The sequence below is a fragment of the Aplidium turbinatum genome, chromosome 7, assembly GCF_918807975.1.
Source record: "Aplidium turbinatum chromosome 7, kaAplTurb1.1, whole genome shotgun sequence".
NCBI classification, from domain to species: Eukaryota; Metazoa; Chordata; class Ascidiacea; order Aplousobranchia; family Polyclinidae; genus Aplidium; species Aplidium turbinatum.
This window is the reverse complement of record NC_137478.1, coordinates 14,685,190-14,829,368: the sequence shown is the minus strand read 5'-3', so window position 1 is coordinate 14,829,368 and position 144,179 is coordinate 14,685,190. Positions and strand designations below refer to the sequence as shown.

The following is a 144,179-nucleotide window of genomic DNA, read 5'->3' as shown; positions in this document are numbered from 1 at the left end:
TACCCGTAAACAAAGAAACCAATCTGGAGCGGGAGATCTAATTTAATAGTTTTCTTGAAATTTTCTACTTCAAAAAGATTATCAGAGATGGGGTTTAAGTGATGGAAAAAAGGTTCATTGATAGCTTGCGTGACAGACTCACTGTCACAATACTTGATGTTTTTATGTTTTTGTTTGTTAGTTACCGTTTTCCCATAAGCAGAGTTTCCCCACAGTTTGAAAGTATCTGCCAAAATTTTCTTGGAAGGGTCGATATCACCGGAACGGCGGGCGCTCGAGACCTGATCTGCAAATTTCTGAAAGCATTTCTTTGGTTGGTATTGAATAATTTCATAAATTTTTGTAACAATAAGGCCATGTTCCAAATACCATTTTAGCAAAGGGGTAATCAATAAGACTTTTGTACCAAAGAAGCTTGAAATCAACATTCGTCTGGGTTGAGGCAGTAGCTTGTTTTGTTCAGCAAATTGCTGCATGCACTCTCCAACATCATTACGGGACACTTCAACATTTTTAAAAACGGGGCAAAATTCAGAAAAATAACTTTTCAACTCTTCAGGTGTTTCTATGTCACACAAGACGAGCCCAAACAACTTATCATTTAAAATTGCAGAAAGCAAAGAATCCTGGGTCATGTTGTACAAGGGTTTTATCACATTCAAAGTTTTCAAGAATTCCTTTACACAATTACTCTTCTTTTTGTCTAACCATGCACATTCATAAATATGAACCACTACATAACCTAAATCGTGCAAATACTTGGTGTGCTTGTCCGTGTTTTCCCTCAATTGTTCCATGGAGATACCATTTGATGCATTTGTTTCTTTCATCAGCCCCGTTGAAGAATCGATGTTCAATTGACAGCGGTGACCATGCCAGTAGCATCCATGAAACTGATAGATTGTTTGAGTTTCTTTACAAAAACCATCTACATAGAGTTTACCAACCTTCACTTCACCTCGATTGAATGCATGTTGAATATGACAACCCTCCTGAAAAGAAAGAAACTCGAGCCATTTCATTGCAAGAAACCCGTACTTGTGAGATGTGGTAGGTTTAAACCCTTCTGACTCTTTGTAGCGAATGAACCTTCCTGTAGGGGCTGTTTGAGAAAGAGCAGATAAATACAAAGCATTAGCATCAAATCCAAGGATGGATTGACACACTTTGGCACTTGTGCCGTATTCTAACTCACGCAATTTTGTCACACCTTTTTCATGGTATCTGTGAAAAATAATCGAAGGCCCACCTACTATCTGAGATTTTAGTAAGTGGTGAAGATCTTTATTTCTCTCATCAATTAAACTAAAGTTCACATCAGTATCAAGAGTAGAAAACAAATATTTTAAAGTCAAACCAGGTACAGAGATACCATCTTTGAACATGTCAAGACATTTAGATTTATAAAATTGAAAACACTTTTCAACAGCAGTTAAAAAAGGCCCGACATCAAGATTGTTGTAATAAACTAAAAAGTCTTTCATTGTTTGAAAACCCTTATCCTCCCAGGTCTTTTGACATAAAGCATACTCCTCGGCAGTAATGTTACACCCTTTTAGCTGACTGTAAAAAGCCTCGTGGTTTGGAAGAAAGATTTGGTTTAGTTGAGACAAGTCAGTTAACCATTCATATGGAAAGAAGAATTTGGTTTGTTCCACATCATAAGCTTTAATAAATTTGTCATATGAAAAACCAGGAGCAATGTAATTCATAATATCGAGAAATTTGAGATTTTCAGTTTTAACACACATGAAATTGTTATTCCTTTTCACTACAAACTCGATATCATTTTGGATTTGTTCAAAAAATTCTCTTTTTACCAAATTTAAGTCATATCGACCACTATTGAATCCCAGAACAGGCAATTCTTTTAAGTAATCATCAAAGCGATTGATCAACTCCTTAATGGGTTTGTTTTTAGGGTTCTTTTCATCAGAGGAGCAACGACTTTCCAATTCTTCAAATACATAGTTAAATTTATCAACAAGTATGTTATAAGCAACTGTTGAAATTCGATTTAAATAATCTAACTTTTTAGCAACAAGATTTTTTACATTTCCCTCATCAACAAAACATACAGGATTTTCAAAACCTGGTACATTTGAACACACGCTGACACTAACAGGTACATGTTCGGCTTCCCACTGAATTGTATCAGATCTGCTGGGAAGTTGATCACTAGAAAACAAACATTCGTAATCATAACACGCCCTATAGGGAAAATAACGTTGAGTTTCAGGAACACAGATATTGATTTGCTCTAATTTATCAAAAACACTTTGAGGTGTGTTGTAAACACCTCCTACAAATTTATGTTTAACATTAGTATCGCACATTTTCAAATGTCTGTTGTACCTGAAACCTTGGGTCCAAATTTTTTGGCATTTTTCACATACAAAAGTGTTTGAATAAAGAGATAAGTTGAAAATGTAACTAAAATGATTTTCAAATAAATTCAAATACATGGTCTGTGGAAATCGATTAACACTTCGTTGAACTAAACGGGCAGCAACAATTTCTTGTTGCATCTCTAATTTATACACACAAATATTAATTTTAAATAATTTTTCAATTTGATTTAAATCAAACAATGAAACACCTGAAAAAGTGGTTTGTGATACACAGTATTTATGGCAATAGCGATTGAACAATTGTTTAATTGAACAATTGTTTAGCAACTGTTTCCAAGTTATGACATGAACAACCAGCTTGCAAGGCAAGACAACGGAACAAACACAGATTGTCTGTATATAGACGACCAGTGTGTTCACTTTTCACAAGAGCATTTAAACCATTCTTATTCAAAATAAAATCAGGTAATCCTACACCACAACCAATACTATGTTTTGGTAATTTGTTGACAAAAAATGTGATATTGGTAACACAGTCTACAATCCAGCTAGAATCTGGTCGTTGTGCTCTAGCGTTTTCTAAAATGTCTTGGTTAACCAAAGTTTCCAAAAAATTGTCAAAATCTTGAGCATTTGATATGAGGGGTGAGAATTGCAACACACGATCCGCTCCGTGGGAACTATGAAAGTATCGCAGCAGTCCATTTACTCGGTGGCGTAAGATAAAACCAAAACTATAGTTAATTTTGAATTGAGATTGTCGATTTTCAAATATATCACGTCGAAACTCATCTGTTCTTGATGTTAAATTGTTATTGTCTAAAGCAAAATTGTATCTGTCCTGGACTCTCTGGTTGGTTCTGTGGTTTGCCCGGATACTTGAGCTGTGTTGTTGTCTAAATGCTCTGAAATTAAATAAAAACGAACATGTGTACTCACACCTTACTTTATCAACTCAGTCAACTAAGTAAAAAAAAAAGTAAATATCTGACTGAACAAAGTTAACAAATATCATAACACAACTCTCAGCAAAAAAAAACAAACTATCATGCATAAGTTAAGCACACTCACCTAACATCCTTATTACTTTCCATTGGTTCTGCTCTAGAAAAAAAAATAAAAGTGAAAATAAGGTTAGTGTTTCCCCCAGAAAGCTGGTGAGTGGTGGTGCTATTTTAGCAAAAATATCAACAACTTATTTATTTTTTTTTACCACAGCTGTTACTGAAGTATATCTAAGTTGCAAGATGAATGAATTACACAAACTTACCCGGCACCTTCTTGATTTTGAAATGGTTGATCCCAATCAAGCTCTCTGCAAAACAACAGAACAAAAATCACTAACTACAGTTTGAGGGGTGAGTGGGTCTCTGCTGAAAAATCACTGACTGAAGTCTTATGAGGAGTGAGTGGGTCTCTGCTGAATTTCTCTGGTGATAATATAGTGTTTATCTTTTTAATCTTAAAACTTACTTCCACCACTGCGTGCTTGCAAGATCCTGCTCCATTTCATTCTCCACCCAGTCGATTTCTCTGAAAAAAAAATTAAACAAAAAAGATTCTTTAAAATTAAAAAAAAAATATTCTTTAATATTCTTTACAAGTAAAAAAAATATTCTTTACAAGTATAAAAAAAAAATTCTTTAATATTCTTTACAAGTAAAAAAAAATTTTTTAGAAGTAAAATAACTCATTTTTTTTGTAATTGGGTAAATCTTATTCTTTTTTAGTTTGATAAAACATGTTTTGTTGTTTTCAACTTTCCTAAAATGAATTTATGATTAAAAAATATCGACATACAGAACTGTCTTTTGTGTGATATAAAAACAAAACCTACTTGTGCATCCTCTTTTCATGTCGGTTTCGTGTTACTTCTTGTGCAAATGTCTTATCACACAACTGACAAGACCACCGAATGTTGTTGTGTTTCATCATGTGACGTCTTTTTCCTTGTCTTGATTGAAACAGAGCACCACAAATTTCACAACTATACATATTAACAAATTTCTAAAACAACCTGGAATAAATTACTCATTAGATGTTGAAATAATAAATAGTTTATTCCAGACTTTGGAGTGGAGGATCATAAAATTTTACTCCAAAGTAGATCTAATTATATTCTATAAATTATGAGAAGCTAATGCTTCTTTTACCCACTGGGCGTACCCAGTGGGGATTTCATTAATGATTTGGATGAGTGGTATCGCAGACCACCCATCCTTAATCAAATAATCAACGGCTCTTATGTGACCACCTAGATAGGCAGCCAGCACGGGTGATAGACCGCCATTAAAGTAGTGGCGGTGCTTGTAGTCCTGGGTGGTTCTCCACGGTCTTTCACCTGTAAAAGAAACATTAAGTTTATCCATGAAATCATAAATGATCCACCGAATTATTTTGACTCCAAATTGAATAAACAGGTTGAAATCTTAACTAACCCTTGAACACCGCTATCCAGAGCGGTGAAATTTTGATTTCGGCCAACTCCCGGTTGGAGCAGCCCCAGTCGATTTCCACATTTATCCTAAAAAAAAAAGGTATAAATAACTGAGGGCTAAAGTAAAATCATATACAATTAATTAAAAAAAAAATCTTGTTAATTACAAAACGAGGTGAGAAATACTTACATTTTTTCTTACAACTTAAATTTTGATAAAATTCAACAATCTGAAACAACAAATATACTTGCACATAAAACACACAAAATTCAACATACTGGGTAGGTTGCCATACAAAACAAAGTTAACTTACTGAATATACAATACAAATAACAAAACAGTTATGGTTGATAAGAAAACTTTTTTTCTAGATATGTGAAAATCGCTTCAAACTGAACAGAATCACAATCTTGAGTGAACACACATTTTTCATTTAGTTTTTTGATACACTGTGGCGGTTGAGAAAAGTTTTCAAAATATTTCTGAGGGTTTACAAAACGGTCTGCATTAAAAGATATTTTATAACCCTCACATCTCAGCTGTTTGATAACTTGTTCACAATGAAATTTCTGAGCAGAGAACGAATTTAGTTCATCAGAACGATCCCAGAATAAAACTAGCAAAGAATTAAACTTCTCCATTTTCAAAACAATTACAGGTTTTTTAAACAATAATTTTTGAACAACTGAGCACATTGATTGAAAATCTAAATCTTTAACGAACAAAAAACCTCTCCACAAATTACAATTATTTGGAATTGGGATTTTAGACCGCAACACATTCTTAATTTCAGAAACAGACTGCTGAACATTTTGTAACACATCTGATTCTAACTGAAAATTAAACTGGTCAAGAAAATCAAGACACTCAGAATTACTCATGATGACTGAGTTAGTTAGAAGTTGTTTCAATTGATATACCTTTCTTCAGGAAACAGAGTAACACCCACTTCCACACAAACCACACGATCTGAATTTTCAACAGTTAATGAATTGAATTTAAGTTTAAATCATTAACAAATCACCTGTTGAAAGTTTTATTTAAAGAATATAAACTACCCATTTCATAACTTTCAAGGAAGTAAGACGACTTCCACATAAACCACACGATCTGAATTTTCAACAGTTAAATTGAATTTAAGTTTAATTTCTTAACAAATCACCTGTTCAAATTTTTATTTAAAGAATATAAACTACCCACTTCATAACTTTCAAGGAAGTAAGACGACTTCCACATAAACCACACGATCTGAATTTTCAACAGTTAATGAATTGAATTTAAGTTTAAATCATTAACAAATCACCTGTTTAAATTTTTATTTAAAGAATATAAGCTACCCATTTCATAACTTTCAAGGAAGTAACATCTACTTCCACACAAACCACACGATCTGAATTTTCAAAAGCTAATGGATTGAATTTAAGTTTAAATCATTAACAAATCGCCTGTTGAAAGTTTTATTTAAAGAATATAAGCTACCCATTTCATAACTTTCAAGGAAGTAACATCTACTTCTACACAAACCACACGATCTGAATTTTCAAAAGCTAATGAATTGATTTAATTTTAATTAATTCACAAACCACCTGTTGAAAGTTTTATTTAAAGAATATAAGCTACCCATTTCATAACTTTCAAGGAAGTAACATCTACTTCCACACAAACCACACAATCTGAATTTTCAAAAGCTAATGAATTGATTTAATTTTAATTAATTCACAAACCACCTGCACATGTCCTTGCTGCAGAAAACGTATTTTAAAAACTATCATCGTTTATCGGATTTAATAAAATAAACTTTCATAGAGTGACGTCACGCGCCGAATATACCTATATAATATGTCAATACCCACAAAATGTCAATACCCGTAAGGCGACGGCACTTGTCAATACCTGTAAGGTGATAGGACTTGTCAATACCACTTCCGTCAATACCTGAGACTACCTGACAATACCACTTCCGTCAATACACGGGGGTCCTAGTAGCCATCTCCAACTACTCAGCTGGTGGGAAAATTTTGAACTATAGATTATGAAATATTTCAAAGGATGTGCTGAGAAATGCCTTATATCTCTCAATTTATAACCTTTATTCGCTCAAAATTTCAGCTCAATAGAGGTGAATAAAAATTAGAAAAAGTCAAGAAATCTCGTAATCGCAGCCTCAGTGGCTTTAGAGATACAACTGTTGATACAAAAAAAGTTGAATTGACAGCCCCCCCAACCTTCAAAGGGTTAAACCAAGTGTTGGTGATTGTCTGGTTTTTATCCCTACACCAGTCATCCAGCCTGCCACCTCTCTTGTTTTGCTCATCCAGACTCAACTGACCAACATTTTGACCTTTCATCCCACATCTAACTTTGGCATTGAAGTCTCCCATAACAATTGTAACTTCATTTGGTTTGCAAATTTTGAAGAGATCATTTAAGGACTTATAGAAGTTATTGATTTCTTTGTTCGAGTCATCTTTTGGAGCATGTACATATTATTGTACAACATGCTCACTTTTAAAGGATTTGATTTGAGTTTCACCTTCAACATTCGTTCATTGTTTGGCTACAAGAAGAGCACTGACTTTGCAAATTGCTCAGTCAGTGTTAGAGCTAGTTCATGTTGATGTTTCCTGCCGACAGAATAGAAAATCCTTTGTTTGTTCTGCGTAAATTTTCCGAATTTGTTCATTTAATTTCACATAAACCCAAGTAATCTACTTTCATTTGGTCTAGCTCTACCAATCCATTATCTAACTTCCCTTTTTGGTGGAGTGTTTTAACATGCCACGTTCCAATTCTAGATATATTTTTTCGAAAATTGCTTGCGCTGTTTAAGTTGGGATAGTGTACCACGGTTGCTGAAAGATAATCTCGCGAACCCCATAGCCAGTGCTCTGCTTGTGACACTTGTAAAGATCCTGCGTCACCGGACGCGACACCAGCACGCGTTGAGTTGAGTTGAGCCTACAGACAAATTTAACTAGGACCCAATCGGGCAGTCCATTTTGGGGCCCAATTGCCCCTCTGGTATCCAGAAGGTCTCCAGTCGTTATTGCTGGCTGGGTTGGCTTCCAAATTGATACTCTCAGAGAAGACCGAGTGACAATACTTGCATTTGTCCTCAACCATAAACCGTTGATTTGCAACTGATTCGTACACTATATGCTTTGCAGCTGATGTGTTTAGATTCACAGCAGGCTTTTTTCATAGTTTTTTATACTTTGCAGCAGACCTTGAAACCGGATAACAGAGCACATATTTAATAAATTGATGCAATTTTGAATTGCAACAATTTCTCATAAGCAAAAAGGGATTAGTCATTCACGTAAATTTGAGTCAACATATTCTGGCAACCTAACATAATTCATCAACAGAGCGAGAAGCGTTCTAGGATTGATAGACAAAATTCGCTGACATGGTAAATGATATGATCAAAAGTGAGCTCATTGAATTACTCTATAAATTGAATTGCAGATCCGCTTGATGTGGGAATGAGCATCGAAGTAGCCAGTATTGATCAGGTCTCAGAAGTCGATATGGTAAGAACGCAATCGCTAACTTGTAATAAGGTTAGCAATATAAGCTAATGGTAATCAATTTTTCCTGTGTAATTTCTTGTATTTAAGCTCTTAGTTTTTTGCACTCCTAACACGATTGATAACACTGAACAAAAAAAAATTTTTTTTTTAAAAGCACGGGATGTCAGAGTCGTTTCAGAGTATTTTAATGACTGTGATGCACTTGTTTTTTTCGAGCTAGTTCTAGTTTTTGAAATACAGTCAAATCAAGTTTTTTGCATTTGCGAGTACCCATCACCAAACATCGTGTCGTCAGTTACAGGGACATAACTAGAGGTAATTCCAGGCATATTGCTGAGTTTAAGAATGGCTATCTGGTACTAATCAAGTTGATTGCAACCAAACGGTTATGATTTACTAGCCTAGAAACACTTAAAATACAATATAAAGTAAATCTGAGGTGTTACGCTTGTAGGTAAACGTAAAGGAATTGAAAAGAGGTCTCAACACGAGTAGAGCTAGAATGAACTAAGGACAAATCATTGTGTAGCTACCAAGAAGTCCTGCTGCCGTGATTACAAACTACTCACAGCCACAGGGCGGCACGACGTAATCAAGTGCACGTGACTCGGTGCAATGCACTAGGCAATGACCATAACGCAAAATAAACGTTTCTAACTGTATCATTCCTCCCTTATAAATTAACACTTAGCAGTAGAAATAAAACATTACAGCTAAGGGAGGGTGATACTAACCAAGTATTCACGACCTAACATACACAATATATATAGTGCTTCTAACAGATCACTGCAATAATGTTCATATTACCATTAGGGTCAGAAGCACATACGACTAACAAACGTATTGACTAAGCCTGATAAAAATCAGGTTTGCGCCTGTTTCGAACTGGATAGCGTCTCTGTGGGACAGCTTTACTATGCCCAGAGTGTTCATTGTTATCGGTCGGTTCGGAATGTTTCTTTGGACTTGGTGCAACCTTAACTTTACTTGAATCAGAAAAATCACTTTTACTTTCAGTATGAACGTTGTGAAACCTGGGTTGAAGTCGATTTATGTGTCTCTTCCAAACACCTCGTTCCGTTCGTACGTTGTACAGGACACGTCCCCGTCTTTTAATTACCGTACCGTTACCGTAGCCACTTCGAACCAGATGCATAGTTTCGAGCATAAACTAATGAACCTTCTTCATAGCTTCGCATATGAGATGCAGGTTTTTGTTTTGAATTACTTTTTTCCTTTGGCGAGAACAAGGACAATAGCGTTTTGGGCTGGCGCCCATGAAGAACTTCGGCTGGAGTCTTCCAGTCGAGGCATGGGTGAGGTGTGCTTCTGCACGTTGTGGCTACTAAGAGATGAGCATCTTGCTCGCTCACTTCTCCCTTATAGTTTTTTTCCATCGCCCTTTTGAAGGTTTGGACGAAGCGTTTCGCTTTGCCATTTGAAGCAGGATGGAACACTGGCGAGGTGATGTGATGTATTCCTAACTTGATGCAAAATGTCTTGAACTCTCCGTACGTAAACTGTCCGTTGCCTGTCCGATGTTCTGCATAGAAACATAAGGATATTTTGAGTGTGCATCAACGTAAATCAGCCACATCTTTCCTAAGAAAGGTCCTGCATAGTCGAGATGAATCCGCTGCCACGGCTTTGTAGTTTTCGGTCATGCTTGGTACTCTTTGTCCGGAGCTTTTGCGACAAGCCTGCAAGACCCGCACGACTTCACCATCTCTTCGATGCTTTTGTTCAACTCCGGCCACCATACGTATCTGCGTGCCATCTGCTTCGTTCGGGTGATTCCCCAGTGACCTTCATGCAAGAGTTTTAAAACTTGTGCCTGCAAACATTGCGGAATTACTGCTCGTGGAAAACCGTCACGTTGTAATAGTATTACATCGTTTTCTACCCAAATCGAGTCTTTATACGAAGCATAGCAGCGCAGTTTGTCATTGTCAGGTAATCTTCTAGGCCAACCGTCCTGGATATACGACAAAACTAATTTTAAGACCGGATCGTGAAGCGTTTTTGTTTTAGGTAAACCGTCCATGGTTTCCTCTACAGAATGAGAAACCTCTGCATTCTCTCGCTCCTCGTTTGCGTCAAACGTTTTGTCTAACCCCATAGGCAATCTAGACAGTCCATCTGCATTACCATGTAGATTAGTTGGTTTGTATTGAATATCATATTGATATGCCATTAAAGTAATAGCCCATCGTTGAAGACGCTGAGCTGTTAGGACTGGTAGATTCGTTTTTGGTGAGAAAATCGAAACTAGTGGCTTATGATCCGTAATTAAAGTAAACTTCTTACCGTACAGGTGTTGGTGAAACTTCGTTACTCCATAGATGATAGAGAGCACTTCTCGTTCAATTTGTGAGTACCTCTTCTGCGTTTCACTCAAAGTTTTCGATGCATGGGCGAGTGGACGTTCCACACCATCGTGCTTCTGCATCAAAACTGCTCCTATTCAGTACTGGGATGCATCGGTGGCTAGAGTGGTTTGCTCTCATCGTAGTGACTTAGCGTGGTTGCATTGATCACGTCCTCCTTCAGTTGTTGAAAGGCGAGGTTGCAATGTTGTGTCCACCTGAACACTGCTCATTTCTTCAACAAAGAATTTAAAGGTTTTGCCTTGTCTGAAAGATCTGCTATAAAACGACCATAATAGTTAATTTTCCCTAAAAAAGCTTGAAGTTCTTGAAGGTTTTGCGGCTGGGGTAATTGTTTTATTGCTTCGACTGATGTGCTCGACGGTCGCTTGCCGTCTGTCGATTACATGACCAAGATATTCAACCGAATCCTTGAAAAATTCACATTTTTGTACTTTAACACAAAACCCATACTCGCTTAAACGATCCATAAGCTTATTTAAGTTATTCCAATGATCTTTTTCTGTCGGTCCCGTAACTAAGATATCATCTAGATATGCTGCTACACCAGGGATTCCCGAAATCATTTTATCCATGCAACGTTGAAATTGGGCTGGGCTTGACGCCACACCGAAACACATACGATTGTATTGGAAAAGACCAAAAGGTGTGTTTATGACACAAAGTTTTTTTGCTTCGTCATCAAGCTCTAATTGCTAGAATGCATCCGACAAGTCAATTTTAGAAAAGTGCTGACCTTTTCCCAGCGATTCCAGCCACGTGTCCAACGGATGTTGATCCACTTGTATTTGCTGGTTCAGCCTCTTCAAATCGCCGCAAATTCGTATACTTCCATTCGCTTTCGACACCGCTACGATCGGATCTGCCCAGTCGCTATAATTTATTGGCTGCAAAACGTTGCGCTCCACAAGTCTGTCCAATTCTTCTTTGATAGCTTGCTTTTTGGAAAATGGAATTGGTCTTTTTTTAGAAAAAAACGGGCTTTGCTTACGGTTTTAAGTGTATAGAAACTTTTGTCTTAACACATTTCCCAAGATCAGACCAGGGATTCATAGTATAGGGATCGCCAGCTCGGCTTGAAATCCGACAATCGGAGTGTAAATGTGTTGCCAGATATTTTTTTATATTTTTAGAAAAAAATATTATTTTGGCATTTTTAAAGCAGTCGTTGCACAAAACTTGTCCATAAATAAATATTTTAAAACTAATCAAAAGCAATTTTATTGTTTACTTATCAAACTATCATATTTTTGGCAAATTTAACCTCTCTTGTACATAAAACATATTACTTGAAAAATAATTACCAGCTTTAACACTTAACACTTTGCTCCTCAAAGGGAGGCCAGATTTGGCCCCCCCTCAAATTTCCTTTAATTATTTGAAGCACAGTAACGCCATGCACTTGGTTTTTCTTGACTTTTCCTAAAATTGCCAGGCTGATCTGATGATATTAAATTTGATGCTAAAAGTTGTGTAGTTTTCTTGTAAATTCAAGATTTAGTGAATTTTTGCTATTTCTAGCTAACTTCCAGCAAAGCGTGAAATGGATTACATTGCGATAACAAGCCATAAGCTCATAATTGCTTCGTGCATCGATATGCGCGAGCAGAGAGAAGCATCCTCTTGCTTTCCTTTGTTTGGTTTGACCTCAATAATACAAAGCGCGTTATTTCTTATGCTACAAAGAAAAGCCAGTGATCGCAAAGCTGTTAATTAGAAACAATCATGGCAAACGTTTTTTGCGTTATCAGCTCTGCAAAGAAGAATAGCAATCCACTATCAAAATAGTAGGCTATGGAGGCCACAAACTATTCAAAACAGTTGTTTCAAGCAGATAATATTCATTGACGAATAAAAAACGTTACAATAAGAAATCTTCTCTTGGGTAAAGACACGAAAACCTGGTTTTGAAATAAACGTTTTATGGAAATGCTCTCATTGTCAAAACTTGCAATTGAGGAAATGTATGACTGCAAAAGCTTTTTGGAGAAGCCGGAGAAATAGCGTTTTTGCAAACAGTAATTGTGAGATACACTCAAAATTGTGAGATAGGCTCCATTTACACGTAGCAGCTAACTCGATGGCGTCCCTTCCTTGCTATATGTCGACTACTTGTTGTTATGTCCTGTATTTTTGTTTCACAGTGCACTGTGTTTTGTTCCAAAGAGCGCAAAATAAAGATGATAATGCCTCATCTACATTACAAAATATTTTGTAATGTACAAACAAAAATGTACAATGTACATTACAAAATATTTTGTAATGTAGACGAGGCATAAAGTTAGGCGTCACATAAGACAAACAACAAATCAGCTTTCTTCTTCATTGATTCAACATCTGAATACGTTGCGCCAATGTATAAGAGGCCGGCTATTGTGAAGACCCGCCATTAATAAACGATCCGATTATACCAAAAGTGGGACAAACTAGTGGATCAAAGAATGAATAAACAATGCTGAGAAAACTAAATCTAAGTGACGAACAATACCGATGTCTTCATTTATCTTGGAAAAATGCTGCCTAAACTTATCAACAAAAAATACAGTAAATAACGGCAAGGATCCCGAAAGCAGAATTTGCTCGACTTTGGCATGAATTTAGTCACACATCTACAGTAATAATTCTACACATACAATAAAAGGCTCTCAACCGCTGTAAGATACATAATAATTAACCTGGTTCTGGACGATTTGTGTAACAGTTTAGGGAAGACACTACTTGAAATGATGCACCACACAAAAGATTTTCAATGAAGACTGAGTCTAAAAACCGATGTGGATTGTGCTGCACAATAACTTCAAGCTTAGGACAGAAGAGGCAGAAAATATCACGATAAAAATAAAGACCTTGTGGGAAATTTTCGAGAATCATAACACGATGCAAATACCATAAACGCTTAGTTTGCATGCTGTTCTAAGCTGGCCGGCAACCACAAAGGTAGACAACACAGGCAGTTTATAATTCGATAACAGCGCAATAAACATTATAAATACGTAAACCGACAATTTTCTTGTTTTACGTCTAATAGTAAATTTTCCCCCAACAATTTTTTGTGAAGCGCTTGCAAACCACGGTTTTGTAAAATAATTCATCATTATTATTTTTTACTTCTCGGATATTGTAAAACGTCATCAGCAAAATCACAAAAAATTTTTTCATTACTTCAATGTAGTAGGCCTAAGAATTTTTTATAGAATTGTAGCCACAAACAACAACAAAGAAGCCATTTTTTGGTAATATAAAGTTATAGAAAATAATTTGCAATCATGCAAATGGTTGGAAAGAATCTAGGAAGTCTTCTCACAATCTGGCACAAAGTGATTATGTTTATTGTATCTCTGCAAAATGTTTTACGACAAACTTTGAAGCTTCGTTATAATCATTTTTATCTTTGAAGTCAAAAGTTAATTTTTTTTTGGCCAGAAACATAATCACTGCCTTGCTGATGTTGTCGCCTTTACGCGTATTTTTTGTGCTTCAAACAATAAGGACCCAGTCAGCAATCCAGTCTATTTACATTGATTCAACATTTGTAAACGTTAAATTTATGTAGATTTGCTGACTGTGGGTTATTTCACATTTCCTTTGTTTACGCATGTTCCTCAATTCGCTGTTGCATTGTTTCGACGCTGGCGGACTAAAAATGTATTTTCAAATTGATTGATGCAATCTTCAATAAAAAGTGGGCTTCGAACTTAGCTTTGTTGATGTAAATGCTGTATTTTTTGTGGATGTAATTTATGAGTCATGTTTATAAACACCCGTAAGCGAAATGGCTTATGATGGAGCCTGCATGATATTTGTGATGCGACTTGACACAAATCCACAATTTCAAAAGCACCTAATTTGAACTTAGAAATTTCAGATAATTTCAACAACTTGTTCAATCGTCTTCTCTCTACTAAAAATATCCATACTACAAACTCAATTGTAGACCTAAAATACACAAACGAAGATGTAAACAGCTATTCAAGCAGGCTAAGGTGTTACTTATGAGAAATTTGGTTCCATAAAACTAGAAGGTAGCCATGAGTTTCGGAATGCATTAGTTTAGGACAAAAATGTAAGACAACAAACGCAGTTTTGTTTTTTTTTCAAATTCGTGTAACAATATTACTCTGATTGTAACTATTTTAGAATCAGTGAGTAGCTTACAATAAGATTTGCTCGCAAATCTTTATCAATGCAACGATTCGGCACACCGCACACACACTTCGTGCAGTCGATTGAGCTCTTTGTTATTCAGAAGTTTGCATGAAATCGGATTAGCATGGTAATTAAATAGCGGCAAGATAAATCAAAATTGTCATTTTTGGGTACCTTTGCAAAAATTGAAATATCAAGTTTAACATATAAAATTTTAAAATAATGACTTTTCAAACTTATAGACAAATGATTTGTTTTCACACCAGTGCAACTTCTGTTGAAATAGCACCTGCGGATAACACGTAACAGCTGATTGAATTTGATCCAAAAACGGCCCCCCCCTTGAGCAGTTAACTTCCAAAAAAACGTTGAAAAGCAAAGGGTTAAAACATGAAGCTCTTTATTCCTGAGGTGTATTTTTAAGTTTCTCAATTTTTTTTCTTCTTAACTGGTTAGTATAATTTTTTTTAAACCTGCAAGTTTATTTAAGTTTTCCACATAAATTCAGCACATTCTTATCGCAAAGTAACGCAACTACAAACTACTTTAACTCAATCTTGTGCAACTTTAAACTTCAGGTTAGTTTTAAACGGATAAGCTTTAGGCGACCACTACTCTTTAAAAATGCCAAAATAACATTTTTTCTAAAAATATAAAAAAAACATCTGGCAACACTTTTACACTCCGATTGTCGCATTTCCAGCCGAATTGGCGATCCCTATATTATGAATCCCTGGATCAGACGAAAAAACTCTGGAAAATTTGCAAGTTAAAGCTGAAACTTGCCTTTCCCTCTGGTTTAGTAAAGATTCTTCTGTCTGCTGAACTTCTTCTTCTTTCGTATGAGAGGTTGTTTTTGGACTACATTTCATTGGGGTCAAATGTCGGGGCATTCTTCGAGCAGCCACTTGATTGTAGAGTCCTCCAGCGTTGACAGGCCAACTGCCCTTGGAGGAGTAAACGTCGGGCAGTGGTATAGGATGTGATAAGCGAAGCGTAAGCGCAAGCGTAAGCGTAAGCGATAAGCGAAGCGTAAGAAGTAAGCGAAGCGCCCAACACCCGTGCGGAGGCGATTCAGCCGTACCCAGGCAGGTCGGCTAAGCTCCTTTCCTGGTGGCATGGGTCCAGCGTCAGAAACAAAGGTGTGGAGTCTGGAGGTGTTGTCTGTCCACTCCTCTTGCCAGGTATTGGCGATCCAGGATGAGGCACTGGTGTTGTGCTCCAGCAAGGATTGTGCTTGAGCGACAAAGGGGCTTCTCGATTTGAGGCGTTTCTCTATTACCGATCTGGTGATGTAGCTGTGGAGCGCGTGGTGTGGCTCCAGTGACCGGCGAGCCAGGGAGAGTGTGGCAGCTTTGCGGCGAAGCTCAGCAGGGGCGATGCCTGAAAGAACTGGTAAAAATTCAGTAGGTGTAGGTTTCAGGCATCCTGATACAATACGCAAGGCGTCGTTGATGGGTTTGTCGAGCAAGTGAGTATGAGCACTACGACACCATACAGGGGCGCAGTACTCCGCAGTGGAATGGACAAGAGCCAGGGCAGTGGTGCGCAGAGTTGTTGGTGTCGCACCCCAGCTCGTACCTGCCAGTCGACGAATAAAGGCAACGCGTGATGTTACTTTCTTGCGAAGTGATTCCAAGTGGTGCCGGTACGTGAGAGTCCTGTCCAAACTAACACCAAGATAGACTGGAGTGGGGTTGAAGGGCAGAATGTTTCCATCGATGTTGATGGTCAACTCACGCTTTGCTTCCTTATTGTTTAGATGGAAAGCAGTCGACACCGTTTTAGATTTACTGAGCTTGAGTCTCCACTTGTGGAGGTAGTCGGACATCTTAGCCATATCTTGAGTTAGGGTCCTTTTCAGTGGAGACCATTCCGAAGCGTTATGCACCATAGCCAGATCGTCAGCATAGGCATACAGCTTAGATGTTGTTGGTGGAAGGTCATGGATGTAAACATTAAAAAGGAGTGGAGCCAGGACAGATCCCTGGGGAACACCGTTCTTGAGGCGTCTTGGCCTGCTTCTTCGTCCGCGTCCGGTGGTGAGGGTGAAACTGCGGTTGTAGACAAGCTCCATAATCATTCTGACCATGTGCCGGTCGGGAAGAAGGTGAAGAAGTTTGCAGGCGAGGCCGCGGTGCCACACTGTGTCATATGCTGCAGTGAGATCAATGAATACGGCACCAGCCTTTTTCGTTTCCTCAAAACAATCCTCTATGTCTTGGCTCATGCGAGTGACCTGTTCTACAGTTGATCGGCCACGGCGAAAACCTGCTTGCTCTGGTGGTAAGAGTGGGTCGATGATTGGATCGACTCGGGTGTGGATGAGCCTTTCAAGGATTTTATAGGGGATGCATAGGAGTGAGATAGGACGGTAGCTCCTAGCGTCATCCAAGGGCTTGTTGGGCTTTGGAATGGCTATGACGTCAGCTCGTCTCCAAGTTTTGGGTATTTTTAGGTGGTGCAGGCAGGAAGAGAGGAAATCGTGCAGCCAAGATTTTAGTGCTTTGCCGGCGTGGATGATGAACTCTGGGCATATGTGGTCTGGGCCCGGTGCTTTACCTGGCTTTAGGAGGTTTAAAGCATGCTGGAATTCTTCGAGGGTGAAGTCTCGGGATATATTTTGCTCAGGTGGTGTTGGAATCTTCCACAGTTCAGACACTTTCTTAGCCACTTGGCGAGCCGTGCTTTTATCCCCTAAGGGGTATACCCCATTATTCACAAGTTGTGATGCAATAGAGTTGGCTGTAATGGGGCGTTCTTCAAGCGGTTGTCTGGACCTGCCAGTTAGCCTGTTTATCGTGGACCATGCTTTACGGCTTGAGTGGGTGAAATCAATGTTTTGGACCGTCTCTTCCCATCGTTCTCGTCTGTTGTTATCAAGCCTAACTTGTAAAGATACGAGATGTTTTTTCTTGTCTGAAACTTGATCTAACACCGAAATACCCTGACTGGTCAAGCCAAAACTGTCACTCCAATCTAGACCCATTAAGTTTGTGCCTTTGTTTTCATTTAGTACGATAAACTTCATCCTTGACTTTAGTTGACAACCTATTTTAACATTTACGAAGCAGTGACCTTTTAACATGCAAAGGCCTACCACCATAAACATGTAGTGAGGTTTCTGATAGATAGCACGTGGGAGAACCTAACTCGTGGTATCCATCTAATCCAACCATGGAACATGTTGAGCCAGTGTCCCACTGGCACGTGAACGGTTTGCCGTTAACTTCGGCACGGATCCAAATTTGCTTTCCGATGCGTTGGTAAGCTTTTGAGTTCCGCGTTTCCTTCCATGGAGGTGTCTTTCGAATTTGGTTGCAACTACTTACATGGCCTATAGCTTCTACTCGGTCTTTCTGTTGGCGTTGTAACCCGTTTGCCTGGCACACAGATTTGATGTGCCCTTTTTTCAGCACTTGTAACACACGTAACTTTTGAACGGACATTCACCCTTAGAATGTTTAGAAAAACAATCCTGACATGACTTCCACGCCTTGCGACCTTGATTTGTGGAACCAACTGAAGGTTTCTTTCTCTTCTTAATATAGGTTGCGGACATCTTATTAACGACAACTGCTTCATCTGATGTCCCTTCCCCCTCTTAGGATGTTATCGGTTTGCACAGTTCTGATATAAACTTCACCTTTGTTGAAAACATCATCAAGTGAAAAATTTAAATTTGTCAAGCATTGACGCCTGACTTCAGGGTGTGGGGTGTTTAATACAATAACACCTCTAATCTGCTCGTCGACATAGCTGAGATGATTGCACTGCTCACTTTTGCATATAAACTCACAATTTTGAGCAAGCCCTCGTAAAGTTGCTGTCCAATCTTTATAAGACTGACCCACTTGTAATTTACAGTTGTAAAAACTATGGCGCGCTGCTTGAACATGGATCATCATCATTTTCAGCCTGTGGGAGCCCACTGCAGAGCGTAAGCCTTCCCCTTTTCATGCCAATTTACATGATTATGTGCTAGTTGGTACCAATTGGTTGCATTGCATTGTTTGTCAATGTCGTCCCTCCATCTTACATTTGGTTTTCCTTTTTTTCTTTTGGTTTCTCGTGGTGTCCATGTTGTTAATTTTTTAGTCCATCTATTGTCCTGATATCTTGCTATATGACCTGCCCAGGAGCATTTTAGTTTCCTTATTGTGCTCAATATATCTCGTAATTTCGTTAGATTTCTGATCCATTTGGCAGTCTTTTTGTCTCGCCATGTTAAACCCATTATGATTCATTTATGTGTTCTCTGCATAGTTCTTAGTTTAAGTGTTAATTTCTTTGTAAGGTTCCAAGTTTCTGCACCATATGTAGCGGTTGGAAGGATGCATTGATCGTAGACTTGTTTCTTGAGAGAAAAAGGCAGTTTTGACTTAAACATCGTACTTGCTCTTCCGAAGGCTTGCCATCCAAGTGATACTCTTCTTTTGATTTCATCTTCTTTATTGAAGTTGGTTGTAATTTTTTGGCCAAGATATATATAGTGATCAACTTTTTCGATAGTCGCTCCGTCCAAAAGAATATTGCTGTCGGTGTCTGCCAGTTTGTTAAACATAACTTTCGTTTTGTTAAAGTTCATATGAAGGCCAATCTTTTTGCTTTTTGTATTGAGTTCACTTAGCATTGTTTGTAGTTGTTTAGGTTGCTCAGATATAACGATAATGTCATCAGCAAAACGTAAATGGTTTATGTATTCACCATCAATTTTGATTCCTTTTTCTGAACATGGATGGTTTCTTTAAAATGCGATGCTAACTTATCTGAAATTTGGTTGAACGATTTATCACGTACGTTTTTGTCACCAAAAAGATTCTCAATCAAGTTATACGTCTCGGGTCCAACCCAGGATAACAAACATGCCTTTTTGTTGTCATCAGTTGCAACGTTGTAAATGTCCATGTGATGCAAGAACCTTTGCATATACTGTTTCCATTTTTCCTTATCCTGGTTGAAACTTTCAAACTTAGGCGCTGATTCGTTGGTTTGCCTTCCTGCTGTTTCTCCATTGTAGCTAGCATTGCTTTGACTGTTTCTTCCACGACTAATTTGTGCAGAAACCACTGCGACAATGTAATGATCTGCTCACTTCAGAAAACTGCAACGTAGATTCTATTTTACTTCTGACGCCACTGTTACGCTTGTAGGTAAACGTAAAGGAATTGAAAAGAGGTCTCAACACGAGTAGAGCTAGAATGAACTAAGGACAAATCATTGTGTAGCTACCAAGAAGTCCTGCTGTCGTGATTACAAACTACTCACAGCCACAGGGCGGCACGACGTAATCAAGTGCACGTGACTTGGTGCAATGCACTAGGCAATGACGATAACGCAAAATAAACGTTACTAACTGTATCATGAGGATGCAAGGGTTAGGAATGCAAATATTTTGCTTGAGCTTAATGACCAGTATTTCACATGACTGAGTCCGCGGACTCAAATGAGTCTGCCAAAGCATCTGAATGAATCTGTAAGCAGGTCAACTTTAGAAGAAAAAAATTTTTTATTCTTTCTACACTTGTCGCGTAATATTTCTTTAACTCGTGTGATTTTCACAGTGTAATTTTACTAGGGTCTCGACCGAATAGTGAATTCAATGATGTTAATATTTATTTTCTCGATGCCGAAAGGTTGCACCGATGCGCGTTTGGAAAAGGAAAAAGAGTGTTTTTGTTGATTGTTTCCAGGGTTATTCGTTATGGCACGAAGTCACTTTGCATTATGAGCTCTTTCGAGATTAAAGATAATTTTACCAGAAGCAACAAGACTCTTCAGTAAGAGTTTGAAAAGAGATTGCATCTGTAGTAAATCTTTTTTCTTTCTGCAGTACACACATATATCTCGTGCGTTGTATGACGAAATGGGAGCAGAACACAGTGAGCTTATGTTCCATGCCAATATGCTTTGGCTATCGCAAAAAAATTTGCTCGAGCGACTATAGCATCGCAATGACATCAGGATCTTCCTGATACATGGTGATCATGTACTTGCTTATAGTATTTTGAGTCATGCAAACCAGCTGGCACTTTATGGAAGCAAGAAAATGTTTTTAATATGGTTCAAAGGGCATGTATGCATGCAAATGGGAAATGAAATTGTGGATACATTGAATAAAAGTTGGCTATAGCCTACGCTTTCGACATTAAACTTGTTTCTAAAAAAAGATGTAGAGGTGCACGCTGTTCATCTAATCAAGATCCCAGGTCAAGTCTTTAACTGGGATCTTGATTAGATGAACAGCGGTCAAGCATTTAATTGAGTAAGAAATCCTTTCGAGATATCACCCCTACAGGTTTGGTTTGAAATGGACTACTGGTCACAGCGGTAAACCATAATCTCTTTGTGGGAAAATTGTAACATAAGATTCCCAAATCCGTTCGTCTGTATGTAATGACCGAACAAGAAACACTCTTCAGGAAACGTCTATTCGAGAATTGTATTTCTGTAAAATTAGCCCGCGGCTACCGAAAACGAGGGGGTGCAACGCCGTACACCACTAAAAACTGTCACTACAGAACAGATTAATTGGATAAAAGACGGAACTTTTGTCCAGCTAGCAAGCACTAAGCCAACAGTTAAATGTGCGGCCAACTTTCAACAAACAATTTTAAGAATGAATCAGAAAAATTTGTGATAACTCAAAGGCACGTCAGCAGTTAGTGTGACGCAATAATGAAAGACAATTATGAAGTCATTCAAACACCTGCTCCAGAGGCTGATGCAATATTTCATGTTTAAACAGGTTTCAAACTGAAACAGGTTTAAACAGGTTTGACACAAGTCCATGAACGATGGTGCAACTTTGGCACACTTTCTAGCAACTTCCATGACGTAATATTCAGTAGACTTGAACGGTTTTTATATGACGTTTGATTATGTGAACAATTGTCTGGAACATAGCGGCCCCTAGTTATGACAGTCTGACATGGCATAACTAAAAAAGAATTGACGACAATTGTGAGCCAATGAATAAAAACACATGATACACAAATTGTTTGAATCACTCACGTTTAAGTTAATACGTAAATACAAAGGGCATGCAAAGAATGAACAACAATAAGAATAATACACGACGATACATGAAATTGGTACCATAGGTACACGCTAAAATGACGCTATATACAATGGTTGCGATAATAACCGACTGTTCTGGGCTCAGACAAGTGTCGGCCACCGCAGACAAAACCAGGCTCAAACCCTAACACTTAGGTGTTCTTTACGGGGGCGAGGCACGAAATATCCCTCAACACGTAGTCTACTTTCACTTTCCCAGTACTCTCTTCATAGTTGCAGTACTTTAGCTCTACGAACCACAGGCTTCCTTTTTCTAATTTGTGGAACTACCTCATGCACCCTCCCAAGTTGATACTTCCCACGTTTACCAATGTCCTGGAGAGAACCTACCACTACAAGTTGACCAGGCTCCAAATTCTCGGCCATTTTTAGCCATTTTTTCCGGCCCTGAAGACCTGGCAAGTAAAAATCTATCCATTTGCTCCAAAACTGCTGAGAAAGTGACAAATTGAACCGATAATCCCTTCTTAGTTGGTCACGATCATGTGGTTGCCCAACAGCACAGTATGGGTCTAAGTATGGGGTCAAAAGTGAGGCAGGGGTGATGACAGTAAAATCCCTAGGGTCGTCACTCAAAGGTACCAAAGGGCGTTCGTTTACTATCCGAACGGCACTGCCTGTGTACGTAAGCAATTCAATAAAATTGGGCTTACGTATTGAAGAGTCCAAAATGTGAAAAAATACGATTTTAAATTGTTTTACCATTGCCTCCCAGGCGCCACCTTGCGCCGGAGCATACGGAGGTATAAATTCCCAGTTTATCTCCCTCTGTCTCAGAGCGTTGTGAAATTCAGCTGATTCTATCAGCTCGGGTAACTTCTTAGATGCTGCCTGAAAGGTACTTCCATTATCGGAGTAGATAGCATTAACCTGCCCACGTAAATCTGTAAACCTTGTAAAGGCAAGTAAAAAATAAATCACTCAGCGACAATGACGTAACCAGCTCAACATGAATAGCTCGAGATGCCATACATGTGAACAAGAGTCGCCAAGCTTTTTTGTGACTTCTACCTTCAACAAAGGTTAAAGGTCCAAGATAGTCTAAGCCGCAATCAAAAAAGGGTTTCCTATGCGCAGTTGTGCGAGACAAAGGTAAATCAGACATGAGCTGCCTTATAGGCCGTGCTTTCTCAATCGCACATACACCACAATCATTAAGATACCTCTTCACGGAGGCATTACCATTAGCGATCCAAAACTTCTGTCGCGTAGACAACAAAGTGTGCTGTACTCCACAGTGCGCATTTCCATTATGATGCGACAGTACAACAAGCCTAGTGAAGGGGTGCTTCGAAGGCAAAACAATCGGATGCTTTGCTTCAAGAGAGATCTCAGGAGAATTACTTAAGCGCCCTTCAATGCGGATTACACCAGCGTCATCTACACAAAGTCTGTACTTTTTAAGTGAACGCAATTCTTTCAAGCGTTCCTTCTCCCGTTGCGAAGCGCCAACACTACCCCGCTTTATCACTTCTTCAAGGGCATCCGGCAATCGCTTGGTCATTAAATGTACCACATCACCATACACGCTTTTCTGAACAAACTTCACAGTCAAGTCCAAGGCTCTATTAAGATAAGAGGCGTCCAGTTTTGGCTTCACAAAGCTACGTTTTCTCGTTTTACAGCACAAAAATTCAACAAAAGCAACCAAATAAGCGATTCTCTTTTTCATAACATACAAAGAAGGTGCGGCCTCGACCAATCTGTGAAGGCCACCCTGTCCAACGTCAAGCGACTCCTCTTCGTCACGAAGATGTAGGCTATGGACAGGTACTGGAGTGGCGTATTCTACAGATGGAATTTCTTCACACTGATAGAGAAGACTAGAACCATTCAACCACAACTCTCGAAATTCTTTCTTTGTAATAAGATTTGGCCGTGTGCCAACATCAGCTGGATTCATATCGGTAGGGCAAAAACGCCAATCCTGGGCTACGGACAACAATAAAATATGCTCAATTCGACGCGTAATAAACTTATTCAAACGTAAATCAGGGTTTTTAACCCACTGCAACACAGTCCGAGAATCACACCAAAAATACTTACTGCAGTCGGGCATCTTCAATGCCTCGTAGGTCTGCTTCACGAGTCTTGCTGTATTCAAAGCGGCAACAAGCTCTTTCCTAGCTATCGGCCAAGAAAACTGATTTTTTACAACAATGGTAAATTTACCCAGAACGAAAGACACACTCGGAACTCCATTAACCAGTCTACGTAAGTAAACAACAAAAGAGAAAGCTTGATTCGAAGCATCACTAAACCCATGCAATTGATATGAAACAATATCATCCGGACTGCACACACCAGAGTTTGCAAAATACCATCTCGGTAACGAAAAATCCTTAAGCAGGTCCAAAGAGCGAAGCCACGACTCCCACTCTTTAACAAAGCTATCAGGGACCTCGGTGTCCCAATCAAACTTGTCTATCGCCAATTGCTGAAGTATAAGGCGTGCTTTTAGAAAAAATGGCGCTCCAAAGCCTAGCGGATCAAAATTTTGTCCAAGCTGACTGAGCATACTTCGGCGCGTGTGTTTAGCTAAGGGCTTTAAGGAACATGCGATACGCATCTCGTCAGACTCGGTTTGCCACACACAACCCAATGTCTTCGCTGATGGCAAAGTCATATTTTCAGTCTGAAAGTCAATGTCACGAATCAAAGGTGAAAGCATCTCATTATCTAAATTTGACAAGACAATCATAGCCTCCTTGTTAGCACTCCACTTAACAAGTTTAAACCCACGGCTATCAAACAAAGCAATTGATTCATGAGTGATTTGCTGAGCTTCCTCTAAGCTATCAGCCGAAAATATAAAATCATCCATGTACATATTATCTGCAATATTGCAGAGAGTTAGTTCACCAGCACTGCTGGGATTCTGCTCGATCATTTTCTTTATAGCCAAGCAAGCGATATATGGGCTACTCTTTATTCCCCAAGGGTGTACACAAAAACGAAATGGTACCATCCTACCATTTTCAAGGTCATCATCTTCAAACCACAATATACGAAACAAATCCCTTTGCGACTCAGGTAACATTATTTGAAAGAAGCATTTAGTCACATCAGCCATGAGACCAAATCTACCAATCCGAAATCTAGCCAAGACATCTACCAGAGGGTTTAACAAGTCAGGACCAGAAAACATTACATCATTAACACAAGTTCCTCGAAATTCAGACTTTCCATCGTAGACAATGCGCTTTTTTAATTGTGACGTCACAAAGTATGGTAAATACCATTCAAATCCCTTGACATTTCCTGCTTCACCAGCACGCTCAATATAGCCATTAGATTTAAGATCTTTCATGGTGTCAGTAAGGAAATCACGAAGTTCAGGTTGTTTTAAAGCTTTCTTTCTTAAAGCAGCAGCTCTATCTGACGCCAACACAAAAATGTTAGGTAGATCAATATCTTCCTTCAACGGAACAGGTATCTCAAATCGACCATCTTTCAACTCAATATTCGGTTCAACAAGTTCTCTAGCCAAAATATCATTGCGAGACAATTCACAGGTTTCATTTTGCAAAGTCAAATCCTGAATGACTTTATTCAGGTCTGCTATTTCCATATCACGAGACTCAATTTTACGCTGAAAGCCAGAGATGACATCCGACTCTGAAGACGTCTGCACTCTGCACACTTTAGCAACGCTTTCAACTAAGGGTGACTTACCACCACAAGCCAACCAACCGAGAGGAGTGAGTAAAGCATGCGGTTCACTACGATTTTCACCAACACGTTCTTCTTTTGTCCACATCAAATAAGCGTTATCGTTTCCAATCAGTACATCTACAGTACTGCAATCATTCAAATGAAACATATTCACGTCATGAAAATGACGAAAACCACTTAAATCCTGCTTATGAGGTAAAGTGTTAACATCGTCAGCCCAAGCTGGGTTAACCACCGAAGTTACATCACAAAACAGTTCATTCGTCTCTAACGACTGAATGTTGAGTTTAACAATGTTAGCACAAGTAGGTTTTTGACCAGCCAGAGTATCCATTTTAAACGACGCTTTGTCATACGGTTTAACGCCAAGCTCGCACACCAAATCAATCGAAACAAAGGTCAACTGCGAACCAGGATCATGCTGACAATACACCAACTTCGATTGGCCAGTCATTGGATTCAAAACACGAGCAGCAGTAATGCGGTTAAAGGCTGCTTTAACATTTCCAACCTTAACATTACGCACAGGAACTCTGGCACCAGCATCATCTTTACCGACCGAATCCAGAGAATCACGTGACGTCACATAAAAATCATGCAGAAGAAAATAGTGTTTCCTATCGTTGTTAGGACTACACTTACGACAGTTGTTTGCATGAACGCAATCCCTAACCATATGCTGGCGCAAACAATTCAAGCATTTGCCAGCTTTCACAATGACATCTCTCCGATCTTTAGGTGTCAAGCGCAAAAATTCTTTACAATTAGACAAAAAATGATATTCAACTTGACCACGTGACGAACAATAAAAACATGCCGGTATGTCACTACGTCTGGCCACACCACCGCGCGGTGCGCCAACAGCAGTCGAGTACTGCGAACTCCCTGAAATCACATTATCATGGGGTTTTACCGACGTCTGCCTAACCGGACATGAAGGCAATTTTCCTTTGCCAAACTTTTTAAAATGCTGCGACTCACCAGAATCGCCCATTAGCATAATGCTAAAATCAGTCGACTTGCGCGTTTCCTCCCGTACAACAAATTCAAACAAACTGTGAAAAGTAGGCTCATCAGTACCACCATACTGATCACCTAAAAAGTCAAGATAACGCTGCTTAGCGTCAAACGGGAGTCGCTTAGCCAAATCCAAAACAAAACGTCCTTCCAATTTGTCACGCTGACCATAAGCTTGCGCGTAAAGCAGACAATGCGACAATTCATCTTTAAACTCTTTCAGATCACTGAAAGAGGTCGAAGTCAATTTGCTACCATAGCGATACTTTCTAATTTCCGGTTCGGCGAAAAGACCTCCACGAACTCCAAAACGCTGGGGCAAGCGAGCTAACGACATTTCTATTCTGTCTTCCTCTGACAAGCCAGGAGTGTCGGAAACCAAGTTAGCAATCGTTTGCGCAGCTGTTCTAACACAAGCTGCTTGTAACAAAGTTAAACGAGTTCCTTTAAAAGGCGAAGCTGCCATTAAGGCCGTAACACGATTTTTAAAGAAAATAAATGGCATATTATTACCATCGTAACCAATCAAGGCCGCCTTATCGAAAAACGTTCTACTATTTTGGTATTCAAAAAAGCAATCTTGTTGTTGAGAACTCGATTTAGCGGGAGAAGACAAGCTATATCCCTTAAGGGGCTGAGAGGGCTCAGTCATATGCACAGCCCGATCACGATCCTCACAAACGTTAAAATCAGGAGACGCGATACGCCTCTCACAATCACCCAAATTACGTGTAGCTGGGCGATCAAGAACTAGCGGCGCAGAAAACTGTGAAGGGGGCAGAGCATTACTGCTAATGGTGGCCCCGTGACCTGCACGCTCTGGGGGAGGAGTTCGGCTATAATTCGCAGGCCTTGGCTCTACGGCCTTCGGAAGATCCTTAGCTGCGGCCCCGAGACCTCCTGAAACAGCTTGAAAAGATGTGGATTGTACTGGTCCACTTACGGATTGAACAGGCGTTTGGAAAAGGTTATGTAAATTAAACTGCGATTGATGTTCACTTCTGGAATGGCTAGAAGAGCCCTTCTTAGAGCTACGCCGGGAGCCCACCTGTGATCGATATTCAGCTAAAGCTACCTCTTTACGTTGTTCAGCCCTCAACTGTGCGTCTTTGAGTGCGAACTCAGCAGCTCTCGCTTCTTCTTTCGCGGCAGCCTCAGCTCGTATGGCCTCAGTTCTCGCAGCGGCCTCAGCAGCTCTCGCTTCGGCCTCAACTCGTATGGCCTCAGTTCTCGCAGCGGCCTCAGCAGCTCTCGCTTCGGCCTCAACTCGTATGGTCTCAGCTCTCGTGGCGGCCTCAGCAGCTCTCGTGGCGGCCTCAGCAGCTCTCGTTTCGGCGTCAGCTTGTATCTGGAGCTCCTCTCGTCTTAACTGCAGGTTAATTTGTGCAACTATCCGTGACAAGCTCTCAGACATCCTAGTGCTTACATTTGAGGCGCTATCCTCAGGATGTATGTCAGCATCCAACCTATCTGAGAACTCACTTACTTTTTGTTCGAAGTTATTTTTCAACGAGTTAAATTCGGGATCTACCCTATCACGAAGTTCTGCCAAGATTGCAGAGTGAAAAATTTTAGTCAAAAGAGCATGGAAATGCCGTAAATCCTCTTCCAAAGTAGAGAACTTAGATCTAAAAATTAACAGTTCCTGCTTATCACTCAAAGAACCTAGGGCTACAGAAAGTTCCCCAATTTGAGTCAAAATATCCCGTCTAAGATGCCGGGCCTCTCGAACTGACTTAGCCTCATCGTTACTGGGTCCCTCCCCAGAATGGCCTGCCCGACTGCAAAGAACATCATCAGGCTTAAACTCAGTCGAGTCGACGGCGGCCGAGTCCCTGTCGCCACCGAGTGTAGACATATTAAATGTTGGGGCTAAATTTAACAATTAAAAAGTTAAATTACACAAACACACAAATTTAAGTTATAAAAAACTTAACTGTAAAGACCGTAAAAAATACAAAAAAAAAGAATTTAAATGCACGATACCGTAGCTGTACGAGTATGAAGTCCTAAAGTCCACAAAACTTGCTTGGATTCTTCTACTTGAATCTTCAAGCACAGATGGATTGCCTTAATCTTCTTTCTTGCCAATGATTGTCAAGTTATTTTTCTTCAGTACCAAACTGAGAAGAAATGTCTTTACTTTTCTTTGCTTCTGTAAGAGTGTAGACTACAAACCAACAAATCTTCTTTTATTATTTCTTGTACTTCTAAGTAGTTCTTCTGCACTAGCTGACAACAAACACGTCTTTTATTTTTTATGGTCACAGCGGTAAACCATAATCTCTTTGTGGGAAAATTGTAACATAAGATTCCCAAATCCGTTCGTCTGTATGTAATGACCGAACAAGAAACACTTTTCAGGAAACGTCTATTCGAGAATTGTATTTCTGTAAAATTAGCCCGCGGCTACCGAAAACGAGGGGGTGCAACGCCGTACACCACTAAAAACTGTCACTACAGAACAGATTAATTGGATAAAAGACGGAACTTTTGTCCAGCTAGCAAGCACTAAGCCAACAGTTAAATGTGCGGCCAACTTTCAACAAACAATTTTAAGAATGAATCAGAAAAATTTGTGATAACTCAAAGGCACGTCAGCAGTTAGTGTGACGCAATAATGAAAGACAATTATGAAGTCATTCAAACACCTGCTCCAGAGGCTGATGCAATATTTCATGTTTAAATAGGTTTCAAACTGAAACAGGTTTAAACAGGTTTGACACAAGTCCATGAACGATGGTGCAACTTTGGCACACTTTTTAGGAATAATTCCATGATGTAATATTCAGTAGACTTGAACGGTTTTTATATGACGTTTGATTATGTGAACAATTGTCTGGAACAACTACATTACAGAACAATTTGTTGAGTTGCAAAGTCAACAAATGTGGAAACACAAATTTCAAATTCTTTTTCAGACTTACTTGTGGTCTATTGTTCAAACAATGAACCAAAACTTTTGTGATTTCAGTGATCAAACAACAAAAAGCCTTTTTTTTGCTTTTTGCCACTACGTGCTTGTAAAAGACTACATTTTCAGCTCTAGATACGATTAAAATCAAGTATCGCAACTACCTTCAACCGTACGATGATATGGTTAGCCACATTTCTTGATTTTAACAAACTTGTGAAACGACTTCAAGAGCAGGGTTCTCAATGAGGTGTAAGGAAAATAAACATAGGCCTACGGTAATGTTGACTAGACTACTTTACCATAACACGATAAAGCCTAGCAACCACAAAGCATTTTCTGTAGTATAGTGAAGTTAAAATAAATTATAAATTGCGAACGTTTTCGGCAATACACTCGTTAGCTATTATCAAGCAATGAAGTAACTGATCTATACTTTCATCAATTGAAAACACACAACTGATCTACACTCTTACGGACTGAATAGGAAAAGCACAAGAATGAAACTAGCAAGACAAAAGAGAAGAAACACATCACATGACGATAAATTACACGAGAAAAAACACATCACCTGACATTAAGTAAAGACTTTTTGTAGATTGGAGGCGCCTACTACATGTTGAGGGAAGTTGTTTTTTTACAAACAGTAAAGACTATTTTATTGTTTATAACTCATATGTACTTTACTTGAGTCGGTCTATATTTGTGCTAATGTGAAAAAAAATCGACGACTTGTCGACTTGAGAAGGTTGAGAACAGCTGTTATAGCCAAATATACTGTAGGCCTATGCAAAACACACACAACTTATTAGGTTGGAAGCCAACTGAGCGACACACGTTGAAATACGACGATCATCTGTATTATTACGAAATAGGAGGTTATGTTCTTCACTGCAGTAACTGTTTAGAATTTTATCCTTGTTGCGGTATAGAACGCAACTTTTATCTCGGAGTCAAGAATGTGAAATTGATCTAGACGAGAAGCCAATATTTCAGATACCACGTTTATGGCTAAACCTCTAAAGCTGGTTTTGAGCGAAATGCTCAACCTCACTCTAAACCAGGAGTGTCTAAACTTTTTTCCAGGCGGGCCAAATTCGATAATGCGGAAGTGTCCGCGGGCCAACAACTCTTCATAATATTGTTTTTCTCAAAGAATGTTGCAGTATATAGCAATATTGTATTGTTTAGAATAATAACATTTTCATTAAATAAAGCAATTTTATGCAGGTTTAAGATTTTTTATATAGTTACATATCACAGCATGTGATAAGTTTGGCTGTAAGTTATCAGCTTTTCTATTATAAATTGAAACATCCTGGAATTTTGCTAATACAGCTGTGTTGATGTGAAAGAAAGTGACGTGTTGACTGTTGATATCAATACCCAAGTCAAATTTTGTTCGAGGTTAGTGGTAGACAAGCACAAAACATCTAGTATGCGAGAGTCGCTCAGTTTTAATCTCGTCTGCTCCCACAAATATGCTGAGCTAAACAAGCTTAACGTTTTGTTTGCAAAACGAAATTAGCACAAGGGAAAGATGTTACTGTTGATTTCGGCACTAGACGTCGCAGTGAAGCTCGATTAGCTGCAGGTGAGCTGGAGCCTCATCAGGGTACTGTACGCAAATTTGTAAATTACAGGTGGATAGAAACGGTGGGAGAAAATTTGAGCACAGCTCCTCTATTTTTTTCTGAAAATTTTCTTTTTATGATCTCGTTTTCAGCGGCAAACTAAATCAGTTTAGCTCAAGAAAGGGTCAATATTAGAGTTGCCAGTTTCGAGTTAATTGTGTTTGGAAATTTTGAAACTATTCTAAATTTTGAGAAAATGTTGCATAAACTAACATAAATTGATGGACGTTGGTTTTAACTAGTTTCGAATAAGCAATATTAAAAAATAGAGATACTTTAACGGCAATTTTTTTCTGAAATTGCATAGCATCTGGCAACACTACTCAAAAACCACCAAAATTCAATTTTCTTCAGTTAGAAAATCAATTCCGGTAGGACTAATTTGTCTGCTATGTTGCTTCTCAGTTAAAAATTTATGAACAGATTTTAGAAAAGACATTTGGAAAACAATATCAAGTAAAGAACTGAACATGAATTAGTGTAGCCTAAATTAATAAAACAAAATTTTGATGTCGGCTAGAAAAATTAGAGAATATGTGTTTGTCCAATCGTTAGTATCATTGTAGGTAGATGATATACTACTGATTTTTGTGCATAGGCTACTGTAGAGAGAGAGAGAGAGAGATTTTTGGAAAAAGAGTGGATTATGCAATTTGGATTATGCAATGTGCTGCCCCCTATGGAATATGATCAAAGACTACCTTAAAACGCAACTGCACGATGACTTTGACCGCACTTTATCTGAAAGAGCATGTTTCAATCTATAAATACCAAACTCGCCCTTACTTTTTAAAGCTATATTTATCTCAATAAAAATTATCAAAACTATGGTTTTCCACGCGCTTGTATTTTTGGCCACGTTCCAGCAATGGCAGATTGCATTCCGCAACACGCGGATTCTGACGTCAGTTGGAGTCAGGCCCTTAGGGGCAAAAATGAGCATCTTTAGGCTAAACGTGTTATACGTTGCTTTTTTGCATTGTTTTGTAGTTGATGAATCTAGCTTTAATTTTAGTGGGTGCCGCAACTTTTTGGCTCACGTGATCACCCCCAAATCGGGATTCCCCCAAATCAATTTTGAGCTCTTTTCAGGGCATTTCTATGCAATTAGATACGTTTTTTTATTTTTTATTTGAACTGACTGCCACTACAAAATACACGAGATAAAAATCACGCAAAATTATGTTATTAATGACGTCATTGTGACGTCATAACATTAATTTTTTGCTTGTTTTTTTTTTATTGTAGTCGCTTGTTTGTGGTTGGTGTTACTTTTTTGGTTACAATAAGTTACCAATGCTAAAATAATTCCCTCTTCAAATATGCCGTCAGCATTGCATCATGAATGACGTCATAATTTGTTTTGAAATTTTTTTCCAGATGTTTTTCTTATAGGTTAGTATAGTAGGTAGGCAATAACTAGTATTTTATATAGGTTGATTAGTAGCCTAATAGGCCTATTATGAACTAACTACCAAAAAACTACTCGTCATCGGCGTATGAGCAGATCTTTCCAGGCTAGATTGGAGGGCAGGAAATCATCAGCCACTCAACAGTCTCTTCGTCCAGGACCCTCAGACCATGCGAACTGTGTGGAGGCCGGTGGGTTAGGCAGTGGTGGACGACATGATCTGCGGTCTGTTCAGTGGCACCACACTCGCATTCTAGGAAGGAGCCAGGCCCCACTTGTGCATGTCCGAACGAAAACGGCCGACACCAGTTTGCAGGCGATTAAGCCTGACCCACGCAAGGCTTGCGTGTGTCATCCCCGGTGGACGGGGATCGGCGTCGGGTATGAAGTCACGGAGCGTGGAGGTGTGGTTTTGCCACTCCGAGTTCCACATGTGGTTCGTCCAGTGTTCCACACTTAAACCAAGTCCTTTTGTGTTATTAAGTAGTTGTTGTGCGGCAGGCACAAAGGGGCGTTTTGATTTCAGCAGCTGCTTTGAAGGTGGTGGTCGCTTAAATGTTGCATGGAGGGAATGGTCGGGGTCCAGAGCGCGGCGAGCAAGAGAAATCGTGGCTTCTTTACGGCGTAGCTCAGCGGGTTAGATGCCTGCTAGGATGGGTAGGTACTAGGTAGTCCGTCGAAGTGGGACGCAGGCAACCAGTCACAGTACGCAGTGCATCGTTGATGGCGGTATCAATGTGGTGGGTGTGAGAACTACGGCACCAGACTGGTGCGCACTACTCAGAGACCGTGGTATGAACAAGGCTTAGGGTAGCTGTACAAAGAGTTTTGGCGTCAGCTCCCCAGCCGTAACCAGTCAATTGCCTCAAAAGTGCGACGCGTGTAGATAATTTTTTGCGCAGTGACTTCAAGTGTCGACGGTACGTGAGTGACCTGTCCAGAGTTATGCAGAGATAAGTACAGTAGGTTCGGCACAGTAAGGCAGGCGCTCCCCATCAAGGTTGATGTTTATTTCACGCTGTGCCTCCCGGTTGTTGAGGTGGAAGGCCGCCGACACTGTCTTTGCCTTGCTGAGCTGTAGCATCCATTTCTTGAGGTATGCTGATAGTGTTTGCATGTCTTGGCTGAGGTTCCTCTCCACTGACTGCCAATTTCCCGATGACTGCAGGAGTGTGCCAGGTCGTCTACGTAAGCATATTTCCTAGAGATGGTGGGGGCAAGTCATAGGTGTATATTTTGAACAGGAGAAAATCCAAGACTGAGCCCTGTGGGACGCCGTTTTTAAGTCGGCGTAGTCTGGTTCGACAACCGCTACCGGTTGTGAGGGTAAAACTTTGCACAAGTTCTGTCATTTTTGGACCATGTGTCTGTCAGCGAGCAGACAGAGTAACTTGCAGGTAAGGCCGCTTTGCCATACGGTATCATAGGCAGCCGTGCGATCAACAAACACGGCGCCAACCTTCTTCTTAGCCGAAAAACTGTTCTCAATGATTGGGTCATAAGTGTGACCTGATCTACGGTTGATCGTCCGTGTCGGAAGCCAGCTTGCTTACGGGGAGCTGTGGATCTATTATTGGTTCGACACGGCGTAGATGAGTCTCTCGGTACTATGACAGTTTATCGAACGACAGTTTATCGAACGACAGTTTATCGAACGACTATTGATCGAACGACAGTTTATCGAAATGACAGTTTATGCAACGACAATTAATCGAACGACTGTTTATCGAAACCCGGGACTACAGAGAAGGGGACTTCCGACTCAAAAACGGCATGGGCCTTAAGAGGGTTACTACCACTCAAACAAAAAATAACATCTAAACGTTTTTCTGTTTCATATAACAACTTTTACGGGTACTCAGTTCAAAATTGAGTAAGCTGAGGCATGGCCACCTGAAGATGCGGCCTGATTTGTCACATTTTGCAGATTTTGATTACAGCTACTGCTAGTGCTTGACTAACATTTTTTGAGATGTTTTTATTTTTTGCGGTTTCCTAATGACATAAAACTTTTTTGTTGCCTTTGGGAAGCAGTAGCAAATGAGAAAAAGTAAGTTGAAAAACGCAAAATCAGACTGTTATTGAAAATTAACAGTCTGACTAAAATCTTCGAAATCAAATTTTCTTTGTTTTTCAATATGTGAGAATGTTAAAACCTATTGTGTCATCTGGGGAAAAGAATAAAGAAAGCGTGAAAATCTAATTTTTAGAAAATTTTATTTAAACGTTCGCCCAAAGTTAGAAAAACCTGGAAATTTCTGCAAAATGTGACAAATCAGGCCGTATCTTTAGGTGGCCATGGCTGAGGCTATATTTACGGTAGCCACTTTAACAAGTCGAAATTCCGCCACTGAAATTGACTACAATGCAACCGCCAACCAATCAGAACGTGCTATAAGAGGCTACCGTCCAATTGTGACCCTTCTAACACTCATCCAGAGAGTTAATGCTTGTTTTGAACTTTATTTGGTAATTACAGAAGAAAAAGAGCAATAGCAGTGGTGAGAATCGAACACGCGTCAATGAAATGACTACTTTCTAGCCCTAACCCTAACCCCTAAGCCAACCAGCTGACAAAAAATCCATCACTTAATTTGCTTTCTATGATCTTCTTTTCGCCATTTTTTACGTCACTTAAACCGTAGCTTATGATTGGTTGGCGGTTTCATTCTAGTCAATTTCAGTGGCAGAATTTCGACTTGTTAAAGTGGCTACCTATATTTACACTATATAGTGTAATAATTACCTCAACAGTGTTGCCAGATAAGGAATTCTGCCCTAATTTGAGAAAAGTTTAAAACTGTTGAAAACAAAAACTTGAATTTTGTTAATTTTTTTAGTCCTGGGCAAAGATCAAAATGCTAATCTTATTCCTAACTCTAACCCTTAGCTTAACCCTTACTAACTTTATCTTAACTCTGGCAACACCTGATTGTAACCATGGCATTAAGGGTGGAAAAATAGCCACTTCCAATTGAGTATATATATATGGTGAGGAAAAATATGCAAACACTGATAAAACGTAACTTTAGTAAAACATTTCACTAAGTTATAACATTTAAAATCATAAGGCTACATGGAATCGCCAATATTATAAGACCGCATTCATTTTTTTGGAAAATTAAACAAAGATGATTAATACTGCTGCAACGCCGACATTGTTAGGCCTATGCGTTTCCGGAGGCTTCAGGTCCCCTGCTGCCACAGGCAAGCATATTAACCCTTGAAAGGGGGTGTCACGACTGCCAAGTTGCTCATTGTTGCCTGGTTTCGGAGGATGTTTGAAGCTCCTTGATTGAGGTAGGATCTCTACACAAACAGATAGAAAATAATGTAGTGCAGTCGAGCATCTGTAGGAGCAGACAAACCTCCACGATCAGCTAACTCAAACAACTGGGCATATTCCTTTGGTACACAGTCTTGGATTTTATGTACATTTATATCTTGCACAAGCAACTCTTTGTAAGCAGAGCACTTTCTTCGGTGAGATACACTACGTCCTATCAGGGCCTCCGAGAGAAGTCAGCACTGGTCGGAAAACACGAAAAATGGGCCCCATAACATTTTTTAGAAAATATACAACTAATTTGTATCTTGCGTTGCATGTTCGTGTTAAGCTGAAATTTGTCTACTTTCCTCAGCACGAAAAGAACTTCGTTCAATGTAAAAATCATCAATAATCACTGGATTACACTTGCAGCAAAAATGCCATTGAGGCAAACTATTTTGTCTAGAAAGCTTTGTAAACACACAATAGGCCTACAAGCAACGAAAATAGTTCAACCAAGCATTTAATTCAGGAGTGTCCAAACTTTTTCCCACGCGAGCCAGATTTGATAATAAGTGTTCGCGGGCCAACAGCCACAATAATTTTTCGGAAAACTGCAAATTGAATTTATATGATTTTTGTGTGTCTGCGGGCCAAAAATATCACATTGTAGCCTACAACAACAGGCGCGGCAATACAGAAACGTCTCGTGGGCCGTTGGCCCGCAGGCCGGACTTTGGACATCCCTGATTTAATTCAACCCTTTCTGGACTTTTTGCAATGCAAAATTACGGATCACAGCATCAAATGATAAAATTTTGCGACGTCTGAATTGATGCACAACATATAGCCTATAGTTAGGCTTTTCAATCGGTTTTGAGTCATAGGCCTACTGGAACGCAAACAATTCTTTACAAATTTCAGTAATTGCTAAAACCACGTTCTCAAAGCGCAACCGTTGGAGGTAGCTACCGGAACACAAAAAAAAATCATAACAAAACTATTTGGAAAAACTTTTCGAAAGTTGCAATCAATGATTCCTTGTGTAGAGATTATGGAGTGGTTCGTTCTGGTTTGCAGCTGAATTTTGCAGTGTGGCTTTCTGTCAAAAGTAGCCTACCAACTCATTCAAAATGTCTTGAAAAATGTCATTGTTGTAGCCTACAAATGGTTTAAATTTGTCCACATGCCCGCAACTGCACAGCAGACATACGATGAAATTTTCATGGAACTTCAAACTCATCGACGATAAGTTTTAGTTTGTTGATACATTTGTCAATTCCAACAACTATCGAATCCTTTGCAATGTACGGTAGAATACATTTCCTTCGAATGATTCAGCTAGTTGCAGTAAGTGAAGTTATAAAAGCGTTCTGTCCTCAGGAAAAGAAAAACATTTTCTTTTAAATTTATAATTGCCACTGCAACTTTATAGCTTGCGAGTAGTAGCCTACTGTTCTCAGCTTTCTCTTACTTAGATTACATCTTCCTTTAATTTCATTATATTCATCAGTGAATCTTGTTTAGGACCGTAATCCACATAATGCAAAGCAGTCACAAATTTAAAACTGCTAGTGGTAGGCTACTTCAGCATTGACTCAGCTTCCCATCAAGCTCTTGTTGGTTCCAACTTGATGCAGTTAAGAAACGTCTTTAGAGCTTCAATTTCAAAAGGGTAATGTAAAGCATGCATTGGGCTTGACTGCACCACGCCTTGATTACCCTCTCGAAGTCAGTTTTTTTTGGAAGATGATAGGACAGCTTTCTTTAAATTTTTCAGAATTTTTCCTCTGACTGGGCCATAGCCTAACTTTAAAGATGCCACAAGCTTACAGATAATCAATTACTCCAAAAATGGTAAGACATTTGAACAACGCTGTCTGTAGGCAACATTATGAATTCCAACTAGATTTAGCCTAAGCAACAACACCCATAAACAAAAAACTCAAATAAAAAAAACTCACTACCTTCTAAAATCACATCATGAGAAGCATGACCAACAAAAGGCTACTTGACCACACGAAAGCAGAAGATCTTTTAACTATGACAAAATTACATCCAATTGCAGCAATAATAAAATCAAAAGTTTTAAAACTGTTCGGCCACACTAAAAGATCACAATTCCCAATCAGCAAAGTTTGCACAGAAGGAAAAGTAGAAGGAAAAAGAAACGTGGCAGACAACCAAAACGATGGCAAGACAACATCCAATCATGGACCGGACTCAACTTGGCGACACTGGATGATGATGATCCATAAACAAAACATGTACAATATTTACTTTCTTTAATCGTGCTTGGACTGATACCTTTAACTTTTCCAGATAACTTATCGTCACCCTCATAGCAAAACTGCCTAACTCATTTTTTTAGCTTTTGAGAAAAACACAAAAAACTTCCGCAAAGTTAAAACCAGTGACTTGGGCTGAAAATCTCAAAATTGTCAAAAAGTGAGTTAGGCAGTTTTGTTATGAGGGTGACGTTATGTTAGATACAACATCCTATGCCTGGCCAACGCAGATTTTGAAGTTAAGGTTCAGTTGTCAAGCAAAAATAGTTCCCGCTTAGCTAAAACAGCACCAGTTTTCAAGTTGAAACTATCAATACAATCGAAACCGTTCAGTGATACAAAAATCATTTCAGCTTCAGATTTTACGTCTTGAAGCTGTTCAACATCGCCTACCTTAACACGAAAATGATTTGTTCTTGATGAGAAGCATCGAGAGTGACATTTACAAATGATTGAGAAATACTTAGAACTACGCACTTCATTTAAGAATTTGTTCATTATTTAGTTGGTATATTTTTACTTTAGTACTAAAAATGGGCCCCCTTCAAAAGTGCAAAGACAACAAACTACTCGTTTTTCCTTTACAATGTTTTTCTAGGGGGGGAACTGGCCCGACTTCCCCCCCTCTCGGAGCCACTGCGTCCAATGCATCCACTAACAAAGTACCATACGTAACATTAGCATCAACATCAGATAAATCATCTATGTTAACTCCAACAAAGAAATCCTCAAGCCATATAAAAGAGGAACCTTCTGAAAGCTTGCTGTTGTAACAAACTTAAACAACGAATATTTTTTTCTCACTTGAGCAGCTGCTTTACTGACATGAAGAAGTTACCTCCATTGGTTTGACGATACCAACCAAAGCGCGATTCAATAGGATCAGACATAAATTTTCCTCTCAGGACATAATCAAATCCATGCTTCTCCTGGAGGTATTCAGCAAGTTTCGGAACTGCACCGATGCTCTGAATACAAACGGTAAACGTTTCAGTGGAAAGGCCGTTATCACAGGACTCTTTCCACTTCATAAATATATCAATTGCTTTCCAAAATGCAAGTTTTTGATTTTAACAGCTTTAAACTTTTTTCAAATTAGGGCAGAATTCCTTATCTGGCAACGCTATTGAGGCTATTATTGCACTATATAGTGTTATTACACTATAGCCACAGCCTATGTATAAAGTCATTTCACTGTAATGATTCTTAATTGGATGAGTAAGAAAGCCTATCTGTTGCATATATGGTTGTCAACCGATACCGCCACAACTACAAGCAAGTCATGTAAAGACAGCATAACCTGTTTATACCACTTGTGTAAAATTCCTGTATGCAGTCTGTTAATAGGAACGAGACAAACGACATCAATACTGTAATTGCCATGTGCAGACAGGACCATGAATGCTAATACTGTCTTTGCAGGTATGCCACCTTCAATAAGGCTAATAAATGAACCATTTGAATACTCTATTCTTTGTGCAGTATACACTTCATCGATCATTAGAGTTACAACACGTTCTTTTTCGATCAAGCTGTTGATACGCCGATCCAAGTACTGCAAGTAAATTTTGCCATCTTCAACGGTGTTGGAAGAAGAAAGCTTACACAAAGTGCTGATGGATGGCAAAACAAAAATGCTACGCAAGTTTTTGTACAGGGAAGTACCATACCAGTCAGCTGCCAAAGAAATGACGTTGTAATTACAGACACAGAGTATCGGCGGACATTTTTGTGACATTGAAGTAATTGCAATTGTTCACAGATAAATTGGAGTAATGGCAAGTAAGGTTGACTTGCAGATTTTTTTTCTGCTTGTAAATAGTTCTGCAGTGCAGACCCTGCGAGGTTGATATACTGCATAGAGAGATCTTTCACAGATAAATTCTGTTCAACCAAGGATTTACAGAAGGCAAGTATATTTAATAATTCAGACATGGCTTGTAAATCATTGGAAGCTGAGGCCAACAAATGCCTGTAGGCCTACTGCTTTTGAGGAAGCAAAATACAAGACACAAACACTTTGATTTTTAAGTTGAGTAGGCTACCACAACAGATATGGCTAATTCTGGTAATTCACATGCAGTATTTTGAATGTAATGAAAGTGAACACTTTCATCTTTAACAACTTTGAAGTATCCTTCAGGCAAGATTGCGCCTAATTGCAGCTAAAGCAAAAAAGAATTAAAATCATACAGAGCATCAAGTTGAAACAATGCCAGTTTTTGCTTTTCTCTTCGTTCGTTTTCTTTGTCACGTCGAGAAGAAGCACTGCAGTACCAGATGTTGTTGGTCGAGATATAGAGAGTGTTTTTGACAAATGCCTTGGCAGGTGAGAAAAAATAGATGGGACAGCATTTTCCTTTAGTCGCAAACGTTGGTACTCTTAGTGCCCAAGTGCAATCTTTACGCGGAATTGCTATATGCAATTTTCTTTTCAACTCTTCATTCTTTGGAAAGACAAACATTGAAATTTTGGCATCTGTCCGGTTAGATTTGTGACCTGACTGGCATTGAGGTACACAACATGTACGGTATATATTAACCATATTGCTGATAATTGTGACAAAAATTGTACAAATATACAATAAGCACTGAAAAGCATATATGTTTGCAGGTAATTTGTAGAATACATCAGCCAAAATTGTTAAAAACATGTTCTGTCAATAGCCTCACAGCAATTGCAGTTGAACTGTCTAAAAAAAACTCAAAAAGCTTAGCCTAGCCTAAATCACCATTTTATAACGTTGTTTGCTGCATTGCTTTTTGTTCAAGTCTTTCTCACCATTACTCTGCACACTTGTCTTAACTGCAAAGCTAAGCAAACTTAGACTACATCACTTCATGAGTTAACCTCCAGGCTCCAGTCATCAACTGACAAACCAATACCGAACACGCCATTAAGAAATTTGCGCATGCGCACAACGACCCTCTTAAAACCCAATGACAGAAGCAATATTTGTTCAGTCGGAAATCCCCTTCTATGTAGTCCCGAATCGAAACGACTGTTCACCGAACGACAATTTATCGAACGACAGTTAATCGAAAACCTACCCCCTAACCCTAACCCCTAACTCTTAACCCCTAACCCCTAACCATAACCCTAACCCTAACCCTTACCCTTACCCTTACCCTAACCCTAACCCTAACCCTAACCCTAACCCTAACCCTAATCCCTAACCCCTAACCCCTAACCCCTAACCCTAATCCCTAACCCCTAACCTTAACCCCTAACCCTAACCCCTAACCTCTAACCTCTAACTACTAACCCCTAACCCCTAACCCTTAACCTCTAACCCCTAACTCTAACCCCTGACCCTAACCCATAACCTATAACCCATAACCTATAACCCATAACCTATAACCCATAACCCATAACCCATAACCCATAACCCATAACCCCTGAGTATTCCATTGCGTATGTGCTTCGTCGTTCGATAAACTGTCGTTTCGATAAACAGTCGGTCGATGAACTGTCTTTTCGATAAACAGTCGGTTCGATGAACTGTCGTTTCGATGATTTGTCGTTAGATAAACTGTCTTTCGATAAACTGTCGTTCGATTAACTGTCTTTCGATAAATTGTCTTTGGATAAATTGTCACGTCACGGAATCTCTCGATGATCTTGAAAGGGATGCAGAGCAGTGAGATTGGGCGGTAGCTCTTCGGATCCCCTTGTGGCTTCTTCGGCTTTGGAACTGCAACCACAAGGGCTCTTCTCCAGATTCAGGGAATCCGCAGGTGGCGCAAACAGCAAGAAAGGAAGTCTTTTAACCAGGACTTTAAGGAGGCAGCAGCATAGAGTATCAACTCCGGGCATAGGTGGTCAGGGTCCCGGGGCTTTACCTGGCTTTATGTGCTGGAGGGCGGCGGAAAATTTCTGCGGGGTGAACTCACCCGAAATGTTGTCCCCGTTTGGGGTTGAAGGTCAAAGGTTGTTCAGATCCTCCAAAGTTAAAATTTACGCATTTATGCTGTTGTAAAAACTCACGTCCAAGAATTACGTCCCAGAGTAGTCCGTCCATGACACTGAATTTCACATCAGCATAATCGCGATCCAGGAGTTGTAGAGTTGCAAAGCAAGAGCCTCGAGTTTTCACTGATGAACCTTTTACAGCTAAATCTACATGCTGCTCGTCACTATAGCTTACTTTCAAGTTAGCGCGATGAATGAATTCATGGCTTATGTGGTTGTTTTGGGCGCCCGTGTCAATAAGGCATTTAGCTAGTTTTCCATTGATCTCAATGGATACGTTTACGTTTTGATCTGATTTAGACAGCGATGTGAAAGCTGCCAAGCTTGTTGATTGACATGCAGCGGTTGCGTTACTGCTCGTCGAACGGCACACATTAGCGAAGTGGCCTTTTTTGTTACATTTGTAGCAAATCTGTTCTTTGGCAGGACATTTGTCTCTGGGATGAAGTCTTCTGCCACAAAAGAAGCATTTTTTCTGCTCTATTGCAAGGCAGTCGCTTTTGCGAGGTGGCGTTTTGTTGCTGGATTGGGAATCCCAAGAACGTGACTCGCACACAGCTAGAGGATCATTCAAAGCTTCGCCGCCAGGGGGCATAACGTACGCTTCGGCATTACGTTGGGCATCATAAACCGACCGAACTTTTTCAAAGACTCTTTGTAGTTCCAAGACATTGTCTTCAAGAAGTCTTTGTCGGATGTAAGTTGAAGTAATTCCCGCAATAAAGGCGTCCCGAATGGCTGCTTCTTTGTTTTGAGCTGCAGAAACTGCACTAAAGTTGCAGTCAGCACTGAGCTGTTTTAGTCTTTGAAGAAAACTTTCCAGGGGTTCGTCCACTTTTTGCCTGCATGTGTTAAGTCGGTGTCGCGCAAAAATTTCGTTGATCGGTTTATTGTAGAGGATGTCCAACTGAGCAATGGCGTTATCGTAAGTGTTACTTTCGTTGATGTGCGCATACACATGTGACTCTAGTAAGTTTACTAGGATGTCGAGCTTCGCTTGCGCATCAGCACCCTCAATCCTTGCGATATAGTTTCGATACGTCCGCTTCCAATGTTGCCACTTTCTTGAGGCTTCCGGGGAGTTTGTGTCGACTCCAAACACTTGCGGTTGCATGAACTTATGCATAGCTATTATTTTATTAAATTGAAGTAAACTTAATTCACTTGTACAACAACCTTGCAAAGTTTTTTTTTTTCTTTTCGCGCAACGCTCAGAGTTCAAGATGGATACCACTACATCTTGCAGGTTTACAATTTTCCATATGAAATGGATTTGTTTCCTGTCTCATCATTAGTGCGTCCGCTCCGGGAGCCGTCCACACACCCAAACACTCAGCAGGCACACCATACTTACATGGAAGATACCTACCAGGGAGGCGAGGGACTCACTACGACCGAAGGGACCCACCGCGGTAGATGGTAATCTGTGGATGTAAATGTTTGGTTAGTGGCTGCCTCAAGCTGATCTGCCTGTCTCGACTTTTCTCTTGCTGATCTTGAAGCAAACTAGGAGATGGCGGGTCAAGCATGAGAACTAGCGCGTTTTAGTAAAGAATTAATTTTTATTTTATTTGAGTTTGTTTGTGTGTGTGTATCTTCTTGTTGCCCGCTTCAAGAAGGGCACCTGTTTGGAGAAAACGGGCCACTGCAGTCTGACATCTCATTTGGCGGAGATTCCTGAGAGGAGCGGCCAGAGGGAGGGTAGCTTTCGCTGACCCTAGAGTCATCTTGGAATGGGCCGCTGCAATCCTGTCATCCCAGGGTGAGTGGGACAACGGAGAGGGACGGTTGAAGATCCCCCGCTGCAATCACTCTTCCGGCATCAGGCCGTTGCAGATGAGTGAGAGGGACGGGTTAAAGGTGGGTTGTTACGCCCTTGGCTGTCTAAGCTTCTTCAAAGATGATCTACGACCGTACTGTGCTAGTGAGATCCACCGCTGCAATCAGTCATCCCTACCACCGAGGACGACGGAGAGGGCGGTTGAAGAGTGAATCTCGACTGGTTCTTCTTTCTTCTGACCGTAGGAGGAGGTTTAGAAGGAGTAGAAATGTCAGATGACAAAGGAATGTTATGCTTTTGTGTTATGCCTTTCGTTTTTGTCATGATGACCCACAGGGCTTGAATGGTGGACCGTTTTGTGTCCTGTATATATGTGTCACCTATGTCCAGAGATATCTTCTTTTGGATGATGGTGTGTTTGGCGACATTCATCATGGTCAAAAGAATTGGGTTGTTCTTCTGTCCGTCAGGGATTTGGTTGTAGAGGATCATGTCCTTTGTTATTGCCATGTCTTCGTTGGTTAGGTCGAGATATTGTTGTTTCAGGCGCTCCCATATTCCCAGCGCAAAGGAGCACTTGGTGAGGACGTGGGTCACGTTATCTTCTGGCTTTCTGCAGAATTTGCAATTTGTTATTCTGTCAGATTGTATTGATCTATTAAAATCTCCCCATTTGTATCCTCCATGTGCAATTCGAAAGGACATGGCGGATAGGTGAGGTGGAAGGAGGAATTTGATTTCTTTATTTCTTAGAAGAATTTCGTTCCAAGGAATCTTCTTTCCGTTTTGATCAATCTTGTTAGTCTTCTTTTCATTTTGGGTTTTCAGATTGATGTAGATGTTTTTATAGGAAGTATTTTCCCAGTCGTGTTTCACGCCTTTGAGTTTGCAAAAGGACTTGAAGATGTCCGCATTCATTTCGTTTGGAATTGGGGCATGCGGAATGCTGTTGGAGAACAGATGAGGATTGATGTGTCTCATTCTGTAGCTCAAATTGAACATGGCCCATTCGTGCCAGATTTCGGTGGCGTCTTCTAGTGGGAAGAGGTGCCGAATTCTGTCGATGCGACTAGCTTGGAATTTTGATTGGATGTCCACCATGTTGATGCCTCCATCTTTGACAGGAGGAAATGTCTTGCTTCTCTGGAGTTGTTCAAATGGCGAAGAATGCCAGAGGAAGCCGAATAGGATTTTGTTGAGTTCTTTTATGTGTTGTTTCGTTGGCATCAGCACTCTACTGAGATGCAAAGTGACGGGTACCAAGAGAGTGTTGATGATGGAAATCTTTCCATAGAGAGAGAGTCTTCGTGGTTTGTGGATGTTGGCGATCGTTTGAGTTTTCCTGATGGCGGTCTGCCAGTTCATCTTGTCGAGTTCTGTATTGTTTGTTCCTAGCCAGATGCCCAGGATCTTGACGTTGTTCAAGATCGCAGCTTCTGGAAAGAGCTGCTGAGCTCTTTGGGCCTGGTCAGGTTTGAACGCCAGGATCTGGGTCTTTCCCTGGTTCACTTTCTGGCCGGACATCGTCTGGTAGATGGCTAGTTCTCTGTTGACCTCTTTGAGAGATGGAATGTCTCTTGTGATGAATGTAGTGTCGTCCGCATATTGCTGGATTTTGATTGTCAGCTTGGAAAAGCGAAAACCGTTGATGAGATGGTTTTTCTCTATGCGACGGGTCAACACGTCAGCACAGATTATGAAATAGAGCATGCTGAGGGGACAACCTTGTCGAATGCCCCTTTTGACGTTGATTCGTTTTGTTAAAGCTCCATTGATTTCTATTTTGCTTTTTGTTTTGTTGTAAACCAAAGACAGGTAATTCATCATTATTGGTTTTACGCCGAGTTTCTTCAGGATTCCATAGAGGAAGGAGTGACTAACTCTATCAAATGCCTTTTCAAAGTCGGTTATCATGATGTACAAGTCCCTGTGTTGTGTTTGAGATGCTTCCAGGGCAGCTTGTATGTTCATAGTGACATGCTCTATTCTGCGGTTTGGCAGTCCACATTTCTGATTCGGACAAATCAGGTTTGTGATCATGGGTGTGAGTCTGTTGGAGAGGATTTTACTCAAGATCTTGTAGTCTGTGTTGAGCAGAGAGATCGGTCTCCAATTTTTGAGCTTTTCTTTTTCACCTTTTTTAAAGATTAACTTCACTTTTGCTTCTCTCATTGAGGGAGTCATTGTTTTTCTCAAGTAGCAATTTGTAAGCATCTCTAGAATGTCGTGTTTCAGGAAATGCCAGCATTTTTGGTAGATTAATGAGCCGAGACCATCTGATCCAGGTGCAGAATCTTTGTTAAGAGAATCAATGGCGGTTTTTACTTCTTTTAGACTGATCAGCTGTTCCGCTTGTTCAGCTGCGTCTTCCTCAATTTTGGCCTCTCCAAGAATGTTCAGGTAGTTGTCTTGTTCTTGAGGTTAATGTCGTCTTCCACACCCCATAGGGAGTGATAGAAGCTGTGTACTTCTTTAAGAATGTCTTCTTTTTTGGTTAGAGTTGTGTTGTTTGTGCCATGTATCTCAGTGATAGAGCTACTTTTACATTTTTTTTCTTCTGCTTTGAAGAAGCTTTTGGAGGGCTCTTCATCGCTTGTTGGAGTTGTTCTGGATCTGATTTGAGATCCGATTGCTTTATAATCGTAGAAATTTTGGATTTTCTCCAAGAATTCCGGTCGACGTTCTTCCAAGACGTGGTTTGGATGAGCGTCCAGATTGAGGAGCACATTTTTAGCCTGATTGTAATCTTCTCTGCGCTTGAGTGCGACATCTTGCGAGAGTTCGATCAGTCGATTTTTCAACATTTCTTTGCCTTGATCCCACCATATTAGCATGTCTGGTGGTTCCATTTGTGGTGCGTTAAAGGTCCAATTTTCCCAAGCCGTTTCGAGCTCTGTTATGACGTGTGCATATTGTAATATGCTATTATTGATTTTGTATGAATATTCACCCCATTTGATGTGTTGTTGATATTTGAGATGAATTATCGGTAATGTGCAGTGGTCTGATGATGTGAAGTATTCATGTTTGATGTTATGATAATTTTCAAGTGCATGTTGATTTATGTATATTCTATCTATCCTGGTCCCTCTATTGCGGTTTTTGTATGTGAACACTCTTTTGTATGGATGTTCTTGTCTGAATATATCTGTCAATTGGTTATGACGTATGAGTGTTGTAAGTGATGTTTTATCCTGTGTAGTTTTGAAGTTTTGCGGCTTAGCAGTGTCCAACGGATCAAGGATCATGTTAAAATCACCAAGTAAGACCACATGTTCATGTTCATACTCCAGCATAGCATCGGAGAGTAGCTCAAAAGAGGACTTTCTCTCTCCGACCCTCTGCTGAAGGTATGCGTTGAAGATGTTTATGTTATTTTTGCCACATTTGATGTTGAGGTGATGTATTCGATTTTGTAGTATGGTGTGGTGTGTGATTTCGGACTTGTCGTGTATGTCTTTCTTGACGATGAACATTGTCCCTGCATAGAAGGGGGTTCTGCCAGGTTCTGTGTTAATGTATGTTATGTAATTGTTATGTTGAGCCCACGTCTCGAGTTGATCGGTGGGGATTCTTTGTGTTTCCTGAATTGCCAATACAGAGAGTCTGTGAGATGTAAAGAAGTGTTTGACATCTCGCAATTTCTTGGATATTCCGTTGATGTTCATTGAGCCAACCTTGAGGTTGCCCAGTCCGGCGTCCGAATCGTTACTCTCCGTATCTGCGAACATGATTATGGATAGAGAAAGCAGCAGGTTAAAGTTTAAGAAGTTGGACTAGGCCGTGTGGATGGCTAGATCGTCATCTGAGTCCGTAAGCTCGCCCATCGAACTGAAGACATTTCGATAGGGAGGAGAAGTCCCGGGCAGTCCAGCCCGCGTAGACTCTCTCGAAGAAATGGACTCCGAGTCAGTTGACGTGTTGTCTTTGTCAACTGAGATCGGCGCATCCTTGGAGCTGGCGTGGGATGCGTCGTGATCTCTGGGATTCATCGTCTTCGGAGATTCAGGTTGGGTAACCGATCTCCGCGTGTGTGCGAGTTCTTTTGGAGTCGAGGTCTTGGACTCTGTGTTGGACATGGGCTTATCCAATTCAGCATCTGACGAGAAGATGCTGCGCACGTGGGTTTTGGGTTTGTGTTTCCCTCCTTTGCCCACGGTGGTAAAGCCATCGTCGCTCGTGGGGGGTTTCTTCCTCTTCCTGTTGTTTGGGGTGGGGGGGGGGGTTCTGCCTCTTCCTCTTCCCCTTCCTCTTCCACTACACGTTTCCCGGAACTTTTCTCTTGCGTCACATCCAGGCTTGTGAAGGCCTGTTGATCGGCAAACATGGCAGGGGAGATGGTACCTGGCCGGTGACGAATCCCGGGAGCGTTTTGAGTATACTTTGTCGCTCCTGTCCCGGGAGTGTTTTGTTCTTCTTTTAGGCGTCCGGTTTCTGGTCGGCTTGGACGCCCGGTCACGGGGTGGATCAGTTTTGGACGCCCCGTCTCGATGTGGATTGGCCTGGGTCTTTTTCGGTTTCGTGGGGCACTTTGATGTTAGGTGTCCCCGGACTTTGCAAATTTGGCAGAGTGGCAAATGTCCTTCTCCAGGCTTGGTGATGGAGATCCATTTACCAAACATCTGCACCTTCTCTGGGATGTTATCGAGTTTAGTGTTCTGCAGGTAAACATGCAGAAACTCGTTGCAGATGGTGGGGTGCTGCTTATGTCTACCTTTGATCATCTGATAGACTTTCCCCCAGTTTGCTTGGCAAGCAAACTCATTGATTAAATCCAGATGCCACTCGCCTAGCACTGGATATAATGTGATCACGTCGCATGGTGGCCATGGTCGCCATACTTTGATCACGTAATCAGTATCCTTGTGTTTATAGGTCACGGGTGACTGATGGTCTAGCGCCAGCTGTTCCATCAGCAAGGATTTTGTTTCGTTCTCAGAAGCTGAGAACGTGACGTTAAAGACGTGCTGCCGCAGGCTCTTGGCACGCACAGAGATTAGCTCTTTTCCATATTTTGCAAGGACGCCATCTTGCATAAAGAAGCTGATAAAGGTGCTTACATCAAGCCAGGACTGGCTTGCTGCTTGCACCACCACAGTTCTTTGGTACTTAAATTCATTGGCCTTAGAGTCGCCCATCATGAAGTAAGTAGAGTTTTAGATGTTAAGTTAGGTAAGTATCAAAGTAAAAAGAACAAACTTACCGAATTTCAACTTTGAGAGTTGTAAATTTTCCTTCTGAAGGAAAATTTAGCTAATTCTGACTTGACCACACCCTAAAAGCTGGTCACGTACTGTCTAGACTCGCTGTAGCTAACTGGCTATTCTCACCTGACCTACTTTCTACGTGGCAATCAGCTAATTCCCTTAAGGGGAAAGGGCTGATACCAAAAAAAATCTAGGGAGGGAAAAAAAGCTAACTACTCGCCTAGATCAGCGGTTCCCAGCAAGGGGGCCACTGATCTAGCTGTCGTAGGCTATTTTCTAAACTCTAGTTATTTATTTATCTAGCTGACTTTTAAAAAAAAAATCTAAAAAGGCTGGTAAAAGTTTAGGCCGGTGTCGCTTTCACTCGCTCGCTCTAGCGAGGAAAGCAAGGCTTGCTGTTAATCGCTTTTTGGCAGCACTGTCTCCAATGCCACCAGGTCGCAAATAATCGTTCGCACTTTGAATCGGGGTTCACCAGAGGGCGACTTACCTTTCAAAGAATAGAATAGAATTGCAAAGGCTTTAATAAAATAGAAAGCAACTACATCTGCAAATAAAAGGATACATAAATAACTGCTTCTGAACGTATACAATGCTGCAACAACAGAACTGAATGAATGAACGAATGAAGAAAACGTAGAACCAAGGCGTGTAGAAAACAAGGCAATAATTAACTTAGAAGAAAGCTTGAGGGACAGAGCGCCGTGCTCAGAAACACACGACACAGCTGTGGAAACAACCAGACCGTTTGTTAGCAAGAAAACCATCAGCAGACGATTTACCAGTTTAAACCAATCGCAGTCAATGCATCGTGTGACCGAAGCTCTTAGGCTACTTAAAAAATAACTTTAACTCTTTGCTTTTCAACCTTTTTTGAAAGTTAACTGCTCAAGGGGAGAGGGAGGCGTTTTTAGATCAAATTCAATCAGCTGTTACGTGTTATCCGCTGGTGCTATTTCAACAGAAGTTGCACTGGTGTGAAAAAAAATCATCTGTCTATAAGTTTGACAAGTCATTTTTCTAAAATTTTATATGTTAAACTTGATATTTCAATGTTTGCAAAGGTACCCAAAAACGACAATTTTGCTTTATCTTGCCGCTGTTTAATCACCGTACTAATCTGATTTTATGCAAAATTTTGCAGAACAAAGAGCTCGATCAACCGCACGAAGTGTGTGTGCGATGTGCCGAATCATTGCATTTATAAAGATTTACGACTTGTGAGCAAATTTTATTGTAGGCTCTATTAGTTCAGATCATGCGAACAACAATCTGAATCAACCTGGTCGCGAAACCCGAGAGTCTGCCTTTATAATCAACAGATTTCCGAAGTTAGAATTTATTCTTGTTTTCAATTTCGAAATATCGTTTGCTGCAATAAACATAAAATATGAATAAACAAAATATCCAGCAATTAGTAAGTATAGGCCTACCACTTAGACAATAATTATTCAAACAGGTTTCCAATATTTAATCAATTCAATTCAGAGTGTTAGGCTACATACAATAAATACAATCATGAAGATTTGTTGACTTACATTTGATTTCGGCAGTCGGTTTCGAAACGCAGTGAAGTATTTTGACATAGAACATTTCTTCGTAATTATTCAATGGCGTCACAACAGCGTACAAAACGAGGCAAAATCAGAGTTTCCAAACAAATTTTTAATTTAAATTAAACAAATATGCGGGAAATAAAAACAGAGAAAATGGCATTAACACACCCGCTACCTGAAGCATAAGTAAGTTTTCTACGAGCTCTGATGCTTAACAGTAAGAAAAAAAGAAAGAAATTTGTGTGTTTGGACCCATAATCTGAAGTAGAGATTTAAACGGGATCCCTTCATGAGACAGTCATTCGCAAGAAAGAATTGGACATAGTTTTGTTACAGGTCTTTCGAGCACAGAATGCTGAGTTTGAATTCTTGCACTTCGAACTAAACCATGTTTGTCTGGGAACGTCTTTATAACACGCCCTAACAACCAGCAATTTCGTGGTACCTTATCTGCTAAGAGAACGACGTCTCCAATTTTGAGATTATTTTTTGCTTCATGCCATTGTTGTCTCTTTTGAAGGAGTGGAAGATATTCTTTTGTCCATCTGCTCCAAAAAACATTTGCGAGATGCTGGACCTGTTTCCAACGTCTTCGACTGTACGCATCTGTCTTTTGAAATACTCCTGGAGGCAGTAAGCATTCCTGTTTTAATGACAATAATTGGTTTGGAGTGAGTGGATTAAGATCGTCAGGGTCATCGGAAGTAGTAGTAAGTGGTCTGCTGTTAAGTATGCTCTCGACCTCACACATGAATGTTAGAAGGCTTTCATCGGTCAGCTTCTGTTCATTGCAGATGGACGCAATTATTCTTCTCACTGATCGAATTTGTCTTTCCCAAACACCTCCGTGATGTGAGGCAGTGGCAATATTGAAGGTCCATTTGATTTGTTTTTGTAAAAGAAAAGAGTGGATTTGGTTTTAATTCCATTCTTTGATGCCATTTTTCAACTCCCTTTCTCCTCCTACAAAGTTGGATCCGTTGTCGGATCTCATTTCTTTAACTTGGCCTCTACGGGCGATGAAACGACACAGTGCTTGGATGAAGGACGTAGTATCCAGGCTGTGAGCAATCTCAATGTGAACAGCTCATAATGTTAAGCATGTGAATATAACGCCGTATCGCTTCAAGTCACAGCGGCCATGTCGTACGATGAAAGGTCCAAAATAATGTAGACCCACAAATGTAAAGGGAGGTTTGTCTGATGTGATATCAAGGTTTAGTGCTTCCTTTGACCATTCTTCTTTGGGTATGGATTTCATAACTTCGCGACTGTTGCTGATCCATTTTGTAATCTTAAAGCCGCCTTGAGCTAAAAGGTTGCGTAACTCTTGTACCAGAGATGTGGCATGTGTGGTAGTTGGAACCGAGGCGAGGCAGTCGTCCACATAGAAACATTTGTCAACAACGTTGACAGCAGTAGAAGCAAATTCCGATTTGTGGTCAGATGCTGCACGTTTTAGCGCAAAGTTGGCACAGCTCGGTGAGCATACCGTGCCAAAAAGATACACCGTCATTCGATATTCCTGTAGTGGTTTACTAATGTCACCATTTTTCCACCACAGGATCCTGAACAAATCACGGTTGTTTTCAGGTACCTGCACTTGGTGAAACATTCCTTGGATATCACCTTGAATGGCAATAGACTCTCGTCTGAAACGCAAAAGCACGCCAATCAGTGTGTTGGTGATATCCGGACCGGGTAGCAAGTTATCGTTTAAACAAAAGCCATGGTACTTGCATGAGGCGTCAAAAACTACCCTAATTTTGTCAGGTTTTGCTGGGTGGTACACGCCGTGATGGGGAATGTATCATACATTTCCACTGGCTTCCTTTGAGTCCGTCACAGTTTCGGCGTAGCCTTTATCGATCATATCTTGAACAAAGGTGCGATAATCATTATGAAACTTGGGATTTTTTGCCAATCTATGCTTAAGATATTCCGCTCTTTGTTCAGCTTGTTTCTTGTTGCAGGCCATTTTTAGGTATGGATTTCTAAGAGGCAATGATATTTCGTAATGTTTATTTTCAAGGTGTTTGATAGAACCAGTCACGGATTTCATAAACTCTTTCTGCTCTACAGAGAGTTCAGCTTTGGCGTTTTCAATGGAGTCAATTGCATCAAAACACATGCTGCACATTTGTTTGGAAGCGGCTTTTGGACAGAAACTTTGAAGGGTTGATGAGGTGCTTCCTTGTTTGGGACAATAAGCGACCCAGCCCACAGCAGTTTTGATTGCGTAACTACCAGACTCTGTAGTTATGACCTTTTGAGGCTGCATAACTTTCAAATTATCATTACCTATTAGGAGGCCAACATCACAATCAACATTGGGAAGATGAACGTCTTTGAATTCAGGTATGCTCATTGCATCATTTTGGGTTGAAATGTCATTTGCTGTGACGGGCAAGTGATCAATAGAAAGCAGGGCATTAAGAGCAATGCACTCTGTTTCGTAAAGATCACTGATTTCCAAGCTTTGCACGACCTTAGATTTTCTCTTAGTTGTAGAATTGTTGTTGAGTGTGACAGTGCTGACTTTTACTTCAGGGCATCTAACGAGTTTTAGTTTATTGACCAGACTTTCAGTGATAAATGAATTAGTACTGCCATTGTCCAGGAAGGCTTTGGTGGTTATGACATTTGTGGAACCTTTCACGTGCACTTTAACTGGCACAACTGGCAGAACACCACTGGATAAAGAGCTGGTGCCAATGAATCCACTTTTGGTTTCGAGATTAGAACTTGGCTCATTGACATCGCGTGTAGGGTTGGAATGTGGTATGTCGGGTGGATGTAAAAGTGTTGTGTGTCTCTTATTACATCCAGGTTTTTTGCAGGGCGCTTGTCTGTCACATTTGTCGGCCATGTGACCTTTTTTAAGACAACAAAAGCACAGTTTCTCCTTGATGACAAAAGCACGACGTGAGTCGTATGTTTTATTCCGAAGTTTCCAACACTGGTTAGGATAATGTGTGCTTCCACACAAATTACATTTTTTTGTTGGAAGCACCGGGTTGGAATGTGTAGAGAAGGATTTAACCCTTGGTTTTGAATGGCTGGCGCTGGCTGGCGTTGAGCTGCCTGATGGATTTGCAGGTTGCGGAGATAGTCCATTCCAGAAAGTGTGTACATACAAGATGTTAAATCTGCTGAAAATTTAAGAAGAGAATTTTTATTCTTTTTGCACAAAGTAGGTCCATCTATGAAGTTTGCAATACAAGCAGCAGCAACCTGCATTTTTTGACCAAAATTGTCACGCAGCAATTTCCTGGCAGCATTGTAGCCTTCTTCTGGAGGCATATACTGGCATCCACGAACCAAAGTGTGGGCTGTGGCTTAGGTGTAATTCAGAAGAAAAAACAACTTACGCTTGGGGTCGCCTACGAGTGAGTCAATGATAGTGTCAAAGGGAAGTTTAATGTTTAGGTTAGGTGTCTGGTTGATAGTTATGTTAGGTGAACTGGTGTTGCTACAGGAAACGTGTTCCACAGTTTCTGGAAGTTCGCTAACACTTTTACGAGAGTGTGGTGAAAGAGCCGAATGATTAGTAGAGTGGGTAGGTAAAAATGGAGACGTAGAAAGATGTGCTGTGGAAGGTAAACCACTTGAGTCACATATGATTCTAGGCTGGACAGAAACATTGCTGGTGTCCAGCACTGTTTGAACGTCAACTGAGGGTGAGGCACGCATAGCACATACAGGTTCTAACACATTTTTACCATTAAACGTAGTTTCATTTAATTTAGTATTAAGCGTAACATTTTTAACATCAGCTTTAGCTTTAGTGTTAACAATGGGATGATCAGTGACAACATTGTTTAAGCAAGATACAGATTTTTCTACAACATCATTTAAACTAGAAATATTTTCTTCAGCACTTATCTCTGCGATGGTTTCACTGAGTTCGGCCTGTAGTCGTGCTTGCTCCAGTTCGCATTCGTGTTGGATTAAGCGTTCTTTTCTTGCCCTTTGTAGCTGTAATTCTTCTTCAGCAGCATGCTTTTGCTGCACCAGTTGGGCTTGCTCAAAGTCATGTCTATCCTTAGCATGTTGTTTTTTCAGTTCAGTAAATGTATTTTGTGATTGCAATCTGGCTTCGATAACAGCTTTTCTAGTTTTTGCACTCATTTTGGAGTAGCCGCTTATTGATGAGTACCCACTTCTGCTTGTTGATTGCTTGCTTTGAGCCTTCTTCAGCTTGAGTTCTTTTGATTTGGCTCTGATCATTATTGAGGTTGCCAACTCTTCTTCAGACACAACTTCTTGATGAGTGACCAGAATATGTTGTGAACCTTTTCCGGCTGAAGTAGCATTGCTTGGGATTGCAGATGAAGCGACATAATTTGAGGCATCGATGGAAGTTGATGTTTTTTCTTCCATGAGATTTGTCGGTGACATTATCTTCTCACAGGAGTGAATAAAGCTGAATTTGCATTTGATGTAAGTCGATTGATATTTCTTCAGAGAGACTCTCTTCTTACAGAATCAAATCAAACTGATATTAGTTCAGATCATGCGAACAACAATCTGAATCAACCTGGTCGCGAAACCCGAGAGTCTGCCTTTATAATCAACAGATTTCCGAAGTTAGATTGATTGATTGATTGATTTTATTTCGTTGTAGGTAAATATAATACAATAAATACAGCAATAAAAAGGAATTTCCAGCAACGGGAATCTGCGAAGAGACTATGGGTCTTCGAGTCAAGCAGATACCCCAGATTCTAATAGAAGTTCTAAAATTGCGATAAGAATAATTCAAAAACGAAAATTTGGACAAGGGTTAGAAGATGGTCACAGAGAAATATATTTAGTAGTCTATCGGTAGCATAAAGGTAATACAAAATTAAACGTGCTAGTATTTGGCGATGAGTGAATTTTTGTGTTGTTTTTTAAAAAGAATAAAATGACAGTTTACGCAAGCTCGTTGGTAAGGAGTTCCAGACTTTCACTCCGGCATATTTAATGCTGCGCTGGAGTCGGGATGAGGCGTAACGTGGGACAAAGTAACAATCGTTGGAAGAGTGTCTAGTAAGACGTGCATTATACATGAGTTTGGTTTTTTCAAAGTAGTGTGCGAAAGGCAGAGGTAATACATCCGTATCAAATTTAAACATGAATTTAGCAATTTCGTGTTCGTACAAATCTTTAAGCTTGAGTATGTTAAGTTTCTTATAGAAAGGTGTGACATGATCAGACCACCTGCCACCTGCTACTATTCTGACAGCCTTATTTTGTAAGGTGCTAAGCTTGTTCATTTGTGTCTTGCAGCATGAACCCCAAATCGTTATCCCATATACGATATGAGAATGTACCAGTGCGTAGTATAATTGTAATAATGTTTTGTTTGGAAGAATGTATTTGAGTTTCGACAATATCCCTACAGATATAGAAAGTTTCTTGTGGAGCATATTAATGTGAGGTTCAAAATTTAGACCATTGTCAAAAGTAATGCCAAGGTATTTGGCAAACTTAACTTGTTCGATCTGAGCACAATTATAAAGTACATTGATATCTTCTGGGTAGCTGCATTTTTTAGGAGGGATCACAATGACATTTGATTTGGAAGGATTGATAACTAATTTATTGGCATTAATCCAGTTCTTGATGTTAAGTAATTCAGACGATATTTCTTTTTCTAAGTAGGTTGGATTAGGAGCGTTAATTACCAGGCAGGTATCGTCTGCGAAAAGTCTTGGAACAGAAGACGTGCAGTTTGGTAAGTCGTTTACGTACAATAAAAACAGCAATGGACCCAGCGTTGAACCCTGAGGTACACCGTGTGTTATGCATCTCTGTTCAGATTCCTGTTCATTAATCGCGACATACTGCATTCTGTCTTTTAGGTAGGAGGAGAATAATTCGTTTGCTGTACCTCGGATTCCATAGTGGTTGAGTTTGTATAGTAGAATGGATGGTATACCGTGTCAAAGGCTTTTTTGAGATCCAAGAGAACCAAACCTGTGTAGGACAGGTTGCTTTTTACGTGTTTATAGGTGGCACTAATAATATCAATAGCGGCATATGAAGTAGAGGAGCCAGACCGAAATCCAAATTGCGTAGGAGCAAGGACAGAATGTTTGTCTAGAAAGGAAGAGACTCTTTTATATAAGAGCTTTTCCAAGATTTTTTCGAAAGACGATAAAAGGGAGATCGGTCTATAATTATTTACCTCAAGTTTGTCTCCAGATTTGAAGACGGGTACAACTTTGGCAAGTTTAAATGTATCTGGGAAAATACCGAACTGAAAGGAATAGTTAATAAGATTTGAGAAGGGTAGGGCAATAATCACGGAGGCGATCTGTATGAAATATGCTGAAATGTCATCGTAGCCAGTTGCTTTGTTGGGTTTTAGGGCTCGGATTTCTTTGAGTACCTCATCGCCAGTCGTTGGTTCAAGAAAAATAGAAGAAGGAACGTGGTTTGTAAGGTAGGATGTGAAGTTGTTATCGTTGGCAAGCGGAATGCTGTCAGAGATCTCTTTTCCAACGTTGCAGAAGAATTTATTGAATTGGTTCGCCATTTCGATGGGTTTGTTTGATGACACTCCATCAATATTAATGGAATTGATTGTTTGCTTTGATTTTTGTTTATTTGGGAGCAGTGAGTTAATGACTTCCCAAACTTTACGTGGAGAAGATTTGTTCAGTTCAATTTCCGAATGTATATAATTTTGCTTGGAAATGTATTTCAATTTGGTGAGCTTATTTGCGTATTTTTTGTACTCTAGCCTGTCTGTTTGATTCCCTTTCAGGTAGTGCGATTGGTACATTTTTTGCTTATTTTTAATTGAAGTAAACAACCCACTGGTAATCCACGGCTTCCTTTTTAACTTGCACATTTTCCTTGACATTTTTTTCAGTGGAGCGTATTTGTCAATTGCGTTTTTTAAAATCTGTAATAGTTCGCTATATTTATAATCCAGTTCCTGAGGTTGTAATGATTTAATACCCAATAGAAACGTGCCTAGTTGGGAGTTCAAGTCCTCAATGAAAGAAGCCGAATCAAGGTTACGCTTGTCTCTGTAGAAACGAGGTTTGTGTTGATGCGGATTGTCAACATGGGAAATTATACAAAAAGTAGGGTAATGATCAGAGATGTCAGACTTAATTATTCCCGGTAATACGGAATGAGAAACATCGTTCGATAAAATGTGATCAATTAGTGTTGACGATTTATCAGTAACTCTTGTTGGCTGAGTAATTATAGGGCAAGTACCATTGCTGTTTAGCATATTTAGATAATTTGTGACCGGCGAAGGGAGAACGTCATTTAAAATATTGATATTGAAATCTAATTAGAATTTATTCTTGTTTTCAATTTCGAATTATCGTTTGCTGCAATAAACATAAAATATGAATAAACAAGACATCCAGCAATTAGTAAGTAGGCCTACCACTTAGACAATACTTATTCAAACAGGTTTCCAATATTTAATCAATTCAATTCAGAGTGTTAGGCTACATACAATAAATACAATCATGAAGATTTGTTGACTTACATTTGATTTCGGCAGTCGGTTTCGAAACGCAGTGAAATATTTTGACATAGAACATTTCTTCGTAATTATTCAATGGCGTCACAACAGCGTACAAAACGAGGCAAAATCAGAGTTTCCAAACAAATTTTTAATTTAATTTAAACAAATATGCGGGAATAAAAACAGAGAAAATGGCATTAACAGGCTCATTAATTCTAAAATAGTTGCAATCAGACTAATATTGTTACACGATTTTGAAAACAAAACAAAACTGCGTTTGGTTTTTTATATTTTTCTCCTAAACTAATGCTTTCCGAAACTCATGGTTAGCGTCTAGTTTTATAGAACCAAACTTTTCATAAGTAACACATTAGCCTACTTGAACACCTGTTTACATCTTGGTCTGTATATTTTAGGTATACAATAGAGTTTGTAGTACGAATATTTTTTTCTTTCCTAGAAAGAAGTTTTAGTAGAGAGAAGACAGTTGAACAGGCTGTTGAAATTATCTGAAATTTCTAAGTTCAAATTAGGTGCTTTTAAAATTGTGGATTTGTGTCAAGTCGCATCACAAATATCATGCAGGCTACATCATAAGTCATTTGGCTTACGGTGTTTATAAACATAACTCATGAATTACATCTACTAAAAATACAACATTTACATCAACAAAGCTAAGTTCGAAGCTCACTTTTTATTGAAGATTGTGTCAATCAATATAAAATTACATTCAATTGCAATTCATTTCAAACCTCTCTCAAATTCCTTAGAGAAAATCTTTCTTTTAAGCAATTTGACATCATGTCCAGGTGTAGCTCTAAGTATCAAACCAAGTTCTTGGAACCCCTGCACGTAAAACGTAATAATCTACTTTTAAACAGACAACTGTTTGGTTGCAGCTCGTTTTTTTTGCTCTGTGTATTTCATAATTAGTTTTTCGCACCTTGCCTACCTGTACATATCACATTATGTGATCTGTTTAACAGTTACTTTTGAAATTCTCATGTTTATTGTTGAGTGTTGAGCTAGTCAGACATCAAAAGTATAGTACTGTTTGTTTTTTTCCTGTAGATAAATTGAATATTAAACTATTGTATTTTGTTTAGATGTAGATAAAATCACTGTATGCTGTTCCTAACGAAGACATCATGTGATGTTGAAAACGTTCGAAATTTGTTTTAACAAAGTTTTTTGTTTTCTGTAAATAATACCATAATAAACTTAAATAAATATACAATCTGATTACTTAACTCGGCTTCGTGTGTCTATGATTTTTTCTAGATACTTTGATATGTTTTATTTGCGCAGGACTACACTCTTACATTTTACTTCCAGCAATCTTGGCAAGACAAACGATTGGTATTTAAAAGTCCATCTCTCAAAGAACTCAACTTAACCTTGGACAACCGTGTTGTTGACAAAATATGGGTAAAACGACCAATTGTTTGTTCATTATTTTGTAGATATTTGAAAACAATCAACATTATTTTGTCAGCTATGTTGGTTATGGAAAAACAAAACCATCTTACAAAATATTGAGTATTTTGCTAGTTAGAATGTAAATCAATTCAGCTCAATTAAACTTATTTTGCATTGTGGAAATGTAAAAAGATAGATATAAATTCTTTCAACAAAAAAATATTCCAGGCTATATTACAAAAATGCTGAAACAAAACCTACCAAAGCAGAGACAATCCCCTAATCACCTACAATGTGCTTGATATTTTAAGTGCAAATCACGACGTGCATGTCGTACTATATCTAGCATTATGCTAGTGCGTAAACAAAATTTCCATAACACACACTGCCATGCTTTTGTTTGATTTACTAACGTATAACTTTCAAAATTTAAACGTATGAAATTTTATACTACTCTAGAAACATTGCGACGCAACTACGGTATGCGGCCTTGCAAATTGCAGGTCGATAGACAAAACAGTGGAAAATTATAGCAAACATTTTTTTCAAAAGCATTTTTTTCTCTGAGAAGTTTCTTTGCGTCATTCTTATCAAGTCATTTCTATTCAACTTTGTTCAAACAAAACGTCTATATCTGAGTTTGAATTGCCAATTCATTTAACCCTATCTTAATACGAGTGTTTTCGTACGCGGAAAGCACGTCACGGGCTATTTTAACCCCGTGCTAATTAATCGCTAATCACTCGAGCTATAAAAATCACACAGCCAAAATATTTTTCAAGATAATAGCCATGTGTATTGTGCGTATAGAAATTACATTTTTACACAACAAATTTATTGAAATAAATTGTTTGAGATGAAAAAACGTCAGAAAGTCGGCTTTTATTCTAAATTCCCAGAAACAGCTTCAAAATTGAAATTTTTGAATTATAACGTAAAGTGATGGTAAACTAAAAAAATTTATTTTTTCTCATAAATATAAGCCATTTTTAGGCGTTTTTACATTTCAAAGTAATTGCACTAACATTAACATATATATAACTAGCAATCCACGAAAATGTCTAGCCACCTGCGACGAAATGCTTATTGTTAAGGGCAGGAAGGTAGAAAAATGACCAGTGTAGGTTTAGAAAATTTGCAAAGAATAAAAACTAAAAGTCAAGAAATTTCACATTTCTAGCATATTCCTTCTGTGAAATACAGTATTTCACTACTACAGTGGCGCGTCCTCATAAAGCCCCGTGTCGCTATAGATGGGGTTAAATGGGGATATTTTTTGAGTAGGTAGTAAATTAGCTTTTGTGAAAATATTTCAGGTTTTGAGATAACATGACATACTATAAAAGAAATAAAATCTACAAACCCCAAGTTTATCTTGTTTCAAAAATAAGAAATTAGAACACTTTTAACTATGATTTTTCTTCTTCTTGCCTCGGCAGTCGAGTGTAGCAAGAATTGACAGCGATCGCTTATTGTTGCTATATCATGGCACCTGTCGGTTACTCACTGCCTGGTGTCATCGTCAGTGGAGATAAGTCCTTCCATATTATGACGTGGTGTATATAGCGGCAATCCCTGGTTATGCGGGCTGCAGTCTGCATTTCACCACACTCAGATGAAGAACTTTGCTACTAAGCTTTAATGCAACATGTTTACGCCATAGCGTCTTACACCACTGGGAAAACGGCTATCCTACGCCTCGATGAGGCAAGTCAAGAGAGTCCATAACCCGGTTTTAATTAGAACTCGGAATATGTAAAGATGTGGAAATGGAGGCTGTGTGCTGCCTGATCATGTTTCACACCACGCCGCATGGCACCACTGTTCAGTACTAGAGTAGCGGTTACCAACCTTTTTTCTTTCTTCGACCGGTTTTAAAATGAAAATAGCGTTGCGGACCGCCAATAGGGAAAACGAAGTTGGACATTCAGATTACTTTTAAATTTTTTTTATAGCCGTTTAAACACACTTTTTGCAAGATTCATAATATAAAATAGACAATGCAAAGTCGAAAACGAAAACTAGTTTAGCAGAAGGTCTGAGAGGATTACGCCCCAGAAAATTTTGACTAGTTTAACAGTGTTATGATAGCTTTTTACTCACTTTTAGTTCCAATAATCACTTTTTAATCAAGACGCACATCTTGCCTTTAATAAAAGACCACTGTCATAAATGAAAACTATATTTCTTTAAAATTTTGAGTGACAAGTTTAAATTTAAAATATAAACTACTTTTTTAAAGCTAAAACCTCAATTGCTGAGGCAACAGGGATCAGTTGTCAGTAGATGTTACAGAAAATTTATTTTCTGGAAATATAGTTTTCTATATTTTCTAATATTTTTATATATGAATATAAATATGGACGCTCTTGGCTTACGCCGATTGAGCACTTTACTGGGGGCACCTTGCTATGCATTGCGCAAAGTTCATTGTTTGCGCAAAGCTCACTGTTTGCGCAAAGCTTACTAATTCAGTGATCCATGCCCTATCTTAATACGAGCTATTTTCGTACGCGGAAAGCACGTCACCGGCTATTTTAGCTCCGTGCTAATTTAATTATTCGCTAATAACTGGAGCTATGAAAATCACAAATCTAAAATATATTACAAGATGATAGCCGTGTGTATTGTGCGTACAGAAATTAAATTTTTACCCAACAAATTTATTGAAAAAAAGTGTTTGAGATGAAAAGACGTCAGAAAGTTTTATTCTAATTTCCGGTAAATAGCTTCAAAATTGAAATTCTTTAATTATAACATAAAGAAATGCTAAAACTAAGCAAAGAATTACTTTTGCTCATAAATATAAGGCATTTTTGGGTGTTTTGACATTTCAAAGTAATTGCACTAACATTTATATTGTATATGTGCACTTACATCAAATTGTATATAACTAGCATTGCACGAAAATGTCTCGTCACGTGAGACGAAGTGTTTATTGTGAAGGGCAGAATAGTAGAAAAATGACCAACGCAGATTTAAAAAATTCGCAAAGAACAAAAACTACAAGTCAAGAAATTTCACATTTCTAGCATATTCCTTCTGAAAAATATTTCACTACTAGAGTGGCGCGTCCTCATAAAGCCCTGTGTCGCTACAGATAGGGTTAAGGCTGTAGATTTTCATGATATCTCATCTGGCCGCCATGTCTTCAAAGTGGCGGGAGAACCACTGGTTTGGCGAGAAAATTCTAATACTCCACCAAAATACATTTTAACAAAGGTGAAAACTTGTAATACATAGCGGCACTAATTTCTAAAAACTTTTTGCAAAATGGTACACCCTGTTATGTATGTAATAGCATTCCTGTGTTTGAAAAAACCAACCCGCAAATTAAAAAATAAACTCAAAAAGTTGATACTAGTTAAAGCACACATAAGTTGTACTATTACAACAAGCTTTTGGTCAGTTATAGCGACCCTAGAAAAAGTTTAGAGTATCCCATGTGGAGTCGCGACCCACAGGTTAGAGACCATGGACTGCCTTACAGTATACGAAGCACCACCAATCGTTCGTGTGAGTTTGAAAAAAACTTTGTAGGTAGGCTACTAACGACAATTTAGACATAAACAAAATTTACAAAATTTTTGTGCTTGACTTAGTTCTGAAAGGGTAGAAAATATATGAATGTAAATCAAAAAAACTTAAACTATAGCAGCATTAAATGTCAACGAGATTCAAATAGTTACAAAAAATCCATATGACGAAGGAAAGAAACGAATCCTTCAAAAAACGTATTTTTACAAGATCCCCTGCAAAGCAACAGCAATCTCAAAGCAAGTCGGACGCAAACTCCTCTTTCGTTTGCACGAAGGATTACAATCACAGAAATAACTGTACTCAAAGCTATCATAACAAGTCAATCAGTAACAAATAAAACCATCAGAGAAAAAGTTGTTTAGGTGGTTTAACCCTATCTGTAGTGAGACGGGGTTTTATGAGGACGCCCCCACTCTACTAGTGAAATATTTCTCAGAAAGAAATATGCGAGAAATGTGAATTTTCTTGACTTTTAGTTTTTATTCTTTGCAAATATTTTAAACCTACACTGGTCATTTTTCTACTTTCCTGCCCTTCACAATAAGCATTTCGTCGCAGGTGGCTAGACATTTTTGTGTCATGCTAGATATATATAATTTTAGTGCAATATAAATGTTAGTGCAATAACTTTGAAATGTAAAACCGTCCAAAAACGCCTTATAATTATGAGAAAAAGTAATTTTTTGTTTAGTTTAGCATTACCCTGTGTTATAATTCAAAAATTTCAATTTTGAAGATATTTTTGGGTAATTAAAATACAAACCGACTTTCTGACGCTTTTTTATCTCAAACACTTTATTTCAATAAATTTGTTGAGTAAAAATTTAATTTCTAAATGCAAAATACACATGGCTATTATGTTGTAAAAATTTTGGCTTTGTGATTTTCATAGCTCGCGTTATTAGCGATTAACCCTTACGAGGTTGGGCTCCTGGAGTCTTGCTCATTTTGGGGCGGGGGAGCTGTCGATTCTTCTTATGCTGTAGGAGTGATATCTCTGTTATTTTTTAAGGTACGGTTTCAAACTTTGGGATTCATTTTGTAAAATTATTCACGCTGAGCATATACGAAAATTAAAACTATGTGAATTTTAGAACTGCTCATAGACGTTGAAATGTTGAGGTGACTTATGACTTTTGGATTATTTTGCGATTAAAGCAATTGTAGCGTGAGTTTACACATTATTTTTTGGTAGAGTAATGAAGAACATGTATTGCAATGTTGTGATTAATTTTTTTTTACATAATCTCAATTTGAATCTATATTTTTCATGCAAAACAATAACTTTTCCCACGCTCAAACATAAGCTCGCTCTTTGACTAAAAGAACAATGCTTCATCAATTACATGCAGTAATAAGATTTCTGAACGCGTGTCACACCAATTTGGATTATGATCTTGTGACCTCGGTTCCAAGAACAGCAACTCCTACGCTTTATTAACAAATGTAGACCAGCTGAAGAAGCAGGGTGGCGTTTATCAAATACTATTATGTAATCCACAAAACGAATGAAAGATCATGCGACAAAAAACGCGGTTTAAATGCAATGTATTGTAGTTGCAACAGCGTTTCTCAATGTAAGTTCAATGTGAACTCGGCTACACACAAGGCTAGTACTAGGAGTAAGATTACCCGATAAAGCAGATGATGCTCTACGTAAACAGAAGTCAGAAAGAAATTCAAAATAAAACAGTTACGGTTCATTAATAAACAGAACGTCACAACGCTTTTCGTCAAAAGGAAAATCTGTAATGCCTCGGGTCATTTTCTTGTGGATTCAATAAGCTCTCTAAGATTCATACGTCACACACTAAAATCCAAACAATATTTAGATTTATTCAAAGTAGTATTTATTATGCGTCAAATCATTGTGAACCTGGAGAAATACTTTACAAAGAATTAGTTGCCTAATGGGGGTTTATGCGATAAAAATGTCAGTTTGGCAGCAAAATATTGATAAGTATTTCATCAATATTTCAATATTTATTTATAAGTATTTTTGATTTGGTTACAGTAATACTGGACTGCAGCAATTGGCACAAAGCTTTTGCAGCAACGTTTCTCAACTTGATTCAATGGTAAAGCAACCTGTGTTCTGTCAGGTTATGTACACATAAGTTCAGAAATATTTGGGAATGTGCAATGAGGCACATTGAAATTACAAGTGGCTGCACATTTACAGTTCGATAATACAAGGAATTGAATACAACGCTAATACAATCATTTCGACGTGGATTCAACATTGCAAGACGATGTAAATATGCGCGGGTTTGCAATTAGATTACTTTTCTTCTGTCTTTGTTTGTATAAAAGTCATAAAATCAGTCGTTGTATCCGTGCTAAAATTCAGTTATGTTCAAACCGCATTATATTGATATTTTCTAAATTGAAAATGGATTTATAAAATATGAATACAATACTATTTCAGCATATAAAAATGCTGAATTTTACATCGAGTATTACGATTAGTTTTATGACCCACTTTTTATACAAAAAAAGATCGATGATTTTGATAAGCAATCTAATTGCAAAACCGCGCATGTTTACAAGTATTTAACGTCTTGATATGTTGAATCAACGTAAAAATAGCTATCTGTCTAATGAAAGGAAAAAAGAAAATTCTTTCATTGAGATCCGCGTTTTATTTAGGCTGTGGGTGAAGCCAATGTTTATAAAACCGCAATCATTCAAATAGTTTATTCTGCGCAAAAGCAAGCTTGACATACTCGTATGGAATGTGCAGGGCATAAAGGCTTTTCACAGCACTGACATTGGCCACGGTTTTTTGGTAGTTTATTTTTTCTGGCTTTGGCACCTTCTCCCATAATAGCGTGTTTGCATACGTCGCATCTACGTCGTGTCGACGATAGTTGGAGCAGAGTGGCCCCCTTCTGCCGCTTGGAGTTGTTGTTGAAGGTTGTTTCCCTATTACTGCTTCAATCTTATGAATGGTGTGATAGTTCAGGCCCTGGAGAGATCGCGACTTTATGAATGGCTTCACGAGTTCCATGGCAAGTTCCCAACCGAAATCGAAGGATTTTCGCTTGCGTGGATCAGTCCCTTCATTTAGTGCTAAAACTGTAGATGCGTTGACGCGGCAAGTATCCAAAAAATAAGCAAACGCAGTAGTTGTCCATCGTGGGGACTTCGCTTTGCACGTGAATGAACCCATCCTTTGGTCGATGATATCGGTGCCACCCTTTGTGAAGTCGTAAAGCTTATACAAGCCTGGCTTCTTTTTGCCGTCATCCTTGGTAATCCCCAATAGAGGTTGCATGGTCGTCAACATCAACACATTCCGCATGCCAGAACTCTTCGTTTTTACTACATAAGAATGTAGGCTGAGATCAGCCTCACTCGTCTGCCAATGAATTTCGTACGAAAATTCCTCCCTACCACTCACTTGCTTCACTTCCAGGGGTATTCCTCTACGTATAGCGTTGAGGGTTCCCACTGACGTTATACCCCTGTCAAGCAACCACTGCGCGAGTGGTATGGAGGTGTACAAGTAGTCATACGAAATTATCCGACCTTGAAGATCACCGTGTTGTTCCAGGCTCATCACCATTCCTTTTACCACTTCTTCTGTTCCAGGAACGTAAAAATGAAATGGCTCTTCCTTCAGTTTACCTGAATAAACCGATGCTGCAAATGTGTATGGGAATCTGCTGGCGTTTACCGACTTGAGCAGAAGGCCATATTTTGCAGACTTGTTTGGATTATATTGCTTAAACGCAATTTGTGTCCTCATGAGGTATAGCGTTTGGTCCAACGACAAGTAGTCACCTGGAATGACATGTTTGCCGCAGTTTTCGTTACAAATTTCGAAAACGACTCGAAATGCGGCAAACCGGTCATTCTTCTAACGTTGCGGCCTAGTATTTTGGTCGTCGAACAAAATGTTTAAAAATAAAAATTTAAAGCGGTTCTTGCTCATTGTTACACTAAACACGGGATGCCCTTGCAGTTGATTGAATAATACATCCGTGGAAAGACCAGCCTGTCCTAAAAGCCCCCGAAAATACCCCAATCCAACAAAGGCCAGCATCTTCTCGTTGGTGATTGGGCCAGAATAGCAGTACCTGCTGTCATCTAAAATTCTCTCTGGTAATTGAGAAATGAGTGTGGCAACTTTTCTATTTGTTTCTTGAACAATAATGTTCAAAATGTTTAAAGAAAAAAATAGTTCCCATGCTTGCCGAGGAGTCTTGGCTTCTTTGGCTTTTCCTCTAACACCAGTGGCGCTAGATATAATGTTAGCCCGGCCCCTTCTCTCATTGTGCACCGGTCTCGCATTAGACCAAGTAATGCTGACGCCGCCCTCTTGTCTGTTCTTTGGCTTTTCTACAAAAGTTGTATAAGACTTCAGTGTGTCGGGAAACTCAACATCATCGTAGTTGTTCATGTCGAGAGAGGAATCTATGCTGTTCACCAGTCTTTTCGGTGTTATAATCCGTCGTGGTGCGCAAACTCCGGTTGAACATCGCCCATGGAAGGTAACTGGTCGTCAATCTCGATCGGAATCGCTGTTGCGGAAGTTGACGGAGAAGAATCCGCTTCTTCATCTGAATCGGAGTGCCATAAATCCTCCAAATCATCCGCCTGGCTTTCGTCGTCAGAATCCAGTAAAACATGTTGCAGTATTTCTTCAGCACTGAATCCTTGCCTTGCCATGTTTTATTTAAAAGTGAAAAGGACGTAATTTTTCAATAATGGCGTTGAAATACTAACGAAAATGTATAATGAAACAAATTGTTAGTCACATAGAAACTAGTTAGAAAAAAACTGTTACACAGAATTATAGAAGTCAAGGATAAACCAAAACTTTGCAATATAATAAATTGTCAGACCGTTGTCTAAAATTGTGAAGTGCACTTTACATATTCACTGATGATGAAACTATATGAATATTATGATTATCTATGGTGATTCAGATTAGCTTCTTGAGCAATGCTTTCACGTTTATGATAAACTGCACGTAGAAGGGAAATCCAACAGGCGTTTGCACAATTTCGTCGTTTAGCAACGTAGACTCGAAGAAAGCGGCATAATAATTAGTAGGCCTAGGGCTACCTAGTATCAATATTGGCTGTTTCTGCAATGTTGCGTTATGACCATGAATGCCACGTGGCTTGAAAAACAACATTATAACGCTGAATGAAACCATGTGCATGAAACTGATAATCTATCTAATAAAATTATCTCTGATGTAAATTCAACGATTGGGCAATGGTATGTCTCAACAAAATTACCAAATATTCTATCATTTTGACGGCTAGAATGCATTGTTGAACCTAAACCGAAAAATATAGATGGGCTGTTCATGCATAATTTTTGATATTTGTTTATATGTTTAGTGAAAATAAGCTGTCATTCTTGTTATTATATTGAAAATGAAAAGAGCAGTTTGCAAAACGTCTATATTACCATGAATGCGGTTTCATCTATTTTGATTGTCCCTTGCTGTAGGCCTACTCAGGCAAGTTGTAATTATCACAATCTAACCTTTCCCAACTAAGAGCACTATATCTCTATGCGCATTTGTGCATAGTGTGAAAATTTTGATGGTGTCCAAAAATCAAATATTATTTACAAAATAACTCGGTCTCTTAGAATATCCTCATATGTCACATCAACAAATACTTTCCTGACTTACCAATAGGCCTAACTAAGGTAATAAAGAAACATTCTACTAACGGACAGTTCAGTGATAACAAAATCCAAAAGTTTGATATTTCTTGCAAATGCAAACAATATAAGTTTTTCATAACAAGATGAAGTTCAATAGCATTACAAGAATTCTATCACCATAATTCAAAAAGAACCTTTCCACTACTTGGGTTGACCCTTGCGATTACTCCGCATATGGGTTACGTTATGTTTGTTTGTTTGTTGTATATTTATCCTGCATTGCGGGAAAGCGGACTTGAGCGCTATGCATTGGTGTACGCCTTCCGACGTACACCTGACCCACGCTGCAGCCGACGGCAATGTCTGTTTCCGGTTGTCTACGCTATTTATGACTTAAATTTGGTACTACCCATTACTCGAAAATCGATCACTGGGTAGAGGCAATTATCGTAAAGTTTCTTGCCCAGAGAAACAACAGCAAGTGCGAGTGGCTGGAGTCGAACATGCAGGCTCTCGATTGCGAGCCCAACGCGCTAACCACTCGGCCATTGCTGCCGACTATGGTTCACTATGGTTCACCGTATGCTGCCGACTAATGTACCACTATGGTTCACCGTACTGCCGATTGCTGCCGACTAATGTACCACTATGGTTCACCGTACTGCCGATTGCCTAAAGCATGAAAAAAGTTGCATCTGTCTGCGGTTATCAGTTATATTTTTTTCTAAATTCAACTAAAACAGCTATTCGCATTATGAAACAGTTGGATAAGTGCCATAAATCAAACTATCGAATAAGTTTGTTTCCCTATAAAAACGCCTGCCTGCAAAATGGTACCATGTTCATAAAAATTACTAGATGTACAGTACATAACGCAATATACTTTATGATATTATATTTTCTGATTATACATTTCCAGTCCTTGTCACAGACTGCATAATGCTTACTCATTCACTTTCAATGTAACTGAAAGTAGGTGTTAGATAAAACTTATATATCTCACGCGCTATCAAGTAAAAGCGTTCTATTTTACATTGATTCGATTGGCTCAATATGAGATGGCTACTTCTAAACTACACTTATGAAGGCAGAGTCTGCAATTACTTGAATTTTTGCAGGTGTTACCTACAATAAATAATGCGATTAATTGAATACAATTCTCACACAACTCGGCCAAATCGTGAATATGTCTAGTCAATCAGCGCTGACATAATGCTGAAAGATGCATTATTGTTTATTGAATAATTTAGTAAATATGCGTAACTTCATCTGTTTGTTATTGTGAGACGAAACTAGGAAGAATAAAAACATAAATGGATAAAATAAAGGTATTTTTATTCAATGTAAACGCGCTGCCGCGTGTCATTCTCTAACTAAAAATCTCTCGCCGCTAGCCTACGTCGATTCACCGTTTTCTGACGTCACGTCCATTCGACAATAAACAATTTCTTTCATGCATTCTCAGTTCAGGTTGGCAGTTACCCGCTTTTCCGTCGATTCAACGTTGCAAGACGTCGTATAAGTTCATATTTTTAGTTTGGTAAACGGAGATAAGATTTCATTGTGACATTGCTATGTAAACTTATATTCACATGAGACAATTTGTAAATACACAAGTTTTCACAATTTATGACGAGTTATAACACATGGAAATGTTACGCTACAATTGCTTTGGGAGGTACTGCATTGCGGTTTAGTTTATTAGTGGTAGTGAACCTGGTACAAGAAGCCTCGAATATATTGATTCAACTAAGCCGCATCACGTATAAACGTGGTGGAACGATCGTCCTTTTCACAAAAGCGTGATGTTCTGGTTTATCCTACACAAATGAGAAGCGTATTGCATTTCAAATTTTTACATTTCAAATCTTTACATGTCGACTTGGAAATAAATGTTTACAAGTATATGTGAGAATTATTGGGAACATCAACGCCTTTTCTGCTTTTGATAGTGTGTCGGACAAAAGGAAAGATTTGAAACCAAAATCATAATATGTTACAGCGCAGCTTCTACAGCAGCTAAGTTTCTAATTATTCAAAAAAGCGATTTGGCCCAAACAGAACAATCTAAAAACAGTCCACAAAGTTGAATATGTCACGAAAAATGAGAGTGAAAGAAACAAGTCGATCACTTTCAATACTTATCTCACATTTTACATCAAATCTACTCCAAATGACGCTGAGTCATTGCAATAACGTTGTATGCTTTGTTTGATTCAAAGGACATCATTGTCTGCGAAAAACAATTGTCGCTCTAGATGCATTGGCACCAAGTCTTATGTTTAATTTTACGCAATTTCAACCGCAAGCGACGGTAACTCATCGTATCCAAGTTGAAGCTTTTTCTGTATCGACGTCGCTTAGAAGCCGTGGTGAGAACAAAAGGTCCACGCATACTGCCAATTTCCTTTACGCTGTGAAGCAGTTAGGATTAACGAGACATGGGCCAAATTAATTACTTTCATCCAGCTGGTGGGAAAATTTTGAACAATAGAATATGAAATATTTCAAAGGATGTGCCTTATATCTCTCAATTTATAACCTTTATTCGCTCAAAATTTCAGCTCAATAGAGGTGAATGAAAGTTAGGAAAAGTCAAGAAATCTCGTAGTTGCAGCCCCAGTGGTTTTAGAGATACAACTGTTGATACAAAAAAGTTGAATTGACAGCACCCCACCAAACTTCAAAGAGTTAATTATCACGAAAACTTCACTCTGCAAATCTCGATAACTGCCCCTGCGGTAAAAGCCTTTACAAGGATGAGACCCGTTATAGTATAGTATAGTTATTATATGCTATATAGTTTTATCAATGGTATCAGAAGCTTTATCAGTTCAAGGATGAAGATTTAAAACCAACCAGTTATAATCTGTCAACATTGCCAAAAACGTATGAAAACTGCTGCAACGGCGTCTGGAAAGTTACAGAATATATGTTGTGCATTTGTAAATTTTAAAGACTACTCTGGCATAAGTGCAGTAAATTGTGAAAAAATATTTCTCCACTCTCACCAATAAAAGTGCACGTACAGACAAAGTCATACATTGCTGCACTTCGGAATCTATAACAATATTACGAAAATTGATTTAAAGATAAAATCAAACTTAATGCAACAAAACAATTTAAATAAAGGATCAAATTCAACCCTTATAGCTGTCGTCGCAGATATGCTTTTTTTCTGGTTGTTCAGTCAAAAGGAAATATTACAATAGTGAAAATAGGTTTCTAAAATATATACAAAACTAAAATTTTATTCGAATTCATATGACACAAAGATCAAGAGTTTTACGTTGAAGTACAGCAAAATACTGCAAAAAACGTTTGTGTTGAATTGACATAATCAGTAACATTTGAGCATTCAGAAAAATAATATATTAAGTGTGTTTTTGGAGCTTCATCGTATATCTATCAATGTTTTACAAGCGGTATATCAATACAGGTACCGGATACATATTTTGCAAATGACAAAAACTCTTTTATTCATACAACAACTCGAAAAAATAGAATGTTGAGAATACGATCGGATGGAACTATATTTTATAGTCTCAGGTTGGTTACATTTTAAAGTTATTTATTTGGTAAATTTTGTACTGGGGAAATGCCAAACGTAATTGCGCCTTTAATCGAGTTCATAGTAGTGTAATGAATTGTCTTATAGTTTTACCATTTTGTCCACTTTTCTTCTTCAACAAATTGACCATGCTTGATCAGTCGTGATCTCCCATATGAACTTCTTCCATTTTGTTCTGTTTTTTGTGTATAGTTTTTAGTAGTAGCCTACTTCCGGTATTTTCCGCTCTACTTCTGTGTTTAGTAAGTAATGATAGAAAAAAATTCAGATAAAGTTGTGAAAAACCCACTTTGAATTTTCAATCATTTTTCATTGAACAAATATCATAGAATTACAGCCGACTTAGCTTGCATGATGGATTTGGCAAGATATCCTCTTGATGAACAAAATTGCACTTTAGAGACTGAAAGCTGTGAGTACATTTTGCATTTTCAACAACTTACAGTAGTGTGGATAGACACTACTATCTATTCGTTTCAAATTAATTGATTTTCTATAACTGTCTAAACATTATCATTTGGGAATTGTTTATACCTAGAATTACAACGGTGTTGTATACGACACTGTAAACCAGGGTGGTCCAAACCTTGACACAAGGGCCGCATGTAGATGTCGAATGTATTTAATTCATTGCACTTGCTGCCCATCAAACATTAAAGTGCATAGCAGTATTGTAGTATTTATTACACTCTGCAAAAATAGTTTTGAATAAATAAATTATTCTTAGAAGATTTTCTTGACGTAGGATTCTAACATTAGGAGCATGTGAATGTTATTGCATTGTGACAGACTTTTCTGTAATGTTTCTTGCGTTTTTTTCTATCTAGAGTAGGTGCAAGCCCACAAGTCATAGATGTGTTGCTTCGAGTCTGTTGACGCAAATGCAGCTCGATTATAGACTTATTCGTGATATACGATTTCCAGTCATTTTTAACAAAATGTTGTATGCGTTGATTGCTACTGTATTGAGAATATTGCTTTATACGGCTAGGCAATACGAGGTGAAGAACAGATGTCTGTTTATAATAAAAACATGATAATGTTAAATTAAAAGTTGTCTCATGAGTCGAGTGTTGGTAGCTTGCTGAACATTAAACAGAAATTTTTTGGCTTTGCTCAGCTGCAAGAAAGTATCAGAAATGCATTCTATCTTTCACAACTAGCGTATTGTTTAGAGCAGCGGTTCTCAACCAGGTGTCCACAAACCCTAGAATTTTTAGGGGCTCTATAAAAGTTTCCGAATTTCCAGCATGATTGATAAATTAGTAATTACGACTTTTAAAATTTTGTTTTGCTTTACTGTATTTTGAGTATTACAGTGTTTTTAAAAACTGTGTGGCGTGAAGCCCTGGTGCGTCATTTAAATTTTCAAAGACCGTAGCAAAAACATTCGGTGTCTTTACTAAAACAGTTTCTGTAAAAGAGTTAATTCTTTGTAGCGTATAAGAGTAATAGCATAAGGATGGTTAAGGGGGTAAATGAGGCCGACCTCGGAGTTCCAGAAGACCAGAAGTTCTCTGCTTGTTTTGTAAGCCTTTGGAGGGTCGGAAATAAGCAGCGCTGGTAAACAATGACGTCAGAGGCAATGCATGGAGAGAACGAAGGGGTTTCGCTGTAGCTGTCAAAGAAGTAATGCAGGTTTAGCAATTTAATGCTGTGCAGGCTATGCTATGTAAAAGGATTTAATGGTTGGAAAAATTTGATAAGACCATCCGTGGCAAAACAACGTTCGCTTGACTCCTTTCATTGTTTACATCTTTTGTTTAGAAGCTGTTTTCGTACGCTGAAAGCACGTCACGGCCATCTTAGCCCCGTGCTAATTAATCGCAAATAACGGGAGCTATAAAAATCCCAGAACCAAAATATTTCACAAGGCAATATAGCCATGTGTATTGTGCATATAGAAATTAAATTTTTACCCAACAAATTTATTGAAATAAAGTGTTTGAGATGAAAAAACTTCCGAGTCGGTTTTTATTCTAATTTCCAAAAAATAGCTTCAAATTGAAATTTTTGAATTATAACAAAAAAATTACTTTTGCTCAATAATATAAGGAAATTTTGAGCGTTTCTACATTTCAAAGTAATTGCACTAACATTAATATTGTATTAACATTAACATATATATAACTAACATTGCACGAAAATGTCTAGCCACCTGAGACGAAATGCTTATTGTGAAGGGCAGGAAGGTAGAAAAATGACCAGTGTAGGTGAAGAAAATTTGCGAAGAATAAAAACTAAAAGTCAAGAAATTTCACATTTCTAGCATATTTTCTTCTGTGAAGTATTTCACTACTAGAGTGGGGCGTCGTCATAAAACCCCGTGTCGCTACAGTTAGGGTTAAGTCTATATACATTGTTTTGTAGAAGACGATGCTTATGCAATACGTTATAATTAGTAAAGTAGCCTGTTTGTTTGTTGACGATATCTGTTTTTTGCAGGCAGTCTCTTGCTTACTAGTAAAGGCTATCCCAGCTCAAACCTATTCATTAATCTGCAGGAAATGCGCAAGTAATGTTTAAAACTGCATAGTGGTGTGATTTAAGTCATTCCGTCATTATTTAATACATTTAGGCCTACATGTTTCGAAATTTGTAGTTTAGCTTAATGTTATTGGAAGGGAATTATTGTTCATTTTCGTTTGAATCACCTTATTGCTATATTATGCTTTAGTTGTAACATTTAGTCTGTAATGACTTCAAAGATCAGTGACGATCGGTGAGGGAAAGCAAGGAAAGCATTTCTTACCTGAGAGAAAACTATGCAAAATATAATGACTGAATTTTAGGTTTAACTTCTTATTATTCTTATCACATCTATTTTAACTTGAAAATTACTGTGTTCGTGACTACAATTACTCGTAACGCTTGTGAGTAGTCTAAGTCCTCATCAAACCGCATGTCTTGCCTATAAATGCCAACTAACGCAAACGCTCCTGTCAGAAACAACCACTGACGCTCCAGGGAAATCAACTTGCAAGTTGCTTTCCCCACGTTCAGAAACGTCAAAAAACGCCTTCGTTTTATCCAATCCTCACTCGTTTTGCAAAACGTCACCAGCTGCTTAGCCAATCAGTGTTATAGTTAGAGTTGCTTTCCCAGTGACGTCAATGCGTACAATGCTAGACTATCTCGCCATACGCACAGAATGGTCTCTCGTCACGGTACACAGCACAGCATCATACAGGCGAAAAGATGGCGATTACTGGGTAGCTCCAAATTTAGTCACATTGTAGCTTATTCGAGTTGGTGGAAAACAGTATGGCCTAAGTGTTAGTTTTTGTAGTGTAGGCCTAACTGAATATCTGAGAATGAACATTCATGACGAATTAAATATTTAGACAACTATTCTTCCATGTCTAACACTGGATTTTGGTCCTGCAACGTTAAAATTAAGATTGTTCATGACTTCTAAACATTAAATGGATGTACTGTATGATCACGACATAGGCAAAGCACAATTTGACAGATTTTTATTTTTGATTTGTTTTGGAAATGCTCTCAGAGCGCACCAAATTGGAAATGTTTTTCAAAAATTTCTGGAGGAGGCCCCCCAGACCCCCCGCTGGAAGTGCTGCCTTCGGCAACACGCCTTCGGGCTTCGCCCGACGGTTACGCCCTTCGTGCCTACTACCTTGCTGTAGCATATTTCCAAGTTGCTTTCCCAATGGTTTAAGCCACCGAACGTCACTGTCAAAGATGTGACTTCATGTATGACTTAATTAATACAAACAAACAAGAAATTTATGGACGCAATAACAACGAGAGGTGGCGTCGAGACTGTGATAGCAATGCAAACGTGTCATAATTTTTGTTAGAGATATGGTGGCATGGTGGCTTTGTTTGCTCTCTCATGGTTTGAGACTGGTATGCTATCCACGCAACGTGTTTTTATGTTGTGGTTTATATTCCTTTCTGAAAAAAATAGTTATGTTTCTTATTTTTATTCCTGTGAGATGTGGTTCTGTGTTTGGTATGATAGGTACCGTTTCGCTTCCAGATCATTGAAAATACTGGTTATACATTTCATTCTAATTCTTGGTTGGCATGCGGGGTTTCATTAGTTTATCCATTGGTATGGAGTAGTGGAACAGTGGCTTTTTCATTTTATTTGGTAGTTTTTATTGTGAAATCAGTGGATTCGTATCGTGTATAGACTAGAAGGTTTTCTTATGAATAAGTCTTTTAATCAATGATTGGATATTAGCTTATTGAAATCAAATGATTTAAGTGTTTCCTAATTGCTTATTAGGTTGTTGTTGGATGAAAAGCTTTATGTCTTAAGTTTTTGGTTCGTTTCCAGATCACTTAACAGAAGACACAACGAGTAGCCTAAGGCATTTGTCTTCCTTTCGGTAGCCAATCGATTTGGTTGACCTTCATTTCGGTTTATTAAATCTTTCTTTTGCTAAGTCTTCACTTCATGATAATCAGTGTAACAAACAGTTTTAGCCGAAAATTGAAAGTAAATATATAAATCTTACAAACCTGTGACTTCATAACTTTGCTACCTGACATCATACGTAATATGATGAATTTTGGTAGTCAAATAGGCATTTGAAAGTTCTGCGCCATAGCGCTGAGCTTCTGGTAAAAGGAAATGAATTTATGCTGGCGTTACGCAACTTCCTTCACCTTGGTGTAAGCTGTTAGGATAAGTTTGCTATGTGCGATATACAATATACATTCATACATTTTGCAACTTGATTTCTGCAAAGATGACACGCTAATCAACGCCTGTATCGTAAGTTTTCACAACACACATTTTCACAAAGTGAAGAACCTAAGAAAGTAATTTTGTTGACATGATATAACTTTAACTTTGGAGATTTTGTCTAAATGACGTAAATGTAAGTTTGACATACTTTGTTTGTAGAAAAAATAAAATAACTTTGATAAGACACACAAATCAATTAATATTGGGGATCAATTAAGTTAATTTTATAAGCTTTTGGGTCTGTTTCTCGATTGCGTGTATGTCATTTTAATTTGTTTCACCAAGCTTTCACCAAGCGTAAATATGCTTTTTGTTATTTACTGTATTTTATAAATATCTGTATTTTTAAATTACTTATTCATTGTTATGAAGGAGTAAATCAAATCTCCCCAGTTTCATTGATTGGTAACTATTTCTACTTGATTTGGAGCTTCTAGCTAGCAGATATATTGGTTCGATTCCAGGTCGTTTCAAATGTTGTGTTGGTGTTTGTTGAGTCTGTGGATGTTTATTATTTTATTGGGGGAGTGATTATATGTTTGGTAACTTCTTTTGGTTACGTTTTAGTAAATCAATGGAGTTTCAATCTTGTTTGGATAATATGGCTGAGTGAACTGGAGGTTTTTGTCTATGAGTTGGCTTAAGTTTACTACAACCCAATGTATTAAAAGGGATCTTTAATCCATCATCAGCTAGTTTTGAGGTTCATTGCCTTCGCACAAATGTTCATTTTTGCGCTAATTACCTTCAACTGTATAAAAACACTGATTTTAATTTATTCTGTTCAATTTTCATATCTATATGTTCGATGGTTGTTGGTTTATCTCCAGATCACTTCAAACACGTAACAAATCTTGCATTATTTCATTTTGGTTGCTTTGTTACGGACAATCGTTCCCCAGATCAAACATAAAACCGTTAATAGTCATAATTTACCTAGCGTCTTACGTCATGGAATATTTCTGTAAACAATGAGGTCTTGCATCATTCCGAATAATGAAATATTGCATCAGCCAAATTTAACTCAGTGATAAATTACACAACAAACCTACAAACTGTTACGTCATAGAGGCAAGTTATGTGCGTTTGAAATATGACAATTGGTTTCGTCATTTGTAGATTATATCGATGAGAAAGCTGGGCAAATATTAAACAGTTCTGCTTTACGTACTAGCTAGACGAAATTTCCGTTAATCCAGAAATCTGTCTTGTGGTGACAATAAGTTGTTTTGTGAGTAGTGCATACGTGTTGCGCTATCACTTGTAACATCCCGTGCTACAGTTGTCCTGTGTCCTGAAATACAAATCGTGAAAAGACTTTTTCAGAAGAGTGTTTCTTTCAATCGTCGCATACAGACGAAGAATTTGGGAATTTTATCCTACATTTACTTTCCCACGAGATACATGGTTTTCCGTCTTCACACCCAAATAGTCATCAGGAATATTACCCAAAAATACAAGAACTTTATCTTTTCCAAAATGTCTTCTTCTCGACATAACTGTATTGCACTAGACTGTCTACTGTACACTGCTGCTGGTTAGGAAAATACAGAATGAATGAAAAAGCAATAGCTAGCACTTTGAGACGTGAACAGAAAAACTGAGCTGTCCAATAGAGAAAAAAATCTGGTGATAATGGCTACTGACACAAAAGCTTAGCAGGTAGTCAAATGACTACATTGGGCATTGAAGAAAATTTGAGTCATATGGCCGTCAAACAAATCAATTTCAAAGTGTTAATTCGAAGTCCAATTAAGTTCACTAATTGATTAAAAGTCACAGCTGGACAGTGACCTGGAAATAACAGCAAAAAAGATGTGCGAACTTTAACATCTTCAAGTAGTCATTTTGACTACCGTAGGCATTCTCGTGATAATTTTAAAATACAAAGGTTGCTCAGCAGCCTAATAGCACTCACAGATTTATCATGACTGTGATTACAACAAAATACTCATTACAAATGAAAAAAGGGGGAAATTCTACCTAGCCTAAAGGTCGCAAAAATTCTATGATGTTTCGATAAAATTTACAGAGAGACATTCAATCAGCACACCTATCACCTATTAGGCTACTGATTTTTCATCTTGTGTGCCAACACATAGCTCATAACGTAAATTTGTCAATGTCATCCATCGTCATAAATGCGTCGTGAGTTTAGCAAACTGTTCTACAGGAGGCTAAATGTGTCGCTTCGACACTTTTGAAAATTTTCATTCTTCAGGAAATGCAATAAACTAAAGTTTCAGATATTTTTTAAGGGTCCACGACCGCTTCGAGGGTACCAAAAGGGGTATGCTAAAACAAAAGAGTTGAGAACCACTGGTTTAGAGATACACTTGTATTCAGATCGTATGTAATGCTAATTAATTCTGAAACAAATGAAAAGTTATGTACCAACCAATTATTGTTGTTTCATTAGATGGATATACCACAGACGACATGAGATTTTACATGATTGGAGGACAAAACGCTGCCGTGACTGGGGTGGACCGCATCGAGTTGGCACAATTTCAAGTTATTGACTCTCAATTGATCATAAGAAATATTACGTTTGCCACAGGTATCGAAATAAAAGTTAGTGCTTTTACTCTCTGCAGCTTTTCCACAAAACTAATTGTTACGTATTCGACAATACAACATGTCATAAAATAATGTAAGATAAGCAAATAATTTAAATTTTTCACATGTTGCCATAAAGTCTCTTTTATTTAGAAATTACAAATTAGCTTTTTTACTTCTGTAAGTTAGACTTTGCTACTCTTTGGTTGTTAACTTTCTGGCTGTGGTGTCACAGTTCTTTAATATTTTGTTACTCTACGTTTAAAAAAATTATAATGTGATACATGTTTAGTGATTGTGAAGGTAAATATGTCTACTTGTTAAAATCACAACTTGCCTAAGGAGTCTCTTTAGTTCTCATCCGTATAGGATCCACTATGTTTACCCTAAATATGGAACGGGTTAGAAAGGATGCCCTGAACATAATCTGCTTTTTCAACCAGTCTGGACAGCCGCATCCACAGGGTTTACCATACCTGCGGTGAAAAGCAAAATATATAACCATGGAATTGGGAACCTGGAATGTTAGGAAATTAATCGATAATTCCAGCTCAGATAGACCAGAATAACAATTGACATGCAAATTTTTATCAGTGCTTATCCACTCGGATGCAACCTAGTTCGTACCATGAACAGTTCGGACCGTCAGTTCGTACTTTGAAAAGATCGAGAAAAAAAATTAAAAAAAGCGGAAGTCGCTGATCGCAGTTTCCGCAATCATTTAAAAATTTCCCCCCTGAAAAAATCGAGAGAAAAAATAGCTCAAAACTGAAGTCCGCTGATCGCAGTTTCCGCAAACATTTTTCCGCAGTTCCTCTAACTCTAACCATAGAGTAATCTATTCTCTAACCCTCGCTGATCGCAGTTTCGCAAAATTTTTTCCGCAGTTTCCGGTAACCCTTACCCTAATAATTAAGGCCTAATTCTAACCATAGAGTAATTTATGCTCTAACCCTAACCCTCGCTGATTGCAGTTTCCGCAAACATTTTCCGCAGTTTCCGCTAACCACAGTTTCCGCTTACCCTAACTCTAACCATAGAGTAATCTACAGTATGCTCTAACCCTAACCCTCGCTGATTGCAGTTTCCGCAAATATTTTTCCGCAGTTTCCGCTAACCGCAGTTTCCGCTAATCCTAACCCTCGAGTTTGTTTCAAATTGTTTGGGGAAACTCCGATCAGCGACTTCGGGTTTGTGCTATTAAACTGCGATCAGCGACTTCGCTTTTTTATTTTTTTTCTCGATCTTTTCAGGGTACGAACTGATTGTACGAATGGTTCAAGGTACGAACTAGGTTGCACCCTATCCACTCACACTTGATGATTAAATTAAGGAATCGTTTTATAGCCAACTTGGTTATATTCTGTTGCAAACATTACGAGAAGAGAAAGTTATTCTCCTCTGAGATTTTAATGCAAGAGTCGAAAAACAAGTGGGTTTATGGAGAGGTACTATTGGAAAAGATGGAGCGGGTAAAGTAAACTCTAATAGAACCCTTTTTTTCACCAAGTGTGCGGAGCACAACCTGGTGATAACCAACATTCAAATTGCGTGAAAGTTTTGGCATTATCCGAGGTCAAAACACTGGCTTCTCATCGACTACGCAATTGTAAAATCTCCTGACCTGCAACATGTGCTTCTTACTAGAGTTGTCACCGGAGCAGGCATGACATGTATTAAAGTGCTGAACAGATCATCTTCTCATTACTATGCACTAAATTAAAGCATCATGATCAAGCTAAATATCCACAAAAATGCAATATTGAATCTCTGCAAGACATGAAGTTACGTGAGGCTTTTCAACAGTGCCTGCAGACTCGTCTTCAGGAAAATCAAATTATTAACTTTGTTGAAGACCGCTGGAATCACCAAAGGGGCCATTCTTGACACATGCCATGAAATTATTCGTCATAAGAAGTAGACCTACCAAGATTGGTTTGATGAGAACGACAATATTCTCATGGAACTAATCGATAGTAAGCTAAAAGCCTTTTATCACGCTCCAGAATGATTCTCAATCTGATGTAAAACGTGACTTACACAAAAATGTAAAGCTGCAATCCAAAGAACTACTCGCACTCTGAAAGATCAATGGTGGAAAAAGAAAGCTCATGAAATGCAACATATAGCAGATGCCAATCACGGCAACCATGTTTTTTGTTAAGGCAATGAAAGAAGTCTATGGACCATCCACGCATGGACAATCCCCTATGAGAAGTAAACATGGAGAAACGATACTAACGAGTGAAGCTAAAGTAAGGTCTCGATAGAAAGAACAGTTTAGGGAGCTTCTCAACCATAACGTTGTTATAAACAAACGAAAAACATGCGATTGACATCATTCCCATCATGACGAAAGAAGACTCTTGTATTCAGCTACCATCTCTCGGACAGGTAATAACTGCCATCATGGTCATGAAAAACAATAAGGCAGCGGAACTTGATGAAATCCTGGCAGAGATATACAAAATAGGTAGCAGTTTCATCCCATGGCCTCTATCAACTACCAATCAAAATATGGACAAGGTGTGGAAACTGTCGTGAGAATTCTCTCTTTGCGACTGCTGGTAAGATCTTAGTACGTATTTTAAACAATTGCCTCTCTGATATCCGATAAGAATCTTCCTGAATTCCAGGCGGGCTTCACGGGCTTCAGGCCATCGCGTAGCACCAAGGACATGATATTTCCCTTTTAAGCAATTGCAAAAAAATGTCATAAACAATATCAACCACTGTACATTGGGTTTATTGATCTCTCCGAGGCCTTTGACCTTGTTTCAAGAAAGTTCTTGTGGGATGCACTTTCTAAATACGAATGACCTGACAAATTTCTTTGTATCCTGCGTCTTCTTTATGACGGTATGCTTTCCAGAGTCCAAACCAGCAATAACAGTCCTTAACCTTTCTAGTTTAACTCTGGGGTGAAACAAGGACTGCGTGCGTAATGGCACCAACCTTTTTTGTAAGTTTTGTTGCATTTATCTTGGAAATAATCCCCCACGGCCTACCATCATACAAATTGAAATATCTTACGACATGGATGAAAAGCTTTCATTCCACGCTTGTTTCAAAAGTAAATCTAAGACTATACGACTATACGTAGTATCATGAAATTTCAATATGCTGTTGATAACTGTGTAGTACCACTGAGTGCAAACCACCTACAGCAGATTTTGAATGTTTTTCATGAAAGATACAAGAGGCTTGGATTTAGCGTCAATGTTAAAAAGACTCAAGTTTTCTTTCAACCACTTTTATGCGCTCGACTCAAGATCATGCGGCGTTCGTTCGGCTCTCGGTAGCCGGATTAGCGCCTTCCCAAGCAAACGTTTTACTCAGAATTGCCTGTGAGCGTTCGGTGGTGGTCAAAAGTAGCGGTATTAGGACTCTCAGAAGAGAAATATAAAAGATTGCAATAATCACACAAACTAGGAGGAAGCCGCAGAGGATAGGCTGCTTTGGAGATTTGCCATTCATGAATTTTTAAGATTAACGGAAAAATAAACACAAAGAAAAGAACGTCAATTACACCCACAACCAGCTCTCGCAAAGGATCTTAATTGTCCCAAATGCAACCGAACTTTTAAAACCAGGATTGTACGCATTAGCCATTTAAGAATTCATTGTTAGCGTTTTATTGCGAAGACCATCATTCTCGACGACGAGGGATAACCATCAATCAATCATTGTGTGTGCAGATTACCACCGCGCTACTGTTGTAGCCTACTATAGAGAAACAAAAACGATACAAAAACTAAACAGACTAATCTACAGACGGCTTTACTCTGACGTTTCCATTAATGTTTTCAACTCGGGTTTACCCGAACCTGTAGACCGTCTTTTAAAGGTTATTTTTCGCTACCCGAAACTCGGGTTAATACCAGGAAGCTTGGAAAACCCAGCTTTTTCGTGTTTTGAATATTGCGATTTAGCAGGATATTAAACTTATTACTACGGTACTTAGTATGCAAAGACAAAAAGAAAATACACTTTCATTGTATGCTCATTGCTAAATGAGGATAGTTTTCAAACATTTTGTTTGCATTAACGCACGAACATGAAAGTGTTGAGACTTTTCTCAGTTTTGTGACAAATTCAGTAGGCTAGTCCTATGAATGAATAACAATCTACTTCCGTCTCCACTGACGTGAGTTGATTATCAGCTAAGCATAACAGAGTCTTTTAAAATTTTCCGATCTTTTGTTTGTAGCTCGAAAAAATACATTGCTTTTCACTATTCGTCGCTGTGGAGGAAAGACCTTGCAGGCGTCATTTTCTTTCAGAAATGAAGCCTGTTTTTAGAAAGAATCCTGATTTTGGACTCTTTATTGAGCTCAGCTTCAACACTTTTCTCAACTTCAATACTTTCTCACCTTTGCATATGACCGTCCAGGCTCTGTGGATAGAGGTTTTCCGAAAGATTTTGCTGAGAATGCAAATTTTGTTTTCAAGTTTTGTGTTTGCGTTGGTCTTCGAACTAGTCCAGGTAGCTGGGAGACTTTGAATATCTAAATGATTGAATCATTTTTACATTTTCCCCTATTAACCTCTGTTCCCAAGAATTTCAGCTTCTTCAAGGAAAGCGTAGCCACTTTTTTAGCAGGACAAAGTTCAGCATTCCTTTTGCAAAGGTATTCGTGTTTCATTTCAATAACACTAAGAGCTTTTAAAAGCTCTTTGATTGTTTTACAATCATCTTCGGAAGACTTAAAAATCACCGCCACCGTTATGTCTTTACGTAACTCGTAGAAGCGGCAAAGTTACTTGAAGAAGCTATGTCGCTGAGTATTGCAATCAAAGAAGAGAAACTTCTTTTTTTCTGAAGGAGGCAATATTCTGAGGTTGTAAACTGTGATGATTGCGCACTACGGACGTTCTGAATAGCTTCACTGCCTTGCGTACTTTCGCAACAATTAATTATCTTGCTCTCAGATGCTCAAAGGTATACTATGTATCCCTTACAAATACGCTGCCTACTGCACATTTTCAACACTTTAAATTCGTATCGCGAAATTGGTCCAACGTCAGTCTACATTGTGGAAGTAGCAGGAGACAATGTTGTATGATGCTAAATAGCCAAATGCAATAAATGAGTACAAAACAGAGGGTGCACAGCATGAATAGCTTACAGCTTGACTGAACCATTTAAAGTGATTGATAAAAAAACATGTCGCATTCTGTCTAAATAAACACCTATGATTCTGTTTTTAAAATACGCCAAACCCGGATTTTGAAATTCTGCCCCAAATTGAAAGCCCCAGTCTCCATCGTATTACATTCTGTAAAACAACTAAGCAGGCTTGAATAAAAATAACGATAGATTGGATATCTATCACTACAGTCTTTTTAAACTCATTGCAGGACAAAAGCGAACAAAAATATATTTAACAAACTATTGTAGTCCTAACGTTTTAGCGAAATCAAGTTTGTCATCAAACTTTTATCCTTTAACTGTATCTCTCTTTGTGTTGAAGTGAGTAAGCAATGAAGCATTAGAAACAGCATATTGTGTGCTTTGTGTATGTTGAAAGCAAATGTTTTTTTCAGTTTTATTGATTAAATTGCATCAAAAAAACAAAAATAATAATCATAATAGTATGGCACAAACATATGTTTTTTTATACATATAAGTTGAAATAAAAACATTCCTACTTGATATTTTTGTTATTTCAGGGTCGTATCCAAGAGTCTCTCTTAGCTTTCGGCTGCAAAGAAATATTGGATTTTTCATATTGCAAACTTATCTTCCGTGTTCTCTTATTACTATTCTCAGTTGGGTTTCCTTTTGGATCAATCATGAAGCTACAGCAGCAAGAGTAGCTTTAGGTTAAACACACTTTGTTTATATTGCTTCCAAGAATCATTTAATTAACCTTCGTCTGAAGACATAGGTATAATTATTATTGACCAGACCGTAGTATGGACTGTATTGACCTGAAATTTCCTCACATCTCTTTATTTTTTAGTTAGATTTTGTAGGCAAAATTTTAGAAAAAAATCTTTACACTTTCTTGGGATAGGGGCAGCAGGTTAATTTTACACCCTGAACAGGTGGCATATCTATAATTGTACCTTTGCCTAGTTTGTATGAAATTAATGCAAGAAAAAAAAAGACCTAATTTTTATTTTTGAAGAAATAATTTTTTGTTGTAAAACAATAATTTAGAAAACATTTTTATTCATATTCACAAATCACATGTCACTTTTGCTTGTAAATGTTCGTCGTAAACAGGTTGGACGCTAACCATCCAATTGTTCCTGGTTTTATGTTGTTTCCGATTATAATCTCGTCAGACATAGAAACGGCCAACAATCATAGTTGGATTTGTCCAGGTCTTCCACAACTTTATTTTTTATTTCCTCATCATCAACTATGTATTTACTCATATTTTTTCATTTTAAAAACTATTTTCCTCCAAAATTTTCTCTTCACACAATACACATGTTATTGACTAAAAACCTTGGTTATTTTTCTACAAAACTTGGAAGTGCAGAACATATAAACGTAAGCTATAGCTTGTTAGTTCTAGAACTAAACATTTAACAATGTTCATGTTGAAAAAACACCGTTGTAACAATTAAAATAATAAAATTACTTGCACAGAAATTTGATACATGGTGAACTGCAACATGACAACAAAATTGACAAAAGTGGCAACTGGCGTGGTTAAATCGAGCTATTAAAGTTGATGAATTCATGTTTGGTCAGCCAGGCCTATGCTTTGCACTTGAAATTTTCTGGTACTGATGCAATCATAAAAGTTCCTTCCATGAGCTAAGTTTTTGTTGACTTTTTGTTTGGCACATAAAGTTGAGAGGATGACTGGTTGAGAAGTGATGCAATACATGGCTGGGCTATATGGAGAAAACATTATTCCGGTTCCAGCTTACATATCTACTATAACTGCTAGCTGACATGCTACAGCCATACCCATACTACCTCGGCTAGTTCATTATAATAAAGCATTTTTGTTGTTGGTTTTCACATGGCTGCATATTCTAAAACTAAAATATCAAGCCATTCAAGCAACAAATTAGTCTAAATGGTAACTTGATAGGCGGTCTTGTTTATAAAAGTCTGTTTTGTAAAGTTTGAGGAATTTGAAGTATGAAGTTTTTCGTTTACAAATAAGCCGAATATAGACAGTAGAAATCAAAACAATGAAAACTATTAATACTACAAAAAGTGCTCAATGCTAAGCAAAACAGCAAAGCAGAGCGAATCAAATCAAATATAATTATTACCAGGGCTGGATTTCAGCCGGAGCGGTCCGGAGCGCCGCTCCGGAAGTTCAGTCAAAAATTTGAATTCTCCGGAACGGCGTTCCGGAAGCTCAAATATTCTATACTCTTATTATGCTTTGCCCTGTTCAGTAAAAGTAGATCCATAATTCTTGATAAGTCGAACACGTTAAATCGCGTATCCATTCTGATAATATATCTTTGTACCAGTCTTGACGGAAGCGAACCTGTGAATGTATTTGTCTTGTTGAGCTCGCTAGTCTTACGGTGAATGGCATCTATGATTTCCTGAAAAGCTGCCTAAAGTCATATGGCATGTCTACAACATTTTTATCTTCTTGTTTGATTGGTGTTGAATGTGATGGCGCGGCTGTGATGATAGGTCGCAAAAATGGTGTAGCAAAATGGCTTCGTGATTAATTTTCCAGACATTGTGGTGTGGTATTGTGCAACCATAGATTGGAACTATCGGTTCGTCATGCTGTAAAATCAGTCAGTAATTTGAATCGATTTCGATCTTTTATAGACAAACGCTATAGCCTTTACCACCCTTCTCCTAACAATAGCAAGAAATTGGGTGAATGTGCAGTGGCTGTTGAAGTGCAGTTGTTGAAAATCGGAAGGGTAGGCCTACTGGACACACGTTGGGTAGCCTCGAGTGTCCGCACAGTTAATGCCGTCTGGAATGATTTTCCAGCACTTGTCAAATTTTTCAAAAAGAAGGCTATTAGCGACACAAGAGATTCTTGGGAACGTACGAAATATCAAGGACTCTTGTCGAAGATAACATCCACGGATATCTTGTTGGACTTGGCTTTAATGTACGAATACTCGCTAGAATTATCCGAAATAGCCTTGAACTGTAAAACAGAGCATGTAGGCTACTATTTGAGATGCAGATAACAAAATTAATAATCTTGCAAAATTATTTGAAACACGAAGGAACGAACCGGATGACATTATGGCATTGCTAAGGATGCTGAAGAAAACTTAGAGTTTAAAGATGTAGAATTACATGTAAACAATTGCAGAAATAGCCCTCTAATCAATCCCCGCATCTTCTGCACTGTAAATAAAAAAGTGTAGTTTTAACCACTTCTAGGGGTGGTCTAAAAATTCCACTTCTACTTTTTCATTCCCACTCCATAGCTTATAGGGAAAATGGTCATTTCCACCCTACCAAAGGGTGGTATTTGCCACCCAACAGAGAAGGGTGTATAATCACATAGGAAATTCCATCCAAGATCGCTTGTTGAATTCAACAGACTTGTCATTTATTAACAGCTGAAAAATACTTGATTTAACTATTTGGCCAGAGGACACAGTAATGACACACGGAGAAAACGAAATCATTGAAGTGGCAAAGAGATTGCGCTTAAATGAACGCGAAGCTGCTGTGAGAGGACTTCGTGAATATATAACTACGAAAAGAAGATCCCAGAGTCTTCAAAATTTGATAACGTCACTATAATCCCTTCCAATTTCATCGAGCGAGTGTGAGCGCAGATTTTCACAAATGAACCTCATACTGACATCTAACCGTGCTTCTCTACACACTGTAACTGCTTCAAGTTTACTCTTTATGCGAATGTGAATTATAAGATAAGAGACAGTCAACCGCTTCAAGTGGACAGTTTGCTGGGTGGTTCACTAAAAACAGAAAAGTTTTATTAGTCATCTTTATGCGAATGATCCGTCTTCCAATGAGAAATTTTTAACCAGCTAAGTATGTTGGATCCTGATTACGCCATGGACGTAACCCGGCAATTGAGACCCGAAGTCGCCAGAGGTTTTATGATTTTGAATACGATAAGTGTCTTAAAAATTGTAGGCTATAACTTGAAAAATCAAAAATCAAAAGTGGAAAAAACTAAAAACAAATTTTCTTCTATTTTTTTCTAGGCTATAACTTGTATTTTTTTTCTATTATTGTTTCACTAAAATATGAATATTTGCATTGAACAACGCTATACCATCTATAGACCATGATACTTACTTTAGCAACGTTTTAGGTACATCAAAAGTGTGTTGTTTCAAAGTCTTATAAAGACATATTTCTGAATTTCTTTTACATTTGCATTGAACAACGCTATACCATCTATAGACCATGATACTTAGGCTACTTAGCAACGTTTTAGGTACATCAAGTGTGTTGTTTCAAAGTCTTATAAAAACATATTTCTGAATTTCTTCTACGGCACCTAGCCCATTTGGAAAGTAAAACACTAGCGCTCCGGAAGCTAATCTTCTGGAAATCCACCACTGATTATTACTATCTGAACCCTTAACAGTTTGTTTCACTTAAATAAGGATCATCAGAAGGACCTGAAAAATATGCGAAAGCAATAAATCTGTAATTCCTGAAAAGATATTAAATATTATAACCATAATCCAATCTGCAAAAAAAACGCTTAATAAACACAAAATAAACAAGTATTAAAAAAACAAAAGCATCTCAAATAATATTTTTGAAAATTCAAGAAGTATGAAGAACACAGCCAACAAAAAAATTTGACAGACTGCTATAGCTTACAAAGCTTTACAACGTGAAGTTAACTTCAAAAAGACAAGCCTGACATTTTAGTAACAGACGAAATCAATTTTATGTGTACTGATTGTTGAAACAATGCGAAGCCGACATAGCTGGACGGCAGATGACACCAAGTAAAACACATGAAGGTCAATAATTAATAAAAAATGCAAAATTTTAAACTTTTTTTTATTTTAAAGTTTTATTTTATAAGGTTGTTGAAACTTTATAACTTTTTTTTAATTGACATTGTCATTTTATATTTTATTAAAGCTGTATCATTTCAGGTATCACAACTGTGTTGACGATTACAACAATCAGCACAAATGTCCGCCAGTCGCTACCAAAAATTCCTGACATCAAAGCTCTTGATGTTTATCTGCTGGCCTGTTTTGTATTTGTATTTTTTGGCTTGCTGGAGTATGCTATGGTTAATTGCACTTTCTATGGCAATATAACACGTGTGAAAAAACAGAAGCTAAAGGCAAAGCTTCTTGAATCTATGGAGGTTAGTTTTGTAACCATCTTCTTGTTTCGTATGAGACAGGATTGTTCGAATTTCAGGGCAGGTGATGGAAAGTCAGGTGAGTGTAGCTTCGTCTAGTGGTGTCGGCTATACCATGCATTCCATTTGATGCCTTGTAAATAGGACATTCAAGAATAACATGGTCAGCAGTTTGTTCCTTTGCGGCTCATTCGGAGGCCGATGAAGGAGTCAAATCCCACTTGTACATGTTGGAATGAAAGCGGCCGACTCCTGTTCGGATTCTGCGTAACCTAAGTCGGCCGGCCGGAGCATGCCCATACCTGGGGGGGGGGGAGGTGCGCCGTGTGAGGTATAAATCCATGGAGTTTGGTGTCGGCGGAACACCACGCTCATTCCAAGTGTCTTCCATATAATGTGCCAGGTTGATGATATGATCGCTGAATGGTTGTATTAATTCAGCGACAGCTGGTACAAAGGGGTGTCTTCACTTTTGCCGCCGGGAGGGTTCCTGTTGTAAGACAGAAGTTTTGATTGGAGCAAGTGGTTGGAATCTACCGCCCGGCAAGCCAGATACTCTATTGGAGTTGAGCCCAGGCATCCAGTCACAGTTCGTAATGCGTGGTTAATTGGCCGGTTGATGAGGCAGATGTAGGCACTGCGACACCAGGCAGGGCTGCAGTATGTAGCAGTGGAGTTAACCAAAGCAAGGGTTGCAGTGCGTAAGGCAGTGCTTCTCAGCCTTTATTTGTGGCGACCCAAATATTAAAGTTAAATTAGTAGCGAAGATATGGCGACCGTATTTTCAAAACTACGTTTCGCACAACGTTTTGTAAGCATGAAAAAATGAGCCACACTCATATTCACGGATTATCATATCAAATTCTCATATCAATGAACCCAAATGCCTTTCCATGACAAGCTGGACATCGTCAAAGCCTAACTCTGCGTCTTCCAGTAATTGATTAAAAACAGTAAATGATGCTGTTTTCTGGGACGCGATCTTCCTCTTCCACAACTTCAGCTTTTCGTAAAAGCAATCAGTTTTTCAGATACATCGACCAACATTTTGTTTGGTCCTTGCAAAGATTTATTCAGCATGTTCAGCTGCGAAAATAGGCTATATCAGAAAGATACGCCACATTTTTGATCCTTTTACGCCACAGTTTTGATCAGCAAACTTTTCTGCCAAGCTATGTTTCTTGTTTATTAAAAATTCCTTCATCTCCTTGCGCAGAGTTACAAATCTCTCCAGTAGCCTACTTTGTCACGAGATAACCATCTCACATAAGGAAAGTACAACAGATGTCTGTATTCTGCATTAATGTCTTTGCATAATTTTTCAAATAGTGGTGAGCTCAGTGATTTGGCCTTTATGAAGTTGACGATGTGAGTTATATCTTGCATGACAGTTCCGAATTCAGTTGAAAGCCTGCAAGATGCTAAATATCCTCGATGGACGAAACAGTGACTGACGAGTACATTATGATTCACTTCTTTCACACGAGCAGTGAAACCTTTGTGGGATCCAAGCAAAGCTGGAGCTCCGTCACTGCAAATACTGGAGCATTTTGTCTACTCTAACCCTCTTCATTCATAAATTAGGCGACCAAAGCAAAGATATCTTCACCTCGTGTTGTTGTTTCCAAAGCAATGCAAAAAGTGAACATAGTAACCATACAAGCTTAAGTATTTGACGAATTTACAGGTAGACAAGTGATGTTCAAAGATTGAAAGGACTGCGGGAAATGCAATAATTTTTTTATTTGATAAGGTTTAAAACAATAAATTGTCCAATTTTAGCAATTAATTGTATATGTTTGGAGTGATTTTTGAAGCAATTAATTGTTACAATTCCCTAGTCTAGAGTTTACTGTTGTGTACACTTTACTGCAAAATGTGTGTGGCAACATCGTCGGGTGAAACCTGCGGCGTAGTTAGAATAGTGGAAATTACGAAAACTAAAGATGTGGTAGGTAGTTTTAACTTTGTTCAAGGGACATTATCTTTTGCCACCACATTTTAGGCTACAGCGACCCAGCCAAATAAAACGGCGACCCAGTTTTGGGTCGCGACCCAGGGGTTGAGAAGCACTGGCGTAAGGCATCAGCGTCTGCACCACACGTTGTGCCGGTTAAGCGTTTTAGCAAGGCGACGAGAGATGTCAGTTTCTTGCGTAGTGAATGTAAATGGTGACGATATGTGAGTGGCCTGTCAAGCGACGTTGGCTCTGGACAAGACAGCAAGATCTTGTCGTTGATGATCACTTTCAGGTCACTTTGAGCCTCGTTGTTGTTGAGATGGAAGGTTGCGTCACCGTTTTACTTTCGTTGAGCTTCAGTTTCTATTGATGGAGGTATCCTGATATGGTGGCCATGTCTAAGCTCAACGTTGTTTCTAATGATTGCCAGTCTTTCGCAGAGTATAAGACTTCTAGATTTTCCGCTATCGATGGTTAAGGTACACTCCTGTTGTGGATGATCTCCATGATCATTTTAACCATGTGTCTATCAGGGTGTAGGCGGAGTAGCTTGTAGACTAGGCCACAGTGCCATACTATCTAGTGCCCTTTGCATCGCTTATTGGTTTATTCAGCTTAGGGATCGCGACGACCAGGGACCTTCATACTTTCGAAATCTTGAGGAAGCACAATTGTCTGGGTCGTCCGGTGAGGATATTGAGTGTGCTCCTTCTGTAAGGCTTGAATGTAAAAGATCGATAGATTTTATGATCTCTGTCTAGCGTTCTGTTCTTTTTTGCACCGAGTCTTTCCCGAAGAGCCTTGCCGCTGACGGTGTTGTTTCACCATGAGATGTTTCACCGCTTGACTGATTCACTTGGAATTGGTGTCTTGAGTGGTACTACTGTACAATAATGAGAGAAAGTTAGTGTTGGGACCGAGGGAACTTTTGTAGCACACGTCTGTCTGAAAGCTGATTATTGCCAGTGCTGCAAAAGCCATACCTGGGTTTGTTCCAGTGGGGCATAGTTGTTGTTTGATGTTTGAGTTATTATGTTATAGATATTTTTTTTTGTAATACAATATATTAAACCCACTAAGGCTACTTTGTTTTGTTTGTTTATGGTTCAAGAAAGCAAACTCTCTACCAAAGTTTTATCAACTTTATATGAGTGTATCAAAAAATCATTTCTGTATATAAATCCATCATCATCATTTTGTTCCTTCCTCGTATGAAGGGTTGGATACAATGCGCCATTGTTCTTGACCATGAGCTGTGCGTACTGCACATTCATAAGTTAATTTTGTCCATTTTGTGATGTTTGTTGTCCAAATCATTCTTGGTCTGCCTTTGCTTCTTTTACCGTTTATCTTCCCTTCTATTAATGATCTTTGTAGTGAATTTTGCCTTATCGTGTGTCCGAAATACTTCAATTTTCTTCTTTTGACTGTTTGTAAGAGCATTTTGCTTGAATTGAATTTGGAGAGTACTTCATCGTTAGTGATTTTTTGTTTCCATGAAATTTTTAACATTTGCCTGTATGTCCAGAGCTCGAAGGCATCGATCCGTTTCTCCATTTTTTTGTGATATTGTCCAAGTTTCAGAACTGTATAATAGGGTCGACCAGATATAGCATTTTAAGATCCTGAGACGAGTTGATAAATTTAAACGTTGATTGGTTAAAATATTTTTCATTTTTCCAAATGTAGCTCTTGCAATTTCTATCCGTCTAAGAATTTCATGGTCACACCTCCCATCTTCAGTTATTAAATGACCAAGATATGAAAAAGATTTTACTTTTTGTATAATTTCATTGTCAATTATAATTTGGAGTACTGGAGTGTCTGGTGATTTTGAGATTATCATTGATTTGGTCTTTTTAGCGTTAATTTTCATATTAAATTCTCTACCAATTGAGTTAACATTGTCCAATATTTCTTGAAGATCTTCTTGTGATTCAGCCAACAGAACAGTATCATCAGCATAGCGTAAATTAGTTATATTCAAGCCACCAACTTTTACTCCTTTGATATCATCAATGGATCGAAAAATCATTTCTGTGTATAAATTAAAAAGACATGGAGAAAGTACACATCCTTGGCGTACTCCACGCTTGATATCAATTCCTTTAGACAAATCTTTTTCCATGCGAATAAATGCTTTTTGATTCCAGTACAAATTGACAATAAAACGTAAGTCTTTGCCATTCATACCAATATTGGACAAACAATGAATTAGTTTCTCATGGTTAACTCTATCAAATGCTTTCTCATAATCAATAAAACATGCATATACATCTTTATTTACTGCATTGTAACTCTCACAAATTGTTCTGAAGTTAAGTATACCCTCTCGTGTTCCTTTACCAGTTATAAATCCACTTTGAGTCATGCTAACCTCATTCTCAATAGATTTTCGATTTCTTAATAAAATTATTCTCAACAAAATTTTCAGTACATGACTGATCAAACTTAATGTTCTAAAGTCACTGCAGTTCTTTGCTTTGGATTTCTTTGGTAGTCTGACAAAAACAGTTTCATTCATTTCTTTAGGTATAAATCCAGTCATATATATTTCATTACATAATTTGTGTAATATGTGTATGCGTTTTAAACTTATGCCATTGAGTGCTTTTAGCATTTCTGGATAAATGTTATCCTTTCCTGCAGCTTTATTACATTTCAGATCTTGAATGGCTTTCTCAACTTCAGATATCAATATTTCTTCTCCTTCATTATTGGTAATTTCAGGCATACATGTTCTATCATCATCATATAATTCTGTTACATACTCTTCCCATCTACTTTTTATATCCTCTTCCTGAAATAACATTTTTCCTCCACTATCCATGATGCAGCTGTTTGCTTGTTCAACTTTCTTCAAACATGTTAGCTGTTTAACTTTAATGTGTAATTCAAGTGACTTATGAGATGCTTCTAGATGTTCTATTTCACTGCATTGATTTTCCCACCACCTTTGTTTAGCATCTTTGCATAATTGGGATATTTCCTTATTTAAAGCTTTATATTTCTTGTGATTATTGAATTTGTTTTTCTTTCTCTGTTGCATTAAGTCAAGTATCTTCTCAGTAATCCAAGGCTGTTTAATGTTTTTCCTCTTTGATGGTAAAATATTGGCAGCTGCATCATTTAAGGTTTCTTTAATTTCATTCCAACTTCTATCTATAGTTTCTTGTGTAATTACTTGAGGAATTTCTGTTTGCTGTAATAATTCAAATTTATTGTTTACTGTAATACTGAATTTCTCTCGATATTGTTCATTTTTAAGCATGTTCATGTCCATATGTTCTGACATATTTGTTCTTTTCACTCTTTTTAGCTTTATTTGGATTTTCATAACAACTGGATTGTGGTCAGACATTATATCACACCCTGGATACGTTTTAACTTGTCTTACTGCATTTCTGAACCTCTGGTTTATCATAACATAGTCAATTTCATTCCGAAATTGATAACCTGGACTTTGCCATGTATACAACCGCCTAGCAGGATGTTGAAAAAGAGTGTTCGCTATTACTAAATCATTAAGTTTACAAAACTCCAGCAACCTTCTTCCACGTTCATTTAAATTGCCAAATCCATAACGACCAGTTGTGGGATATTCATGATGATCACCCAATATTGCATTAAAATCGTCCATTACTATATTAACTTCTCCACTTTTAGTATATTTAAGTACATCCTTTATTGACTCATAAAACAATAAGACATAAGACATGGAAAAACTACACATTCTTGGCGTGCTCTACTCTTGATGTTAACTTTATTGAACAAATCGTTTCCATGCAAATAAACGTTTCTCAGTTCAGTGCAATTTTATATTGAAAAGTAATCTTTGCCATCCTAGCCAAATTTAGACAAACAGTGAATTAATGTTTTGTAATGAACCCTATTAAATGCTTTATAAAATCTCATAATCAGTAAAATGTTTATGTAGGCTATACAATACATCTTTTATCACTTACTGGATTATAACTTTCACTGAATGCTTTAAAGTTAAGTATTCCATCATCGTTTATCAAGCATAAACCGACTTTGATTTATAATACTGTAATTTTACTTTCACTGTCCAATTTGATCAACAATTACATCAAATTTGATTTGTCCTTGTACCTTGACGCTGTCTGCTAAAGTCCAATGCTTTTACCTTTACTTAAAACACCCACTCTGGCTTCTTATCAACCACTCCAACCACCCCAACGCAATCCCATGGCATGCAAATTGTCTCTGATAGAGACTTATTGCGCTGTGTCTATAGAAAGCCTGGTATCATGTCATTTTATTTCAAATTATAATCTCATCCCAGCAGTGTTTACAAAACATACAATTCACTCTTCTTTCCTACAGAGAAATGTTTGAATACTAACTTTCAGGTATTCATGCTTGCGTAAAAAAACATTTAGAACATGTAAGCATATATTTTAAAACTGCAATCAATGTGATTAGCGGTATGTAGTATGGGTTTGTGGAAATTTAAGATTTATACTTCGCACCACGTTTGAAAGGATAGTAGAGAGATAATAAACACGATAACCATTTACTTTTTCTTATTGTTTCTATTGTTACATCATATGTTTACCATTGAATATAGCTATGAATGGCTTTATGATGTGAAATGATATAGGCTTCTTTTTGTCAACTATGGTCAACTTTGTTTTGTGTTTATTTTTTGTATTTTTATGATTTTACTACATTGACTTTCTGAAAAAAATTGAATTATTGAAAAATCCACATTATCTATATGATGAAAGCACAATGTGATACAGCTTTCCTTGCTCCACTTGTCTGATTGCCAGTATTGTCACAATAAGATCCAACTACATTTTTTGTGTCAAGGATGGTGTTAAATAACAGAAAACTCGCTCTTTTTGTTTTCATATTCTTGAAATTACTAACGTACTTTTCAGTTTTATTTAATAAAAACAGAATATCATGGTCAGACATAGATTATTCCATACAGATGAAAGACAACAGGATCATTGGGTTTCAGTTGCATCATTCAAATGTAATTGCTTAGCTTTGTTTTTGTTTATAGTGCAACAAAATTACATCTTTGCAAAATAACCGATACACGGTAATCACTTTATTCTATCAAAGCCGGATTAATTAAATTCTGAAAAAAAAGACAACTTGTAAGTTTATTATACTGTACATTAAAACAAGACCATTACAGTAAATGGCGATAGTAGATTAGACATTCGACTATCCAATAAAAAAAGATTCCTCACAGGTACGAACTGAAATAAAAGTGAAAAAGTAACATTGTCGGAAACAGTGTATTTAGTAAAGCCTACTTCGAAAAATAAAAAGTGCTATCGTCGTGGTTAGGGACAGTAGATTACCGGGACAAGCAACTCCGTTGTTCCGCCAACATTAGGAGGGTAAATTGCCAATTTGACATTTTTTTCACGCTTTGCTGCTGGCTTGCTTTCAACTAAAAACTTTAAATTACTTCAAAACCAACTTCACTCTTTTTATATAACCCATAAAAAATACATTATTTTGTAAATAAATAAAAAAATTACCCTTCTAATGTTGCGGATGAACGAAAAAGCGGATGTAGTTAACAATCCCGGTATCTACTATCCCTACGTCGTGGTAATTCCAACCCCAACGCCAATGACTACAGGTATAAAGACGCCACCTGCAATTTTGTCATCTTACAGGACACTTACAAACTGTTTGCCAAAAAAAAGATAAACAGTTCAAACCTTCTAAGGTAAACTGGATCGAGGAAATTAATATGCTCTCTAGTTCTTACAGAAAACCTCGAAGCTGGAAGTACCGATCTCTTCCATTAACCCTATATGTAGCGACACGGGGCTACATGAGGACGCCCTACACTAGTAGTGAAATATTTCACAGAAGGAAATATGCTAGAAATGTGAAATTTCGAGTTTTCTAAACCTCTGCTGGTTATTTTTCTACTTTCTTGCCCTTCATAATAAGCATTTCGTTTCAGGTGGCTAGACATTTTCGTGCAATGCTAGATATATATAATTGAATTTAAGTGGAATATAAATGTTAGTACAAATACTTTGAAATGTAAAAACGCCCCAAAATGCCTTATATTTATGAGCAAAAGTATTTTTTTGTTTAGTTTAGCATTATGATATATTTCAAAATTTTCAATTTTGAAGCTATATTTAGGAAAGTAGAATAAAAACTGACTTTCTGACGCCTTTTCATCTCAAACACTTTATTACAATAAATTTGTTGAGTAAAAATTTAATTTCTATACGCCCAATACACATGGCTACTATCTTGTATAATAGTTTGGCTCTTTGATTTCCATAGCTCCCGTTATTAACGATTAATTAGCACGGGGCTAAGATAGCCGTGACGTGCTTTCCGCGTACGAAAACAGCTCGTATTAGGATATGGTTAATATTGTAACAGCATACCTAGAACTGGACACTGCTACAAATGGAAATTTCCTTTTCAGCGACGTCTGGACTCAAGTAGGCCCATCTCAACGACAAGCACCAGTGTCGCAGTTCCAATCTGCAAGCAAGCATCTAATGCCAATAACGGGCTCTTTCACAGCCCAGGTAACTTGTCCTTCCACGGAAAGGTCAGATTTTTTCCATTTGTAGTCACGGAAATCAAAGAACTAGGCTAATCTTTGCTAGGTTGTGATGCAATTTCTTCTTTAGGAATTTCTATCGATAAATGTCTGACTGTTCTACTTTAGAGAGCAATCATTCGTGCGACAAGCCTGATAAGAGTGAGGAAAAATCATGCTCCTTTTTATGTGACTACTTTAAAGATATTTTTTAAGCCCGAACTCGGGTGCTTACGAAATTATGAACTAAACATACATTTTAAATCTGATGTTAAACCAGTTTTTCTCAAAACCCCAGGCTTGTAGCCTATCTTTTGCGAGAGGAAGACTTAGCCAAGGCCTATGATTCAGATATTGTACGTGGTGATTGGACACCAGTTCAGTTTTGCGATTGGGGTTTCCGATTGGGACACACCGGTTGTTCCAGTAGTCCGTAAGCCTTCAAACTCTTCAGAAGCGAAGGCCAAGCTACGCGTACGGTTTCAGTAAGATAGACTTGGCTGATGCCTACAATCAGATTCGTGGTAACAATTTCAACAGAGAACTGAAAATCCAATCACCGAGCTTTTCCATCTGAGTTTTCGACATCTTCAAGTCTAAACCTTGGTTTTGTTGTCTTGCTTTCTCAATTTTCTTGATCTGTTTCTCGGTTAGCAAAAGTGATGCATTTGTTGGACCACGTAGACTTGCAGAAAACAATCGAATTGTTACTCCTTGTTTATTTTTTCAAGCAGAAACAATTTTTCTTTTTTGATTTTTTGACAAATTCAAATCAAATTTTAAATAACACATCTTGATCTTTTATTACACACTAGAAAATTATTATTATTCTAAATTCAAACCAAGAAGCGTTATGTTCTTGAACGGAGAGTTTTCCCCAAGGTAAGAACAAGATCCATGAATTGGTTTTGGAAAGTAATATGGAGTCCCAGACTCAGTCCCAGGTAATCTCAATCCGTTCTCTAGAAGATTTGGTAAAATTGCTTCGGTTAAGCTAGCTAGTAGAGTTCCAAGAAATTCGAACCTGCCCAGTCTTCCACACTTAACTGCGAGCCTGTGTCTGAGTCCTGGTATTCGTTCATAGCATCCATGAAACTCCTGTACGATCTTGTGTAGCTTCTGTTCCCTGGATTGAAATAAATACATTATTTTCTCTGGTTATTAATGTTGATTAGTGTTCAACTCCAAAGGTGGGTTAAACTTGGTTGTAAAATGGTGTGAAAGGCCAATTCCCTTCTTTGAATCGAAAAACAAGGTTGTCATTTATTAATACTTGATTTAACATTATCAAACTCATCTTTTGTAAGACATCTTGTTTTCCTTCGTTTATTGAGAATTTGTAATATTTCATTGGTTGTTGTTTCCTGCTTCTCTAGATGGCATTAAGATTCATTCAGATTAATAACACCAACTCCTGTACCATATCTCAAGGTGGATGAAATGGATTTCAAAATCTCATTATATTTTTTGTTGACTTTAATTTCTTTATTCATTCGTCTCTTTCTTCATCTAAAATTTCATGACTTCGCATTCGCCCACCTTTTACTTTGTTTGAGCAGCATAAGCTCTTTGGGTCTCAAGTGTTTTCAGGTCTCTGAATTGGTGAATATTCAGATCTAATCTTTGTATTTCCAACAATTTTTTTCTTCTGGATTGAAATTCCTTTTCAAAATTAACAATAAACGTGGAAGGAGCCTCTGAGTCATGGGGAGGAGGCTCTACCATTGGTAAAGTGTCAGGTGGTGATGGATAAATACCAGGTGGTTTCAGCTTTTCAAATATTGGTTTAACCTGTTTCTTAGCGTCATGTTGAAATTCTTGTTCTTCCAGTTTCTGGGTGATAAAATGCTTGTTTAAACTCTTCCTTTGTTTCAAATATTGAGCAAGTACTTTGTCAGTCACGTTTTTTAAGTTCTTTTTCAATTACAAAATATCTCTTTAAGCCTAAGCAAAATAAAAAAGCTGAGCAAAATAAAAGTTATCAAACCTTTTCCTATATATCAAAGGTATATGCTTGGCTGTTCTGTCCATGACCATAAAACTAAATGGTTCCCTAGTTGCTTCATGGTAAATCTTTTTAAATTCGTTGGAAGTAGTACCTTTTGCGTGATCGTCTGCAATGTGTCTGATGTCTTTATTATCTAAATTACCGAAAAAGACAAAGCAGCTAGTATTCCTTCAAATGTATTGTGGTACGTCGTAGTATGATTGAGTCAAACAGGCACAATTACAATTCTAGTTCGGAGACAGCGAACAATGCTCTTTAATCTTGTTCATGTTCTTTGAATCAATTTATATGTCAACAAAAACCACCACCTTATGTGTTGTATTGTCAAGTTCTTCTACTGGAATCGTCTTTTCAGGGTTCAATATTTCTGCAAAATCGAGTAGACTGTACTTTGCTTGTTCAGGGTTACTTGTATACATAGAACATTCATCGAAATTTATTCCCTTTTTTAGCATATTCAAAAGAAGATTATTTTTTCAATGACCGGTAGACCCAACAATCATAAAATGACAGTTTGGGATCAACTCGTGATGTCTACAAATATCCTCGGTGAGTAGTTCATCATCGTCATTAGTTATTTCCATTCTTTTATTAAATGACAATCACAAAATTAGGTACAATATCTGGAGGGGTTGGTGTAGTCACCCACGTTGTCCAATTAATAAAAAAGTATCTAAAGCAGGAGATGAAATGTTTGGCGAGCTAGACATGACCGAGAATAAAATAACCAATGTCAGACCCCCAGAGAACCTTAGAGATGCCCCCAACAAGGAATACGTGGATCAACATGGGAAATTCTCCAGAGATCCACCAGTATCAGATTCAGTATTAGCTAATTTAAGTTTCCGGGACAACAATCAGGTGATTTCACCTTCCAGTATTCATTATTCAAGATTGGAGTCTGTATGGAATTAGTGATATCATTGATGCCTCAGGACAAAACATCAGGATTTTTACTTCACTAGACAAAGGACTTGTAAGGGTTGGAAGCAAAACTATAACAAAGCAAAAAAAAATTGAATCCCAGTTGAGGATCACGATCCTGCTACAAAGAGTTATGTTGATACCAGAACGACAATAAGAAACGACTACTTAGATATGAATGGATGTAGAATTTCTAGATTATCAGATCTGTTTCATTCTACTGACGCTACAACAAAAGAGTATGTAGACGGTACATTTGTTGAATCACTAAACATTGGAAGTCTTTGCAAAACTGGACTAAATCCAGAAAACAGACGGGTTCTAACTTCCACTAATATAACGTTTCAGGAAATGCCATCATAAGACTTTAGAATATCTTAACTCAGGAAGAAGAGCTAACAATTATGCACATTGCACACAAACTCAGGAAAATTTATTAAAGTTGGAAATGAAATTATTATTCAAGCACTCATTGATCCGGTTGATCCAATTCATCCAACAACATAAGGGTATGTTGATGAACAAAAATCAAAGCTCGCAATTTTCGAAAATATTGAAAAAGCGGTGTCGTTTTCTATTTTGAATCTAATTGTAGTTGATTTCAATCGTTTGCGGAACTCGGTCGTTTTTCATCTCTTTCAAACAAAGTGGATTGTCGTAAGAACATCAGTGATTGTTAAATTTTTAATCAGTGGAACAGTATGGTTTGAGAATTTTTGTGGGCAAAGAAAGCTTTTTCTCATGTTTTTTAAAGAGAATCAAGAAATACATAGAGTGAAAATCAAACCATCTCAATTCCAAACACATTTTAATTTTGAAATCACAAAAGTAACAGCAACTGAAAAATTTAAATTTATACACAATTTCAATTCATCAAAAACTAATTTCAATCTTGACTTTCTTTGTGTCACAGAATTTCTTTAGGGAATTTTTTTTTATTTGAAGAAAAAGTGAATTTCAATCATTATCATCATTAAGTTCCTTCCTCTCGTCGAGGGTTGGAGGCAATGAGACGCCAAGTTTCTCTGTTGTGAGATGTTTCTACTGCAGTTTTGTAATTAAGTCCTGACCAGTCTTCAATATCATTAGTCCAAACTCTTGGTGGTCTGCCCCTATTTCGTTTGCCGTTCATTTTTCCTACTAGTAGTTGTCTTTGAATAGAATTATTGCAAATCATGTGGCCAAAATATTTCAATTTTCTTGATTTAATTGTTTGTAGAATTGCCATGTTGGTTTGTATTCTGGATAGTACATCTTTGTTTGTGATTTTATCCTTCCATGAAATTTTAAGCATTTTCTATAAATCCACATTTCAAATGCCTCAAGTCGTTTAACCAATTGTGATGACAGTGTTTATGTTTCTGCATTGTAAAGTAACGTAGTCCATATACAGCATTTCATATTCGTTTACAGCGTTGATGCTAATTTTGAGTGTTGTTAATGTCTTTTTCATTTTTATGAAGTTGTTTCTTGCTATTTCTATTCATCTCAATATTTCCGTATCGCATCTGCCATTTTCAGTTATTGTGTGTCCCAGATAGGTAAAGCTTTTGACTTGCTCGACCAGCATTCCGCCAATAGTAATATTTAAACTTGGTACATTTTATTTTCTTGTAATAATCATCGTTTTTGTCTTGTTTGTGTTGATTTTCATGTTATATTTCTTTCCAGTATTGTTCACTTTTTCTATTATTGTTTGGAGAGCTTCTGCTGATTCCGCCATTAAAACAGTGTCGTCTGCATACCGTAGGTTGGATATATTCGTACCTCTTATGCTGATACCTTCCATTCCATCAATCTGTCTGAAAATCATTTCAGTATGCAGGTTGAATACACATGGAGATACAGTAGTATACATCCCTGGCGAACTCCACGTTTTATGTCCATTGCACCAGATAAACCATCTTCCATCTGAATATACGCCTTTTGCGTCCAATATAGATTAGCTATCAGTCGCAGATCTTTTCCTTTCAAGCCAATATCTGCCAAACATTGCATCAATTTTTCGGTGTCCGACAAATTCTTCGTAAAATAATTCTTCCTAAAGCATTTTTTCGTGCATGCAGTTAAAATTTGATGTATACGAAGAAATGCTTTACAAAGAATTGTTTTACGGATTTCATTTTACGAAAAACAGTTTACGAACAATTGCTTATGAACAATTGCTTTACGAACAATTGCTTACGAACAATTTGCCTATAATCAATTTTTCGTGTTTAACACTAGAACGGCCGAAAAAAAAGTATACCTCCAACGGCCGCTGGTGTCGAAATCGACACTTTTCACAAAAACTTTATTTTTCCGCAAAATTAACAGTAAGAGTTCGTTTTATTTTACAGTGAAAAAATTATCTGAAGCACTTATTACTTTCGTCACCTATTTGCGCTGTTCATTTTTTGGTTTTAGACGAAAATTATGACGTAAGCTACCAGGTTTTGATCAGTTCGAAGCTTGACTGTATCTGTATGTTGACTCTGTACAATGATGTAAAAATTCAACAGAGCGAATATCATAAAAATAGCACAAAGTTTTCTTATTCAGGAGAGAAAAAATCAACAAACCAACAAACACTTTACGCAGTGCAATGCAGCCTTTGCACTCTGTGACTTTCCAGTCACCATTATCACACTTTCCACTTTTCGACAGTGGCCGCAAATGGTAAATATTATTTTTGCAATAATATCCAGCACATTTTCTGCGTTTTCTAGATGGTCGTCCCTGCCCTTCTTCTCTCTGCAGTGTCGGCTTTCGTTTCAGCGCATGAGCAGTTCTCCAGCTCTTAATCTGGAGGATAAAATCACGTCGACTGATGTTGCTGCCGGAACGTTTTCTAAAAATAATCCAAGAGTTCAAAGCTGCAACATCTTGCATATATGTCCAAACTGCAAGAAACCAACTTTTGCTTGCTGCATGTGTGGTGCATTTTCTTACCATTTAGTCAAACACATCAACTGCTACTTTGTTCTCGTTATAAAAATGGATCACAGAGGATTTATTTTCTCTGTTGCATCGATACTAGGGCTGTCATGCATAGTGGAAAGGAGATTTACATATTTTTTTGCACTGATAGTTTACAAGCATGCAGCTGTTCTTTGAATTGTAGAAGAATTTTTCTCCTCCACCCTTGGTCATCTCCTTTGTCTGTCCTTTACTGTTAGCTCGAACAGTTCCAACAATGGTTATATTTCTTTCCTGTAGCAAACAAGCAAGATTCACCCTAGTAAAGAAGTTAACTGTTTTGACGTTGTACCCGCCTTGTCTGTGTAAATTGGTGGTGATCCTGATCACTACATAGGCTACTCGAGGGAGAAACCTTCCATTTCGTTGCTTTCTTTCAATAGTTCCGAGATACGATAAGTACGCTACGGTATTGCATAGTGTTTTGAATGAACCTCGGCTAATACCCATAATTTCATGCCAAACTTGTCTGGCTTATTTGGCATGAACATGATAAAAGGACATCTGTTTTCCATTGGAAATAGCTGTTCATCGATTGGGAGGCTCCAATCCGGAGTGTAACTGTTGATGCAATTAGCAACAAGTCCTTCCAGTGGCTCTCGAATATGAATAAACTTATCTGTTGCAAATCGCTGATAGATTTGTGGAAGGTATTTGGAAACTCTATCTCTCCTGGTAAACTCTATCCTCCCTCCCGTACTTGTTACCTTGCCGTGGTGGGGAGGCTTGAGTACCTCAAGGATCCTGTGGGCTATACCGACGGGGGCTCGTAGCCCCTGGCAGGTCTAACCATGTCAGGCAGGTTACAGGTGAGAGGTCAGACAAAAGACAGTACAACAGCCGGGCAGACGGAGCCCGTCAGCCTTGGACGGCAGTTCGTCTTGGGGAAGGCAAACACTGATTCAAAAACCTCTGCTGTCTTGCGGCTACATCCAGTCCTGGAAAAGGCTACGGGAGTCAACCCAGACAGAAAATCCGGAGTGGAGTACGTGAGGCGGTCGACTGTCGAACTCTGACATCCTTCCGGCAACTCCTGTAACCAAATCGTCGCCGAGTGTCACGCTTTGCGTTCCCTCGGACCACGCCGGAGAGGCAGAGAGGGGGTCCTGTGTTTTTGGGCAGCGCAAGACCTCCATACAGACGCCCAGGCCAGCACTCTGGAGAGGCCACTCCAGTCGCCCCCATCCCTGGGTGCGAAAAACAAACCGGAGGACAGCAGTCTACGGGTTATAAGTCTCCACACGAGAAGCTGCCGTACCCAGAGTGCTACCATCATCTGAAAAGATGGAAGGATGCCTACTATTTGTAAACTCAGTAAAGGATGACCTAAAATCAAACCGAGCGATAACACACATGAAGCCGAGGTTGGACAATTACCATGAGAAACGCTATAAGTAATTGGTAAAACTATTGAATTAGTTTTTTTTACAAATCTTATTAAACTTGTATGAGGTGTCGATTTCGACACTTCGGTCGTTGGAGGTATATCCGCACATTGGAGATAACGTAAAAAGATTTTTTAGAAAAATAATACTGAACTATAAAGTGTAAGCATAATTGGGAAGCTACTGAAAGTTTGAAAACTTTGCGATAACAATTAAGGCCCAAAATAGTGTACTAAATTTATAAAAGTGTCGATTTCGACACCTCGGCCGTTCTAGTGTTAACTCGGTCAAAGGCCTTTTTATAGTCTATAAAACAGGTATAAACATCTTTATTGATGTGGTTGTAACGTTCACATACAGTTCTCGCATTGAAAATTCCTTCCCGTGTTCCCTTTCTCGGCATAAAACCACATTGAGTTTCATTAATTTCATTTTCGATGATTTTTCTGTTTCTTCTGAGAACAACTCTCAGCAAAATTTTTAGTACATGACTCATCAGACTAAGGGTTCTAAATTCTGTACACTGTGTGGCTTTTGGCTTCTTCGGCAGTTTGACAAGAATGGATTCATTAATTTCTAGTGGTATGTGGCATTCATGTAGATGTTATTACATAAGTTATAAATAAATCAAATATAGTTATTATTATATTTAGTTTAAGTCGCTCTGCTTTGCTTTTTTGCTTAGCATTGAGCACTTTTTGTAGTTTTAATAGTTTTCATTGTTTTAAGTTATAAATATGTTTTAGTCCTTCATAATCCAGAGCTCTTATCATTTCCGTTGTTATTTGATTTTTACCAGGAGCTTTATGGATTTTCAATTCATGGCTTTATCAAATTCAGATTCCAGTATTGGTTCACCATCTTCATTATTATTGGCAGGCATATTTCCTTTTTCATCTCCATACAGGTCGCCAATATACTTTTCCCATCTTCGCATGGCTAGATCTCGGTCAAAAATCATTTTTCCGTCTTTATTCTTGATGCAATTGTTTTGTCTTACTATTGACATTCTATTACTAGTCATTTCTTTAACCTTTTTATGCATATCTCGTGACTTGTGCGTAGCTTCTATATTGTTCTATAGTTTCACACTGTTCATCCCACTTTTTTTGTTTTTCTGTTTGACATTTATGAATTTTAATCACATCAGCAAAAATCTAAACCCAGAGGAAGTGACTGAATTGAAAGACCTGGACAACTCTTACCACCAGAAAATGTGGCCTTTTAAGCAGATGTTTAAACGATTTAGAAGACTGAGCCTGGGTTTGAATTTTCTCTCAATTGGGTTGACGAAAATTGGGACATTCGCACGTGGGATAACAATTAACCCTATCTCAATACGAGCTGTTTTCGTACGCGAAAAGCACGTCACGGGTCATCATAGCCTCGTGCTAATTAATCTCTAATAACCGGAGCTATGAAAATCAAAGAGCCAAAATATTTTAAAATATAATAGCCATGTTATTGGGCGTATAGAAATTAAGTTTTTACTCAACAAATTTATTGAAATAAATTGTTTGAGGTGAAAAACGTCAGAAAGTCAGTTTTTATTTTAATTTCCAAAAAATAGCTTCAAGTATTATAACGTAGAGTAATGCTAAACTAAACAAAAAATTACTTTTGATCATAAATATAAAGCATTTTGGAGCGTTTTTACATTTCAAAGTAATTGAACTAATATTTATATTGCACTAACATTAACATGTATATAACTAGCATTGCACGAAAATGTCTAGCCACCTGAAACGAAATGCTTATTGTGAAGGGCAGGAAAGTAGAAAAATGACCAGTATAGGTGAAGAAAATTCGCAAAGAATAAAGACTGAAAGTCAAGAAATTTCACATTTCTAGCATATTTCCTTCTGTGAAATATTTCACTACTAGAGTGGGGCGTCCTCATAAAACCCCGTGTCGCTACAGATAGGGTTAATCCAATTATTCTTGAGTCTATCTCTTGGTTGGGGATATTAATCCAAACCTTTCTGACAAAAAAAAAACTTTGACAACAAGAATGAATCATATAGAAATGCAGCTGGTGAATATCAAAAGGTTCTTTAACAAAATCAAATACAGGTTGAGGTCTGGAAAGTTTGATCTTGAAGTCGAAGCAGAATTAATGAAAGAACTCAACTGGATTGATGAACAAATAACAGATTTATGTCCCGGAATTCCTGAGAAGTATTCAAAGGCTTATAACATCAAAAGATGTCATTTTGATGAAAAATTATGACCATAAGCTAGTGTATGAACTCTGTCTTCAAGAATTCTCCGTTTGTCATCTTCTGCAGACACTGCAATTGTGTTTATCTCTTCTGCGGAAATTTCATGTTTATGCCTTTGAATTACATTTATTTTTCGATGTAGTTCTACTTTTGTTTCTGAACATTTTTTGTGATCTTCGAAGCTGATTGATCTTTTAGCAATTGACTTTTTAACTCCTTTACACTTTTTGTCTTCTGATCCAAGATCCATTTTATAAGAGTGAAGTTAAGCCCTGAATCCGACGAATTATGAAATAATTTACCCGTTTGTTTCATCTTTCATCATTCCAAGTACTTTCTCATTTATTCCTGTTTTTATCGCACTCGGGTGATCTTTAGGGTACCCAGAAGTGTCGAACCTGGATTCTACATCTTGGCTGATATCCTTGAAAAAGTCACTGGTTTCAATTTCGTATAACAAACTGTCTGTGCCGGTAAATAAAATTGGAAGTGGTTTGCTCATCGCCCAACCGTAAAGATTGTTAGCATCAAGACACATTAGATACTTGGTTGGAAGTGACTAGTCAAAATCTTTCGTATAAGGGTTGTTTGCTTTTCCATGTCGGGTAATAATTGTTAAAATCCCACCACGAATTCCAGACTCAACCATGAGTACCATATCATGGTCAGATAATAATTCAAGATTGACGTTGGTTTTCTTGAGTGCTGCATCCCACGATAATCCTGGAGCTGTGTAATACCAAGCGGTGTCAAGTTGATAATTGCTTAAACAGGTTTCTCAGAAGTTTTCAATGACGTCGGCAAGAAGGAATACATCAGTTCGAAGGAAAGGTTGTGTTAACCTCTGAGTGTTTTCAGTCTGAATTCTTTCCAAACTTTCTGTGCATGTAGACAGCCCTAGTCAGAGACGTGTTCATCGTTTTATTTTCAATGAAACGATTCTTTAGGAGGTAGAGATGTTTCATTTAGTTTTCCTAAGGAATCAAAGTTTTCATATGGGTTTCCTACCTTTTCTTTTTTTAACACCTTTTCTTAACACAAGATCAAGTTTTTTTTCTTCAGGGAAATATTTTTTCAAGATGTATTGTTTTTTGGGTCAAGGTTTGATGCGAATTTTGCTAGACTGGTTGCCATTAATTTGAAACTGTCAATAAATCTCAGATCACGCTTTACATCTACGGTATTACGTTCTTTGCTTGCGAATTGGTCGATGACTATTGTTTTTGTGAAGGAGACGTATTTTTCTTCATTGTTTGGAATACAATTAATATATCCTCTGAGGTATTTGATGAACAGATAGGAGTCGTATCCGGAAAGATTGTGAAATAAAACAGGTATGAATTTAGTGTTTTTGAACTTAAGATTATATTCGTTGTGAGCAGCTCTTCGAAATTTTCCTGAAAGGTGACAATGATCTCTTTTTGTCGTTGGACTTGGAAAGGCTTCCACAGATATGACATTTTTTAGCTTTTTCAAACTGTTCTTTGTCTTTGGTTTTTAAAATCATCTTCTTTGGGAATTTAAACTGTTGGAATATATCTGTGACGTCTTTTTCTAATCGGTCAACAAATATTTGAGCTACGTTCTGGTCTTCTGATTTTTTTTTTGTGAAATTTACTAACTTTAGCCTAAAAAGTGAGTCGTCAAAACATTCGATGAGATATGAAAAGCCGGATGGTGTGTGTTTTTGGAATTGATTTGTGTAACTTTGGGTTGGAGTTGGTTGACAAGTATCAATTCTTTCAACAAATGGCTCGAAATCAGCATAGACAACAAATGGAAATTTCATACAGTGATTGACATTTTTGAACTTGAGAATGTTGTTACCTTTCTCCAGGAGTACCATTTTAAGTGGATTTTTAGTGTTGCATAGTTCTTTGTGTTTTTCAAGTGACCCCTCAGAATGGAAAGAGTTGAGACATCTCAGACAAAATGCTGTTGATGTCTATATTTAGAGCTTACTGTTGACAACAATCTACTAAGGTTTTTAATTAGACAATAATGACGGGTTCCACTTTCGTTGGTGAAGAAGAACAAGTTAATTTTATGTTTTCGTTCAGGACCTATGTAAATTCGTAAAGGGTAAAAAACACGCTCAAATCCGAGAACGTTGACTGAGATGTTGTTGTTTTGAGATTCGAACCTTGAGATGTCCTTTAAAGAAACCGGGAAGGAAATTTCAGAGAAATCGAGTTGTTCTGACTGTTTTTGAAGGTCTTTTGATATTCGTTCTCCATGTTTTTCTACTGGATACTGTGGTGTTTAGCTCTTTTTAATAACTCAGGTACAAGTAACTAAAGTGGCTGCTGATGGCGACAGCCGTATATATACGCGAACTGTAGGTCACGTGCTCTGCGGATGAACACACAGCGAGGTAACACTACATCTCCCCTTCAAGAAACTAAAACGTTTAAAAGAAACAACACCAACGTAGAGAGAGGAAGGGCTACATCTCCCTTCGAAAAAAAATACAACTCCACATAATATAGTCAAGAAGAAGACTGAGGGAGGAAGGGCTACATCTCCTCTCGATAGAAAGAAACCTCAGAAAAAAAACAACAACAACAACCTCGAAACAATTACACGATACTATTGCCAATTATCAGTATAACGATCTGGTGGCTTTATAGTACGACCACTGCGGGTTCTATACAAATCAGAATTGGGCTGATCGTGGTCAACCTGATCAGTTTCTGACTCTGTAACCGGGATTTCGGTCTTTTGGTTTGCCGGTCTTGATATTAAACTGTGGCGGTTTCGTCTGATAATGCCACGAGGAGTTTCGACCAGGTAAGAGCGAGGGGATGGAGCTTGTTCAATTATGTGTCCTTCATCCAAATCTGGCTCGATCCAAACACTTGAGTTTGGAGATAGGGGAGGCAGCACCGTTGCTCTATGTCTCTTATCGTGATCTAACTTTTGCTGTTGTTTTAGTTCTTTATCACGAAGGCGAAATTGTTTTAAGTAAGGCCACTTTGGATCATATATTTTAGGATCAGCGGGAACAATCGATCGCAGCTTGCGTCCCATTAATAGTTCACACGGACTGAATCCAGACTGCAGTGGAGTGCTTGCGTAATTAATGAGTGCAAGTTGTGGATCCGTTGATTTGTCGAATAGCGATTTCACTGTTTGAACAGCTCTTTCTGCTTCGCCATTGCTCTTTGGATATCGTGGACTGCTCGTTTTGTGTAAAAACCCATACTCCTCGGAGAATCTGCAAAAGATGTGAGAAGAGTATTGTGGGCCATTATCGCTGACGAGTGTTTCGGGGATTCCGTGAGTCGAAAAAATCTTTTTCAAATGTTCGATAACATCAAAGGATGTAGTGGAGTGGTCAAGACACGACGCTTCAATAAAACGCGAAAAATAGTCGACCACAATCAAATACTGTTTGTTCTGCCATTGGAACAAATCACAGCCAACTTTCTGCCAAGGATAGTCCGGCAAACTCGAAGGCATGAGAGGTTCTGGGCTGTAAACACGGTGTTGGCTGCAAGCAGAACATTTGGTTACAAAACTGGCAAGGTCATCATTCATACCAGGCCACCATATACAAGATCTAGCCAGGGATCTACACTTGACTATTCCTTGATGACCAGTGTGGATGCGGTGAAGCATATCATTCCGTAGCTTGAGAGGGATTAACAGGCGGTTGCGAAAAAGTAATAAGTTTCTTTCAAACGACAGTTCATTTCGGACTTTGAAATATGGCATCAAGTGCAGATCTAGCACGGATTTGCTCGGCCACTGCGTTTGACAGTAATCAATTAATTTAGCACATACCGGATCATCTCGATTTTCGGCGCGAATCTGATCTAAGCGTTCGGACGAGGCAGGCAGTGAAACAATAACGGTATCCACATGAAGTTCTGCCTTTTCATGCAGATCATCTTTGTTGCCCGTTGAAGCAGGGCTTCTGGAAAGCATGTCTGCTGAACAAAGTAATTTTCCTGGAACATATTTAATCTCGTAAGAATACCACATCAATCTCATTCTGAAGCGTTGAATGCGAAGAGGCAACTCGTCAAGACTTGTGTTGCCCAGCAACGATATTAACGGTTGATGATCAGTGTTTATTTCAAATAAAGTGCCAATTAAAAAGTTTCGGAATTTTTCACATTCCCAAGTTACAGCCAATGCCTCTTTTTCGATCTGGGCATATCGAGTTTTAGCCGGAGTGAGTGATCTTGATGCAAAGGCAACAGGATGCATTTTCCCAGATTGCATTTGCCACAATACAGCCCCTAACCCATAAGAGGACGAGTCTGCCGAAAGAACAGTTTTAGCTTTAGGGTCATAGTGAATTAACACAGGGGTATCTGTTAACGCAGACTTGATATCATTGAAAGATTTTTGTTCGCTGAGGCCCCAAACCCAAGAGGTCTGTTTGCGTAACAACTCTCGTAATGGTTGTGACAATTCTGCTAGGTTAGGCAAAAATTTTGCAAGCTGATTAGCCATGCCCAAAAACCGGCGTACTCCACTTGTGTCTGAGGGAGCTTCCATGTCTTTAACAGCCAATATCTTTTCAGGGTCAGCATGAATACCCTTGTTATCAACTATGTGGCCCAGGAATTTTATCGATTGCTTGGAAAATTCACATTTATTGTCATTAAAAGTCACTCCCGCAGCGGACAGCCTAGCCAAAACGTCATTCAGTCTTTTATCGTGTTCACTTTTGTCGCCCCAAATATCAACACGTCATCCATAAGACATAACACGCCAGGTAATCCTTCCAGAATAGACGACATTTCGCGTTGAAAATGTTCTGGGGCTGACGAGATTCCGAATGGTAATCGGTTGAAACAATACCTCCCGGATGGACTGATAAATGTAGTCAGCAATCGCGATTGTTCGGATAGAGGAATTTGCCAAAATCCTGAATTGGCATCAAGTTTTGAAAAATACTGGGCACCTGAAAGTTTGGCCAGGGTTTCTTCGACGGTGGGGAGCATATGACGCTCTCTTTGAACACTTTTATTTAGCGGTGTAAAGTCTACACAAATTCGTACCCTACCGTTTTTCTTTGGAGCCACAACCATTCCAAAACACCACTCTGTAGGCTCCGTAACTTTTGAAATGACTCCAAGTTCCTCCATGCGCTTCAACTCACCCTTCACCTGGTCCTCCAACGGCAATGGAACTCGTCTCGGAGCTGAAAGACAGTAAGGTTTCACCTCAGTTTTTAAGCTGATGTTATATTCGCGCCCCAGTTTGCCTAAAACTGTGAATAAGTCTGGATATTGTTCGCTAAAAATTGATTGCTGTGAAACCGAGAGTTCCCTGACATTATTAAAGCAAGCAAAGATACCCAGTTCTTTTATAGCAGGCCAACCTAGCAGTGGTTGCGTCAATCCTTTTATGACATAAACGTCCTGTGCGCAGGAAAGGTTCCTTACGCTCAAAGTCGCAGTGAATTTGCCTTGCAATTGCAGTCGTGTGGATTGAGGGCCGACTAAGCCAACATATGACGGGCGTAGCGAAACTTTAAGTTTTTTACTGTCCTCTAGAATAGACTCTAGAGACATCGCCGTAACGTCAGCTCCTGAATCAATTCGAAACCGCATCATTACATCATTCACTTGAATGTTTTCTTCGGGTCTGTCGTACATTGCACTATTGTTCAAATTTCCAAGCATTAGATCAGATTGTGAGTTGACAACTAAGTGAGTTGACAACACTTTGTTGCGCTTACTTCTGCACACTTTTTGGAAGTGGCCTAATTTACCGCAACTGTGACAGGTAACATTGCGAGCAGGGCAAATCGTTTTAGAATGAGCCGCATTTCCACACCATGAACAAGATTGTCGATTAGTTTGATTTGGTTTGCGTTCAAATCGTTGTCGCACTGCGCTCACTGCAGGCGTGCAATCATCAAAACGTGCGCTGTCCACTTCTAACACGCTTGTTTGCTGCAAGAGCTTTTGCTGCTTTTTCAGCGATTCGGTGTTGCAAACCATCCGAATTGCTTTATCAAGGGTCAATTCCGAATCTAGTTGCAATCTTTCAGACAAGTCTTTGTTTGAAATACCAACTACAATTCTATCACGGATTAGTTCATCGCGTAAATTGCCGTAATTACAGTTTTCCGCCAAAGAGTAAAGCGACGTAATAAATTCATCGGCTGTTTCATGAATTTCTTGTTTTCTGAGGTTAAACTTTGCTCGTTCGTATATGTCGAAATAATTGTTAAACTTTGCTATCACCGTGTCATACTTGTTCCTGTCCTCTGCACTTAACCCGAATGTTGCCAAAATATCGTCCGCTTTATCTCCGATCAAATATATCAGAAAGTTAACTTGTTCTTTCTCAGGCTTGTCACTAAGTGCTGAAGCAATTTTGTATCGTTCAAGTCTGCGGCTCCAACCTCGCCATTCTTCTGGTTTTTCAAAATTAAACTGGTCTGGAGGTCGAAGGTTTCCAGCCATTCTGACACCATGTGGTGTTTAGCTCTTTTTAATAACTCAGGTACAAGTAACTAAAGTGGCTGCTGATGGCGACAGCCGTATATATACGTCACGTGCTCTGCGGATGAACACACAGGGAGGTAACACTACAGATACAACCCCTGAGTAACAGACCATTTAAAGCAGTGTTTCCCAAACTTTTTTTAACAGCGCCCCCTGGACAACGAACAAAGTATCAAAAGCCCCCTTCGACAAAAAAAAGTAAAACAAAAAATTAAAGAAAATCTAATTATGACGTCAAAAGTTAGAAGAGTGGAATTTGCATTCTTGAAGCAGTAGGTAAACTCAAAATTCGCTCGATTAAAATACTCTCGGATTGTAAGATCGGATGTGCGTAATTGCAGTACTTTAAAGTTAGGTCATGCGGTACGATCTCAACAAACTTGTAAAGCACTGCGAAGCGACGTTGCCACAATATCTGCCACAGAGCTCTTATAGTCATCGTTTACTTTTGTATTTATTTGAAGCGAAACATGATAAAAAATGCTTTGCAATCCTCTTCTTGTAACTTCCACGATTTACTCCCAGCGCCCCCAATCGCCCACTTTATAGCCAGCGCCCCCTTCTTGATTACAAACGCCTCCATGTGGGCGATGGCGCCCACTTTGGGAACCACTGATTTAAAGCATTGATTGTCTTCACTTTTAAGGTTTATGATAGCGTTTTTCTTGGAAATAAAACTTGGAAGAGGTATGTATGAAGAGCCATTTAATGGATTAAATTCTACGGTATGGATTTTGACATGAACAATAGAATCGAGTCTCCATCCATTTCCTTCTTGTAAAGATTTATCAAAATTTTCAAATATTCTTGTTTTCATTTTTTCGGAGAAATTCAGAGTATTCGTTCCTGGTAGATTATTTTCAGTCTTTGAAGAAATGGGAATCCTCGTTCGATATCGTTCCGTTTCAGAAGACATCTTAGAACTATCAGGATTTTTTTCCAAAGTTGTTTTCTAAAATTTTGATCGCTTCATTTTTAAAAGCTAAGTGAAACGACTTTTTGTCATATCCTTTCCGGTTTGGAACGACTTTGAATTGTCGTGCGAATTGTTTCAACGACGATTGACCTATAATAAACTCTAACGGGAAAAGAGGTTTAATTGTAAAAAGAGGTTGGATTTTGTTTTGAAAAGACGTTAACCACTGTGTTTTTTTGCGAACAGGAGGAATAAAAGAGGCCTGAATATTTACTGGATGCTCATAGTTACTTGTTAATTCAACTACGGTATTCTTGCTTAACTAATGTTTTAGTATTGCGGAAAAAATTACCATTGAGGACCAATGAGACATATATGTCCCATGTGATATCTCCAGCTGCACATTATGATTTTTTTTTTTTGCATAGATGTTTTTTATATGGCATATGAAGTGTAAACAAACAAATTATACCTAAAACTTTTTCGGGAAAATCTATGGTTCTCAAGGGGTTATTTCAGCTCTTATTTGTAGAGAGCTTGTACCGCTACTGTAGATCCGTTGTTTCAGGTGTTTCAAACAGCATTTTAGGCCTTCTGAACAAATAAATTTCTCCAACAAGCTAAAAATGAAATTCAAGAAAACGATGATACCGGTCATGACCTATTGCAACCAATCGATTATGAATTTGATATTCGTAGATACAAACACATATTTACTAATTACATAATATTGTAATGCAAACAATTTTTTACAAAATACTGTATTTAGACTTGTTCGGAATAAAACTGTACATTGCTTCTCGTATAATTTTTATTTGAAAAAAATTGTTACTGTAAGCTTGTTCTATTTTCATCAGTTCACCATATTTCTCAGAAACTCGAAAAGTTAAAGTCAGCAGGATACCGATCTCAATACATTGGTTCTATAAACGAAACCAAAGAAGATGATCGCGAACTCGATCGACCGGAAATTAGAAATCAGATTAAATACAACCAACCAAGCAGTACCTACTTGTCCAGGCATACTCTCGACCGCGTCTGCATGCGGGACGCTGGAAAACATTCTGGACGTCAAAGACCCCGCAAGAGATCCATTAAAAATAATGTAAGTTTAGGGAATTTTGAAGTGCGCTAAACGCAGTGATCTCCAATTTCTCTCTCTCACGGACCGCTTAATGAAAATAGCCTTGCGGACCAGCGATAAGAAAAACTAAGTTTGACATGTAGGCTATTTTTCGGTGTATTTTTTTATAGCGTTTACGCAAGTTTTGTAAAACAAAATAAAAAACGTAAATGCCGAGGTCGGAAAAGGAAACTAGTGTAGTTTAGCATAGGGGTCTGGCATGATTGCTCCCAGAAATTTTTGACTGATTTAACATAGTTTTAATTGCTTTTTGCGAACTTTTAGGTCCGATAAAGATTTTGTAATCAATACGCACACCTTGTAATTGATCAATATCATTAAATTAAAACTTGTTTTCTTTAAAAGTTTGAGAATTACTTTGTAATCCATCTGAGATTCCTTCACCTTTCGTATATAGTTGATACAACACACATTTTACTTCATACCAATTTAATTAAATAGTTAGTGAGCAAGATGTTCACTTTGGAATATTTCGTTAGTATCATAATTATTCTTGGAGAGGCCTTTAAAACCTTGCTGACACAACGCGTTAAATTCACTCCTGAAACCATGCGTTCCCAATGCTACCCGTTAGGTTTATGACATGGGATTGAGCGAGCAAAATGAGCGAGAAAATTTGCAAAAATGTTGACTGTTGACGTTTTTTTTTTCGATTTACTGGGAGGTTTGTGACCAAATGTCTCATCCCTGGATCCGGTACTGCTTTGATAAATATACAATAAGTTGTAGGTAATGTTCTTTTGTACGTGTTTGCAGTAGTGCATGGCTGAAATTGTTTTTACTTTAATCAATTTATTGTATGGCTAAGGACATAGCCTAATTTCAAACACTTTGCACTCTTGACAGCCGTTTTAGACATGTGCTCTCGCGACGAGATACCCACCTTTCGTGACCTTGTAATGGGTTGCGACACGGTAGCTGGGGACCCTAAAGTATAATGAATCTATTTTCACTACGTCATGTGATTTTTTTGTTTATTGACTAAAGATTAGCGGTCTCCAACTGGGGTCCGGGAACTAATTAGGATCCTTACAACAGTTTCAAAAAGTCCGCAAAAGAAAATTTCTTAAAATATTATTTTTTGACTCCGGTTAAATATTTAAACAATAGATTTGAACTTCTTAAACTTTGCAAAATAGACATAAAAATTTTTCATCCAGCAATGAATCATTTTTCACTACGTTATACAATTATTCTTTAGTTTATTGTCAAAATAGACTTTATATGTTCTTTTCGCAAAACTGTGCTTATTTTTATAGAAAGAAGAAAAATCGACAAAACATTTTCCAAAGAAAGGAAAAGAACAAAAAGGCGGCAAATCAATTGGAAAACATCATAGAAGTTTGAAGAATCGAGCACACAAAGCTATAGCATCCGTAAAATATCCGATCATTGAAGATGTCACATCTATCGACAAAGTTGCTAGAATTGCTTTTCCAGCAGCTTTTGCGCTCTTCAACTGTTTCTATTGGACATATTATAATTTTTTTTGAGTGGTTTTGTAGTGAAACAAAAACTTCTCAACTAGACAGAACAAAGTGAAACTTTTTATTCGTTGAATAGTTTTGAAACCATACGGCCATGATATGCAAACTTGTAAATAGCAAGTAGATCGACCCAATGGTGAAGAATTTGAGCAAAAAATGCTCTCAAACGCAATTTTTTTAAATTTAGATTGTTGAATTTGACTTCGCAGGCCATCCTTCTTGTGTAAAGCAAATGATTTTAGACAAAACCGGATCCTTAGAGGTTTCCTTGCGCAAAGTGGAAGAATCGGAATGACTCACCTGCGAGCCCAACGTATCAATTGCATAAACAATATCAATATCATCTGTACTTTCCTCCCATCAAAAATTGGGTCATCGTTGGACGTAAGACGGCTCAAGGCGTCAGCGTTTTAGTGGTGCGTTGTTTTGCGACACTCTATAGTGTAACTAAATTGACTAAAAAAACGCCCTGCGTGCTAATCCGTTGGCCGCTAGCGAAAGGGTAGACTTATCTGAAGCAAAGAGTGAAAGCAAAGGCTTATGATCAGTTACTAAAATAAAATCCTTACCGTAGAGGTATTGGTAGAATTTCTTCAAAGCGAAGATGATGGACAAAGCCTTCTTTTGGATTTGGCTATTGGCCTCTCGCCTCCGTCCTGGGAGCAACTTTCCAAAAGGTACCATAAAAAATCTTCTGTGTTGAAACTTTGAAAGAACAAAGGAAAAACGCAAATCGTAGTTAAATTTAAGTCATTGGCTTGCCATCGGCTGACTTGGCGCAGAGGGTTAGGGAAATAGTAGTAATTACATTGATGTGGGTTTGATTTCCGCCACTGCTATTGCTCTTTTTTCTTCTGTAATTACCAAACAAATTTCAAAGTAATAAATGAAGTGCTAAAGTGCCTACCCTACTGATCAGCGCGACTCTGGTCCAATTTCCAAGTAGGGAATATTTTTATGGTACCTTTTGGAAAGTTGCGTCCGGGAAGCAGTGAAACAATGTGGCACCAATGCTCAAGCTTGATGCGTCATTAATTTCCTCCTAAAGGAGGCAACGGGTAAAAGTGTACGAGAACATTGTCTGAGGAAACAATGTTTTTAATTTGCAAAAGCGCATTTTGCTTTGTGTTCCCATCTCCAAGGAACATCACTCTTGGTTAAATGATATAACGGTTGCGTTACCGTAAAAAAATCTGCGGCATAAACTTAGAATAAAATTGAACCGACCCCAGAAAAGAACGTAAGATACCAACACTGGAAGGAACAGGCATGTTTAGCACAACATCGACTTTAGGACCCTTCGAAATCCCCTGTTTAGAAAGAACATGGTCCAAGTACTCGACATTTGCCTGGGCAAATCTACATTTTTTCCACCTACATCTAAGACCTTTCGAAGGTAAAGGATCGAGTAGTCGTTTAAGGTTCTGGAAATGCTCATCTGCTGTAGCTCCACGTATCAAAATGTCATCCCGATAGTCTGCTACACCTGGAAGGTCACTAGTTAGATCATCCACTTTGTTTCGGAAATGGCCTGAGGCAGAAGTGATGCCAAACTGCATAACATTTTGCACTAAAACTCCTCTATGGGTACTAAATACCAATGTTTTTCGACTCATTGGACCTTGCCTAATCTGGTTATAAGCATCTGCCAGGTCAACCTTAGTGAAGCCGTGGCCATCCCCTAGTTTACGCACTAAATCCTCTGGAAGAGGCAAAGGGTGCCTGTGAGTTTTAAGTTGTGGATTAACCGTGGAGGAATAGTCACCACAAACTCTTAATTTGGGTTTCTTAACTTCGATGGAAGCCTTGCGAACTGGTACTACAGGAGTTCCCCAGTCACAAAATTGCACAGGTGTTCAGAGATCTTTTTCGATGCCGGCGTCATAGGCAAGAGCTAAATCTTCTTGAATGGCGAAAGGCACTGGCCTTGGCTTTGAAAACACTGGTTTACAACCAGAGTTGAACTCAATCCGTAATTCGTAATCTTGAAGACAACCTATTCAGTTTTAAACAAGTCTTCGTATTGGTCACATAACTCGGAACATGATTTTTGAAAATCTATGTCGTTATGACGATGAATAGCATGTAAAGATCAAGAAAAGAACTTATCTACCGAAATATCTAGTGCTTGAATAGCATCACGCCCTAATAAGTTGAGGTTAGGGATCTCACCATAAATTGAACTTTGGTCGTCTTTCCCGATTTGTTACAGCTAGCTTCGGCTGTGAAAGATCCAATAATAGGCATCGAGTGCTTACTTGCCGACTGATAACGAAGCTGCGGAGTCTGCAAGTTAAGTCTGCCTAGCTGTGACAAAACTTCAGAAGAGATGAAATTTCCCCCCTGTACTGTAGCTGTACCAATTTTAAAAGAGGAAAAGACTTAGCCTAATAAAAATTCGAACCTCGAGCTTAGGAACTTTACAACAGTATTTACATCATGTGTGCAGTTGACCTTGCTCTTGTGCGGCCTTCTTACGACAGGCAGATTACACATGCCCTGTAAGTTTACAGAAATGAACGACCGCATATTTAAATCTGCAGTTGTTAGCAAAGTGATTAGAATTACTACAATCGACTACAATCGATAGCACTTACTTTGCCTGTTCGCATTAACACTGACCACTGTAGCTTTCTTGAAAGAAAATCGTCTATCGGCGCCTGTTTATGTACCACTGAGGGTTCAGTGCCAAACGCAGTCTTCTTAACCACTTTGACAGCGTCTTCAGTTTCTATGGCTATTTTAATAGCACGTGAAAAAGTAAGATCGTTAGGTTTAAGTTTCAAAAGAGCTTTAAGAACTGCTTTGTTTCCTACCGAGCACGTAAAACAAGTACGTAAAGTTTCGTCTAATGGATTAGTAATAGAAAAAAAGTCGCACGTGGCAGCGGCTTGCCTTATTCGTACAGCCAATTCTGGAACAGTTTCACCTGCTTTTTGCTTCAAGTTGCTCCAGAAGCGAAATCGTTCACAAATAACAAAGCGCTTGGGGCCAAACTGTGCCTTCATGTAATTCGAAATTTCCTCCATTGTAAGTTCATTGATCGGCTTTGCTGTACTCTTGAGCGGCCAGATTGAGGATCATCTTGTAGATGCTGGCTGACTGGTTGGTGGGGAACACTCAAGCCTTCTTATCATCAGGATTGGACTGTGCCTTTACAAATGTACAAAAACGGAACCAATAATTGATCAGTCCAAAGGTCTAAAGTTGAATCAAACTCACAAATTTAGGAATGGCTAGAGATACCCGATTTTGGTTCTCCGATTCGATAGGAGTTTTAAGGGCTGAAATGAAATCTTTCAACTGTTCTTCATGATGACGTTCTTGCTGCTGCATTTGTTGTCGCATCTGTTCTAGATGTGACTGCATCAATTTCACGACTTTCTTCATCTTCAGTAGAAGTTAATTGTTGTGTAAAGACTAAAACTTGTAGAAATTAAAACTTGTAGGAACTACAGTAAAACTGATCACTCTGCGTAGCACTGTAAGCTTTTCGTTCAGTCGATCAGCAATCCCATCCTTGTCGCCCAATAACTCTGTTGTGTTTTTAACTCATTCAACAAGTCATATAAAAGTTTTCTACTTGTGTTCAAATTCGCAAGAATGAAACTATACTATCAAAAAGACGTGCAACCAACATATATTGTGAAACAAAACGAGAAGCGCTGATTAACAAAAACGCAAAAGAGAAGACCTAAGGGGAACGAAAGCAAGGTAGGGGAGACTCAGGTAAGTTGGCCCAGTAGGCAAGTTGGCCCACTCTAAATAATTTTTTAACTAAAATAGTTATTGTTACGTATCGTACGCATACTGAGAAAGTGCTGTTGAAACTATCTTATCACCAGGTTGGGAGGCTCTAGCAAGCAGTATAAACATGTGAGCACGATTTTTGTATGAAAAATTATGATTTTTGAAATTTTTGGATTTTAGAATTTTTTAGATGTCGAGTGATTTTTTTCTTACTATATAAGAAAGGTTATTATTTAGTGAGTGCAGCGCTAGAGTGGTTATTAAGGCTCACTTTGACTGTGAAACCGTTGTTAGAAGCTCGATAGTTTGACATAAATTTTAGTTTTTGCAATGTGGTTGCCATGCAGGGAAGTTGGCCCATTTCGTGGGTGGGTACGTTGGCCACCATGGCCAACTTGCCTTCATGAGGTATTACATAGAATGATAATAATTGACTAATTAATACGATGACTTATTTTTGCAAGATTGAAGTAGCCTATCATCAAGTATCCAAAGTAAGTAAATCGCGGCTTTACATCAGCATTAAGCGATCAATAACAATAATACACTTCCTAACATCGTTTTTATGCCACAAATTATTCCTAACCCATATGGTAATAATAGTAGGCTAAGTAGCCTAATCAAGAAAACCAATCGCGGAAATGTGTATCAACCACTTCTCAAGCGACGGTCTAAAACGTACCTCGTTTCGGAGATACATTAAAAAATGTTCCGATATTGGTACCCATGCAAAAATGGGGTTTGTAGCCTATTGCAAACAAGGTCCCACCTATCAGTATCGTTAAGGTGACCAGATCGTTAGGAATAAAGGCATGCCGTTCCAACTACATGATGTTTGATACAACCTTTGTTATTTTCGAAAGCTTATTTGGTGTAGGCTACTCATGTAAAAAAAGTTTACTGAGGTAAAATACAGCATTATAGCCTAATAGTAGATTTTATTATAAACCATACATGAATGCATACATAGAATAATTTATGTACGGTATGTATGCCTCTATAAAACCAAGAAATAATTAGAAAGAAAATCAAATTGGGGAGAAAGAGAACTTTTCCACTGTTTAATATACCGTAGATGGACATGTTTCCCACGTGGCCAACTTACCTTCCATGGTGGGCCAAATTACCCGCACATGAAGGCAAGATGGTCCATTTTATTTTTTTCGGAAAACTTGAAAAATTATATACCTAAGAATGTTTGTTTGATGCAAGAATATGTCCACTTTTAGAGTGATGAATTCTCTACTCTTCAATAGCATTCGCTTTAACATATGTTTTGTTATCAGCTCACAAATTCAAATTTTCATTTTGCTGGGCCAACTTACCCGAGTCTCCCCTACATTGTATCAACGAAAACAAACGAAAATACACAACAGAACCCTAATTCTTCTGTTCACTTACTGAACGCTTGTGCTTACATTTGAATCACAAGTTCTACATAAACGATTTGCTTAGACAAAGATACTGATCCTGTATTCGTCTGAAATGTCGTATTACCTGAGTTGATTTTGTATGATGCTGATGATTACTGCGTTTTCAGGTTTGCTCAGATTTGTTCTTTAGAATTTTACAAAGACATCGCTGTTGCAATCTTTAAAAGGTAGTGATATAGTTGTGGTTGTAAGAAACGATTTTTGCGATCCCTTTTTAATTTTAATGTTTTGGTTTAATTGTCACGCTTCATTGACCTCCAGCCGCACGAGTTCTAATCTCTGTTGGTCATTTATCGGAATCGTCCTTTTGCGTTTTGACTCGAGCGGTGGACGGTCACATTTTCTAAAATTTCATACTGATGACGGTTGACTATTTGTTCGTGGATTGCAAGTAAGTGTCTTCATGTGTAGGCTACTTGAATAAACTTTTAGTCAGCTTGAATCAGTTTGTGATAATTAGAGGCCTAACCTTGGAGCCGTTCTTGTCAGGCGAGAAGCACAGTTGTTGGATGCAAGGTCAGTTTATGATCTTGCAGAATTCGATTGTTACAGTGGTAGATAGTCCAAGTTTTGACGTATATAATGTAGTAATGTTTTGATAACTTCTTCTTTCGTGTCAGACAGGATTGTTCAGATTTCAGGGCAGGTTATAAAAAGTCAGGTGAGTGTAGCTTCGTCCAGTTCTGCTACTCTATGCATTTTATTGGGCGCCTTGTAATTGGGACATTCAAGAACGACATGGTCAGCAGTTTGTTCCTCCGCGCCGCAAGCGCAGGCCGATGAAAAAGCCAAACTAAACACAAGTTTACATATTGGCATGAATACATACTGTATTGGAATGGGTAATTAGCCTACGGCTAATTGGAATGGATAACACTGGTCAACACGAATTTTTTGGCAGACAAAGTTAGAGTGTTTTTGGGGGTTTTGAAGGGCGCTGATTCCGAATATGGCCTTAGTTTTCCCGAATTGGCTCTAGTTTTGGAGATATCGCATAGGGTCATTTTGACCAAAATCCCATATTTGAGCCTTATGCGCAAGATCAAAAAAACGGTTTAACCATATTAAATATTTTAGAAATGCAATTTAATGGTCAATTGTGAACAATAAAGACAGTTTTAAGTTTAAATACAGCAACATCACGAGATTTTTAGGGATTTTATATTAGATTTGTCATACTTGAAAACTTGATGTTACCGATGTCATATACACAAAATACACAATCATATGCGTACAGTAGTGTAAGTACATAAAACACTAAAAAATGTTGCATTAAATCAGTCAATCAACCTTGTATTGTAAAATTTAGATAAAAGGAACCACATTATCTTTTTCATTGTAAATTGAAAATAATGGTATGAAATACAATAAGATTAAAATTATTAACTAAATTTGCCCCGAAAAAATGTCTCTTGTAAGATTTTCGCTTGTGAGAAACTTTTGGGCAGTTTCTCAACAAGTTCCAGCAATAGTCTGCCATCATGTGCTCATTCCATCTGCCCTGATATCTTTCTTCCATTGTCTTGGTGGAACCTTTCCCCCTGCTCTTCACTGTAATCACCCAGATTGTCAAGAAATCTGTCAAGGTGGCTGAATAGGAAGTGAACTTTAATGCTCATGTTAGCTCCAAGTTTTCCAAATGCAGATAACATCTTCCGAACTAATTCTCTGTAATTAGGTGCTTTGTGATTCCCCAAGAAGTTTTGTACTACATCCTTAAAGGAGTTCCATGCAGTGAGTTCATTGCTGTTCATCTGACTGGTGAAATCCGAATTTTTTATCAACGTTCGAATCTGAGGTCCATCAAAGACACCAGCTTTAAGCTTTTCATCGGAGAGTCCTGGAAATTGGCTGTAAATGTACTTGAAGCAATTCCCCTCCAATGCTTTGACGAACTGCTTCATTAACCCTAATTTAATGTGCAGAAGAGGAAATACAATTCTATCCATGGGAACTAAAGGTTTATTGATTACATTGGCTGTCACAACTTGAAGACTGGTGCGTTCTGGCCAGTTTTTCTTGCGCCAGTGCTGGGTTCTCGTCCTGCTGTCCCACAAACACTGGGTGCAAGGACACGGTACTTGGTATATACACTTTGTTGACCAATTAGAAAACTGACCATTTTTATGTCAACACAGATGAGCCACTTATGGGTATTGTAGTCAAGCTTTACAAGGACAAGTTTGATGGCATCATACTCCTCTTTCATCTTGGTAGAATGTCCAATTGGTACAGGAGCAAAATGTAGGACGGAACGTAGGACTTTACAGTAATTTTTAAATTAGTTTTCGTTACTAATTATTATGCCATATCAAACAAAATTGATAAGATTTAGGTACTTCTTGGTGAGATGTTTAGGGGTAACTACAGGTAAATACACTAATTTGGGATAATCTAGGGGTATAGGTATCTTCTAAACTAGAGTCAATCTGGCAAAACCAATGTCATATTCGTAATCAGCGACCTTGAAAACCCCAGAAAACACTCTTAGATGTCCTGCCAAAAAATTTTTTTCTCATTTTGTTGACCAGTGTAATTATTACTAATTGATAACTGCTGCTTTAAACAGCAAGCTTTTTATCCTTTCGCATGTCATGACTTATCAAATCTTTTGTGGGCGAAGTTTTTCAAAATCAGTACTAGCATAATTTTAGACCTTATTGTAAGCTGTTTAAAGTCAACGTTAACTAAAAAAAAATTACTCTCACTGTAGCAGAAGTGCTTCACATGCTTCAGAAGTGCGCCGTCAAGAAAGACTTCTAGCAGAGCACGAAATATGATCATTAAGAAGAGGTTAGAAGAGACAGAGTATTATTTATATTGACGCTAAGTCCAAGCCTCTTGTGTTATTCAAAATCTGCTGTGCGTGGTTTTCACTCAATTGTGTTACGCAATTACCATCAGAGTATTGAAATTTTATGATTCTGCGTATTGTAGTTGTAATATCTGTATATCTAGATTTTATTAGCATGAAGGCATCCTGACAGTGACTCTTTCACAAGTGACAAAACCGCTGGTCAAATAACCTCAATTTAAAAGAACACGTGGAAGGCATTCTACCGTTAAAAAAAATAGAACAGTATTGGGGGTTAGGTTACATACAATATCTCGCCCAAAAAATGCAAATAATACTAATAGTAAAGAAACGATTATAAACTATACAAAAATGGAAAGAAACATTAGAAACCTCCTGAATCAGTTGGGTTCACCACTATCATGCCATGTAGTTGTGTAATATTAATATTCTTAGGGCTCCACTTAAGTCTGCATTGTTTCAATCAATCTAGTTGGAGCCTTTACAATTCGCTTTGAGCGTTGTGGTAACACCACGTTACTGGGTTGATCAGAGGAAATAAGAGGCGGTAAAAACGACTAGCCTATACATTGCGTAAATCATCGTTGAAAATTACTTTGTTGGTAATTTTACTTTATAAACTTTGGACAACCATATTTAAACAATACCATTTGAGACAAGGTGCGATTGCGAGATGCGATGATTGCGAGATGCAAGATGCGATTGCGAGATGCGATGCGAGGTGCGATTGCGAGATGCGATTGAAATCAAATACTCAAATCCGATTACTTTTCTGAAGATTGGGTAAATGTTTACAATGGGCCAATTGGGCAATTGCAATCATAAAATTACTTCTTAGACACAGTGGTAAGTGGCGAGATACGTTTTTGGTCATGTCCAGGAGTAGGTCTAATGTAGCCTATGTAGATTAGTGATGGTTGCTACTATTGCTAAAACACATAGTGATGGCAATCGCCTACTTGTCATAATGAAACAAGTCAAATGTGCATCTATGAATATAGGTTCAAGGTAGTCAATATCCTTGGCTGGCTAAGCTGTAGACAGAAAGTCAAGCTGGCTGGTCTTCCACCGGTTTACAGGTTAACCAAAAATCGCAGTGCCAAAGCTCTCCATATTTGTCTTGTGAGCCGTAAAACTATGGGGAGAACACGGTAGGTTTCAAGAAAAAACAATTTATTCATGAATGTTACCTTTTCTTGCCTGGAGTGCAATGCCGTACATTGTAAAGAAATTTAAAGAAAGACCTGAATGCTCACTTCACAGGATAAGCGCATTGTCCGGTGCAGTGCTCTTCAACCGGTGTGCACGGTGCACACCTAAGGTGCACGTAAATATTTTCGGGGTGCACCACAATCTCATCACACTAACCCTTTGTCCTGTGACGGGGGGTCGGGTGGGATTTGATACTTTTCAAATCAATATTATTAAAGAACTACGCAATCCACACCTTTGAAATTTTTTGACTTTTCCTAAAACTTATTCAAGAATTTATTCTCATTTAAATGACGTTGCTATTGTCTATAGTTTTAGAGATATGACATGATTTTCATAACATACTCTTGTATTTTAGCCTGCTACTAGTTAGTCCTTTTGTTTTCAAATTATACGGATTAATAGGATTACTGAGCGTTGCCGTGCGTGGAACTGCGACGCAGCTATCTCATGAGTTGGCTTTTATGTAAAGCATTCAACCGTAATAATTCCTCCTTTTGTTTGCAAACTAGAGTTTTGAGTTGCTTTGGTTCTTTTAATTACATCTGAGTTTTTTATCGGCTATCTAAACTGCTCTGCTTTTGTGGAAAAACACGCGCAGCTAAATCGTTGTGCTTGAATAACATTGCACATAGCCCTACTGTATTGTCAGTACGGAATCTTGACCTAAATGGTAATTTTGCAGTTGCTTGAGAGATTACAAAATTATTTTTTCTCTACAAGGATTCAAAAGTTTTGATATATCTCAGCAGAAACACTATTAGGACCAACTCAATAATTTCAAACTTTCTTTTTCAAATGCTGGTCTTCAAAAACTTATTTTCAAAAAAGCTTACCTCAAAACGGTGTTGGCCTATATATTTTTCTCAATAAATTTGGACGTTTATGTCATTTGGAGTAAAGTTGTTTGTTGGGTTGAAACAATCGGAAATCAATGCCTCGTTTTTGTAACGTGTCGTAACGTAATCTATCAGTCAGCGCTTTTGTGCCTTTTTGTTTTCGAATACATTTCCGTGATAAAAGATTGGCTTTTGTAATAACGCCATCAACCGCGAAGTTGCATTCTCTGACTGCAATTCAAACTCTATACCAGCGTTTCTTAACCGGGAGTGCTGGAATAGACTGTAGGGGGTGCTAAATGCATGCAGTATAATATCAAAAAATGCCATTTTACTTTTAATGCATTTTTTTCGTTTTTCTGGCAGTATCAGCAGTTGTCATATCAATGATTGCTATTTCGAAGTAGCCTACATGATTTGCTGTTATTGTAGTCATCTCCCAGTCAAGTACGCAAATTGATCTTGAGTAGATTGTGCGAACTTACCTGGTGGGTGCTTTGTTATAATATTGTTGCTCACCTCTCGCTTCTAGACACCACCATGGCAAAATATGTTTCCACAAATCACTCATATCCAGAGTGGATACAGCAGCCCTTCTTGGCAGACATAAATGATGATAATAGACTAAAGGAGGACCTGATTGACATGCAAGTAAATCAGAGTTGTCGGACAAAATTTCGTTTTTCAGCTGGCTGATTTCTGGTGTGATCAGTTGACAGCCTATCCTGCATTGACACGAGCAGCATTGGAATTGATCGGTACATTTCCGACTGCCTACCTGTGAGAAAAGGCGTTCTCCGCCATGCTCCAAATCAAAACGATTGGCCGGAACCGCCTTCAACAATCAACATGGGTTGCTCTACGATATGAGAGTGGTTTGGACCAACACGAAGCCTCAAATAGAGAAATTGGTCACACATAAGCAACAACAGAAATCACATTGATACATGTGTAACTAGTTACCCAGCTGGGTAACTTAAGTATGCTTAAGTTTGTCCATGTTCTTTCACTATTCTCGGGTTTTCCTATTTTATCACCAATGACGACAGTAGTTTTGAAGAATAAACAAAATGATCCATTTGTACATCGCTTTTCTTTCAATAGTGCAGGCCAAAGTTTAATGGCGGCGCCGAAATTTTGACATGGTTTTTGATTAAATTTTTTGTCGCCTAACAAACTGTGCTGTTGTTTTAAGAGAGTTGATTCACTTACATATGGTTATAATTGCATTTCTGTTGGTGAATGAAAGTCTAATACCAAATCTTGAATCAACTTCGTTAAAACAACTGCACAGTTTGTTAAACAACAAGAGACTTCACACTTCATTACAAAATATATCGCCAGCGATCTGAAGGCATGTCAAAATTTCGGCCTCTTCTACACTTTTGGTCGGCACTGTAGTAGTCGTATGTCAACGATAGTTAGGGGGTGCTAGACTGTTCAGGCCTGTTTACAGGGGTGCTAGAGTCAGAAAAGGTTAAGAAACGCTGCTCTATACCATACTCAGCAATTTTTCTAAAGCATTGTTGCACAAAATACATATCTGACAAAATAAGGAAAATATGTTCAATTGAACTATTTTTTATACGGATTGTTTTCCTTGTCTCATAAAACTAAATAAAAAAAAAAAAGGGTTTTTGTTTTTTTTGTCGTTCAAAAATATGCAGTTTGAGGTTCACCTTGGTTTGCATAATGAAACATGAAAATCATAACAAAGAATTGCTCGAAGTGATTTTCACAGCTATTTGATCCTTCGCGATGATATCAATTGTAGTTTCTATCAGATGAAACCTGTACAAACTATATTTTTTTTAAATTATGGTTCATTCAAGAATACTTTGTGAATATAACTTACTTCATTTTTATATTTTTACTTGGACTTTTTCACAAGCAAGACATTACACAAACCAACTTCAGTGTGAGCCTACCCAATAATGTCGATAAGTTATTTGCTATGTGAGTCGATTGACCAAAATAGCCTAAGTGGACCAGAAAGATGTGGCCAAAACTTGATTATTTTTTATCAAAATGTTTGCACATTGGGAACAGCAATCACTTTGTTTCAAATCAGCAAACCACTTGTTGTCATTGGTTCAACGTCTGCAGACGTCAGAACTAATATACAACAAAATTAGTTTTCTGGGTCATTGGTTCGAAAAAACATCATGACGATGTATTGTGACGTGATCTATCAGCCACCAGTAGTTTATGCACTTTTGTTGTTGGGTGTGAATCAATTACAAAAGATGGCTTTTGCAGTAATGCCGTCAACCGTAAACTACATCTAAAATGCTATATCAAAATTTGAAGGGAAAGAAATCTTTTAATTCGCAAGAAATAGCTTGACACAAAATGCATTTCCAACAAATTAGAAAAAAAAATGTAAAAAACGTTTCCTTGCAAATCTAGTTGACAACATGAAAAAAGCCATTTCACTCGTTTACACACAAACGTGCATTTTTAAATATCAATAACCTTCAGTTTTGTTGAAGGAAAAACTCAAAACTTTGGTGATTTTTTTTTGTCAACCTAAAAATCAACCTAAAAATTGTTTTTTCGCAAGATTTGATATCTTGCTAAATGTATTTAATTTTCGTATTGTTATGCCACGACTTTGAGTTTGTCAATCAGAACGGGAGTTCCATTTGGCAATGCACAAACGATCTTCTCTATAACCTACCAATGCGATTTGACTAAACGATTATGATCACTACACTTTATCAAAACTGTTTGCAAAATGATGTCATTCAAAGTGATCATTGTTGGTAAGTATGGAAACAGATCACTTTTGCAATGCATCGTGACATAGTTAACCATTCAGGAGTTTCAGATACTTTTTGTTTTTGGAGTGCATGAAGGCCTAAGTTGGAACGAGCTCCTATCTAAACAAGTGACCACCTTTGGATAGGTTTTTGTTCAAATACCATATGACACCATTACCTCACTTTTCTGTAATCAACCGCTAGCTAGACAGCAAACTAGACACTTTTTACATCGATACAACGTCTCTAGACGTTGAAACAATGTTAAAAACGAATAAATAGTTTCCTGGGATGTGCGGCGAAATACAAAAGGCTCCTTGATCATGTATTAACAAATTGGACAGTGTAAGTGTGAAAAGAAAACTGAACTAAACACAATTGTCACATAATAAATGTTTACTAAAGCTCATTGCTTGATTTAGTTATGAAATCAAGTGATGACAGTTCGTTCGAAAAAATGTAGACTATATGTGGCTCAAAAATAACCTAAAATAGTTTTTTTGCGGTGATTTTGTCTCATTCTCTGCAAGCGTCGAACAAAGCTTAAAATTTTTAAAATGCCTCGGGCAAAACAACAAGAAACGCAAGTCAGACGCCAATTACGATTTCATTGAAGCGTGGTCGACGTCAACGCGTATAAGATTAATATTGATCACAAAAGAATGTCCCGTCACACTCAATTATAAGGTAATTTAGAAGCGATTTCTCAAGCCAAATAAAAAAAATATGACCAACCATCAAATTATTTGATTTTTCAAGTTACGCTGTTAAACAAATTGCAAAAACATTTCGATGCTGTGTTTTCAGATAATTCATCTGCATCATGTGAAAATTTGATTGACTTATCTTGCGTAGTTTTTGAGTTACACGAGCTCAAAGTGCTAGTGTCGAACCGACCCCCCCCCCCCCACCCCCGTCCACAAGTCAACTGGCCAAAAAACGTCACAGGAAATAGGGTTAAACAGATGCCTTTCATAAATGCTTTTTTATGAACAAAAACAACCTATTAATCAACCAATGACAAGTATTTAATTTGTAAGAGATTGAAATTATTATCATATTCAGCTACATTGAAATTAATAGCAGCAGCAGATTGATGCAGTACATGGCGGCAAAGAAATACTTGATAAAGTTTCAAAAATTTCTCTGACGGATACCACAGTTTATTACCGATGCTTAAGTGTGACAACAAACTTAGAGGATCAGTTGATAAAAAAGCAAAAGATAGTCTCTTCATCCGCCATCTGGTTAGATGAAACAACTGATGTAGCCTATATTCAGAAGCTCAACTCATTGTGTTTTGCATATTTGCTGGTACTGCAAGAAAAAAATTACAGAGCAATATTTATTTTGCAAATCTTTTGGAGTGGATGCAACCGCCAATTCTATTTTTGAGATATAGGATGGTTACATGAAGAAAAAAACACTCAGTTGGGGCAAATCACTCAAGGTGCAACTGCAATGCAGAATCTATCAACTGTATTGTTAAAAATATTAAGAACTTTCTCCTAAATGTGTTTTTTTTCATTGCATTCTACCTCACGAAGCTCTTGTCGCAAAGAAAATGAAAAGAGGAGGTGAAGACGAAAATGATATGGCCTTTACAAAGCTACTCCAGGAAGTTGTTGGTATTGTTAACTGCATTCGAAGCCATCCAAAAAAAGCCCAGGACATTCACTAAATTGTGTGAATAAATACATGCGTCATTCCCAGAATTTCTCTTACGTACGGAAATGCAATGGTTCTCTAGAGACAAAGTTCTCAGCCGTATCTTTCTGCTCAGAATAAAATTGTTTTTTATTTAAAAGGAGAGCAGGGCCAAGGTGCTTGCAAATTTTATGACAGTTTTTGATTAGCACAAGTTGCGGCGTATATGGCTTCCCTTTTCAAACAACTTAATAAACTAAACTGACTGTGCAGAAAAAAAAATTTTTTTTGAAAGTAGGCTACTAAGGCCCATGTCCAAAATCTATACTAGAAAGAAAAACTATCACGAAATTAATTTTCAAAAGCAATTGCTTCCACTTATTGATGCCCATGTTAGATTGTTGCGAAACAGTTTTGAAGAATATTTCAACGCTGAACAGAACGCCACACGTATGATAGACTTTCTACAAAACTCGAAGGTGTAATTTATCTCCAATCGAAAGCATTAACCCTCTGTCTACCGTGGGGTTGAATGGACCCCAAAACAAATTTCGCTCTGCGATTTCTCAGGAGATATAGCAGATGCGATATTGATATACCTTGACTTTTCACAGCTTTGCTTGATCTTCAACAATTTAATAATTATTTATCTCAAACAAAGGTTAGTAGCATAGAAAAAAATAATAGCATCTTGTACCGTGGGGTCCAATGGACCCCAAGCCTGCTGCATTTGAAGTAATCTTGTATTACAACAGCACTAAAAGGGGAGTCGACTCTATTGACACAACGGTTAGGAAATACACTTTCAAAAGAATGACGAGAAGATTGCCGATAGTTCTATTTTACAATATGATCGATGTCACTGCTGTCAATGCTTTTGTGATATGGCATCAATTGCAAGGCGAAAATAGCAGCACAACATTCAGCATGAAAGAGAAGAAAATTTTAGATCCAACTAGGAAAAGGTCTTGCTGGATTACCAGCTTCGACTGGTAATCCCACAAGACATCTAAATCCGTAACAAAATAAAAGAAACAGCTGTTGAGTGTTGAAGATCAGGCGCCAAAATCAAAAAAGGCTAGATGCTATCTTTGCGAAAGACACAAACACCAAAAATGCAGACAATTCTGTACTATTTGCAAACTCAACGTTTGCCAAGAACATTCGCAAATCATTTGATCATAATGAATGCGATAATACATAAACTCACAATATTTCTTGTGAACTAATATGTAGGCCTAATATGCTAATTCTCTCAGTAGTTTCACCATTGCTCAAGAATAGACCAATTCCGTAACAATTAGGTTTGTGCATGGGCTACTGTATGAATCCTTTGTTAAATTTAGAGTATTTTTCGCTTTTCTACAGTGTTTATAATTTACGAGTTTTATAGTCTGTTACGTCCTTTCCTATTGAGTTTTAATTTCATCATCGGAGCTGATTTTTTTTGTCCAAAACAAGTCCTTTGAAGTTTGGGGTCCAATGGACTCCAACGGTAAAACTTGTATATTTTTTTTTTTCGGTAGACAGAGGGTTAAGCTATCTAAAAAGACTCCGTAAGCTGATTTCTGGGTACACCAGTTATATTCGCCAGAGTACATAGCGGCAACTTCCATGCTAATTCAAATGCCAACAACGTATTTATGCGAGGGTAATTTATCTTGTTTGTGTGAAATCCAATCTTGAAAAAACTGCAATCACACACATTCATGAGGGTGGAATTGAAATAGATATCATTCCTCAGTTTGAGTTCTTGGTTTCTTCTTTTGTCTTTTCCAAGCTTACACCAAATGTTTGATTAGATACACTGTAGTCGAGGAATAACAGCGAAGCCAATCTTTATGTCCACCCTCAAACATGCCATAAAATGTCCTGCTAAAGACACAGTCTCTATGGGCATGCTCTTTAGCGGAGTCGAATCGGCCCCCTTTCGATTGCGTTACCACTGTGACATGTATCATGTTTTTAACTAATAAATTTAAATTTATGAGAACATTTTTCAGAAACCTATGAGAACTAAAGTTTGAAAATGCACTCCAACTGTGAAAATTCAAAACCTAAATTCTGCTCTCGCGGAATCTAGGTCACGCTTCCCAACAAATGCCACCTCACGGAATTTAGCTCACCACATTCGTATTTTTGAAGCGATATAACTGTGTAACCGATTTCGATTTCATAACTCTCACGATAGGCTATTACTGATAAAAGGCACTACCGGTATATTATGAAATAAGCGGAGAATTGAAAAATGACTCAAAAAGGAGAAGGTAAAATTCACGACTGGAGAATGTCGTTTTTCTGGCACCGGTCGATAAAACTAAATTGGTTAGAGACAAAATAAGTGCTTTTTAATTTCCCAAATAAGAACTTGTAGCTTTGATTAATATTAAATATATTTAATATTACATTTAACTTGTTTAATTTTTGTAGTTAATCTAATTTTTTTTTGTCGTATCTAGGCTTACACCTGGTGATTGAAGATTTAGATTAAGTGGACGGGAAGGCAAGGAAGCCAATCTTCGTGTCCACCTTCAGGCATGCCTTAAAGTGTCCTGCCAAAGACACAGCCGCATGCTCTTGAGCGGTGTCGAACCGGCGCCCTTTCGATTGCCGTTCCAGGGTTCTCACCACTCGGCTATGCAGCCGTTAGTCTAATCATAGCCCTAGATGGACTAATTTATCTTTTTAATAATCAAAAGACAGCTCCAGATACCCAAAAGCCTACACCCCGACTCTCACCCCGCTATTCAACCGACAGCCATATAACCAATCGTTTTTGGTTATTAACATTCAGCTAAAAAAGATCATTGAATATTATTTCTTCAATTTTCTTTGCTTGTTTACGTAATTTCATAGCTTTATCCTCTCTTTGCAAGATGATGTTCGTATCGTTTTTCACCCGATTTGCATTTTAAATAAAAAGGGTGCATGAGTTTGTCACAACATTTTTACGGGGCACCATCACAAAAAAGGTTGAAGAGCACTGCTATCTAGTGTTTTTTTATTAAGCTTTCGCAACAACCACCTCACGTCGGCAACCATCCATTACAACTTGCTGTTGAGAAGCATCTTGTGCAGTAGTTGTCAGCTTGAGGTTTTCAATTCATTGTTGCAGCAGAACAGAGATGGGCAAGATCACCTGTTTGGGTGATCTTGAAAATCAAGATCAAGATCACCAAGAATACATGATCTTGAAGACCAAGATCGTGATCTTGATTTTGAAGATCAAGATCACTTTTTGTGCAGGCCTATACTGGAAAAAATGCAGTTCTTGATCGATGAGGGTGCAAAAGAAAAACACATTTTACTCGTAAACAACCTGGTTAAAGGTAATTGGTATTGCACACTTTTGTTTTAACTACTTGAACACTGGCCTAAAAATTGTAGAAAGTTAATGACTGTTGCTATAATCAATCGTTGCTGTAGTTTGAGTAGGATCGTAAGTTTGCAACCTCAAGGCCGAAGGTTATTTTTGGTCTACTTCGGTCGTGTGTAGTCGATGCCTGCGCATAATTTGAGCGGATATACAGTTATATCTTCATCAAAGGCTTTCAGACCATCTAGCTCTTATAGAGGTAGGCGCAAATGGTTGCCTTGGTTTGCATCCAATGGAATAGTTCCCAATAGATCACTTGACAAAGAAACCTTAAAGGAATAGCAAAGGAAAAACCTGACTTGGCGATTTTCCACGTTCTTTGTGTTTAACATGCTACCATAAAACAATTTTTAATAAAATTTTGCCCCATTGCGGTCTGACCACCATTGTGTGCGTGCTTTTGTCAGAGCTTTCAAAGCGAGATTGGGCCTGAGCAACGAAGCGTGCGACTGTACAGTCTACGTAACAAAAGACTAGCAATCAACCGATCACGCAATAATTGTTACTGCGGGCGATTTGACTGTAGGCTATGTATGTATGTACATCAAAACAGCACATTTCAACATCAAAACAGCAGACAGTTTGCTCAAAACATCAGATGTGGTAACGTGGCTTTTGTTATTGCTGTCTTTTATTACGTATTCTCGAGCAGTGTTTGCACGTGTTACGGACAGTTTTCACCAAATCAAACGTCATATAAAAACCGTTATGATCTACTTAACCTAGCTGGCATCTTACATCATGGAAATTGCTAGAAAATGTACAAATATTGCACCATCGTTCGTAAGACCTGATGAAACATTGCATCACCACCTTTGAACACCTGTTTGAATTGCGTGACAATGCTTTTCATTATTGCGTCACAGTTACTGTTTACGTGAGTTTGAGATATCGCAAATTATTCTAGTCATTCGTAAAATGGTTGCTTGAAAGTTGGAGGCATATTTAACTGTTTGCTTAGTGCTTGCCAGCTGGATAAAATTTCCGTCTTTTATCTAAGTAGTTTGTATCGTAGTGACAAGTTTTAGTGGTGTACGGTGTTGCATCCAATTTCGACAGCCAGGTGGCTATTTTTACAGAAATACAAATTTAAATAGACGGTTTCAAAAGAGTGTTTCTTCGGTCATTACATACAAACGAACGGATCCGGAAATCTTATGTTACAATTTTCCCACAAAGAGATTATGGTTTACCGCTGTGACCAGCACGTTTTACTCATTTTGAAAAAAATGAAAATAAATGAAACACTGGACTTTGGGCCTTGCTAGCGCCATTGAAAACAATATTTTTTCGGTAATTGTTTTTGAAATGTATTCTTAAATGTTCAGTTTATTCATTTTAATGCTTAATTCCGGTTTGGAATTTTCATTTAGTATGCCTTTAACCCTATCTTAATACGAGCTGTTTTCGTACGCGAAAAGTTCGACACGGGCTATTTTAGCCCCGTGCTAATTAATCGCTAATAACGGGAGCTATGAAAATCACAGAGCCAAAATATTTTGCAAGATACTAGCCATGTGTATAGTGCGTATAGAAATTAAAATTTTACCCAACAAATTTATTGAAATAAAGTGTTTGAGATGAAAAAACGATAGAAAGTCGGTTTTTATTGTAATTACCCGAAAATAGCTTCAAAATTGACTGTTCGAACCATAGACACCTTAAATAGAAGGACTCGTAACTCGCAATCTCGGGTTTTTAAACTTGGGTCCCAAATCCAAACTTGGGTACATCTAAAATGTGGTATAAATTATTCATAAAACTTTGCTTTTGATGTCTTTTACAGGGTTTTGGGGGGCAAGGATTCCATTTTTCACACTTGTTTTGTTCTAAAATATCAATGAAAGGTTTTTTGAAGCTTATTAGTCTCAAAAATATTACAATTTTGGCCAAAATGGGTGTTTTTTTTTTACTTAAGTCAATGGAACAAGAATTAAATTAAATTAAATTTTACACACCTTTTCACTATCTTATATGATGAACACCTGCAAAATTTGAGTGAAATTTATTGAGAAACACGAGAGTTATAAAGCATTTAGTTTGGGGGGGGTCTGTCGAGGGGGCACAATTTTTTTTACTTTTGGCCATGTTTGAGATCCTGAAATTTTCTCAGTTCATAGAGAATCCTGTAAACAACATTTCTACTAAATGTCAGCCAAAACCAATCAAAAATAGGGTCTTGGCAAGGTTGAGTTTGGAAAATTTTAACCGAGAGCTGGAAACGGCCACATTTGGATGTCTATGACCTTTGACCTTTTAGAGTGACAATGTGAACGATGTTATTTTTTCAATATTTGGCAGAAGTACTATCACCTGTAAAAAAATTAGGTTCTTACCTTATTTACTTAAGCAGTAATAGGACCTCAAACATGGCCAAAACTAAAAAAATTGTGCCCCTCGGCAGACCCCCCCAAACTAAATGCTTTATAACTCTCGTGTTGCTCAATAAATTTCACTCAAATTTTGCAGGTATTCATCATATAAGATAGTGAATAGGTGTGTAAAATTTAATTTAATTTAATTCTTGTTCCATTGACTTAAGTAAAAAAAAACATCCATTTTTGCCAAAATTGTGATATTTTTGCAACAAATAAGCTTCAGAAGACCTTTCATTGACATTTTAGAGACTAACAAGTGTGAAAAATGGAATCCTTGCCCCTCAAAACCCTATAACAGACACCGAAAACAAAGTTTTATGAATAACTTGTACCACATTTTGGATACACCCAAGTTTGGATTTAACACCCAAGTTCCAAATACCGAGCATAGCAGATACTAGTCCTTCTATTTAAGGTGTCTATGGTTCGAACGCATATTTTTGAATTACAACATGGAGTAATGCTAAACTAAACAAATATTTACTTTTGCTCATAAATATAAGGCCTTTTTGGGCGTTTTTACATTACAAAGAAATTGCACTAATATTTATAATCTACCATATAATTTGTTTGCTCAAGTATCAAGCAGCGAAAGGTCAACTCTGGTTTGCCGCTCTTGTCCTGACCCAATTCTCATCGTAGAGAAATAAGCACAGCTTGATATGTCCTATAGTGTCATTGCGAGTGCTAACAGCTGATAGATACTTTGCTTATGTCGATACAACGTTCAGCGGTGTTGCGATACAACCTAAGAAAGTCATGAGTTTGTTTCAAATTGCATTCCTCTTGAATGAATGCTTTTTTGTTATGCAAAACTTTCGCAGGAAATATCGGCCGCTTTACAGCGGTTCACCGTCGTCAGACGTTGAAACAGTATAAACATTTGATCTGTGAAAGTAATGCCTATTAGCGAAAATGGAAATACATAATGACATCCAGGCACTGTTTATTGAAAATGAAGACATGCAGCTCGTCATTGCATTGAGAAAAATTGACTTATCAAAATTCTTCGAAGACAAGAAATTCCAGTCACAAAAAAATATGACTTGTGCAAAATATTGTACAAAACAGACTGTATTGCAAGTGATGGTAATGAAATTGAACCGTACAGCTTTACAAGTAATATTTCGATCAATTTATAGATAGAAAAATACCACGCTTTTGAATAAAACGGTGATGGCCAAATACTGTGATTAAAATATCTAATCCCATAATCAACGATAACATGATAAGAACAAATCTTATGATAACCCGCTATTTCGTTATGAAAACCACTGGTAATAGCAAATTTGAGTTTGCTGTTAATCTATGGTTTCGTCCCAAAAATGTTGACATTGTATGGCGGAGTGACCCACGTAGAATAGGTACATCATCCAAACGTCTAGACATATGTGGTTTGACTAATGACATGGCTAGCTGCCACCCCTTCACAAAACTTTCGTCTCCCTTGGCTTGTGAAAAGGACAACTTGCGGTTCAGGTAACTAATGATTATCGCATTGACACACGCAACGTCTAAAATGTAAGAAAATGCAGACACAGTCCATTTTGCCGACTTTGGCTTGACGCTATAATATGTCATCTACTGGTCGACGACATCAGTCCCACCCTTGGTAAATTCGTAGAGCTTGATTATTGCAGGTTTTTTCTTTCCGTCATCTTTGGTTACTCCAAGGATTGGCTGCATGGTTGATAAGACCAGAACATTGCGTTTACCGGTGGATTTTGGTTTGACTGCGTACGACGTAACGGTAATGTGGGTTCTCGACTCCTCCCAGTAAATTTTGGTACTGAAGGCTTCCCGATCAGTGAGAGATTTTAACTCGCCAACACCTTTTCTATTTGTTTGCCATGTTCCAACTAAAGTTCTGTTTTTGTTCCAAAGCCATTCTGCCTAATCAAGTGAAGTGTAAAATCGATCAAGGTATATGTTTCGTCCTTGAAGCGAAGAAACACTGTCCAAATTGTGTACCAACGTTTCCACATATTCCATAGTGGAAGTCAGATAGTGTGGTCCTGGTGCACCTACTGGCTTACCCGCATAAGCTATGGCGGTATAGGTGAATGACATACGCGCACTATTTATGCTTCATAGCAACAAATCATATTTAGCAGGCTTATTTTTTGCCTGAAGCCTATTGCCTGAAGGACACACCAACGTCCAACGTGGTATGGAAACAAAGTCTTATCTAGTGAAAGGAAGTCTTCTGGTATTAAAATCTTTTCACAATTTCCAGTAAAATATTGGAAAAGTTCTCTGATTGCTGTAAATCGGTCGCTTTGCCAGCGATCGGCCCTTGCGCCTTTATCATCAAAACGAATATTTGTAAACAGAAATTTGAATCGGTTCAACGACATTGTCACACTAATTATAGGATGTCCATATATTTGGGAAAAGCAATGGTTAATTCGGTGAAATGTTCGCTTGAGTAGTCCTCTAATATACCACAATCCAATGAATGCTTCTAGTTCCGTGGGATCAGTTTGCTGAAAACGTGAAGCATGCCAAGATGATCGTTGAGCCTCCGATATTCGCGATAGCCTCTCTCGTGTACATGTGCTGGTGCATGAAACAATGATGTAGATCATTTCTGCTGTAAATAAGAAATGCCATGCATCATACGACGTCGTTGCATATTGATAATCGCGCTTTACTCCTGGTAAACTGTGCACCACATCAGCAGAGTTTTGTCTTCCTCTTATTGATGGTTGCTTAGTACTCCAAACAACTTTCTCTCTACTTCTTTGGTTAACAACCACCGAAATTCGCTCCTCTTCCTGGTCAGGCAATGTATGGTAATTTTCCTCATCCAAGGCCCTATCTAATGAATTGACGGTATGGCTCCTACGACGTTGGGACTGCCTATGTCTGAAGGTCACGACTTCATCTAAGCTACTCTTGTCAGATGTTAGCGGACCACCTTCACCATCAGATAAAGGCAAATCAACATCACTATCCGAAAAATTTGCATCTCTTTCATCTTCGGTTGCTAATAAATCTGCCGTTTTCCTTGCATCATAATACACATTCGAAGCCATAATTTTGAACTGTGGTATAAGGTACACACGGGCCACTTGCTGAAACAAAAAGACTTCATTTTGCAAGAAAAATAAATCCAACATAGGGTGTGAGAAGATTTTTTTCTTCAACTGTTCGTGTTTTGAGCTATTAAGAAGTTAAATTTAATAATACAATAATTGGAGGGGGGAGCAGACATTCGTTACAATTATTATTCAGACGCTATACTAGGTATCCCTTGCTGGCAGAGTCAGCCATTTGCATTGATTCAACGTTGGCAGATGTTGAATCGTTGTTGAGTGACTGATTTTGATAGCCGAGGTGACTCAACTACTGTATCGCATTTTTCGCTCGATTTTGCCATTGTAAAAACATAGCTTCATTCTTACTTTTGACTGACGATGAAAACACCAGTTTTCGAAACGTTTGAACAAAATGTTCGTTAATGTGTTAGCTTTGATATTCATAGTCCGAATTTCCTCTAAATCCTACGGTTATGCTCCGAAGTTTATTACTTTACTTCTGGCCTTTTCAATATCAAATTAGTTGGGCCATAAAACATATTTTTTTTATATAATGTTGTAACCTGACTTGTAATATCGCCATGGTATTATGTGCATTTCTACATTACTCCTGTAGGCAACGTTAGTATTTAGCACGCTGACATATCGCAGATGTCGTTTATTTGGACAGTTGCTCATAATACTCCCAGAGCTAAATATACTGCAAACGTGTTGCAGATAATTTATATCGCACTTTTAGAGGAATTCATCATTACGATTTTACATAATTCAAGAGTTTGTCGCAAAAATCAGGAATGCTTTGTGTCTTATTCAAAGTATTCTTCATCTCATAAATAATAAAGTGCCATGAGACATCAAAATGACGTAGAATAGCTGTAAAGTTTATAAGTTTTGCGCAAAGAAATTAAAATGAGCGAGGATACATTGTTTTCTGTCCGATATAAACTCATCTATATTTTTGTCTAAATAGGTTGAATGACAGTAAATTGGCATAATGTGACGCTAACAACCGATTACACAAATATGTGAAACGTATAATGATTTTTAGCAATGATGGGACCGCTTGAAGTACCTCTCATTCTTCATTGTAGAGACGCTATGAACTCATAACGAAAATCAATGACCTAGAATTCATTACACCGTGGTGCTGACAAAACACGTTATGTATGTAGCATGACAGGTGTTATATTACATTGTATCGACGCTCTACGAGATAAATATAAGTGAATATACTTACAAGAATCTAAGGTACGATAATGCGTTGTAAAATCAATAATCGAGCAATTTTGTAATGATTGTGGGGGTACAACATGCATCAAAAAGAATCAAATCAAAAATAAATATGGGCTTCAGCATCTTCTAAAAAACAAGCGTATTTATTACTTCGGCAATGTCGTCGAACAAGGGTAAAGCACATGAAAATAAAAAATCGTAATGTTTGATTTTTAGTTTGGGCGATACAATCAAAGTAAGCAACATATTTTTACAATAATGATCAAGCATTTTACGTTGATTCAACGTAAAATGCATCGACAAAATATCAAGGACAGACTTTCTGTAACGGAATAAAACTTGTTTATTCTATCTGGAAAGCAGCGAAATGTGGAAAGCAGTCGCAATTCTAAGGGCATTGTTCGAACACACACAAGATTGTAATTAAAACCCCACAATCCTATTTTACGCTTTTACTGCGAAGCAACGCCTCGGGGTAGGATTAGAACGAATGTCCTAAAACGATATATTGGATAATTGGATCACACAGCGGGAGAAAACTTCCCACCACAATTAACTGCTTTAATGTAGGCAGTTTCATGAAATGTCTAGCTACCTGGGACAAAATGCTTATTGTGAAGGGCAGGAAGGTAGAAAAAAGACCAGGGTAGGTTTAAAAAATTCGCAAAGAATAAAAACTAAAAGTCAAGAAATTTCACATTTCTAGCATATTTCCTTCTGTAAAATATTTCACTACTAGAGTGGGGCGTCCTCATTTAACCCCGTGTCGTATTAAGATAGGGTTAAGATCGAAAGGCGCTGGTTCGGCTCTCGAGGTACTGTGCTTAACTACGCATTTCAAAGACAGCTCTTTAATCAGCGGCACCTAGTGAATGGAATGATTAACAGCCAATAATCAAAAACTTTACACAGCCTATCTGGGTAACCGGGCCTACATTAGTGATTCAAAGCCTCTACAAATATGCGAAACTGCCAGGATCAAGCTCTCAAAGAAGCTTTCCCAGTCCGAGGATAAAGATTTATACCAACTAAGCAACCAGTGTCGCTGCCTTTTTCCATTGGCTGGAGTTCCCAGTTTTTATGAAGCAAGTAAAATGTCTCAAACAAAGTAGAGAGGAGCAGCCCTACGGCAAACTTCACGTGATTGGGATATCTGAGATAATGGGAAGATATTTTGTTGGGTTGCGATGGAGACATTTAGTCACATCAGCAAGCCACTGATGGTGCTTTCAGTGAGGCGAGTGCGTGCACTTCCACCTCACACAGGTGAACGATGCTCAGCAGGGATAGACAAGTGCAAGGTCTATTGTGTGTCGTTTGATCAAGGCGATACGTGTTGTTGATTTTAAATGCAGTGAATCTAGGTGTTGTCAAAACTAAACAACGCTATCTGCATTGTAAACCTAAACTTTTCAAACATCTAACATTGGATCAACAAAAGCAAACAAATTTTTAGAATTCACAAAGCAGAAAAGTAAACAAAGTTTAGTTATTTTTTGTCATGCGTTGATATACAGTCGTAGGCTAGGTTACCACAGAAAACTTTTTTAATTTTGAAATGGCAAAACTAACCAAACTCGTTTGAGACTTCAAATCGACTTTTATTAGACGCATGAGTTATATTAACACTGGCTAATGGTAGTAGTTATAACTAATTAGGCTACTTTGTACGGTAGGCTACCAGTTTAAAAAAATGTCTCAATAACACAAGCCAACACACTTTTTGTGTCAGCATAGTAAATGTCATTCTAGGGTATATTTTGGGTGCTGAATTCAAAAATCACATCAAATTT

The 144,179-nt window shown here is 38.1% G+C and overlaps 3 protein-coding genes across 3 annotated transcripts; 1 reads left to right on the top strand and 2 right to left on the bottom strand.

Moving 5' to 3' along the window:
* Window positions 1-38,942: 38,942 nt before the first annotated feature.
* LOC145773772 (uncharacterized) lies at window positions 38,943-43,241 on the bottom strand. The gene is made up of 3 exons (XM_082584903.1): window positions 42,131-43,241; window positions 39,653-39,819; window positions 38,943-39,110 (listed from the first exon to the last, which is right to left on the bottom strand). Exons 1-3 carry the CDS (start codon window positions 43,239-43,241, stop codon window positions 38,943-38,945), a joined length of 1,446 nt encoding a protein of 481 aa, XP_082441029.1.
* An 8,504-nt stretch (window positions 43,242-51,745) lies between these two features.
* On the bottom strand, window positions 51,746-52,273 carry LOC145773771 (uncharacterized). Its single transcript, XM_082584902.1, has one exon. The coding sequence runs from the start codon at window positions 52,271-52,273 to the stop codon at window positions 51,746-51,748; it is 528 nt and encodes a 175-aa protein (XP_082441028.1).
* Window positions 52,274-58,016: 5,743 nt separating this feature from the next.
* LOC145773770 (gamma-aminobutyric acid receptor subunit beta-3-like) lies at window positions 58,017-118,268 on the top strand. The gene is made up of 9 exons (XM_082584901.1): window positions 58,017-58,043; window positions 59,450-59,569; window positions 72,171-72,280; window positions 72,632-72,714; window positions 79,442-79,582; window positions 85,255-85,407; window positions 89,641-89,861; window positions 116,144-116,374; window positions 117,673-118,268. The coding sequence occupies exons 1-9, from the start codon at window positions 58,017-58,019 to the stop codon at window positions 117,904-117,906; spliced, it is 1,320 nt and encodes a 439-aa protein (XP_082441027.1). The 3' UTR covers window positions 117,907-118,268.
* Window positions 118,269-144,179: the final 25,911 nt, after the last annotated feature.

Bases quoted from the DNA above. Each gene is read 5' to 3' on its own strand.
- LOC145773772 (XM_082584903.1), bottom strand. From the start codon at position 43,241: ATGCATAAGTTCATGCAACCGCAAGTGTTTGGAGTCGACACAAACTCC. The intron at 39,820-42,130 runs GTGAGTTTTTAC...TTTCTTTGGCAG, and splicing joins CTGGGACGTAATTCTTGGAC to CTGACTGGTATGGTACTTCC. The intron at 39,111-39,652 runs GTAACTCTAATG...GTTTGTATTCAG, and splicing joins TGATCGAAAAAGAACGTGTT to AGCATCGGTGCAGTTCCGAA.
- LOC145773771 (XM_082584902.1), bottom strand. From the start codon at position 52,273: ATGTTTCACCAAGTGCAGGTACCTGAAAACAACCGTGATTTGTTCAGG.
- LOC145773770 (XM_082584901.1), top strand. From the start codon at position 58,017: ATGAATAAACAAGACATCCAGCAATTA. The intron at 58,044-59,449 runs GTAAGTAGGCCT...TTATTTGCGCAG, and splicing joins AACAAGACATCCAGCAATTA to GACTACACTCTTACATTTTA. The intron at 116,375-117,672 runs GTAAGTTTAGGG...TTATTTTTATAG, and splicing joins AGAGATCCATTAAAAATAAT to AAAGAAGAAAAATCGACAAA.